The 104,378-nt window shown below is 47.6% G+C and overlaps 7 protein-coding genes, 3 long non-coding RNA genes and 2 other non-coding genes across 32 annotated transcripts; 5 read left to right on the top strand and 7 right to left on the bottom strand.

Moving 5' to 3' along the window:
- Window positions 1–712: 712 nt before the first annotated feature.
- On the bottom strand, window positions 713–24,227 carry Znf384 (zinc finger protein 384). 16 transcript variants are annotated; one of them, XM_063237632.1, is made up of 13 exons: window positions 24,068–24,227; window positions 22,914–22,973; window positions 15,387–15,520; window positions 13,422–13,492; window positions 12,901–13,138; window positions 12,621–12,668; window positions 12,082–12,421; window positions 11,165–11,257; window positions 6,834–7,058; window positions 5,962–6,144; window positions 4,431–4,509; window positions 2,962–3,120; window positions 713–2,307 (listed from the first exon to the last, which is right to left on the bottom strand). In XM_063237632.1, exons 4-13 carry the CDS (start codon window positions 13,485–13,487, stop codon window positions 1,906–1,908), a joined length of 1,833 nt encoding a protein of 610 aa, XP_063093702.1. In that variant the 5' UTR covers window positions 13,488–13,492; window positions 15,387–15,520; window positions 22,914–22,973; window positions 24,068–24,227; the 3' UTR covers window positions 713–1,905. The 16 variants fall into 16 exon arrangements, with proteins under 16 accessions (XP_063093702.1, XP_063093700.1, XP_063093703.1 ...); XM_063237630.1 differs by lacking the exon at window positions 24,068–24,227 and adding an exon at window positions 23,821–24,055; XM_063237633.1 differs by lacking the exon at window positions 24,068–24,227 and adding an exon at window positions 23,729–23,800.
- A 6,457-nt stretch (window positions 24,228–30,684) lies between these two features.
- Window positions 30,685–37,045, bottom strand: Pianp (PILR alpha associated neural protein). 3 transcript variants are annotated; one of them, XM_063237624.1, is made up of 6 exons: window positions 36,828–37,045; window positions 34,909–34,967; window positions 34,194–34,702; window positions 33,153–33,234; window positions 32,219–32,440; window positions 30,685–31,890 (listed from the first exon to the last, which is right to left on the bottom strand). In XM_063237624.1, the coding sequence occupies exons 2-6, from the start codon at window positions 34,911–34,913 to the stop codon at window positions 31,869–31,871; spliced, it is 840 nt and encodes a 279-aa protein (XP_063093694.1). In that variant the 5' UTR covers window positions 34,914–34,967; window positions 36,828–37,045; the 3' UTR covers window positions 30,685–31,868. The 3 variants fall into 3 exon arrangements, with proteins under 3 accessions (XP_063093694.1, XP_063093695.1, XP_013000583.1); XM_063237625.1 differs by lacking the exon at window positions 36,828–37,045 and adding an exon at window positions 36,476–36,661; XM_013145129.3 differs by lacking the exon at window positions 36,828–37,045 and adding an exon at window positions 35,214–35,303.
- On the top strand, window positions 36,469–60,893 carry Cops7a (COP9 signalosome subunit 7A). Of its 4 annotated transcripts, XM_063237622.1 has the most exons (10): window positions 36,469–36,608; window positions 53,823–53,975; window positions 54,087–54,347; window positions 54,931–55,134; window positions 56,989–57,064; window positions 57,472–57,560; window positions 58,406–58,626; window positions 59,549–59,654; window positions 59,756–59,934; window positions 60,087–60,893. In XM_063237622.1, exons 4-10 carry the CDS (start codon window positions 54,973–54,975, stop codon window positions 60,124–60,126), a joined length of 873 nt encoding a protein of 290 aa, XP_063093692.1. In that variant the 5' UTR covers window positions 36,469–36,608; window positions 53,823–53,975; window positions 54,087–54,347; window positions 54,931–54,972; the 3' UTR covers window positions 60,127–60,893. The 4 variants fall into 4 exon arrangements, with proteins under 4 accessions (XP_063093692.1, XP_023417927.1, XP_023417925.1 ...); XM_023562159.2 differs by lacking the exons at window positions 36,469–36,608; window positions 53,823–53,975; window positions 54,087–54,347 and having other exon boundaries at window positions 54,951–55,134; window positions 58,424–58,626; window positions 59,783–59,934; XM_023562157.2 differs by lacking the exons at window positions 36,469–36,608; window positions 53,823–53,975; window positions 54,087–54,347 and having other exon boundaries at window positions 54,951–55,134; window positions 58,424–58,626.
- Window positions 45,083–45,208, bottom strand: LOC111755064 (small nucleolar RNA SNORA28). Its single transcript, XR_002789652.1, has one exon. It is a non-coding gene; the product is annotated as a small nucleolar RNA SNORA28 (small nucleolar RNA).
- LOC106026092 (uncharacterized) lies at window positions 54,171–55,078 on the bottom strand. The gene is made up of 2 exons (XR_001199729.2): window positions 54,889–55,078; window positions 54,171–54,466 (listed from the first exon to the last, which is right to left on the bottom strand). It is a non-coding gene; the product is annotated as an uncharacterized LOC106026092 (long non-coding RNA).
- A 17,549-nt stretch (window positions 60,894–78,442) lies between the features above and the next one.
- Mlf2 (myeloid leukemia factor 2) lies at window positions 78,443–82,922 on the bottom strand. The gene is made up of 9 exons (XM_003463248.5): window positions 82,721–82,922; window positions 82,179–82,265; window positions 81,854–81,980; window positions 81,544–81,579; window positions 80,747–80,800; window positions 80,059–80,187; window positions 79,787–79,946; window positions 79,136–79,347; window positions 78,443–78,946 (listed from the first exon to the last, which is right to left on the bottom strand). The coding sequence occupies exons 2-8, from the start codon at window positions 82,226–82,228 to the stop codon at window positions 79,160–79,162; spliced, it is 744 nt and encodes a 247-aa protein (XP_003463296.1). The 5' UTR covers window positions 82,229–82,265; window positions 82,721–82,922; the 3' UTR covers window positions 78,443–78,946; window positions 79,136–79,159.
- Window positions 82,923–87,987: 5,065 nt separating this feature from the next.
- Window positions 87,988–88,089, top strand: LOC111755058 (small nucleolar RNA U13). The gene has a single exon (XR_002789647.1). It is a non-coding gene; the product is annotated as a small nucleolar RNA U13 (small nucleolar RNA).
- Window positions 88,090–90,990: 2,901 nt separating this feature from the next.
- Window positions 90,991–91,848, top strand: LOC134473457 (max-binding protein MNT-like). The gene is made up of 2 exons (XM_063237626.1): window positions 90,991–91,018; window positions 91,161–91,848. Exons 1-2 carry the CDS (start codon window positions 91,006–91,008, stop codon window positions 91,643–91,645), a joined length of 498 nt encoding a protein of 165 aa, XP_063093696.1. The 5' UTR covers window positions 90,991–91,005; the 3' UTR covers window positions 91,646–91,848.
- On the top strand, window positions 91,584–95,778 carry Ptms (parathymosin). The gene is made up of 5 exons (XM_063237627.1): window positions 91,584–91,847; window positions 94,484–94,555; window positions 94,770–94,848; window positions 95,007–95,068; window positions 95,241–95,778. Exons 1-5 carry the CDS (start codon window positions 91,803–91,805, stop codon window positions 95,289–95,291), a joined length of 309 nt encoding a protein of 102 aa, XP_063093697.1. The 5' UTR covers window positions 91,584–91,802; the 3' UTR covers window positions 95,292–95,778.
- Window positions 95,779–96,302: 524 nt separating this feature from the next.
- LOC134473458 (uncharacterized) lies at window positions 96,303–98,543 on the bottom strand. The gene is made up of 2 exons (XR_010043657.1): window positions 98,381–98,543; window positions 96,303–97,911 (listed from the first exon to the last, which is right to left on the bottom strand). It is a non-coding gene; the product is annotated as an uncharacterized LOC134473458 (long non-coding RNA).
- Lag3 (lymphocyte activating 3) lies at window positions 97,481–103,139 on the top strand. The gene is made up of 8 exons (XM_013145125.3): window positions 97,481–97,621; window positions 97,897–98,044; window positions 98,419–98,714; window positions 99,229–99,492; window positions 99,936–100,211; window positions 101,978–102,220; window positions 102,506–102,627; window positions 102,901–103,139. The coding sequence occupies exons 1-8, from the start codon at window positions 97,564–97,566 to the stop codon at window positions 103,075–103,077; spliced, it is 1,584 nt and encodes a 527-aa protein (XP_013000579.1). The 5' UTR covers window positions 97,481–97,563; the 3' UTR covers window positions 103,078–103,139.
- On the bottom strand, window positions 100,595–102,903 carry LOC106026091 (uncharacterized). Its single transcript, XR_001199728.3, has 2 exons — window positions 102,652–102,903; window positions 100,595–101,913 (listed from the first exon to the last, which is right to left on the bottom strand). It is a non-coding gene; the product is annotated as an uncharacterized LOC106026091 (long non-coding RNA).
- Window positions 103,140–104,378: the final 1,239 nt, after the last annotated feature.

Genomic DNA, 104,378 nt, shown 5'->3' with positions numbered 1-104,378 from the left:
CTGATGACATTCTATTTCTCCATGCTTGCTTCAGTGCCACATACACTACAGTAGTCCTTCACAGAACTGCCCTGTGTGTGGGAAGGGAATGTGGTTATCACTATATTATACTTGGCATGAGATTTTTGGCTTTAAAAAAAAAGCCCTTATGTAATTCAGGCTAGCCTTTTAACTCTTGAGCATCTTACTGCCTCAGCCTTCTGAGTACTGGAATTATAGGCATGAGCCATACTGCCCAGCTTCAGTGTTTCATAATGTTCCTCAACCTAAGCCCACTGACTGATTTCCACTACTGGCAATGTGGAAATGTAGCACTGGTTTCATGTGCCCATGTCTACTAAACATATGTGTACACATTGCCAACTGAAATACCGAGTAACTGGAAGGCAGAGGCAGGATGCCCTTTCCAGGGGCCGTTTATTTTCTTCTTTTGCTGCTGTTTCGGCTGGGAGCACAGCTGCTTTATCAGTACTTTACTGAGACCGTATTCTCATTTAGGCAGTGCAGTCTTCATGACAGAATCTGTAACAGAAGTCCTCAGAGATCAATGTGCATCTGTGAGAACGAAACTGTGCCCTTCCCTGGCTGTGGAATCACACGTGGGGCTGCAGCACACCCGCACTCATTCCTCACACATTGTGTAGGACCTCAGGCCCCTGAATATGCCCAGATATTTTCTACCATGTTCATTCACATCAATAGCTCCACTGTCTCTGATCCTTTTACATGAATTTATTTCTATACAATGTTCTAAAAACACCCCTTGGTTTGTACATAATTTTTTTTTCATTTTTAAATTGCTGTATAACAACTGGTTTTCTGATTCTTTTATGTTTTCTCTGAAATCTTCTATGATTAAAAAAAAAAGGCAAAAGGAAATAAAAAATGCTGTGGTCAGGACAGGGTGAATTTAAAAAAATAAAATAAAATAAAATAAAATAAGACATCAAATATAAAAATTCTCAGAGATAATGCATTTATAAACACAGAAATGGTTACAACAAAGATGGCCGTGATGAGCGGGTATATATATATATTTATATATATATATATATTTATATATAAATCCGTGTCCGGCATCTGACCGTGGCACCTTGGGAGCTATATCCAGTCCTCGTGTTTGCCCTGAATTCTCCCTTCTCCGAAACACCCTCATCCTGAGGTCTCACGGAGAACACAGAGCCTCCACTGCTCCTTGGGGGCTGGGACAGGAAGAGGAGTGCAGATACTTGTGGGCAGATAAGGGGGGAGAGGCTCCAAGCCACATTTCCAAGCCACCCTTGACCATCTGGGAAATCTCTGGCCCCTTGGAGACCACATCTCAGCCCTTGCCCCTTTATAAATAAAAGGAGGTCTGATCCCCACCTCAATCTCCTCCTACCAATGGTAGGAAGTAGAGTGAGACCATGTAGAGAAGAGAATGCCTGTCAGGCTGGGGCACAGAGAAATCGCTGTTCTTTTGAAGGCAAGCACAGGACAGGAGGTGGGTTGCATGGAGGGCTCCCTTCTGTTATCTGGGGAAGCCAGCTTCTAGTCTTGTATCACCTCAAACTCAGGATGAGGAGGGAACGGAGAGGTTAAGTGCCCATACCAGGCAAGTTTCTGTGAGGTCACAGCAAATCCTTCCTGTGAGCACCAACCCCCAATTTTTAAAAGCTCTGCTCAAGAGGGGGCCGCTGGATAACATCAGCTCGGTATTCCTTTGCCAATCAGAAGGCTGATGTTCCTTTTGAAGAGGAGTTGAAAATGAAAGATGGTCTGCTGTGAAGGAGAGCTGTGCCCAAGGCCCAAGGAGTTGGAGCCAAGGCTTGTCCAGGAAGAAAAAGACTTTGGCCGCCAAGAGATTGGAAAAAGAAGGGACCAAAACTTCCTTCTCCTCCTCCCAGTGAGTGGCAGCATGGATCTCTAAGAGCTGGCCAGGTGTTCCACCTGGATGGTGCTGGTGGTGACAGTGAGGCAGATGTCCTTATGGTGCTCTGCTGTCTTATAAGGTGTTAGGTCAAAGGAGCACTGGGGTGGGGGATTGGGGTTGCTCTCCCCACTGCCCCCACCCTGGGGGGCTGCCCCAGGGGACTGGAAGTGGGGTGGCTGTGGCTGCTGTTGCTGCTGCGATGCCTGGGAGACCTGGGCTTGGGCTTGGGCTTGGGCTTGAGCCTGGGCCTGGGCCTGGGCCTGAGCCTGAGCCTGGGCTTGAGCTTGGGCTTGGGCTTGGGCCTGGGCCACTGCTGCCGCCGCCGCTGCCGCTTGCACTTGTTGCTGTAGATCAGGAGGGTTGTGTTTGCGCATGTGTTTCATAAGGTACGTTTCCTGTGAGAGACGGTAAAAAGAAATTGAGTGAGGAAAAGGAAGTAGACCGATCACTTGTAATCAGCATCCTGGGCTCTTACATCAAGTGGAGAACATTTACGCAGAGACAGTCCCAAGTTGGGAGGAAGTAGAATGAAGTAGCCCTTTCAGACTATTTGGTAGAAAAATTGGGTACCTTTAGAGGGTTCTGTGGACATTCAATGGCATAGGGAAAAGCTGCCTTTTTTTGCGGAAATATCTGAAGGAGCACTTATAACCTTTTTCTGATGTCTAACAGAAAATACCTGAAATCTCTCTCCCCAGACATTTTAAGCGGCTTTATTTTGCCTCATGTTTAAGTAAAATGAAGACTTGAAGCTGGATGTGGTGGCACATACCTGCAATCTCAGTACTTAGGACACTGAGGCAGGAAGACTGCAGTGAGTTCAAGGCCAGCTTGAACTACATAGCAAGATCCTGTCTCAAAAAGATTAATAACAACAACAAAAGAATCCTTATCACTCATTAGACAAGCATCCCCTAAATCCCTTAGATGTAGGCCTCATTATTTCTACTTCTGAATCTCATTTGCTGTTAACAGATCTTTATCTGGAAGGAAGGGGCACAGGAGACTGTTGTCTTAACAGGGCTGTGTGGAAGAAATGAAGAACTCACCGATGTGTACGCCCGACTACAGATTGTGCATGTATACACCTTGGCATGCTTCACCGTATGCGTAGATAAGTGCGCCTCCAGTGAGGCTGCATCTGTGTACGCCCGATGACAGTTGTGGCACTTGAAGGGTTTATCTTTGTTGTGCTGCCGTCTGTGGGACTGAGAATATCAGGAGAAAGCAGGATGAGTATGTGGCACTCTCCCTCACCTTTATGGAGGGCCTGAGATAAGCATGAGGCCTCCCAGCTTTGCTCTCAATCAAAGGCTTTCATGAATCTCGGGGAGCTAGAGGCAAAGAAAGAGGCACAGTACACCTCATGTGCTGAATACTACATACCTGGGTGCCGAATGATGAAACTTACACTGGCTGCCCCTGCACAGTGGTTCTCAAAGGTACAGAGGTTTCTAGGAACCCTAGGAGCATTTCAGGAGCCCATAGGATTGAAACTCCTATTAGCCTCCCCGCTAACCCCTTTAGTATTTTATTTTGAAACAAGATCTTATTAAGCTGCCCAGGATGGCTTAGCTTAGAACTTGGAATCCTCATGCCTCTACCTCCTCAGTAGCTGTGATTGTAAGTGTATGCTAGTACACCCAGCTGTATACAAGGTGTGATTGAAAAATATGGTATGTTTAAATTAAAAAGTTATTACAGGCCAGCCATGATGGTGCATACCTGTGGTCCCAGTACTCAGAAGGCTGAGGCAGAAGATTACTGTGAGTTTAAGGCCAGCACGTGCTACCTAATAAGTTCAAGTTATTACAGTTTAAAAAAAATGCTTCAAAACTGGCAAGAATAACGTCAGAACTGGCAAGAATAACAGGGTGTATCTGAAGTGAGGGACAAATTTTGAGGGAGATTAAGGGCAAGGTATTTTTCGTTGCAATAAAATTTTAAAACTTCAGTATTTCAATCATACTTCTTTTCTTTGGTAGTACTGAGCACTGAACCCAAAGACTTGACTTTGAGCTACACTCCTAGCCATATATATATATATATATATATATAAAATTTTTTTTTTAAAAGACAGGGTCTCGCTATGCAGCTCAAGCTGGCCTTGAGCTCACTTTGTAGCCTAGGCTGGTCTTGAACTCACAACGATCCTGCCTCAGCCTCCCGAGTGCTGGGATTACAGGCATGAGCCACCATGCCCGGCCTTTATACTATTTTTGTTGTGGTTGCTGTTGTTGTTTTGGTACCAGAAATTGAACTCAGAACCTTGCACTTTCCAGGCAGACACTGTGCCAGTAAGCTATATCCATGGCCTGCTATACTATTCTTCTTAAAAAGACTACCAAGTATTTTTAGTGTCTCAGTTTCACCATCCCTATGTAGATTAGTCAAGCATGACCCAAAGCTCTTTAGTTGCCTCAGTAATTTTTATGAGGAAACTATGAGAATCACACTAGTCACAGGGCACCCTGACTCCAAGTCACAGACCCTGGCTGGTGGGAGGTGGAACATTTACCTGCAGATTGGAGAGTTGTGTGAAGGCTTTTTCACAGCCTGGGTGTGCACATTTATATGGTCTATCACCGGTGTGGATTCTGCACAAGATAAGATAAGAAGATAGAGAATGAAGGTCAGCAAGGCCACTCAGGAACTGGGCTCCTGAACAGACCCTCCATGAGCCTTTCAGGTGCCCTGGAAGCAGCTCATCAGGAGGCTCTTGCCACAGTTCCTCTTTGACCTAACTGGTTTCTCACACCTGACTTCTGACTGCTGCCTGTACCACTTAGCTCAAGATGAGGCCCTGCTACTTAGAGAAAAAGGCTAAGGCTTCAGATTCCAGAAAGGCCATGATTTGGCATAACATGCCAGCTCCTACAGTAACTGTCCTAGAGAATGTTCAGAAATGTAAGGTACACATGAGCTTAGCCAAAAGGCCAAAAACTGATTCAGAAACAAAGTGAACATGAGGGCAAGGAAAAAGAAAAACACAACATTCTTCCTTCTCCCAGCAGCCAGAACTGCCCGTTGGTCTAGAACACCACTTCCAGAAAAGGCTCTGGTAGCAAAGAAAAGCAGAGTTAAGTTGATTGTGAAAAGTAGCATTCCAGGTCAGCCTTTTCATTCGGAGCTCATTCCAGCCTCTCAACGAAGGCTGGAAATGCCTCCATTGGTACCAATTTGACCTCTTCCCCCAACCTTCTGCTCAGACAAGTCCAAGACTTGAGAGTGCACTGCTATTTGCTCTTCTCCATGAAGCTGAGAACCACCTCCTCTGGACCTCCATTATGACTTTGAAAATATCGTATCTCTACTTTGTGAACAAAGTCTGACTCCTCTTCTCTGATCACTTTAAGTTGAAACTGTCATGTCCACAAGAAGCGAGGTGAGATAGACTCTGGATTCCAGTTCAGCTTGAGCTAGCAACCACAGGACAGCATCAGCTCTTTTAGCAGGCAGGCTCCCTTCTTGGCCACTTCAGGTTCATCAGATGAATAGTGGGTATCCTTATGAAATAGGACTGTTTCCGTCTTCTGCTTGCTGCGTCTCATGTTTAGCATGTGTTTTGTTTTGGTCTTGACTTCTGGCATCCCTTGGAGTCTTGCTTGTTGCTGTGGGTATCACTAGGCTGGTGCCAACTAATAGCTCCTATTCATAATTGGTGCTCCACAGGAGAGGTACATGGTCTTCTCCAATGAAGTGCCTCTGCTTTAGCATCAAAGAGGAAATCTTGCAAGATGTACATGCATGGATAGTTTCATGCAGGGAAACGAGAAAGGAAAGTTGTCCTGGCTTCAGGTGTCTCTCCCTCTCCGATCAGGGACATCACACAGAGTATTTCCTGGAGTTAGTTCTTGTCCCAGAAAGGCTCACTTTACCAGTTGAGTCTCCACTGTAGATACTTGGTCATCTTTCTCTCCGATGTCAGCCATGGTCTCCTCCAGCCAGGCCTCTCCCCCGCCCCCCGCATGCGGGTTGTTGTGTGTCCGGGCCGGGGGTAGGGAGGGCATGCCAGCGGGGCGGGTCAGTAGCCCGCCACTCTCCCTTACCGTGTGTGCTGCTGGAGGTGGGAGAGCTGGCGGAAGGCCTTCTGGCAGTAGGAACAGTTGTAGGGCTTGGCCCCCGAGTGGATACGGAGGTGCTGGGCCAGGTAAGAGGTGTTGGCGAAAGTCTTGGAGCAGTGCGGGCACTTGTGGGGCTTGATGGTCTCCGTGTGCATCTTCGAGTGGATCCTGCCGGAGAGGAGAGGAGGGAAGGGGGGAGGAGGGAGCAGTTCGACACCACGGGCTCTGCTCTCTGCTGGGTGAAATGATGTTGCTTGGCGGATGACAGTGCCCCCTCCTCCCTCCACCCAAACACGTTCCGGCCTGGAGAGGCTAATGAAGAGGACACCCAGGTCTAGGTTGTTGCTGATCGTAAGTCGATGGCTAGAATGGCAGTGAGATGATGAAGAGCTGCAACCCATGGCTTCTGGTAGCATTAAAATATCCAGTCTTGTCAACCCTTGGCTTTTTCCTAAGGTCACACACTCACCACAGATACCCTGCTTCCAAATAGCAATTTGAACACAGACCAATACCATCTGTTTCCCCTTGACCTGAAGTTGAATGCACACCTTGGCTCTGAACTGAAGCATATATTAAAATCAGGGCCTGCTCTGCAGACGACTTCCAAACACACACACACAGAGAAACCACAAAAATTGTTCCAGAGTTTGGGATTGTAGACCACAATTTTCAAGGCCCCCATATTGCTATAATTTATTTTTTTCACAGACAGAAACAAGAAAGAACAGCGGATCCCAAAGGGAAAAGATAAAAGGCAAAAAAGAGTATGTATGGAGAGAGGAGTTGGTACAGGCAACATGGCCTAGAGGAGGGGATCACAGCCAGATAGTAGGTAAAACCGAGAGCAGCCTTACCGAGTGTGCTGCTGAAGGTGGGAGAGCTGGCGGAAGGACTTCTCACAGAAGTTACAACTGTAGGGCTTGGCCCCTGAGTGGATACGGATGTGCTGGGCCAGGTAGGAGCTATTGGCGAAGGTCTTGGAACAGTGTGGGCACTTGTGGGGCTTGGTCTCGGTGTGTGACTTGGAGTGGATCTGCATCTCCGACTTTGAGTAGAATGTCAGGGAGCACATCCGGCACCTGGGCCAAGTGAGGTAGCAGTCAAAACCCTTTCCACTAGGAGCACCGCTGGAACCTCCCTCCACATCCCAGAGAAGCCACTATCTGATCCCTCTCCTAACTCCACTATGAGGCCCTTGAGGATGGTTTACCATTCATCTTTACAGCCTAAGCTTCTAAACAGTTCCCAGCACATTATAAATGTTTGTTGAATGACTAGTCTCTTTAAGTATGTAAAAACAGTAATTCAACTTTGGTAAGGCAGAAAAATACAAGGATCTGGGTGGATATAGCTTTTAATGGGCCAGGAATATCTGTGTTGATTTCAGACTTTAAAAACGCCTTTCTCCATTTCCTCATGTATAGCCCCCTACAACATGATGAAGAATTAGATTCCCTCTTGTCTCTACAGGCTTTCCCTACTTTTGGCAATGACTCCTACAAAGATGGAGGCAGAGAAACCTCAGAATTATTTACAGGGGCTTTTCCAAACCATCTTTGTCTGGTCTCTACCATGCTGCTGATAATGAATCAATCATTTGCCCCATCTTCTCCAGCCTCCATAAGCCAGGTACATAGATGGTGGTAGTGCAGTAGTAGACTGTCCCCTCATGTCTTTTGGAGAAAAAGGTTTCCTAGACAAGGAACTTCCAGACTAAACTTCTCTTTCCTAGAAATGAAGCCAACGTCAGCACTCCAGGGCAACATCAACAGCACCCAGTGGCTTTCATTTATCACCCGAGTCGGTGACTGTTCTTCCTATTCTGACACTATCCACCAATATCAGATAAGGAAGCCTCTGTATAAACCAAGTCACAGGTCTACAGGCTTTATTAGGTAAAATTTATATGTAAGCTGGAACCATGTCGTTTCTATCAACAATTCACTCGTATCAGTGTGGGTGAGTGGAAAGGGTAGCAGCCTGAGCAAGATGACTAGATCAAGTGCCTCGTCTCTGGGTTCTCCCCGCTTTATAAGAGGACTTAGGGTGATGTGCTGTTGATAATTTCTGTGTGTGTGTGTTTTTAATTTCAGGAGAATTTTTAAAAGAGTAACTGATAAAAAGACTAAAAAAAAAAAAACACTGAATTCCTCAGAGAAAATGGTATCACAATTAACTGGGTATGGCCCTATATTAGTGTTGAAATTCCCATCACTCATGCCACTTCCCATTTTTCTAGTCACTTGATAACTGAAGAAAATCTAAGTTCCAGCCTGTCAAGCCCTGGCTGATGTCTGAGATGCCCAGTAACTGCATGGGAGGAGGGAGATTCTGTCTACAGTCAGCATGGTCCCCAGGACATAGTCAATGGGAGTTTGGATACCCTGGCTCTGTTCTCTGACCAAGTTACAAGCCTGCTCCAACTGAGATCTCAATTTCCTGGTTTAAAGACCCTAGATGGGTCTTCAAACACTTAGGACAACCAAAAGTAGGCTAAGGCTATCCCAGATAGAGAATGGCATTAATGCTAACAGCCTCAATGTTGACAGAGTAACTCATGCTACCAAATATTTCACTAAGACTGAGGTTAGCACTGGACTTCAGTGTCACTTGGAGGGGAACTACACTAATGATATAAAATAGTTTTTCCTAATTGCCAGAATCAAGTTAAGAAGAGAATATAGTGCTGAGGATTGAACCTCTAACACTGAACAGCACACATAGCTCCAACACCTTGATTTCAACTCAAAATCTCATTAGGCTTGTTTATAAGGTGTTAAAACACACAACTGAGCCCTTAATATGAAAGTTAATTATAAAAAAGGAAGTAACTCTCACTTCTGCAAAGCTTCAATTAATTGACAATAGTCTGCCAAAAAAAAAAAAAAAAAAGGTATCAATTATAATAATGAAAAATAATAGTTGCCACTTCTTGTTCTGCCTGACACTGCCAAACACTGGCTAGTACTTTTTTGCCGGGTGGGGTACTAGGGATGATCAAACTCAAAACCTTACAGATGACAGACAGGCACTTGTGCCATTGAGCTAAATCCTCCAGCCCTGGCTAATATTTTTTTTTTCCTCTCTTGAGACGAGGTCTTGCTATGTAGTTTGGGCTGGCCTTGAATTTGCGGCAATCCTCCTGCTTCACCCTCGTGAATGCTGCAATTTCAGGTATGTGCCACCATGCCCAGCATTGGCTACTCCTCACAAAAGCCTGGCAAATTATTACTCCTGCCTGTTTTACAGAAAGGAACACAAAGACTCAAAAGGCAAGTAGGAGAGCTATTCCCTAAAGAGCCATGAGGTAACCTAACACAAGATCCCCAATGCTAGAATCATTGAAGCAGAGGTTAGATTGATATCCGCCAGGTGAAGGGACTGGCCTCAGTTCAGGTGACCATTAATGTACAGGCTGAGCACTACTAATCCAAAAATCCACAATCTACTCCAAAACCAAAACTTTGCAACTGACATGACATCACAGGTGGAAAATTCCACACCTGACATCACGTGATGGATGAAAGTCAAAATGCAGGCTCACTATAAGTACTATATAAAATTACCTTTAGACTATGTGTATAAGGTGTACACAAAACAAATGAATTTCATGTTTGGACTCAAGCATTATCCCCATGAAATCTCCTTATATATGTGCAAATATTCTATAATTTGGAAAAAATCTAAAACACTTGTCCCAGCATTCAGAGAAAAGTTACTCAACTTTATTCCAACTTTGAAATCCTATGAAGCCAAGTTAGGGTAAAAGGACTGTAATGCACAGTGTTGGATAATTGGAAAGAAATCTGCTTGAAGAGAATTATGGCAGTAAGTTGTTGGAAAGGGACAGAAAGCCAGCACCTTTCATCCTAGAGTGACTTACTCCCAGGCCCCATTTACATCCAACACAGTAAAAATATGGCCTTGGAGGCATATGCCACAATAGTCTTGGACACAATGACCACTCTGAATTACTGTCCCATTTTTTTCCCTAAGATGCTCAAGACAGTTTCAGCCAATTTTCTCTCAAAACTTTTCCCCAAGATAAATGTGTGTGTGGCTGGTCTTCCCATTGCATACAATGAACAAAGACAGTCAAGTCAGTTCACCTAGAATATCAGAACCAACCCTCCACTACTGAGTCAAACATTATGACCACTGCAGTGGAGATGATGTGTGTCACACATGCAAAAGCGGCATGCTCAGTGATTAACAATTCCTCTAAGACACCCAAGCTCTGAGTTTCTGAAGGAATGATGTGCACCCACATCACTATCAGTCACCTTGAATCTCAGTTCCCTTTAGTTGCTGGCATGTGGGGTCTTTCAAAATTCCAAAAAACACTAAAGGTGTAAAAAGTTCTATCAGGCCTCCTTCCAACTATAGTCATATTCCTTTTTATACAGTTTGAGAAGTCCAGAGATAACAGTAACATGGACTCAGAAGCCAAACAAAAACAGAACCTAGAAAAATCAGAGGATTCTGACCTGTCAGAAGGGCTCCCAGGGGGTCAGAGAAGCCTCCCACACTTCCAACAACACACTTTATACAGATGGCTCTCTATGGCTCTGTGACCTTACTTTAATCAAACACATAAAAATCTAGATTTCTACACAATAAACTTAAAAGGGATTTTTCATACTATGAATATATAAATCCCTTTAAATGAATCAAACTTGCCAAGTACCTTTATAACATGATATGCTATAAACATTTTATGGGAATACTTTTTGTATTAAATGGGATAGCCCCTGTAATAATCAAGTTGCAATGAACTTGCATTATGATTTGGAATACTGTAGTATTACTTCCTACATAGCAACAAAGCCTTTGTTTTCATGTATAAAGAGAGATTTAAACAGTGTAACTGTAGCTACTCTCTTTAGTAGAGCTATATAATGCAAATAAAGTAAATGCTAAGTGATGACTTTTTTTTTTTTTTTTTTTTGGTACTAGGGATCGAACTCATGACCTTGTACTTGCCAGGCAGGCACTTAAGCCACTGAGCTAAATCCCCAGCCCCGTGATGAATATTTTTTAATTTTTCTGAAGTTTCCAACATTTTGAAGTTTATCTGATATAAATATACATATATATATACTCTCAACAAATGGGAGACATAAACAGAATTCTCCCTTTTTACAGATGAGGAAACTGAGTCCCAGAGAGGGGGAAAAGGACTTGCCCAGGGTCACACAGCAAGTTCGTGGTGGAGCCGGGAACTGAATCCATGAGCCCAAGGCTCTGTCCATTTCCTGTGGCGCAGTTCCCTTCGCTCCTAAAATGGGAACAACATTGCCCATCTCGGTACACTAAGGACAGATTCCGTCTCCCAGCCATGCACACCTATCCCTGTCTGCATCCAACCTGTGGGAGTAGTTATCCCACTATGTATGCTGTGACCAAACCCCAAACCCACACCGGCCCTTGACAGCTCAAGAGGATTAAGATTTTTAACTTCCAAAGGGCAAGGCATTTACTTATGTAATTATTTCTGCATAGTACCACACGTAAATGTGCAGATGATGCCTTTTGGTAACAGACAAGTTAAGAGAAAGTAGAGGATCAAAATTAGAGAACAAACAGTCATTTTAGAAGCATATGCTCCTTTAAGGGGAAGTATCCTATTCCTTCCACCTTTTTATATAAACCTCTCCTGTCATTCCAACCATGAAGGGGTCAAGCAGACTCCAGGTATAAATATGACCCAAAAGTTGATGGTTTCACACAGGTTAGATTAGGTGCTCACCAGAAAGTGTTCTTGGGAAAATAGGAATGGGAAACAAAGGAAGAAAAAAACTTCAAGAGTCTTGAACCCAGTCTAAAGCCTTATTATGAGACATCCCCTGTCACTCAAAAATCAGTCATGGCCACTGACCACCAAAACTGGGGATAAAAAAAGGAAGGGGCGGAGAGTATGTACACTGGAGAAGTGCCAGCAGTCCTGCCTTCCCAGCCTACGATGGAACACCTGACATGCGTGTGTGTGGCTCTGAGCTAGGAAGCTGTCAGTATCAAGCCTGGCTGAGGTAAGATACAAACAACTGCAGGGGAAGGGGAGACAGCAATGTTCACCACATCCTGCCTCTGGGTGATTCCTACCTGTATGTCTTGCCGTCTTTCTGATGGTCATCGTCATCCTCAGGGGAGAGGACATAAGGGTCACTCATCTCAGGAAGCCCTGATTCCAGCATTCGCTTCTTCTTGCGGCCCCGGGGGGGCTTAGGAGCCACACTGCCACCTCCACCTCCACCTCCACCTCCACCTCCTTCTTCAGTGAGGGTAGATGCTACCTTCTTGGAGAGATCCGGGACCACCTGCAGGGCTTGTGAGCCAGGGGGAAGAGCTGAGACAATCATGGGAGCCGAAATGGGGAAGCTCTGAGCTGATGAGGCTGTGGTCACAAGAGAGCCTGAGGGGGATGTGATTACCAAACCAGGACCTAGGATTGGGAGAAAGAGGAGACAGTGTCATTTTGTTCAGTTCTGATCCAAACTGTTTCATCTTATTTCCCCCCAGATAGCTGTCTAATCCCCCACCACCCCTCCCCATCCCACAATGCACAGGAAACCCCAAACCCTGTAGAAAAACAATGGTCGCCTAACCCCTGTCCCCACCCCCCTGGTAACAGTGAGATTTACCCCTTGATTGACTCCCTTCTCTTCTCCACCTCTGAGAACAGGAGACTCCTTGATTCAGAGAAGGAAAGAATGTCACCTCCTCAAAGGCAGGGACCGCATCTTCTACTTCTTTGTATCCCCCACAATGCCTAGCACATTGCTAGGCACACAGTAGGCACTTAATAAAAATTTGATTGAGCAATCACACACACCCCACACCCATGTCCTCAGAGCCATCCAGCCTGGGGTCCTGATCACGGAAGATCAACACCTCAGATTGGAGAAGAGCAGAGGTGCTCACCAGCAGTCATCAGTCCTGTCGATGGCACCGGGACCACCGTGATATTCTGGGTGACAGACGCCTGACTGTGTGGGGTGAGCTGCTCTGACTTGGACTCTGTGTCCATGCTGATGCCTGAGGGCAGAGACACTGAGGCAGGCACTGTTAGCAAGGTGGGGTAGTGAGGTGGGGCCAGCCCACATCCCTTCTCTGGCAACAGCTGATCCTTCATCTTGTTGATGAACATTGTATTCTCGATCTAAAAGAGATGAAAGGGGAAGGAAGTCCTTCAGATCCACAGTCTGATTTTGCCTGTTCCCTAAGCACTTTTCAGTCTTTCCTCCTCAGAGATCAAGGAACAGTGATAGTCTAGCTCTTTGCGCTTCCACACAGAAGCCAAGACAGAAACTCTACCAAGCTCCCAGGGATGGGTCTCAGTAATGGAGTAGTGTGTGGTTTAGGTCACTTCAGACTCCAGTCACAGGACCTTTTCACTCCTCAGAGCTGAGAAGTAAAGGACATAGGAAGCAAACACCACCTACCTGTCCTGAGACTGTGGGGATAGAAGGCCAGAAGTATGGGTTAGAATTGAAGTGAGATTCTTCCATTCTACCTGAAGAAAGAAAGGAAGAGTACATCACACCCAGGAAGAGATCTGCAGAAACTCAGCCACAGAAAAAGGGGCTGAGGGGGTATAGGTCTCTTCTTGGTACTTGGGACACACCTGGGAATGAACAGTCAAGACAGCATCCAGAATGTGAGTGCCCTTGATCAGACATACTCAACACTTTCTCTACTCAAAAAAAAAAAAAAAAAAAAAGCTACCTTAGTAAACATCTGTGACAGAACTATACATATCTCATAGAGCCACAGGTATGACAAGCCCCAAAGAAACAGAAGTGGTAGTGCTTCTTTTCACTGACAAGTTAAGAGAAATGAGGTTATAAGAGGAGGGTTATATGCCCAAGGTCACATGAAACAAATCACCAAATGGCCTGCAAATGGCCACTGTGCCTCTCTTTTCCTATATCCCCTAACACAATCCTCCTTGAAATACAAATTTTAAGATTTTCAACCAAAATGTTTACAGTTTTATAGAGCTTAAATTAAAAAGGTTTTAGGCCCAAACATTAAATACTCAAGTTAATAAGGAATTAAACTGACAGAAACCAAAACCAAGGTATTTTATTTAATACCAGACTAATATATGGGGATATCATCACACAAACCCTACCAATGTTCAAGAACATGCAAGGTGTTTTGCTGGATATGAGACATGCCAGGCTGAGCATTGAGAACTAAGAACTGCCAGTTTAAAGAAGAATTTTAGCACCAGCAGTAATGCCCTACATTTTCACCTAAAGGGTTTCAAAAAAGCCCTAGACTCTTGCTTTGTATTTCTCACTTTTCTTCTGAGAGTTCAAATTTTTCTCTGCATGTAGATGATGATTAAAGTTAAAATTTTTTAAGAAGTTGAGCACGATAAACATAGCACTCAAGAGGTAGAGGCAATATAACTGCCATGAATTTAATGCCACCTGGGCCACATAGTTGAGTTCAAGGCCAGCTTGAACTACATAGCAAGATCCTATCTCCAAAACAACTTTGTAAGGAGTAAGAACAAGAGAAGTAATCTCTCAGAATAACACAGGGAAGGCACAGAGGGTACAGAGTCCAGGCGCCCTATCACTCCTTTCCACTCTCTGATCACTTCTACAATACTAGGTGGCAGAATACTGGTCAAGAGAAGCACACCCCTCACATACCATATATAAACATCGTATTGTTTCATTAGTGTGAGAAGTTGAAAGAAAAAAATGTGTATGTATATAAAAAATAATTAAGATAGTTATACTACTGATTTCTGTTGCGTTCACTAAAGTGAAAGATTTGTGCTGGTACTGTTCAAACAATTGAATGTAAATGTGCTCTCGGAGAATGATTGGGGGATGACACTGTGCAATGTATGTACCATTGTTGCCCCTGGGGCGGGGGGAAGTAGCTCCCCCAATTTTGAACTAGGAAAATACCCAACTTCACACAAGACAGTGAAGACGTGAGACTGGCAGAATAGAGAAAAAGAAACTCCAGAAAATAAACCTCACCATCACAAAAATGGCAAATTAAGTAGTGGGATTTAATCATTACACATGCTACACGTATATGGAATTATCACATTTCACACTCAATAAACATGTACAATTAATAGTGTCAGTTTAAAAAATTACCAGTCAGGTATGGTGTCCTAGGGTATAATCCCAGCACTCTGGAAGGTTGAAACAGGAGGGTCATAAATTCAAGCCCTGCCTAGCTAACTTAGAGATTTACCAGGACCCTGTCTCAAAATAAAAAATAAAGGAATATAACTTGATGTGAAGGCCCTAGGTTTCCCCAGTACTGTGACTGAAAAATCATTATGCTGCTCCCTTGAGCCATGAGTCACCAAGGCTCAGGTAGAAAAGGAAGCCTCATGGCTCCAGGGTTCACTAACTCCACTGAGGACTCACTGGTGGCACGGCCAGAGCCTGGAGGTGTTGGAGACCAGACAGGAACAGAAAATGAGTTTCATGGGCCAGGGTTTAGCTCAGTGGCTCTAGTGCCCATCTGGGTAAGCATGAGGTCATGAGTTCAATCCCCAGTACTAGAAAAAAAAAAAAAAAAGAAAATGAGTTTTACATAGCAACCAAGGATGCTAGAAAGGATCCCAACCAAGGTGTCAAAACTAAGAGTGCTGCTCTTTTCCTTATCTTCAAGGGTTCATCACATTATGCTCTATGACCACTCCATTTTTCATGATGTCTACAAGGGAAAGAAATCTATTTTTCTTTTTTTCTCTACTGTTTCTAAAAGTGGCAAAACACAGGAGTGTACCAAATCTGTGACTAGAGAAACTCCCACAAACAAGGCTAAAGATGAAAGGACCACTCAGGCAGCTCCCTAAGTGGTCAAATGCAGTTGTCTGTGATGCTCCACAAACGGGACTTACTCCAATACAAAGTACAGATGCTCAAGTCCTTTAATATACAGTACAGTGTCTGTAGACAACCTGCATGGGTAGCAAAATTTCAAGACTACTTATGACACTGCAGTATAACTCCCTTGTAAACAGTTACTCTACTGAACTGTTTAGGGTATGATGACAAGGGACAAAGTATCACACTGAGGGGCTGGGGATTTAGCTCAGCAGCATAAGCACCTGCTTTGCAAGCGCGTGATTGTGAGTTCGATTCCCGGTACCAATAAAAAAAAAAGAAAAGAAAAAGTGTCACACTGAACACAGACAGCACCATCTTAAACCTAATGACATACAGCAGTACATATCAGCTACAACCCAATATTTTGGTTGATTTCACAAATACTGAGGCCCAACTGAGCACTAAAAAGATGGTTTTCCACACAGGTGCTAATCTAGTCCTTTCAGCTCTAGCACTGTACTGAGATTTCAATCTCATCATAGCTTCAGAGGAGGCAGTAGTCAGGTATTATATGTTTGTGTCTTCCCGTGTCCCAGATACAGAATTCATTATCCAAAAAGCAATCAGTATTAAATGACTTGAAGTCAGTGGGTTCTACACATAGATTCTGAAAATGCTAGAGGCTCAAACCTTTATTATTATTATTTTGGTCTTTTTGAGACAGGGTCTCACTGTGCAGTTCAGGCTGACCTTGAGCTCACTTTGTAGCCTAGGCTGGTCTCCAACTTGCAAGGATCCTCCTGCCTCAGCCTCCCGAGTGCTGGCATTACAGGTGTGAGCTACCACTCCAGGCTAAGGCTCAAACATTTAAATCACAATCTGTCTAACCTGCTAGCTGAGAGAAGTGAAATTTAGGTAAAAATGTTAAATAACAAAATGATTAGAGTAGAGCACTGGGCTGGCCAACAACAGAAAAGTCTAATATATAATTTTCCCCTACAGAATGAAGCAAGTCGCCAGGTGTGGTGGCACATACAACTACAATCCCAGCACTTGGGAGGCCAAGGCAGCAGGATATTGGCCAGTCTGGGATACATAGTGAGTTCAAGCACAATCTAAACTGGTAGTGAGCTCCTGTCTCAAAACAAATCAAAGTATGAACGAAATAGCTAGGTGTGGTGGTCCAGGCCTATAATCCCAGCATTCTGGAAGGCTGAAGCAGGAGAATTCCACATTTAAGTCCAAACTGGGTTACTCAGCCATTTGTAAAGATCCTGTCTCAAAATAAGGGAGGGGGCCAAGGGAAGAATAGAGTACAAAGGCCCTGGGTTCAATACTCCATCAAAAACAAACAAAAAATTCAAAGTAGGAGGGGCAAGGTGTACATGCCTGTAATCCTAGCACACTTAAAGCAGGGGGATCATGAGCTCAAGCCTGAGATACATAGCAAGACCCTGCCAAAAAAATTCAAGGAAGTAAATGTATTATGGATGTGAGACTTCAAAGAGGAACTGAGAGCCTGGTAGTAAAAATGTACATACATAGCCAGGCGTGGCAGTGCAAACCTGCTATCCTACCACTCTGGGAGGCTGGCTGAGAAGGAGAAGGATCTCAACTTCAAGCCTAGCTCAGGTAACTTGGCAAGACCCTGCCTCAAAAGAAAACATTTAAAAAGGAAAAGGGATGTAACAAAGTGCAAAGGCCCTCCCTGCTTTCAAACCCTAGTACCACCACCACCAAAGCATAAAGTACATGTATAGAATTCCTGAACAAGGTCTTCCTCTCTCCCAAAAGATCACATCCACTCATTCTGTCCTACATGTCCCTGACTCCTATAAGTTTTCATAAAGAGGGTTGACTAAGCCAGGCATGGTGGCTCATGCCTGTAATCCCAGCACTCGGGAGGCTGAGGTGAGAGGATCATTGCAAGTTCGTGACCAGTCTGGGCTACAAAATGAACTCAAGGCCAGCCTGAACTGCAAGTGAGACCCCATCTCAAAAAAGACCCCAAAAAAAGAAGGTTGACTAAGTGATGTGGCAGACTATGTCACCAACACTGCCATAATTATTAAGAAATTACTGTACCCAAGGTAGCACTGAAAGCACGTTGACATCGCTTACATCATTCAGTCCCAAAATTCTTTTTATCCTCCCAGTACAGGGGATGGAACCCAAAGCCTCATGCATGCTAGGCAAGTGCTCCATCATGGAGCCACAACCCCAACCTTTTTGTATTAAGACAAGTTCTTGCAAGGTTGTCAGATTGGCTTTGAACTTGAGATCCTCCTGCCTCACCCTCTTGAAATAGCTAGGATTACAGGTATGCATTACTGCTCCCAATTTAATCCTCATCATTCTATGAGGTATGTACAAAACCCCCTCTCTTTTTTTTGGTACTGGGGATCGAACTCATGACCTCATGCTTGCCAGGCAGGCACTTTTGCCCCTGACTAAATCCTCAGCCCCTACCCCCCAATCTTTCAAATATGGAAGCTGAAGGTAGAGTCAGAGAGTAAATAGAGCAGAAGTCTGAAGCATTTAACTCAGTGGGTTACAGAAAGTTTCTATAAGGGATCAAAACCATACAACTGAAGTATACATTATGGTGGTATAACTTGATTCCAGAACTAATACTGAGAATCTTTCAAGGAATAAATTATATTTTACGTAGTTGTCAAAATTAAAATTTTTACCTGTGACATCTTACGTTTATTGATTACAAAGCAAAAAAATCTTTCATATGTTAAAAAAAAAATCAGTTTTTGGTTTTGTTCTGTTTGTAGTATTGGACGAAAGAACCCAGGGCACCCACTGAGCTACATCTGTAGCCATTTTTCTTTTGGTCTTTTAAAGACCGGGTGGTATGCAGTTCAGATTGGCTTTAAACTCACTACAGACCTCAAATTAGCCTCAAACTTGTGGATTTTTTTTTTTTTTTTTTTTTTTTTGAGACTAGGTCTCACTATGCAGTTCAGGCTGGTCTTGAGCTCACTTTGTAGCCCAGGCTGATCTTGAACTCGAAACGATCCTCCGGCCTCAGCCTCCTGAGTGCTGGGATTACAGGCATGAGCCACCATACCTAGCTATTTATGGATTTTTTTGCCTTAGCCTCCAGTGCTGTGAGTACAGATATGTGCCACCACACCCAGTCTTTTGTTTTGTTTTTTACTGTTGTTTTTAGTTTTTTGAGACAGAGTCTCATTATGTAGTTCAGGCTGTCCACGAACTTACTATGTAGCCCAGTCTGGCCTTGAACTTGTGGAGATCCTCCTGCCTCAGCCTCCTGAGTGCTGGGATTACAGGCAGCACCACACATATCCAGCATCTAGTTCTTTAAAACTTTTGTTAAATTTTGAGACAAAGTCATGTGAAACTGCTTGGGCTGGCCTTGAATTTATAATCCTCCTGACTCAGCCTCCCTATGTCTGAGGATTACAGGGATATGCTGCACAGTTTAAAATTGAAGTTTTCATTAACAGTAATCTGACACAAGTTCAAGATCTTGTGAAACCTCACTTGGCTACATAGACAATTCATTTTGGTACCGGGAATCGAACTCATGATGTTGCGCTTGCCAGGCAGGCATTTATGCCACTGAGCTAAATCCCCGCCCCTAACAGTTCATTTTGAAATGATGGAGTCTGAAAAAGAGATGTCTAGAAAATAATTAATTAAAAAAGCCCCCTTTCCTCAATACTTGAATAACCAGCCTATTGCCCTGCTATGGTTCTGAAGAGAACAAAGTAGAAGATTTACAACCACAACAGGTTCTAAGACAAGACAAGACCATACACATGCCTATGGGACTTCTAATAAGAGTCAGGTTAGAACTACGTATCCCTTGAAATGAGACCAATGGGAGAGCCAAGAGTGAAGGCTGTTAGGGTTAGGGAACAGGTGCCCTAGGCCAGGTCACTCACATTCTTGTTCACTGTCCTCTACCACTTACTCTGGTCTTTCATGGCCGTCCCAATATCCCAGGAGCAACAATACCACAACTGGAAGAAGTCAGTTTTGATGATTACAGCAATATACTAAAAAATAAAGCAGCAGTCAGCTTAGAGGTGCAAACTTGTAATTCCAGCACTCTCGGAGGATGAAACAGAACAATCACAAGTTAGAGGTCAGGGGCTAGGGATTTAGCTCAGTGGCATAAGCGCCTGCTGGGCAAGGATGAGGCTGTGAGTTTGATCCCTGGTACCAAAAAAAAAAGGCGGGGTCAGCGCGGGCAGCTTAGTGACTCAGCAAGACCCTGTCTCAAAATAAAAAAAGGGGATGTAGCTCAGTGCCAGGACCCTGAGTTCAATCCCCAGTACTGTGTTAACAGAAAAGCAAAACAGGATTTCATTTATCCTAGATTGGAAAGGAAGAGGAAGGCTTCTCTTATAGCCAAAATAGCTGGAAAGAGGAATGCTGCCGTATTGAAAACCTGAGTTCTAATTTCAATTTTACTCCTGCACTAAGCCTCAACTGTTCCGTAATGAGAGGTTTACTATAATCGAGTACGAAAGCATCATTCATTAAAGTTCTACAGTCTCAAATCTTGGAAGCACTGAAAAAGTGACACAGAGATGTTATTAAGTATTATCCATGGAACTCAAGAGAAGGACATGAACTCTTGCTGCTGAGCTCTGTCCATCCAATCACATTCTTCTACAGTGTCACCAACAATCTAGAAAAGGTGTCATGGCCTCTTGTAAATAGTTTTGACAAAAACAGTGAAGATCACATCTTTTTCTTACTTACTAATGACTTTTTACTGCTGTTTCACAAGCATGATTTTCTTTTCCCAAGAAAATAGCATTCGTTTAACACAATAACCTTTAGAAAATCATGAAGAGAATCAGCAAAATATGTCTACATGATGAAGACTCTTAGTAACAATTAGTAAAAATTACATAAAGACCACATAATTACAAAGGAACTACCTACCCAACAGTAATGGATGTTTAGCCTCCAGCTTAGTAATCTCCTACAAGACATGTCAACAAGAAAGAGATACAAAAAAGAAAAAAAAAAAAAACAACTCAAATTCAAGTACAGAAAAATTTAAGACATTCTACTGAGAGAAACATTCCTAAAATGTACAACTTCAGAAATTTTTCAAATACTAGCTAAGGATGTGAAATGAAGAAATAATTTTTTTCTTAGTAATGAAACACTCAGGTTTTAAGGACATTCAAGTCCATCGCAGGGCTGGGGATACAACTCAGTGGTGCTGTGCCTGGCAAGCGTGAGGCCCTGAGTTCAACTCCCAGTAGCAAAAAAAAGTCTATCCCAACAGTTTTTGGGGGCCTGCCTACTGCTACTACTACTGCCTTACAATTAAAGTTTATCAAATACAAGGTAACAGAACAGTTTTCCCCCCAACTTGAATGCAGAAAAACCAGTACACCATGTATAGAACGGCAGCCCCCCCATCACACATGTGCCAACCTCCACCAGCAGCTTTTCCCTGAGAACCAACAGCCCAAGGTATTGTGCACCCTGTTGGGAGGACAGCACTGCATCCTCCCCTGTCCTGCATGCTCTACTCTAAAAGATGTATCTGAACAAGGTAAGAAAAGGTTGCAAGTGCAGCTCAGTTATTGAATGCAAGATTAGCATGCCCTAGGTTTAATCCCTAGTACCAAAAAAAAAAAAAAAAAAAAGACCCACAAATGTTAAGCGTACAATAAACATATAAACCGAAAGAAGAAATATATTATATTTTTTTTTTGGGGGGGGGATCAGGGATTGAACTCAGGATCTTGCCTTTGCCACGAAGGTGCTTATGCCACTGAGCTAAATCCCAGACCAATATGTAATACTTAATTCATTTAACTATCAACTTGGCTCATAAACTCATAGGCAATGTTATAATTAGTTTCTTGGTGGGGGGTACTAGAGATTGAACCTATGATCTTTGTACTGGCTATATTCCCAGTCTTGTCTTTTGAGTCTTGTGCTGAGTCTGATGGTGCATGCTGTAATTCCCTCTCAGAAAGCTGAGGCAGGAGGATTGCTGCAATTCAAGGCCAGGCTGAACAACAACAACAGCGACACCTGTCTCAAAAAAAAAAAAAAAAAAAAAAAGAAACCCAAAAAACTGGGTCTTACCTCATAGTTCAAACTGGCCTAGAATTCATGCAGATCCTCCTGCCTCAGCCTTCCAAAATGCTAGGATTATAGGCATACACTCCCATGTTCAGCCCAGTAATCCCGTTTCAGAACTGCTAAATAGTCCAGGCTGCGTGTGAACTTTTGATCCTTCTGCCTTAGCCTCCCAGAGTGCTGGGATCATAGGTATGTGCCACAAGTGGCTTTAAACTGGTTTTTAAAATATTTATTTTCTAAGGTGAGGGCCAGACATATAGTTCAGTGACATAAGTGCCTGCCTGGTAAGTGCAGGATCCTGAGTTTAATTCCCAGTACCAAAACAAACAAACCAAAAAAACCAAGTTGGAACCTAAGTGATAAATTCTCAACCAACTCCACACATAAACCCTGTTTGTTTGTTTTTTTTTTTGGTTAAACTCTCATTATTACCATCAGGCCTCACATTGAATTCTTTCAGACTATAGAATCTACTCCATAGTTTTATTATCTTTGCTTCAAACTACTCAAGAAAAAAATTTCTCCCTGAAAGCTTCACCCTGCCACACCAAATTCAAATAACCCCAAGTCACAGATTCTGTGATTACTCAATAGATCTACTTCAAACACTCCAATGTTACGCATAATCTTAGCTCCAGTTTCAAATATAGGGAAATAATTCTATAAGTTACCCCATAAGAACTACATTGACAATTAGGGTCCTTGCATCCCCAGAGAAGAACAAATTTCTCCCTCGGACACAATACACACCTACTTAGTGGTCTGGTTTCACTTGGGCTTTTCATATTTCATTCCTGCTGAGTACTAGTGGTAATGGAAGGTGACAAGGGTACAGTATCAACTTTTTACATTAAAAGTTTTTGGGAACCCTGAACAGTGGGAAAAGACTGATCTTTCTCCCACAGCAAACACCACAGAATTAAGATTGTTATTACTTGAAACTTGGTCACACTGTGCCAGAAAAGCCCCAATTTGATTGTTATCCCTTTTCCCCCAAAACCAAAGAATCCAAAATCGTCTTACCCTCTCTCTCTCTTCCTCCTGTCGCCTTATTCCTTCTCCTTTCCAGGGCTCCTGAACTTTCTGTAAGCAAATTGTCTAGGTTATAGGAGCCAGTGAGGGTGCAGCCACCACAGAACTGTAGAAAGCTTAGGAATTCCTTGACAGCAGTCAATCTAAAAGGCAGGCTGACTCCCCACCAACAATTCAAAGATGGAAGGATAAAGTAATAGGAGTTCTGTGCTATCCCTATGTGGATACAAGGGAAATAAATGCAACTCTCAGAAACTAAAATGAACTACCACTAGCGTTTGGGTTCTCCTAGGCTCAGACACTGATTGTCTCCCCTTTCTGGCCACAGGTACATGGAGTCAGCAAACACTAAAGCTGGAGGTGGGGGTGCCTGCCCCTAAGAAGTGGCCTCAGAAGGCAAAGCTGAAGGCTGGGGGGAGATACACCAGTCCTTGTGTCAGGCACAGCGCCAAGTTCAGGCCCAGCTACTTCCTCTAGCCTCCCCCTACTTCTGCGAGGACTTCGCCCCCTGCCTACCAAGGCCTGGTGCCAACAACTACCTCCCCAGCCAGCACAGTGGTCTACCTATTGGAAACCCCAGCTGTTCCCCCCAAATCCTCGATCCCCTGAGACAGCTCGGGGGAGCTTTCTCCTGATGTCACCCTCCACTCTTTCCTCCAAGACCCTTCCTTGGGACGTCCCTCCTAACCCCTCCAGGGAGCTAAACTCTACCACCCACCACACAGGCACCCGCCCCCTAAGCCCCCCCATTCCTCCCCATCGCCCGCTCCTCCACAGCCACTTCCGGTTCCGGGACGGACACTTACAGTCACACCGTGGACCCCCCTCCCCCCAGGAAAAGGGGAGGGGGAAGAGCAGGGTGCTCGGCGTGCGCCAGCTGCAGCGGCGCGAGACTCACCCGGCGGCAACGGCTGCGGCGGCGCCAAAGCCTGAGCCGGAGCGAGGGAGGGGCGGTGTGTGCTGGGAAAGGAGGGAGTCGAGTGGGGTGGGAGGGCCAGGACGGGGAGGGCGCGCGGCGGGGCGCGCGGGCACGCACTTCAGGCGCGAGACAGACCTACACACTGAAACGCGACGAGCGCGCGCGAGACACTCGCAGGGCGGGGGCGCGAGGCAGTGGGTGGTCCCCCGCCCTGCCGAACACTCACCCGGAAGTGCTGGTGCTGGAGCTCCCGGGAACCCCAATTCCTCCACGCCCCCTCCCTCCCTCCCCCCCTACAGGCTCCGGAGAGAGTCGCTGTGGAGAGAAGGCGGGAGCGCCGGAAACGAAAAAGGGGGAGGGAGGGAAATAGCAACGCGGGGGGGGGGGTGGCACTGAGGAAAGTGAGGGAGTGCAAAGGCCTAGTCACTTCCGGGAGCGGCTAGAGCACTTCCGGCGCTGTAGGCGCCCGGGGATATTCGGGCGGAAGTCACGACACATAGGGGCGGAAGTGGCTTCTGTTTCAGGAGCGGGAGGGGGTGGGGGGAAGACTTTGGTGGATGTGACGTCATAGCGGAAGTGAAGGCGGGTTGGGTTAAAGAATAAATTGAACCTTCAAAACTGCCGTCCCGGCTTCCGGAAAGGGATTTCTGTGGAAGTGGGAGGGTGGATACGCCACAGGTTCATGAATTATGTATCAAGACACAAGAGAGGTACCAATTCTTAGATATGGGTCTCATTCCGCTTCCCACCAAACTGGAGTAGGCCAATATAGGAAGTTACCGTTTTTCCCTTTTCCTCTACCTCAAGAATGTGTCAATGCTTCAAATATGCCAGAAAGGATAAGGCAGTGTGAGTATTATAGTTGCCTAAGATTCTTGTTTCGTCTTAAGTGCCTTCAAAACTAGCTCCGTTTCTCAGCACGCTTTTTGGGCTTGTCGCCTTGACCTACCTCGCTGTACCATTACCTTGCTTTACTATTTGGGATGGGGAGTTAATTGGGGATTGAACCCATGGCTTTAGCGCAGAGCTACATCCCTAGTTCCTTGCTTATTTTTTGAGACAATGTCTTAAATCGCTAAATTGCCCAGGCTGGGCTGGAACTTTATCAGACCTCCTGCCTCAGGCTGCCACAGTACTGGGATTCCAAGCATGTACTACCACACCCAGCTAGACCTGCTATTTATTAGGTGGCCTGTAAAAAACTGTTGCAGAATGAAGTACAATTTATTGTGGACACTTAATATGAACTTTTCCAGGAAGCCTTCCCTGATTACTAAAATCCAGGTTCTCTGACTACTCAGCATTTAGTCTATACCTTTAATATTTACAATTTCATGTATGTAAATCCCTAGGAACACTGTCAGCTCCCCAGAGTAAAAATACTGCGGATGTAAGGGCGAGCTGGCTGTGACATCTGTCACTACATTGATTCCCAGGGTTGATTCAGCGGATCTGACTGGCTAGGCCAGTGTCCCCTTCCTCAGTGCTCCATGTGCATCCCTCCTAACTCTTCACACTTGGTCAACCCTGAAAAAGGAGGACTGTTGCTCGGTCAAGGGTATATGAATAGCTGTGCTCCCCTTCTAGACCCTCTGTGTACATAGGAAGTGATGAAAACGGTTTGAGTGAATGAATTCTGCAAGAAGCCTTACCTGATTTGGCCAGAATCCTAAGCTTAGTACTCTTTTGCCTGAAGCAGAACTGAGGTGCTTCCCATTAACAAGAATAGCAGATTATCCCCTGAGAAAGCAAGACTTTAACAAATATGGTAAGTCCCTGATTTGAACATTCAAGTTGCAAATTTTTACAGATACAAACTGGAGCTTGCATACAAACATTCACAGATGGAACACATTGCAGAAATAACTAAGGTGTCTGCTGGCCATTGTCACATTGTGCTGCTGTGTGCTTATGTACAGCAGTACAGTGCTCAGTCAAAACCCAGGATGTCTGGCAGAAGAAAAGCAGTGGTGCTGCAGAGGAGACTGTTAGGAAGCACAAAGCAATAACCAAAACAAAGGTGAAAAATAACTGAGAGACTGGACCAGGTGAAAAGATGGTAGACATCACTTGTTCTTAAAACATAATCAACACTGGCACAATTCTAAAGAATAAGGACAAGATCATGGAACATGTGAAGTTGGGCTAACAAAGTCAATAATGATATCCACAAAGAGTGGTACAGTGATAAAAGGAGATGGAGAAATTTCTCAGTGTGTGGATGCAGTGTTAGCATCAGTGTCAAGTCCCACTTAGTTGAATGATTATTCAAGAAAAAGCTAAATGACTGCTTGAAGACTTGAAGAAAAAAACAGGGTAAACAGAGTGCATTTTTTTCTGCCAGCCACAGATGGTTTAATAGATTGAAGGCTAGAGCCAACCTTTGGAATGAAGAAATGAGGCTGCAAGTGCAGGGACCATAGCTGCCCAAGACTTTCTAGCAACACTTACTGATAATGAGAAAGAACCATTACTTAGATATTACTGGATCATTTTTAAGGGTGTTAAACAATTGGATCCAGCAAAAAAACCTGTATCAACATCAGGTGGGACCAAATCCCATCTTACCCACCATGGCCTATTGCTGATGAGTCTTTGGTTCCACCATCTCTCACCTACTCTCCCTCCTCTAGCCATTTTTTTCTTGTCCATTCACTCTGTGTACTCCCCTATGTGGCACTGTACTGAACTGCCAGTTTCAAGTAACTATAAAAGTAAAAAGTTTATAGTATTTTTGTGTTATGTTTGGGTTTTTTATGCTTTATCTGTGTGTTAAAGGTGTATTAAGATTCATTTTGTTAGGCTATGAATGAATCCTACTTAACAGGGTTCTCCCTGGGAAGGTAGCTCAGTGGTACTCACCTAGCATGTACAAGATCCTGAGTTCCATCTCTAGTATAATTAAAAAAGTGTTCTCCCAGGGCTAGGGATTTAGCTCAGCGGCATAAGCACCTGCCTTGCAAGCAGGCAGTTGTGAGTTCGATCCCTGGTACCGATAAAAAACAAAAAAGACAAAAAAAAAAAAAAAAAAAGTGTTCTCCCAGAACAGAACTTGTTTATAAATTGAAGATATACTGTAATAACGCTTTTTGTGTGTGTGATAATGGGGATTGAACCCAGGGCCTTTGCACTAAGTGGATTTTTTTTGGCACAAAGTCTCCCTAAGTGGCCCAGGATGGCCTCAAACTTATTTTGACACACTCTTGCTTTGTACTTCAGGCTTGCCTTAAATTCTCTATTAACTCTCTCAGGTGATCCTCCTGCTTCACCCTCCCAAAGCTGTGATTCTAGGTCTGTGCCAGCATACCTATTTGTATCTTTTTAAAGTGTCAGCTGGGCTTAGTAGTGGATGTCTATAACACTAGCACATAGGAGACTGAGGCAGTGGGACAACTGCAAGTTTGAGGCCAGCTTGAACTACATGCTATGTGAGTCTCACTTGCTAAGTGAGACTATTTCAAAAAAATAAAACGTCTGCTCCCCCATCACAACATGGGGCTCAGCACTCAATGTGTGTGACTAAGTACAATAGTTGGCAGGATAAAGAACTGAAAAGTTCAGATGTGGCAGCTGTAATCCCAGCTTTGGGAAGCTGAGGCAGGAATATCTGAGTTCAAGGCCAGCCTGCGCTCCATAGTCAGCTCAAGGTCGGTTCAAATTACATAAGACCCTGTTTAAAAAAAAAAAAAAAAAAATCAGCTGTGACTTCCTACCTGATTGACAGCTGATTTGAGATACTGAAACCTTAACTCTGGGCAAGAGTATAGAAAAGTGAAAACATGCATGGTGGCACACACCTGTAATTCCAGCACTTGGAAAAGTGGAACCAAAACAGTCGTCGCTGTCAGTTCTGGCTCATCTGTGCACATTAACCAGCCACTTCCTAAGCCTTTAATGCCTGTTGGCCTTGTTTCTGCCCTTGCTTTAAGCAATAAATTTTATGGTACATGGCTGTAATCTGAGAAAAACAAGCAGAAGGAATGAAAATTCAAACCCAGGCTTAGGGTGATCTTGTCTCAAAAAGTAAAGGCAAGTTGGGATTGTAGCTCTGAACAAAGGCCTGGGCTCAATCTCTAGTACCCCCCCAAATCAAGTTGTAGATGCTTTGAACTTGGGCAAAGCTAAAATTGAGAGCAATACATGTAGGGCACGGCGTGGGGGGGGGGTGTTTAATTTTAGCCTGGGGTTCTCCAGCTGGCTCACTTTCCATCTTCAATCACTTCCACACCCCCAGCTTTGCCTGGGTGATCCCTCCTCCAGGGGGCTTCCCCATTCCCTGGTTTTGGTCTGTACCACAACAGCAAGCATTCCGGAAGCTACTTAGGAAGCCTGGCTGAATCATTTGATGCACTGCCAGGAGGCAGAGAAAGCGTGGTGCTGAGAGATGCTGCTGCCATGGTGCCCGTGCAGTGTGACCTCCAAAACTGTTTCTTCAGGTTTGAGCATCTCTGGCTACCACTGTCTGGCCCCTGACTGGGGACTGCATTCTCTTACTTGCAGCTTCCTGAGGACCTCCCATAGCCCCAAGGTTTGTTTCAACTCTGGTAAGAAAAAAAAAGAAGTTAGATTCTATCAAAATGTGGAATATTTACTGGGCTAATGGTGGCACATGCCTGTAATCCCACCACTTCAGAGAGGCTGAGGCAAGAGAACTGTGAGTTTGAGGCCAGCCTGGGCCATATAAGTGAGTTCAAGGCCAGCTTACATACATAGCAAGACCCTGTCTCAAAATGAAACAAAATTTTTTTGATAGCAGGGATCAAACTCATGATCAAATACTTGCAAGGTAGGCACTTATACCACTGAGCTAAATCCCCAGCACAAAAAAAAAAAAAAAAAAAAAAATTTAAGTTAAATAAAAAGAGTAAAATGCATCAATACAATTTTTAAAATGCCAAAAAAAGTTAGGTTCTGTTCCTCGAGGCATCATAACTTGTCATCACTAGCATGACAGTGTGACTTACTCTAGGACAATGGCTAGCGAACCTATGACTATGACACCCGTGCTGCAGTGAGTGTATCATTGAGAGCTCTAAAAGATTCACCATCACTGCTCTAGGACAACTCAGAAGTCTAGGAGACTGTCCTTTCTCCCTCGGCTTTTTTCTTTTTTATCGGTACCAGGGGTGGAATTCACGACTGCGCCCTTGCAAGGCAGGCACTTATGCTGCTGAACTAAATGCCCAGCCCCTCTCCCTTGCCTTTCTAGCCATCTGATTTTCCATCGGATTTACGGTTACTTAGGCAAGGGAACAGGTAAGGATTTCCAGGGTCTTGGTGTATTTTAATTTATTTAAATTTAGAAACACAGTGGCTAATCAGGCAGTAATTAATTCCCTCTTCATTAGGGGCCTTCATGTGTGCCTTCTGCATATGGATGAGCTGCAGGGTCAGGCTGTCCCTCCGAAGAGACAGTGCTGAAGGTGAGTGCTCAGCGAGCTCTCCAGCACTTGAGCTGCTCCCCATTTTGTGCCAGTGCTCCTCTCTCCTCCCACAGCTGCCCCCCAAGAGGGACTAACTGGATTGCTGTGGGAAAGCAGGAAAGGTTAAGAGGCTGCCTGTCCTGCCCTCCCATCCCCTACCCTCCCATCGCACCTGTTCTCTCTCCTGCAGCTGCCTGCTTGGATCTCCAGGCCCCCATGAAATTGATGCAGCCCTCCTCAGAAGGCTGGTTTGCCTGGCACCTCTGCTTTTAGTTGGTTCATCACCCCTTAACCCTGCTTGTTTTTTTCCTCTGTGGCAATCTGTCCTTCTCTAAGGAAGTCTGATGCCCCAAACACACACACTGATCCAGTCATGAAAAATACACTACTTTCTTCCCCACATGCACCATTACACAAGCACACCTGCAGCACACAGTGAGACCCCATATCTGTACCTAAAGCACAAACATAGGCCCAGTCCTCATTCAAGGGTTGGTGTGGTCTCTGGCTGCACATACTGCCCTCCTGCATAGCACACTCTTTCCTATACTCCCTGGGGCTACCCTGTTTCCAGGGAGCAGGTGGGGCATCGGTGAGGGGTGGTAACCATGGCAACGGAGTCTAGCAACAGCTGAGACACTGATGTGTGGGCTTTTCTAGAGCTGTTCTAAGAGTGTAACCTAAAATGGGGCCTCAGAGGTGACTGACCCAGCTGGGCAGCCTGCATTTCCTCCCCCAGACACCTGATTCCAATCCTACACCCTGGGAGAGCCTCTGCCTCAGAAGGGGCTAATGAGCTAATAATGACAGGGCTTCTAATGCCACATGGAGGAGGGGCAGCTTGGGCAGCAGGTTAGAAAGCAAAGCTGAAAATAAACCAAGCGGGGCAGGCTCCTTCCCCTGGCTCTCTCTCGTCCCTTTGCCTTTGTTCCATTCTTCTCGTTTTACCCTTCATCCTCTTCTGGCTGGCTCCATTGCCCGTCTTCCTCTGTAATTATCCCCTTTCATCCATCTCCTTTCTCTTGGTCTATCTTGAACTTCACTTGTGAGGACCCAGCCAGCCAACTTCTGATTCCAGTTTCCATCTTACAGGGCTGCTCACCAGGGCTGTTCCCTCCGATTCCTCTTTCCTTCTCCCCTCTTCCCTTTTTCACTGTCCTCAGTTAAAACTCTGACTGGGGGTTGAGGATTTAGGTCAGTGGCATATGCGCCTGCCTAATAAGCACAAGCTCATGAGTTCAATTCCAGGTACCTAAAAAAAAAATTAAAAATAAAACCCAGACTGGTCCCCAGCTCCAGAGCAGGGCAGGGCAGGGCAGAAAGGGTCTACAGGAGCTCCCCACCCTTCTCCAGCTCCTGCCTGCCCACCCCTTCTCTTTTCCTCTCCACACGGTTCACAAGGCAGAACAGGGGACTCAAGTATCTTGCAAAGGCTTTATTTGAAAATTTTGAAACTTACATCCCACAAGAATTCAAGATTATCACCACAAGAAGAAGAAAGAGATAATACAAAAATATATATCACAGCATAGGAGCCAGGTAAGAGGGAAAGGAGGAAAGTAGAGACACTGGTGAGAAGTAGGGTGGGAGGCAGAGGGGTGGAAGGAGAGGCAGGGCAGGAAGGAGCCGGAAAGGAGGGCTGGCCTTGGAGGCAGAGCTCCCGATGGCCTTGAACCAGCTGCTCCAGTCCCTGTGGAGGGAGGGAGGCCAAGGGAGGCTGGGGACTGGAGGACCTGCTCAGGGGTCAGGGGCTCTCACGTCCAGACAGGGACACAGACACAGACAGTCAAGACAGACAAGACAAGAGGGACTTGGTGGGAGCGTAGGATGAATGGGAGTCCCTTTTTCATGTAGTGCAGTAGGTGACTCCCAACACCCACCTCAGACAACAGAACTTAGCAGTGGCCCTCACTACCCCCATCACCATGGGGTGACACTAGCACGCTTGGAGTGGGATGGGATGTGGGGACAGTGACCTGATGACATGGGTGTGGGCGGGGCATGGCAGATGAGGGTAGGTGCAGCCCCCAGCTCCCCTCCCAGCCACCTCAAGGGCGCATGCAGGGGCCACAGAAACTAGACCAGTGATTGTCTGCGAGGCAGAGCGAGTGCGCCGTGCCGCACCACGCCACACCACGACTTCCTGCCAGAAATGCACATGAACAGTGAGGGGCACATGGACCAGGTACCCCGACATTAAGTGACCCATCAGAGCATGGTGTGTGTGCAAGACAGAGAGAGAATGGGAAATGACAGTGTAAGCCATCAGTGAGCAGGAGAGGTGCCAGGGAAGAGGTGCAGAAGAGTGGCTGCCTAGAGCATGAGCATGGGCAATGGTCTGTGAGGTGGAGCTGAGTGTGCAAGGCTTTCACGTGAGTGTGCAAGGGGTGGGGACCCACAGTCACAAGTACGTGAAGCCCCCTACTACAAGAGGGCAAGCAGGGGGGCTTGCCCATGTGGCCAGTGAGTGTTCCGGGTGGTATACAGGGGTGGGAGTCGGAGCCCCCAAGGCCCCAACTCCCCACAGCTGCCCCACCCTCAGTGGGATGGCGCCTATGCTGGCCCCTTGGCCTCCTGCTTGGCAGCACCCCAACATGGGGGGCATCACAGATTCACCAGGGGAATCCTGAGAGGAAGAGGGAAAGGGCACAGTCAGGACCCAAGGCGTAGGCCACATGGAAGGGGAAGTCCGCAGCAGAGAAGGGACTGGAGCCTCAGAGGGCAGAGTTGGAATTAAAGGGCAGCATGAGGATAGCACAGAGCCTGAGACATTAGGAAAGGCAAGGGCTGCTGTAGAGGAGCTGGCCTGGCCATCTCGAAGGGTCTGGGTCAGGCCAGGAGGGAAGCCAAGGGCTGTGGGGGCCATGCTACCCACCCAGGGAACACCCCACCCCAGCTCTGGAGACCTGGGAGCCTCCCTCCTCCCCCTCCCTTCCCATTGCCCCTACCCTCACCGGTTCAACTGGAAGGCTGGAGCCCCCTTGGATTGGGGCATCCCAGGCCGGGCTCCCCCTCGGGGCTCCTCATGGTCAGGGGTGGGGGTAGGCGAGTCCCCGAAGGCCCCTAGCACAGTGACTCCAGCAGGGGACAGGTCTGTCAGTGGCTGCTGGCTCTCCTCCTGCCTCAAGGCCCCTTGCTGCCCTGAGGGCCTGCGACGTTTCTGGCTGCGGTCCCAGCTGGCACAGTAGAAAAGACATCCTCTTGCACCACCACCAAAGCCCTACTGAAGAGACCCTGGCCTCTGGCAATTCCCTGTACTATGTCTGCTGGGACATAACCTTGCACACCCCATAAAACCACCTCATCACTCTTTATGGGGCTTGGAGGTCTAATCCATGCTCCTGGCCTGATCAGGAGCCCCAGAATCAGTGCCCACCCCACCAACATAGAACTCTCTAAAACTGCTCCCCGCTCCATGCCATGCCCAGAAGAATCACTGCTCTCCTCTGCAGAGCCCTGGGAGATTTCGTTCTATTTCAGAGTCAGCTAATGACCTGGACACCTGGGTCTAATGATCCTGTCCACAAAGTGTGAAGGACTGAGTGTCCCAAAATTAAACATGTGCAAAGAATGCTCCAGATTTTCTTTTTTGCCAGCTAGCCTAAGAAGTTCTGCAGCCTGGGTTATTTCCTGTCACAGAGGGATGCTGAGCAAAGACCCAGCATACAAAAATAATTTCGTCCCTCCCATTAGCTTTGGATTTCCCTGGAAGAAGGAATCTGAGCTGGTGTCTTACTGTCATCCCCCACTGGAATCACTCTTTTCCAAAGGTCCTGCCTTCATCCACTGTTTCCTACCTACTGCCAGCAAAACTGCTGCCCTTGGTCCCTCCCTGCTTCAGTTTGCAAACATTCAGGCCCCTCGGAGCACCCGCTACCCACAGCTTACCAGAACTTGAAGATGATGCCAGTGGCCACAAGAACAATGATGACAGAGATGGTGATTGTGACGTAGAGCTGGGGGTCCACACCTGGTTGGGGTGGGGGAGAAGTTACAGGGAGGTGGGGTGAGGTTAGGCCAAGGAGGACTGGCTCTGTGCAGCCACAACACGCTCTGCTTCTCCAGTGCCTCCATTCTTACCAACAGTGTTTCCCCTGAGTGTTCAGCGCTTTCCTTCCACTGCCCTAAAAGGTAGTTGTTTTTGTGGTACTGCAGAGTGAACCCAGGGCCTTAACAATGAGCTGCATCCTCAGCCATTTTCTAAAATTTTGAGACAGGGTCTCAAATTTCTTAAATTTGCCCAGGCTGGGCTTACATTTGGGATCTTCCTGCCTCAGCCTTCCAGGCACATATCACCATGATGAGCATCTCCGTGTATCCAAGTGATGACAACAAGGCTCAGATCAGAGATTAGAAAGCCCCTAGTGGGGCTGGGGGTTTAGCTCAGCGGCATAAGCACCTGCCTTGCAAGCAGGTGGTCGTGAGATCTATCCCCGGTACCGATAAAAAGGAAAAAGACAAAAAAAAAAAAAAAAAGAAAGAAAGAAAGAACCTAGCTTTGTGCGTAGAAGCTGGGGGTTGCCAGTTGTGCTGTCCAGTTTCTGCCCTGGGCCCAGCCCCACCCACAGGCACTCCCAGAGTCAAGAGGTCACCCTGGCAGTTCCTCCCTGTGCTTGTTTGCCTGGAATACTCTCTCTTTTCAGGGTCTACCACAAATGTCAGTCCCTGAGCAGTCCTGATCCCCAGGCAACAGTCGTCTCTCACTTCTCTCTTCTCCTAAAAACAGGCAGCATGTGCCTCTATTAGAGCTTTATGGTATTGACTCATCCTGTCTGTCTCTCCTCTGGTGGACCTGAACTCCTCCAGGGCCCAGACGGCTTCTTCATCTTTGCATCCTGGCCAGCACAGAGCCTGGCACTTCGCTGAGGAAGCTCCCAGCCAAGGCCCTTACTTCTACCCCTCAGAGTCTTTCCCCAGCCTCAGCCTCACCTTCTCCACGGCCTCCGAACAAGAATGGCCTCAGGGTGGCTGGCGTCTCTCCAAGGATGAGCCCATTTCCATCATCCCTCATGGAGTCTGAGTTGGGGTGTGGAGTAGCTAGCCCATGGGGGGCTGCAAAACCATAGTCCAGGGGCAGAAATCCAGGATTGACAGAATTGGGGTCCCCTCCATCCTCTCGAGACACAGTGGGCCCCCACACAATAGCCCAGGGGTACTGGGATGAGGGTGGTCCCTCCTCGAAGCCCGATGGGGTGGCAGGGGGCGCAGTACCAGGCAGAATTTGCCTCCGCGATCTTGGAACGCGAGGGGACCGGCTTGGTGGAGGTGCCCGCTCCCACACACACACGTGGCGTGGGGCAGAGGGGCCGCCCCGGGAGCAAGGGGGGCGGGCCGGGGCCGGAGGGGTCCGAGGGGAGGAGGAGCCCTGAGCAGGCGGTGGGAGGGGCAGCAGCAGCAGCGGCCACAGAGGGAAGAGGTGGGACAGCAGCAGAGCAGGCCTGAAAGGAGGGCGAGAAAGCGGGTGAGATCCAGCCCGACGCTGGCCTCCGAGGGGCGGGCAGTGGCCCTGAGAAAGACCCCGGCACCACTTCCCGTCCTGGCACGCTCAGGGCTCAGGACGGAGTGCCTAGGCTGAGCCTAGGTGGGCAAGGACCAAGCTCCCAGGAAAGTGGTCTCCAAGCTCCCCCTGCTGGGCCAAACTTACCACATCCTGGACTCCGGGTCTGAGGTCTTCTTAGCTGTGACCCAGATTTTCAGACTTTACTGTGGGGAGAGAAGGGTCGTCACACATCAACCCCGCCTTGTGTACCCGGCTCCATCCCTGACATCTCTATGGCCACCTCCCCTCCCGGCCACCTCCCCTCCCGGGCTGCAAGGCACTGCCAGCCATGTCGCTGTCACCTAGGAACCACTGCTTCAGAGCATCTTTTTAAGGAGAAAGCGCCCAGCGTGGTTCCCTGAGCACCCCCAGCCCGTCTACAACTTCCTGAGCCCCTGTTGCCTCCCTACCCCAGCGTCTACTCCTGCTTCTCTGGCTTCCTTCCTTCTCACTTCCTCTGCCCACAGTTCCAGGCTTTTCTTGGATCTTAATTTAGAGTCAAGAACCTTGTGATTCCTTGAGCACCTACCGCTAGGGAGGGAATTCGAGGGTGGGGGAGGGAGGGAAGTCGGTCTGATCGGTCTGCACAGGGGGCCTCTGGGCCTCCCACCCGCCTGCGGCCCAGGCACTACCCTTAGGATGGCCCCAGGAGCCTCAGCATCAAGGGAGAAAGAGATGCAGGGATGGGAGGAGAGAAGGAGGTGGGCGGGAGAAAAACCACAGATGTAATTTTTGCTCTTAATGTTTAATCATCCTAATGCATAGGTGCCCTCTGACAGGAGGTGGCGTCGGGAAGAAGCCGCCCCCTCAAGTGTCCCTCTCTTGGGAGAATGTGGCTGGCTGGTTTCCAAAGCAGAGGGGTGTGTGCTGAGAGGTGAGGGTGGTGGATCCCGGGAGCAGGCTCCCCAGTGAGAATGAGAAGCCCACACACTGTCCAAATCTACACCCAGCACTCCCAGGGAACAGTAAAGTCTGAAGAAGGGAATGGTCAGGAGTGAGGAGAAAGCCAGGGGTGGCAGCGCAAGCCTGTAATTCCAGCAGCAATCTAGGAGGCTGAGGCAGGAAGATTGCTACGAATTAAGGGCAGCCTGGGCTACATAGCAAGACCCTGTCCCAAAAAAGCCCAGATGCAGGGTGATGGGCAGCAGGCAGCCCTAGGAGGGAGACCACGGGCTGAAGGTGGAATGGTAAGGGCGGGAGGTGGGGATACGGTGCAGGGGGAAAGGGCAATAGGAGAGGGGAAGAGGAGGAAGGCGGCAGGGCAGTCGGAAGTGCAGAGGATGGAAAGGAAAGGGAGAGAGGACAGCAGAGACAGGAGAGAGGACAGAGCACAATGCTTACGACAAACCGGGGGACAGGACTAGGAGACCAAAGATGGAGGGGCTGGGAATTGTGTCTTCAGATTTAAAGCGCTCTGAAGGCAGCGCCAGGGGCGCAGAGAAAGGAGATGGGGATGGGGACTGACGGGGCACGGCGGGGAGGTGGGGCGGCGGGAGGGAGGGCTGGGAGCGGGAACTAGCGGAGCGGGGAAGGACTCCCGAGGACCTCGCTGGCCGGCCCCTCGCCTGGCGCATTCCACCCCACGGCCGTGCCCTCCAGTCACCCCCTCCGGGAAGCCCGCAGTCCCTGGGTCGGCACGCCGCCCCCACCCGCCCGCGCGCTCCGCACCGACCTGTTGTGCGCAGGAGTCGGCGGGGGGTGGGGTGAGGAGCTGGACCCCGGGTCTGTGCCGACCTCGGGAGCGGCCCCCATCCCGCCCATCCCGGAAGGGGCTCGAGAGCAGCGGGAGTGGGGACGACGCGCAGGTGGGAGCCCGGGGCTCGGAGGGAAGGCGAGGGGGCCGCGCCGGGCTGAGCCAGAGGCGCCGGGATGCAGGCGGCGGCGGGGACGCGTCTGCCGCATGGGGAGGGCGGCCCGGGTCGGCGCGGCGGGCACGGCGGGGAGGCGCTCCAGGTGGGGCCGGCCCTGGCGGGGGCGCAGGACGCACACGGGGAGGCAGAGCGGGCGCGCGGGGCCCCACTCACCTGCGTGTCCGGCGTGGCGGCGCGAGGACTGCGGGCGTGCGGGGTGGCGCAGGGTTCGGGGGTCGCAAAGGCAGGCGGGGCGCGGGGCATGGTCGGGAGGTTCGTCCGGCAGCAAACGCACAAGCCGGAGGGGGCAGGCGCCCGGGACACGGGGCGCGGGGCGCGGGGCGGCGGTGGCGGCGGCGGCGGCGGCGGCGGCGGCGGCGGCGGCGGTGGCGGTGGCAGTGGCGGCGGGAGATGCTCGACTCGGCTCCACTCGGCTCGGCTCGGCTCGACTCGGCTCGGCTGGGCTCGATTCGGCTCGGCTCGATTCGGGTGGGATCGGCGCGGTGGCTGGGTCCTGGGTCTTCGCCTCTCCCACTCACGTTTGCAGGTCACACACAGTGAACTCCTGCCGCCGTGCTGCAGGAGTTGAGCCCAGCCTTCAGGTGCAGGGCTGGAAGCGGCAGCGGGGAAAGGAGATGACCGCCAGTCTCTCAGGTTCTCACCTCCTTTACCCCAACTGGACGTATGCCTATGGTCGCCCCAAGTAGTTCTGAGTTTGTGACTCACCCGGTACTGTTAGGGTTTTTTGAGGCAGGGTCTCGCTGTGTAGTTTAGGCAGGTCTTGAACTGACCGCGATCCTCCCGCTTCAGCCTGCCAAAGGCTGAGATTACGGGGGCATGCACTACCACTCCAACCCAGGCTTACATCAACCAATATTGGTTGATTTCCCGGCTCTGTTTTGCCCTCTTTGATGAGAGATGGAGGGAGAGGTGGGAAGAAGACCCCGCACCACCACTGGAATACCCCAACATCTTGATCCTCTATTTTACTCTGGCCCTGCTATAATCTATTCTCCCTGAAGCAACCCAGATGATCTTTAAAATAAGTAAATCAGCCTCCTAGAGACTGGCAGCTGCAAGCAGCTTTCCTAGTACTCGCAATATTCCAACTCCTTATTATATTTACAGGGCCCTGTAAGACATAGTCCCCACGTATGTCTCTGCTTTTCTTTCCTAAAGGTTTCAATGCTTGAGGCACAGTAGATATGATCTGTGTTTATAGGAAAATAGCAGGACCTGCCCCAAGTCCTTTTGTGCTTGTTGTCACTTCTTTCTGTAATGATTTTCCCTGACTTTCACCCCTTTTGCTCCAGTCTCCCCTTTCTTCTGGAAAGGCTTTCTCAATCTCTTTCAAAAATAAAATCCTCTGCTCCTACACCCACCCTATCCTGTCTCACCTTACCGTTTTTCATCATTGCACTTTAGGACATCAAACGCCTAGTTTCTTTCCAACCTCGCTGTCTTCCCTAGACTTACTCAGCTCTGACTTCTAAATGTTGGTGCATCCTAGGGCTTAGTCCTTGGCCTTCTTTTTCCACATTCTCTGTCCAGTGATCTCATTCGGTCCCGGGCTTAAATACTCTGTAAATGTCAGTGAGTCCTAAATTTGTATCCACAGTGCCAGACTCATTTATCCCACAGCCTCCTTGACATCTCCACTTGGGTGTCTAATGGCCATACATAGACAATGTGACTACCAAGGATGTCTTGAACCCTGCCACGCCCAGCCCTTTACTCTCCCACATCCCCTTCCTGGGACCTGACAGCTCCGTGCTCAGGCTAAAATTGGAGAATAGTTTCCTTTCACTGGTTCTCTTCCTGTGTTGAGGCAACTCCTGTGGGTTCTGCACCCATCGAATATCCAACCCAACTCCATCCCCTTCCCTTTATCTCTTGCTACAGTCCAGATCCAAGTCCTCAGCTTCCAGACTGGCCCCTCACTTTTGTCCTTGCCAAACTAGTCTTCGAAGTATCCGTAACATGTTACATATTTACCAACATGCCTAACATGGTTTTCTTTTTCCCTTTTTGAAGTATATGGGGGGGAGGGAATATCAAACCCAGAGTTGCTCTACCACTGAGCTACACCTACAGCCCTTCTTGTTTTTTTATTTTTAGACAGTGTCTTGCTGTGTTGTCCAGGCTGGCCTCAAACTTGTCCTGATGATTCTCCTCCTCAATTTCCCGACATTGCCTTACAGCTGTGCATACCTGAGGCTGGCTTCAAGTGTCTTTTTATCATACCAGGAATAAATCTGAAGTCCTTGTAAGAAATGATAGCTCTGACTCCTCTGTCCCTCCTTTCCCAGCTGCCTGAGCTCCAAGAACAATCAGTAGGTTCCAACATCCTGTAGCCACCTGAACCTGAGAACAAAGCCTGCTCTGCTACAGGCATATGCACCCCACCCACTAGTTCACAGTACCCATCACCATAGCCCCATCCTCAGCCATTCTCACTCCCCAATCTCATTCCCATTGCATCATCCCACCTAAGCCCATCCCACTAACCCCTCCAACCCTCCCCATAAACTATTCCACTCAACCCTGGACTTGACTGTCCTTTGGAGTCACTCCAGAAGGTCCCACCTGGAAGCCCCAAACTCAGACTGGCTGTGTGTTTACCAGCTTGTCACCATTTACCTAACCAGAAGCTGACCAGTTTATACTCCTCTTGGTACACAGCACTCCTGCCAAATCAGACTTGTTGCTGTTGTAGAACGTCAGAAACCCCTTTCTTAGCATTTCTACAATTTGATTCCCTCTTCCTAGAATGGTTTTTCGCCCTTCCCTCCCATACTACCTGCCGATCATTCATATCTCTACTCAGAATCTAAAGTGCCCTTACCACCACCACCTCCTCCTCCTTCACCTCTTCTTCTTCTCTTCCTTCATCTTTTTTCTGTTTTTAAGAAAGGGTTTCCCAAGGTAGTTCAGACTGGCCTTGAACTTGCAGCGATCCTCCTGCCTTAGCTTCCTAAGTGCTGGGATTATAGGATAGGCATGCACCACTACACCCGGCCTCCATCTGCTTTTCATCACCAAGTTTTTTTGTCTTTTGGACTCATCACTTTCTGAAACAATCTGTCTGCTGTTCATTGTCTGCCCCATACATGGGAGAACAAAGCTGTCATTTAACTTGCTCACTCTGGATCCTACCCTCCTGCAGTGCCTTGGCTCATGGGAGCTGCTAGGTGTCCATTGCTTAGTAAACTTCTTCCTGGACACCTGCCTCCTCTGAGCCCTTTGTCCTGTTCTGTGTCCTCCCCGGCTTTCTTCTGTCTACCCAACCCTGACCCCTGCACTGGGCCCACAGCTCACACCCACACCCCTACAGGTGCTCCCCTCTCTCCACCGAATTATTGCTGTCATTAGCCTGGTACTTCCACCCTCTCCCGGAAGGAAGCCTGCTCCGACCAGCATCTGTAGCAGCTGCCCTCCGCCTTGCTGTTCCGACAGCCTTCATAGAGGGCACACAGTAGTGAGTCAGTGAGTTGTCCTCCCAGGGTCTCCCAGTGGCATAGGAGAGAGTGCACCTTGCTGGAGGACAGGGCCACAAAGCCACAGGTGGTGTCCATCCCGAGGACTTGCCAGGTGTGGACCACATTTATTAAGTGAACACTGCTGTGTGCCTTCATCAAGGGCTTTGGGTCATTAGCAATCATTTCTGGTGTTCCTGACCAATTCTTTCTTCTGATAAACATTTTTTTGAACATTTACTACGTGCTGGGTACTGGGCCACAGCCGAGGATGTGGGGGAGAGTGAGAACGAAGTCACAATTGGCGTTTCGGCCTTATCATGTAGCAGTGAAGTGGAGTGACAGCCTGGCCGACAGTGCTTGTGGCCCTGTTTCTGGCTGTGTCTGACTCTGTGGTATCTTTGTCACCCTCCCCAGTATTAGTCAGAGTGATTTTTTTCTGTCTGTAATTCTGGCCTCAAATGTTCAATGTCCTTCTAAACTATCTTTTATTAAACTGATGATTTTGCTTGCTCCTTTACTGAGAAAGTAGAAGCAAGCAGAGGAAATACTTCACTTCCACCACCTCTTCCTAGCCCCTGTGTACCCCTGGTGGGGATCCCAGACCTTATCACTCCCAGAATCACCACGCCATCAACTGTCTGTTCCTGTCCTGCAGCAGTTCTGCTCAGTTACCATCAGCAGGTCACACACCCACACAGTCTTTGAGTTACAGGAGATCCGCTTTAGCTGCGCATTCACCTCCAGCGTGACCTTCTCTACTGCTCCCTGCACAAGGCTTTCTCAAGAAAATCCTCTGGTCGTGGTCTCCCCGCCTCTTCTCCCCAGCATTCTTTGTCCTACCACTCAAATCTGGATGATTGCATTTTTCAACCCACAGTTTAGATTCGATAATGCATTTATATGTTAAAGTCAGCACTCTAAATCTGTATAGAACAGTGTGGAGTCCAAGTTTTCCTTCTCACCCCACCCACTATCCTTCAGTTTCCATCCCTGACCCCAGTGTGACTCAGTTCTATGTGTTCTTTCCGGTTCTTTAAGTATATACAAGCAGAGAGCAGTACAAATTCTTCCTCTTCTCCGTCTCTACTTCTTTCTGTCTCAGCCTTCCCCTCCCCTGCTGGGGATTAAACTCAGGGCCTTGCTAGGCAAGTGCTGTATCTCTGAACTACACCCCCAGCCCTGCACTGTAATTTTTTTCTGGGCAGAGGGAGGAGTACTGGAGATTAAACCCAGGTTGCACTGCGCTACATCTTCAGCTCTGTTTTATTTTAAATCAGGGAGGGTCTTGCTAGGTCATCAAGCTGCCCAGCTTGATGCAACCTTCCTGCCTTAGCCTCTCCCAGTGGTGGGATTATAACCATGTGCCACTGCACCCTGCTACTCTTGAGATCCTGTCATTGACCAATGGAGAATGTCCTCATCCTCCTGGTATTCAGAGATGTGGCTGCAATCCCAGTCTCCTTAGCCTTCTCTTGATGGGGGTCTGCCCAGGCTTTCTTGAAATTCCTCTTCCCAAGATGACCTGTACCCTCCATGTTTCTCATTCCAGAGGTCCACTGTCAGGGTGATTTTACTTGGTCAGCAGCACCCTTTCACATAGTCAATCGTGTGCCCTCCCAGAACACTTTCTTTGCCTGGTGTGCAAGATGCTGCAAGGTCCTGGTGGCTACAATGCACTGGCTCCTCCTCATCTCCCTGGCCCTAGTGGCTTGCTCTCTGCTCCCCATGATCAGTCCCATTTGAATTTCATTCCATCTATGGGTGCTAAATATTTTTTTCTGGGTTTTTTGTCTTTTTTTGTGTTGTTTTTTTTGTTTTGTTTTGTGTTTTTTTGAAACAGGGTCTTGCTATGTAATTCAGGCTGGCCCTGAGTTCATTGTGTAGACTAGGCTGGCCTCAAACTCACGGCAGTCCTTCTGCTTCAGCCTCTCAAGTGCTGGGATATCAGGCATGTTCCACCATACCTGTACCCTCCATGCATGCTAAATATTTTGTCTGATGATTCCAAATTTTATCTCCACACTTGTCTCTTGGCTTCCTGAAGACCTTCTGTATCCAAGTACAAATCTCTCAGCTCTAGCATTTCTTCTCTGTAAGTAGCATCTCCATGCTTCTAGTTTATTCAGAACAAGAACCCTGAGGCCATCCTGTCATCCTTTTCAACTGTATAGCTGCTGAGTATGTTTTTTCTTTTTCTTTCCTTTTTTTTGGTTTTGTGAGGCAGGATCTCCTACATAGTTGAAACCAATCTTGAACTTTTTTTTTTTTTCACAGCTCCATTTGGGGGTCGAAAACAATCTTTAACTTGCTATATGGCCCTACGTGGCCTACAACCCTAATCCTCCTGCCTCAGCCTAAATACTTGAATTATAGGTCTGTACCACCATGCCCACCATTAGGATTTTCTTTTGTTCTATTTTTAAGTATATATATAAATACAAATTTTATTGCGGTAAAATACATATAATATAGAATTTACCATCGTTATACTGGGGATTGAACCCAGGGGTTACACTCTTCCACTGAACTATATCCCAGTCCCAGGTCATCTCCCAGGACTGGAGACTGAACCCAGGACCTCTGCACTGAATATGTTCCCCATTCTATTTTAATATTTCATTTATTTGCTGATTGAGTTGTCCAGGTTGGCCTCAAATTTGCAATCCTGCCTCAGCCTCCCAGTAGGATTATAGGTGTGCCTATCACACCCAGCCCTTGTATTTTTATTTTTTGTCTTTTTTCCTTTTTATCGGTACCAGGGATCGAACTCACGACTGCCTGCTTGCAAGGCAGGCGTTTATACCACTGAGCTAAATCCCCAGCCCCAGCCCTTGTATTTTTTGAGATAATGCTTTGCTAAATTGTCCAAACTGACCTTCAATTTGGGATCCTCCTAGCCATCTACTTCATTCTCTCCAGTAGCTGAGATTACAGGTATGTACAACTCCCAGCCCATCTAAACCAATTGTAAGTGTGAGCTCAGAGCTATTAAATATATTCATCATGTATGTAACCATCACCACTGTCCATCTCCATAATTGTTTTGTTTTTGATTTTTTGAGACAAGGTCTAGCTATGTAGTTGAACTACTATAGAGCCTAGACCGACCGACTTCGAACTCATGGTGATTCTCCTGCCTCAGCTTCCTAAATTCTAGGATTATAGGCATATGCCACTATGCCTGTCTTACCATAAAGTCTTCATTTTATAAAACTGAAACTCTGTACTTATTAAACAGTAATTTCACAGTTCCACTCCCTGCAATCTGGTGACCATCACTTTGCTGTCTGATTCTATGGTCTTTGACTACTCTAAGTATGCAATCTATTTATCAATCTATTGATTTATACATCAAATATATCTATTTAATTTACACATTGTATATAATTATAACTATATTATGTATAATACTTGAAATTAGGTACGTATAATAATTCAACACACTATATACTCACATATATGAGACATAAAGTAGGAAAACAAAATTAATACCTAGGAATCCAAGGACTTGACAGTTAACAATGATTCCAATCTGATTCCCCCTCCTTCTATCCTCTCAACTCCTCCCTATAATCACTGTCCCCCCACTCTTTCCTTTTATTCTGTTATTTTTGTAATACAGTTTTCTCACAGGTAGAAATAAACTTGAACAGTTTCTTAGTCTTATTTTCAAACTATAAAAATGATGTTAAGTGATACATAGTATATAGTCTAATGTTTTTTGTTGTTGTTTGAGACACGGTGTCACTATGCAGTTCAGGCTGGCCTTGAGCTCACTTTGTAGCCCAGGCTAGTCTTGAACTTTAAGTGATCCTACTGCCTCAGCCTCCTGTGTGCTGGGATCATAGGCATGGGCCACCATGTCCGGTTTAAAATATACTAGTTTTTTTTTTTAATCAGGAATTGAACTCAAGACCTCATGCTTATCACACAGGCACTGTGCCACTGAGCTATATCCCTGGCCTGATACATAGTCTTCTGGCACATGTCCACTTGTGCTGTCACTCAGTATCACATCCTAGATTTATCTACAATGTTGCATGATGCTGGAGTTCATATACATTGACTGGGATCAAATGTTCCACTGTGTGACTATATCAAATATACTGTACCTACTCATGTTGATGGATTTAGGAACACTTTTTTGTTATAATAAACATTTGTGTGACCATTAATGTATTTGTCTACTGTGTATTTACAAGAATTTCTCTAGAGTAAACAGTCCCACTTAGGAGTGGGACTGTTAGATTATGAGGTATGATGTAAGAATAATTTTGAGATGGGCATAGTGGCACACACCTGTAATCTCAGATATTCAAGAGGCTGAGTCAGGAAGATTGCAATTTTGAGAACATCCTAGTGACTTAGGTAGCAAAACTGTTTCAAAATTTAAAAATGAGACCAGGTGCACTCTATAATCCCAGTGCTCAGGAGGTTGAGGCAGGAAGATTGCTTTGAGTTCAATACCAGTCTGGGCTATATAGTGAGATCTTGTCTCACAAAAGAAAGCCCAAGTATATAGCTCAGTGGCACAGTGCCTGCCTGGCAAGCACAAGGTCCTGAGTTTGATTCCTGGTACCAAAAAAAAAAAGAAGAAGAAGAAGAAAGGAGGAGAGGAGAGGAGACAAAAAAGAAAAGATGAAAAAAAAAAAGGCTGAAGATGTCACTCAGTGTATGTATGTTGCCCTGCATTCAGTCCCTAGTACTGCCAGTCATCGTCATCATCATCCATGAAATGGGTAAAGTGGCACAGGCCTGTAATTCTAGCTGCTCAGGAGGCTGAAGCAGGAAGATCACAAGTTTGAGGCTAGTCTGGGAAATTTAGCAAGACCTTGTCTCAAAAGATAAAAAGGGCTGTAAGTATAACTCAGTAGATGGCCCCATGCCCACCATGTGCTAGGGCCTGAGCTCAATTCCCAGCACTTGAAAAGAAGAATCATTTTTTTTTAACTTGTTTCAGTCTATGTAACGGCTTGTCTCACAGAAAGGAGAGTACCGCAATAGGTTAGACTTTCTTGCTATAGCAAGCTCAAATTGTGACAGACTATTTTGATAATCTGTCACAGAGTGTTGCTTGCACAAGAAGAATCATCTTTAACATTTATATGTTTAGAGCCAGGCATGTTGGCTCATGCCTGTAATCCCAGCACTTGGGAGGCTGAGGCAGGAGGATCGTTGCAAATTCAAGAGCAGCCTGGGCTACAAAATGAGCTCAAGGCCAGCCAGAACTGCAAGTGAGACCCTGTCTCAAAAAGACAAATAAAATTTATATGTTTAGAATTCTTAATTTTGCAAATCTAGTATGTATACAGTATTATCTCATTGTAGATTTATTAGGCATTTTTTAAATTGCTGATATGGTTGAGGTTTTTTTTTTTTTTTTTTTTGTCTTTTTGAGACAGGGTATCACTATGCAGTTCAGGCCAGGCTTGAGCTCAGTTTGTAGTCCAGGCTGGTCTCAAATTTGTAACACTCCTCTTGCCTCAGCCTCCTGAGTGCTGGGATTACAGACGTGCACCACCACACCCAGCTGGTTTTTAGCTTTTAAAATTTCCTCGTCTGAGAAATGTTTGGTCATTTGGGTTAGTTGCACTTTTCTTATTGATTTGTAGTTCTTATATATTCTAGATACTAAACTTTTGCCAGTTATGTATGTTGCAAATATCTATACTTTTTTCTCTTCCCTTTTCTTCTCCTCTCCCCTCCCCTCCCTTCCCCTCCTCTCCTCTCCTCTCCTCTCCTCTCCTCTCCTCTCCTCTCCTCTCCTCACCTCTCCTCTTCTCTCTCTTGTCCTATCCTCCCCTCTTCTCTTTTCCTTTTTTGAAACAAGGTCTCACTAAGTCACTAAATTGTCTAGGTGAGGCTTGAACTTGTCGTTCTTCTGCATCTTATGTCCCAGATTTCTGGGAGTACAGGCTTGAACTGCCCAGGCCAGCTTGCTGTGCTCTTTCTGGTATTGAAACTTACTGTCATGGATTGGTTGCTCCATTTATTTAGGTCTTCTTAAATATTTTTGAGTGAAATACAATTTTCAACATGCAGATAATGCACATCTTGTGTTTTTTGTATTCCTAGGTACTATTTTAATTTTCTGTTGCAGTTAATGTATTTTTTAAAATTGCATTTTCAAAGTGCCTTTTGCTGATATATAGAAATGCTATTGATTTGCAATATTAACTTTAGAGCCTGTAACTTTGATAAGCTCTGTTTTCTGTCTAGTAATTTTCTATAGACTTTTAAAGTTTTTATAAAAGCAATCATGTCATTTGCAAGAGGTAGTCATTTGCTTTTTCCTTTCCAATGGTGTGCCTTTAATTTCCTTTTCTTGTGCTCACTGGGACCTTTAGCATGGTGTTGAATAGAAGCGTAATAAGCTGTCTTGTCTGTTTTGTTCCTTTTTTGAAAGGGAATGCTTCCAGTACTTTCCTAGTAAGAATGGTCCTTGCATCTGAAGCCCTATGTTCAATCCCCAGTACCACATAAACAAACAAATTAATTCTTAAAATGGTATTTACTGTAGTCTTGTTTTAAAGTAATTTTTACAAGTTACAAATTAATTCTTAAAATGGTATTTACTGTAGTCTTGTTTTAAAGTAGTTTTTACAAGTTACTCATCTTATTGTAAAACATAACACATGTGTTGTGTTTTGTTTTTATCCGTACCAGGGATCAAACTCACAACCCACGCTTGCAAGACAGGTGCTTATGCCGCTCAGCTAATTCCCCAGGCCCAACATAACACATGTAAAGACAAGTGCAGCAAAACATAAATTATGGCTGGGTGTGGTGGCAGACACCTGTTATCTCAGCACTCGGCAGGCTGAGGCAGGAGAATCCCTGTGAGTGCAAGGGCAGTCTGACCTCCGGAGTGAGTACAGTGCTATCATGAACTACATAGCAAGACCCTGACTGAAGAGACAAACAAACATAACGCATAATGAATACTTCTAGAGGGAATACTTATGAATGAATAACCACCATCCAGGCCACATAACCCTAAGTACTGCTCCTTGCCAGTACTCCTGAGGACCTGTGTGTCCCTGCCCTGTCTCTCACCCCTCCCTCATCCGGGGACACCAGTACTCTGATTTTTGTGTCAATTGCTTCCTTATTTTTAAGTTTCCCAGATGGATATACATTCTCTGATACAGTTTATTTCAGATGGTTTTGAAGATACATCTGCTATCCGCACAGGAGGGGCCCTGTGTCCACTTTCCTGGATGGTTCCAAGGCCTTTTCCACCGTGGCTCACACACTTGTGCTCTCACTACCCGGGGTATCTTTGCTCCATATCGTTGTCAACATGGGCATTTTCAGATTTTAATTTTAGTGGCTGTGGCATGTACAGTGATATTTATCATGGGTTAATTTACATTCTCCTGATTACTAATGAGATTGAACAGGTTTTCTTATACGTGTTGACCCTGTGTGAAGTGTTAGTTTAAATACCATTCATGTTTACCATTTTTATTAACATGTTTGGCTTTGTTTTGCTTAGAAACTTGCAGGAGTTCTTTATGCATCCTAGACACATCTTTTCTCTGTTACATATCTTACATATGTCTTTTTATTTTTTATTTTTTTAATTTTTTATTTCTTTTTTCTTTTTTTGTCTTTTTGAGACAGGGTCTCACTATGCAGTTCAGGCTGGCCTTGAGCTCACTTTGTAGCCCAAGCTGATCTTGAACTCACAATGATCCTCCTGTCTCAGCCTCCTGAGCGCTGGGATTACAGGCATGAACCATCACGCCTGGCTTTGTGGACTGTCTTTAATGAACAGACATCAAATTTGTCAATCTTTTCCCTTACAATTAGTGTATTTGAGTCTTTTTACTTTTATTTGTTTGTTTATTTATTTTTGCAGCACTGGGGATTGAATGTAGGGCCTTCTCACTAAATTACATCCCCAGTCTTTTTATTTTTTATGTTTTGAGACAGGGTCTCACTATGTAGTTTAGGCTGGCCTTGAACTCACTATGTAACCCAGGCTGACTTTGAACTCTTAGCAATCCTCCTGCCTCAGCCTTCCAAAGCCTGGGATTACAGGTGTGTACTATCATGCCTGGCTCCCCTTTATTTTTATTTTTGTTTATTTATTTTTTTTTTTTTTTGAGACAAATTGCTCAGTTACCTAGAGTGAGCTCAAATTTGTCCTTTTCTTGCCTAAGCTTCCCAGAATGCTGGGTTCACAAGCATGTACCACTGCACCTGGCTATATGTTTGAAGCCTGTTAAATATTTCTCTACCCTGAATTCTTCAATATAGTCTTCTTTATTATCTTCTAGAGCTTTTTGATTTACCCTTTACGTTTAGTGCAGTGGGAATAGTTTTTTTCATATGGCTTGAGATAGGGATTTTTTTCTTATAAAAAGGTGTGTCGGGGGCTGGGGATTTAGCTCAGCAGCATAAGCACTTGCCTTGCAAGCAGGCAGTTGTGAGTTTGATCCCCGGTACTGGTAAAAACGAAAAAAGACCAAAAAAAAGGTGTGTCATTTCTCTCCTGCTCAAAGCGCAAGCTCTACTATAAATCAAGTGTCTGTATAAGGGTGGGTCTGTTCCTTAGCTCTGAATTAGGTTCGGGTGGTCAGTTTCTCTATCTCTCTCTGTGCCGTTAGTATACTGTCTTTTAGTTGTTTACCTTGGGGTGTGAATGCAAGGCTTCAGGGGTATGAAGCATATGCTTTACCACTGAGTTACCAGACAGCTCCAGCTCTATCTACTGTGTTAATCATTATGGCTTTGTAATTATGTCTAGGGATCTGGTAAAGCAAGTCTTTCCACTCATTCCTCTTTGAGAGGTATTCTTGGCCTTCTGCATTTCCCTGTACATTTTGGAATCAGTTTGTCAGTTTCATACATTCATCAGTAAACCTTGTAGGGATTTTGATTAGTATTGTATTGAGTCAGTCTATAAATCACTTTAGGGAGAACTGACTTCCTCATTATATTGAATTTTCTAATCTATAAACATGATCTTTCAATTTGTTTGTTCATTGATTGATTGATTGATACTGGGGGTTGAAGCCAGGATCTTCACATTGCTATATCTTCAGCCTATTTTATTTTATTTTATTTATTTATTTTTAATTTTTTTTTTTTGAGTCAAGGTCTCAATTGCTGAATTGCTTAGGCTGGCCTCAAATTTACAATCCTCCTGTCTTAGCCTTCCACGTACTGGGATTATAAGATATTTGTTTTGTTTTTGACACAAGGTCTTACTCTGTATTTCAAATTGGCCTCAAACTTGAAACAAGCCTTCTGCTCCAGCCTCCCAAGTGCTGGGACCCCAGGTGTACACCACCATGCCAAGGTGCCAACCTTTTGGTTTTTTTTTTCTTTGAGACAGGGTCTCACTAAATTGCTCACTGAATTGTCCAGGCTGGGTTCAAATTTGTGATCTTCCTGATGCAGTGTAACTCAGTGCTAGGGTTACAGACCAGTTTCCCCAGTTTGTAATTGATTTTTGCATACTTTCATCTAGCAACCTCATTAAATTTGTTTATTTGTTCTTATAACATATTTGTAGGTTAGGGGCTGGGGATTTAGCTCAGCGGCATAAGCGCCTCCCTTGTAAGCGTGTGGTCCTGAGTGTTCGATCCCTGGTACCGGTTTAAAAAAAAAAAAAAAAAAAAAAAAAAAAATATATATATATATATATATATATGTTCTTTTTTGTAGGTTCTTTTAAATTTTCTATACATACTTTCATATTTTTGTAAATGGTAAAACAGCTTTTGTTTCTTTTTCTGTCTACTCCATGGCATAATTCATTTTGAAGAATAAAGTGAATGTATTTTCAAACATTAAACTCCTCTTAAATTTGTGGGATAAGTGCCAGGTATGGAGGCACACACCTGTAATCCCAGAACTCAGGAGGCTGAGGCAGCAGGATTGTTGCAAGTTCAAGGCCAGCCTGGGCTACAAAGTGAGTTCAAGACCAATCTGAATTGTGTAGGGAGACCTTGTCTCAAAAAGACCAAAAAAAAAAAAAAAAAAAAAAAAAACCCTGGGATAAATTCAAGTTAGTCTGATATAATCTCTTTTTTGCATGCTTCTGGATTCAGTTTACTAAAATGCTGTTGAAGATTTCTATGTCTCTGTTATTGAGATTGGCATATTATTTTCTTGTCTAGTATTGCCTGTATTCAATACTAGATTAACCGTTGTGTTTATTCAAGCAATTCTGGTCACATAGATTGAGGAGTGTTCCAACTTCTCCTGTTCTGGAAAAGTATATATAAAATTGAGATGATCTTCACTTAGAAGGTTTGGTACTTCTTGTCATTATGATGTCATTCATAATCCTTCCACACCTCACATCTAATGTACTTGCAAGTTTGGTTTATTCTTCTTTTAAATTAAATTTAGAATCATGCACTAGGAAGATCTCAAGTTAAAGCCCAGCCTAGGTAACTTAGCAAATTAAGAAGACCCTGTCTCAACATTAAAAAAAAATCCAATCCTCTTCATTTCTGTGGTTCCCACCTTGGTTCAGATCATCACCATCTCTCTTCAGCATCACTGTGGTGGGTGGCTGAGCTTCTGTCCATGCAGCTATCATCATATTTTATTTCAAGTCATGGTTTCAAAACATGATTTTATTTGTTCATCAGGTTGGCATTGGACTATGTAGCCCAGGCTGGCCTTGGACTCCCAGCAATCCTCCTATCTCATGCATGCTGGGATTACAGGCATGCATGACCAGGTCCAGCCATCCTCCTGTTGTAAACATGTGGATCAAATTAATCACTCTTCTGCCGAAGTGCTCCATCAGCTGCAGTCCCACTCAAAGAAGAGCAAAGTCCTACCATTTCTGATGTGGTCTGACTACCTTTCCTTCTCTCTGCTCACTCTGTTCCAGCTGCACAGGCCTCTCATGTTTCCACCTGTGAACTTTGCATGCAGTTGTACAGTTGGCTTTGTCTGCAACACTTTCCAAATAGAAACTGCGACTTGTTCACTCAGTTGGATCAGGCCAGGTGTAATCCCACAGCCACATTACCAGTGAAGGCCTTTTTAGTACTACGTATAAAATAGCAGCTGTTTCCTGCATTCCTGTTTCCCTTTTTATTTGTGTTTACTTTCCTATTTATATACTTGCTAATTTAGGACCTGAAAATACAACTACTGAGAAGATGGGGATTTTGTTTGTATTCCCAGTAGCTAGAACAAGGACCAACAGTGAGAGGCGCTCAGTATAGTAGGTCTTAAATTAATAATGAATATTTTACCATGTGTTTGACTCAGTAACACATGGATAAATGACTTCACATCTTAGGCTTTGCTTAAGTACACAGTGCTGACCCTCCCCTTAGAGATCATTATTTTTTCTTCCCACTTTTCTCTTATTTTCTTATTTCTATTCCATTCTCATATCTCTCTGCTCTTCATAATCTCATTTCTTTAGCCCATCCCTTTTATTTCTCTAAATTGTCGTTTTTTGTTTTTTGTTTTTACCGGTACCAGGGATCGAACTCACAAATTCGTGCTTGCAAGGCAGGCACTTATGCTGCTGAGCTAAATCCCCAGCCCCCTAAATTGTCTTTCTGTACTTTTGTTCTCTCACACGCTCCTTTCTTTCTTTCTGTCCTAAAACCACATATTATCAGCCATGTGTGGTGGTGCATGCCTATAATCCTATCACTCTGGAGGCGGGGACAGAAGGATCATTCCAAGTTCAGGACCAGCCTGAGCTACATAGTAAGCTCAAGGCCAGACTGAATTGCATAGCAAGCTAGACCCTGTCTCAAAAAGACAAAGAAAGTTAAAAAATAAAAAAACATCACACATCATCAGAGCCAGACTTGGGCTTACATCTAATATCTCACCTGCCAGGTATGGAAAACGAAATATGAAGTGGTAGAACTGGCTTTTGTCACAGCTAGTTTAAGGTGAATCAGGACTAGATCTCAGATTGTTTCTCTCTTTTTCTTTCTTCCTTTACTTAACAGTGTTGGAACCTAATAACCATATTCTTGAGTGTCTAGTGAAATTTTTCAAGAAATTGTTTAACTTTTGGGATCCTCAGTGTCCACACAGTTTAGCTGAGACCTGAATAAATGCCTCAAAGGATTGTTACCAAGACTGAACAAAAAGTGTAGTGCAAATAAAATGCCTCATGCATAATATAACAAGTCAGCATTATTTTTTCCATCCTTTTCTCTTATAGTTTTCTCCCACTCTCATCTGTTTATTTATTGTTTTTTGTTTGTTTGTTTTGAGACAGGGTCTCATTATGTAGCTCAGATTGGCCTTGTGCTCACTTTGTAGCCCAGGCTGGTCTTAAATTTGCAACAATCCTCCTGCCTCAAGCTCCAGACTAGATTATAGGCATGCACCACCATGCCCAGCTCCCCCTGGGCATGATGAATTTGGCTAGATGTGGTGGCACATTCCTGTAATCCCAGCATTTGGGAGGCTGAGACAAGAGAATTGCTCTTTGAGGCCAGCCTAGACTGTGTAATGAGTTCAAGGCCAGCCTGAGCTACATAGCAAGACCCTGTTTCAAAAAAAAAAAAAAAAAACAGATAATTTTGGTGGCACAATAAAAATGATAAACTTGGATTTACTAATCTTTTGGTTCCTTCAAACTTTGAGTATTAGCCAGGGTGTGGCGGCATACTCCTGTAATCCTAGCACTTGGGAGGCTGAGGCAGGAGGATTGTTGCAAGTTTGAGACCAGCCTGGGCTACAAAGTGAGCCCAAGGCCAGCCTGAACTGTATAGTGAGACTGTCTCAAAAAGACACACGCACACTACTTTGAGTGTTATCATGTTGATTCTTCTCAATTTGGTTCTTTTCCATTTACTTCTCCACTCCTTTTTTTCTTTCTATTGTTTCTGCTTATTTTCCATCACAAGCCAAGGGTCCTGGGACACAAACTCTACTTAAAGCTCTTCAAACCTAACAGTGTACTAATCCTATGTTTTTTGCTTCATCTTTTTTTTTTCCATGTTCTCAGCTTCACTTGGTTACAAGTTACTTAGGCATTTGATTTGTTCTAGAAAAGGGAGGTAATTACTAGATTGCTGGCAGCATTAAGGAATTAAGGGTATCTCTTAGCTCAGGGCTTACCAGAGGCTTTGAAGATTTGACATGCAAATGGAGCCTGACAGGAAATATAAAGCACTCTAAAATATATTAGTTTTGTTTTGTACTACTGAAGATGAAACCCAGAGCAAGCACTATCACTGAGCTATACTTCCCTTCTCTTGTTTTAAGAATCACTGGACTGGGGGCTGGGGATTTAGCTCAGCGGCATAAGCACCTGCCTTGCAAGCAGGGGGTCGTGAGTGATCCCTGGTACCGATAAAAAGGAAAAAGAAAAAAAAAAATCACTGGACTGGCCCAGGGCACGGTTGTGCGGCCTGTAATCCCAGCAGTAGGCAGGATGAAGCAGGAGGATCGCTGTGAGTTGGAAGACAGCCAGGGGAAAAGTGAGTTTAAGGCCAGCCTGAACTGCATAGTGAAACCATGCGTGAAGCCATAGATTCTACCACCAGCATCCCAAAACAAACAAAGTAACAATAAAAGGTTACGGCGAAGTGGAAAGATGATTTTGACTTTGAAAAGACCTTGGTTCCAGGTAAATCCCAGGATTTTTATAAACCTCCCTTTAGGGTCTCTTCTTCCTCAGGAGTAGACAGGTTACAGGAAGCATGAATTCAAACAGTACAAGTGTTTACCGCAGTGTCCAAGGATGTCCCGGACTCATGCTGAGGATTCTGAGGAGCACGATTCTGAGGATTCAACGGGATAAAATCGTGTCCCATCCACAGTAAGCACGCCATACCTGCTAGATACTATTTCTTTTATTGTTCAAACTTTTCTCCTCCTCAAAAAGGTGAGTGGCTGAACTCTCCCCCGCTAACCCTCTACTACTGATCATTGTTTCCTTCCTCTCTCCTCATCCTCTTCTCATTTTTTTCCTGCTTTCTCTCTCCTTCCCCTACAGCTTTCCTACGGTCTTAGCCCGCGCCGCCCTCATCTCCACATCTTCGGTAGAGCGAAGCCGCCAAAAACACCCTGAACGCCCGCAGAGCAGCATACTAATAAAGTTTTATTGTAACAAAGCCGGGGAAAATAATGTTCCAGACATTATTTTCTCAGCAGCCAATCCAGAAAGTTGAACGCGTATGCCGCCGCCACCCCCCACCCCCCAGCCTCAGAGGTCGGAAGGCGGAAGCCGCGTACGTCCCGGATGCTTCGTAAGAGCGTAAGTGCGTCCGGAAGCCAGCCATCGAGATTTGTGCCTAGAGCGACCCTGTAGGGAGGCGGCAGGAAAGGCTCGGAACAGCTGCCGGAGGTGACGGAACGGCCGCCCCGCCCGATACCCTGGAAAAAGAAGCTTCCAGGTAGCGGTCCGCAGAGTCTGGCCCAAGGTACTGCGGGGCCCTCGGCGGGAGCCGAGGATCTCTGGGCGGCCTCTTTAAGGGAGGAGGCGGAGCCACGTGCAAGGAGCCTGGGGGTGAGGTCACGTGGTTAGGGCACGTGCGGGAGACGGGTGGCAGCTGAGGGTGCGTCGTGGTTGGTTATGACACCGATTCCCTAGCTGCGCCCTACGCCTTGAGTTTAACGGGTGCACGTGGTGGGGTTTGGGATTAGGTCCTAGGGTGAGGGCTGAGGGTGGGCGTGGCAGCTGTGAAGTGGCTGACTTGGCGATTCTTAGATCCCGTGTTGTAGACCACTCGGTGTCTGACCTCACTGCAGAAGTACATCCACAGCCCAGCCCTTTGCCCTTGGCCTTCCCGACCTACCAGTGTTCAGGGATTTCCGGCTTCACATCCTCTTTCTTACAGCTCCAGTCAACCTGAGCCCAGGTCCCCCGTCTCAGTGCAGCCATGAGTGCGGAGGTGAAGGTGACAGGGCAGAACCAGGAGCAGTTTCTGCTCCTGGCCAAGTCGGCCAAGGGGGCGGCGCTGGCCACACTCATTCACCAGGTGCTGGAGGCTCCTGGTGTCTACGTGTTTGGGGAACTGCTGGATATGCCCAATGTTAGAGAGGTGGGTTGCTGGTCCTGGAAGCCCACAGGGAAGCGCCGGGCAAAAGTTTCTGTTTGAGAGTGGGTGGGGAGGACTCATTTTGCAAGGACATTGAGTAAAGGCTGTTGTAATGATTAACTGGTAACTTGGAATTGTAAGCAAGAAAGTGAAGCCTAGTACTTTTAAGTAAAATCCGTGTCATTCAAAACAGGCAACCAGAATTCTAACCTGTCTCCAACAGTGAGACCTCGTAATAATCAGGATGCCTTTATTTTAGGGTCTTAGTTGTCTCTTAAAAATGGAAGTAAAAAGATTAAAGGAAAACAAAACAAAAAAGATAAAGGCTCAGTGTGTAGCTCAGTGATAATGCTTATTTGCCATGCTTGAGGTTCTAGTTTTGAAACTGCAGCACTGCAAAAAGAAAAAAAAAAAAAAAGTTACTGCCCCCACACTGTAGGAATCAGTTAAGAGTATGGGAACATATAAAGTTTGGTACAAGTGAAGAAGAAACGTGTTAAATTAGCATCACTATGCTTTTCTTTTGAGCACCATAAAACTATTAATTTAAAATAGAGAAAAGTTATCTTTTTCCCAAAGAGATGTAGTAAGCTACTAGAAACACAACAGAGCGGTTCACACAGATACGACAGTGGAAAGCATAAAGCAGGTGGGTCATTAAGACTTGTGGTGCCAATAGAGGTGGCACATGCCTGTAATCCCAGCACTTGGAGACTAAGGCAGGACGATCATTGGGAGTTTGGCACCTGGCTGAACTGCATAGTGAAACTCTGTCCCAAGAAGACAACAACAAAAAAATGGCACCATCCTGTCATGAAACAACCATGACTATTGTATATGGCTAAAATGTGAGCCAAGGTTTTGAGAGCCTGTGATTGAATCATTGATTTTAGCTTTTTGTGTCACTCTGTATGGACAATACTGTGACCATCTTATCCCTTCTTTCTTCTGTAATGGAACTAAAGAAAGTCAATGAAGGTGAAGAAAAAGAAACACTTCCTCTAGCTTAAACGCCTGATCTCCTGCCTCAGCCTCCCAAGAGGTTAGAATTACAGCTGTACTTCTCACTACACTTGGTTTAAGAAGCACTTCCTCATGGTGCTTGTTTACTACTCTGCCCGTGGTCTGGGGATAACAGCAAAGTGCAAGACATAGGACATATTCTTCTGCAGCTTACATTGTAGTCATAGAAGTAATAATGGGTATACATTTATAAGTCATTTATTTAATGGGTATCTACTGTGAGAACCAACTACATGTGTAGCTCTTCTGGGTCTTAGTGGGATGCCACAGGTTATCTTACAGAAGGGAAAGACATTCCTGGTTAAAGAACCCTCTGTAGAAATTAAGCACCAGAATGAGTGATCCATAGTAGGAGGAGAGGAGGTCCTGGTGGGCTGCCCCAGGTGAACCAGACCACCCCTTGGTGAGATGGGCCAACAGCAGAGTGCATCCACCTAGTTATGTCTAGGCCAAGACCGAGACAGTAGTGTGGTGAAATAGGAAGTACCACAGATTCAGATTGGGAAGTAATGCGCTCAGCCAAACAGCAGTTTGCAATGTGTGGTGTGTGTGTCTGGCAGACTCTGAACGCAGTACTCTCAACCTTGAGTTGGATTGGTAGAGATTGGATGGTAGGTGGCAGGGAGAAGGGTTTGTGGATTGGGAGCTGACTATAGCAAAGGCTTGGGGGTGGAAATGAGCTCTTCCAGTAGGGAGAGTATGAGAGGCAAAGCATACGTCTTGGCGAGCCCGGAGAGCTGACGTGGGCTAGGAAATATGGGGAGCTGATAGAGTAGGCTGGGAGGGTGGCAAGGGCGGCCCTTCCTGTCAATTCTCTTTGCTCATATCTTGCAGCTGGCTGAGAGTGACTTTGCGTCCACATTTCGACTGCTCACAGTCTTCGCTTATGGAACATACGCTGACTACTTAGGTAACCAGAGCAGCTCACGCTTTGGAGCAGTGGAGATGGGAGAAGGGCAGTTTCTGGAGGGAAAGCATTCCTGGGAGCCCTGTCTTGTGGTGCACACTTTTGATCCCAGCACTGTGGGAAACTAAGATAAAAGGATCCCAAATTCCAACCCAACCTGTCAAACTTGGTGAGACCCTGTCTCAAAATTTAAAACAAGGGCTGAGCCTGAGAATGTAGCTCACTGTGAAGGCCCTTGTTTCAATTCCCAGTGCCACAAAAAAACAAGTTCTTTTAATACCACACTCAGATGCCCTGGATATATAGGGTCATGACCTGCTGTGACATGGAAAAGCAAATGCAGCTGAAGGAAGCTAGAGTTTCCCACAAAACTAAAAGTCAGATTCCCTACACTTTGTGTTTTTCCTTAGCTGAAGCCAGGAATCTTCCCCCACTCACAGAAGCTCAGAAGAACAAGCTTCGACACCTCTCAGTCGTCACCCTAGCTGCCAAGGTCAAGGTGAGTGACAGTTGACCCTGTCCAAAGCCCAAAAGGCTGACTGCATCCTTTTGTGTGTCCCCAGAAGTTTGTACCAGGCAGCCCTTAGCCAGTGGCTGCTTCTCTATGCCTCCTCTCCACCAAGGCTTGTCTCAGCTCCATTACAGCAGCTATTTAGGCCAAATATTCTTAGTTTCCACTATTTTGTGTTTCAACTTAAGATCTAAGTAAACATCTTTGTGTTTTTGATCAAAATAGCAACTGGGATGCTGATCAAGTGCCATGAACAACTGCCTGCCGCCCTGCAGTGTAGCTAGTTCCATGCCAACAGAGCCTCCAGGCTGGGAGCAGGGTTCTCTCCTGAAGGAGTGTGGTTTCTCTGTGTTTGAATTAGCACCATAGAAGCCAGAAGCACCTCTGTATTCTTGTGTTTTGTTGATTCTGTCCCAAGACCCCCTCCCTTACCCAGTTGTTACGGGGCTGTTGAGTCATTTTCATGATTTTACTGAAATCAGGCCATTGTCTGTCATGGCTGCATCAACAGGAGTGCCAGGCTAGAAGGAGGTGGGGTGTAGATGGCACCTCCCAATCTTCCTGGCCCTTCCGGCCTGATGGTGGCCAAGGGATATGGGTTAGCGGGGGTTTATGGGTAAGGGGGGAGAATTGGCCTTGTATTTTATTAGTACCATCCTTCTCATGGTGTTGTTTCTGAGGTGGGGTACTTCTGTTTATTTTGCCTTAGCCCAGCCTCACAGAGCAAAGGATTTGGGACCAGAAGAGGCAGCCTGTGGGGCCTGGGCAAGGGAGCAGGGAGGGAGGGCGATTCGGGAAAGCTCTTCTCAGCCTAGGAACCCCACAAACCCCAGCCTCACTCCCTGTCCCAGTGTATCCCCTATGCAGTGCTGCTGGAAGCCCTGGCTCTGCGCAATGTGCGGCAGCTGGAAGACCTTGTTATTGAGGCCGTGTATGCTGATGTGCTTCGAGGCTCCCTGGACCAGCGCAATCAGCGGCTGGAAGTCGACTACAGCATTGGCAGGGACATCCAGCGCCAGGACCTCAGCGCCATTGCACGTACCCTGCAGGAGTGGTGAGGCCTAGGTTTTGGACCTGTCCCCTCCCCCACACAGGGTGTGGTGCTTCTGGGTCTGAGAGGGCTGGGCCTAGAGGTAGAGCCCCAGGGAAAGGTGGAAGTGAGCTCTTTCTTACAAGGACCCTGGGTGGGGGGCAGTGCCCTGGAAGCAATAATTTGGGAAGGAGAAAGGGGGAGGGTGTGTTTGAGGAAATTTTTCTTATTTTGATTTTCTTTTGGGGGTGCAGTACCAGAAATCAGACTCAGGACCTCATACTTGCCATGCAGGTGCTGTGCCACTAAGCTAAATCCCCGGCTCTTTTGGTATTTTGAGACAGGGTATCACCATGTAATACAGGCTAGCCATGAACTTGTTATCCCAGGCTAGCCTAGAACTCATGGTGATCCTCCTGCCTCAGCCTGCTGAGTGCTGGGATTATAGGCATGGGCACCACACCCAGCTTTCTTTAAGGGATCTTCAGTGGGAGGTTCGTCATCTGTCACAGGCTAGCCTCAGTCCCTTGGTTTGTAACACCATTGTCCATTAGCTGCATGGCTCTTCCTGTTCTTTTTCTTTGTGTCCCGTCTTTGTTGTTGTGGTGTTTTTTGCAGCATAGGGATTGAGCACCGAATGTGTGCCTCATTGTTTCTTCAGTCATAATTCACTGCTTGGCCTCCAGTGCCCCCCACCCTATTTTGCTTCCACTTTCCGCTCCTGTCTTGGACTGTCACCCCAGGCACTTCCTCTCCTGTCTTTCCCTTTGGATCTGCCTTGCCGCTGGGGAATGGCTGTGGCTGGTGTCCAGACGTCTGTGTACACACACACACACATCCCCACTTGTGGGGTTCCACCTCAGACAGTGGCTCACCAGCTGTGAGGGTTCTCTTCCAGTCTGTTTTCTGTAGGTCTGATCCCTGCCCTCTTGCACTGACCTTGCAGGTGTGTAGGCTGTGAAGTTGTGCTATCAGGCATCGAGGAGCAAGTGAGCCGTGCCAACCAGCACAAGGAGCAGCAGCTGGGCCTGAAGCAGCAGATAGAGAGTGAGGTGAGCCCCGTGCTGGCACGTGTCCTGTGCAGAGAGTTTTGGATGTGGCTGTAGCAGGCAGACAGGAGGGACGGGGGGGGGGGTGACAAAAGCTTTCCCAGCATCTCCTAGTCCCTTCCTCCTGGCAGGTTGCCAACCTTAAAAAAACTATTAAAGTCACAACGGCAGCGGCAGCTGCAGCCACATCTCAGGACCCTGAGCAACACCTGACTGAGCTGAGGGAACCTGCTTCTGGCACCAACCAGCGCCAGCCCAGCAAGAAAGCCTCGAAGGGCAAGGGGTGAGCTTCGTGATACCCTGATTTTACTGCAGCGACCTGGCTGCTCCACTCCCTTTAGTCCTTTGGTTGGAATAGCAAGTTGGGGAGCTTCCAGAGGCTAGGGGATCCCCTGCATCTTCTCTCTCTCTCTCCCTGCTCTACCCCTTTGCCAGGCTCCGAGGGAGCGCCAAAATCTGGTCCAAGTCAAACTGAAGGGACTGTTCTTCCTTCCCTGGAGATGTGGAATCCCAGCCACCTGCCTCATTAGGAGTCCTCAGAGCCTTCCTGTGCCCCTGGCCAGCTGATACTAGTTCATGACCTTCCTCCTTCTGCACCTGCAAGCATAGGTCATAGCCTTGCTAGAGAGCCATCTAGTACAGGTCATTTTTGTTGGTACTTTTTGTTTCGTGTTACTTCCTTCTGTGTCCCATTGCCCCATCTCCCTGCTGTTTCTAAGAGCTCAGCCTCTGTCCTTCTCCATGACTTCTGTCACTTGGTAGGTATGCAGTTCTGATGGGGGTTCCAGTGTCTCTAGCATAACCCATAGGTATACTCCTGCCCCCATCCCTGCATGCCTCACCCTCAATTCCTGCTCCCTACCTGTGCCTCTTGGGCAGCACTTTTATTCCCACCCTGAGGATCCTGGGAACCAGTCTGCCTTTATTGGGGTCACTGGGAACTTTGACCCCAGAATCCCATCACACTACAGTTGTTTCCTGTTTCCTCCCCTTGAGTCCTGGGAACATTGCTGCCTCAGGACCCCAGAGCCAAGAAGGACAGCTATTTCTTAGGGTATTGACAGTTGATTCTTGGCTCTGACCATCTTGCGAAGCCCATTGTCCACCCTGGAAGGGTTTATACCCTCTTGTGGATTTGGTGGAGGGGAAGGGAATATAGATTGTATTTAAGAAAAAGAAAAAGGTATATACATATATCTATATATAACATGATGCAAATAAATCTATAGATCTATCTACAAACATACTTGACACTGAGTATTTTGTCCGTATGTTGATGGAAAGATGACTCATCCCAGGCCACTCTAAATCACAGTGCTGACAGGTGAAGAAAAGCAGATTCTGTTGACAGAGTCTGAAGCCTAGATGCTGACTCTGAGGCTATGGACAGACACTCCTTATTGCAGTGTGTGGTCAGAAGGAAAGGACAGTCACTGAACACTGATGTGTGATTGGCACTGAACATGCCAATAGCTGGCATTACCCCTGCTCTATTTCCTTCCACCTCAAGGAGGCAGAAGGGTAGGAGTGGATAATGAATTTGAATTTTCGCATTAAATCCACAGAGGGCTGGGACTGTAGCTCAGTGGTAGAGCGCTTGCCTGGCATGTCCAAGGCCCTGAGGTGCTGCACCCCCAGCACCACACAGGCATGTGCAAACTATGGAGTTGTTGGACTCCTGTCCTCAGTCTCAGAACTCCCAAGAAGCTTGGTCAGCCAAGACCCAGGATTGCTATGCAGTGTGAGCCCTGGAGTCACAAGCTTGGGTGTGAGGGTCTGTTAAAAGTGGGTGGGACTAGTTTATTGTCTTGAGAACCAGGAGAGACTTAATGGTTTTAATGAGCCCCACTGTAGCAATTGCCACCCTTGGTGTTTTAGCTTTGTCCTAGACAAGCTTGTTGAGCCTGTTGCATCTAATAAACTCCCTCTTCCCCACCATTCCCAAATGTAGAAGGGAGTAGTCCATGTGTTCTCAGTGTGTCTCCAGCTCTGTCCATAGCCCAGTTTTTCCTTTGGAATTTAGCTTCTTTTCCAGAAGCTGCCTCCAGTTAATGACCCCAAGATTTCCCAGCCACTCTGTTTCCAGGGTCAGTAAAAGAATCATTCCAAGTTGGGCGTGGTGCATGCCTGTAACCACAGCACTCACAGCAACTTGGGAAGCTGAGGCAGGAGGATGGCCTCAAGTTCAAGAGCAGCCTTCATGACATAGTGAATTCAAGGCCAGCTGAAACTACATAGCAAGAACCCTGTCTTTTTAAAAAAAAAAAGCTCCCGAGTAAAATGGGAGAATGGGAGGGAGGTCCCACACATGTCCCTAGGCTCACGCAAGTGCAATTGGTTTCTCATTCATCAAGCAAGAACTCCAGGCTGTCAAGGCATGAGGAAGGGGTGGTAAACTGGGAAATTAGAGGTCAGTGTTTTTTGTTTGGTTTGTTTTTTGAGACTTTAAGAGTTTTGCTATATAATTCAGGGTAACTTTGAGCTCAATATGTAGCCCAGGCTGGCCTCAAATTTGCAGTGATCCTCCTGCCTCAGTTTCCCAAGAGCTGGGAATATAGGCAAGTACCACCATACCTATTTTTGTTTGTTTGGTTTTTGAGACAGCCTGCTGTTTACAGTAATTCAGGCTGGCCTGGAACTCCACATGTTCCTCCTCTTCCTGCCTCAGTCACCCAAGTGTTGGGATTACAACCATGTGCCACCATGCCCAATAGTGCTCAGTTTTTGATCCTGCAATCTGATAGATGATTAGGGTTCCATGTATAATGAGGCCCAGACTACCACGACTGACTGGCTGACTTGACTTTTCTATTTCTGTGCTCTCCCGCTCCAGACCTCTGCTCTCCCCAGCCCCTTTCTACTTTCTAGGTCCCCATCCCTTTTTATTTTGAGACCATATCCTACTAAGTTGCACAAGCTGGGCTCGAACTTGAGCTTTCCTGGAATGCCCCACCACACAGAGCTTAGGAGAATCATCCTAACAATCTAACCACTTACACGCTGCCTGCTAATCCCTCTGTAGAGAATGTCCTAGGTGATGGGGCCGGGCACCACAATGGCATGGGTAAGGACAAGAAAAGCAGTTGCCTTCATGAGAGCTCAGAGTTCATACACCAAAATTAATTTAATCAAAAAGGGTCCCCACCCCCTGGCTAGCACTGGGGCCATTGGGCAGGAGGTGAGCTTAGGGCTGTTGCCCAACCCACTTCTGTCTATATTTATAGCTGACTCCATCTCTGGCGCTGTCACTGGAGCTGTGCACCAGATTCTCAGAGCAAGCTTCTCATTGTGAACTGCACATGTGCAGGATCTAGGGGGCCTGCTCCTTGGGAAAGTCTAATCCTGAAGCCAGAAAAATTCTCTTCCATGAAACCGGTCCCTGGTGCCATAAAAGTTGGGGACCACTGGATTAAAAGATTAAAGATGGGGCTGGAGGTTTACCTCAGCTGCATAAGCACCTGCCTTGCAAGCAGGCAGTCGTGAGTTAGATCCCTGGTACCGATAAAAAAGGAAAAAGACAAAAAAAAAAAAAAAAGATTAAAGTTAAAAGTAACAGGTGCACATCTTAGGCATCAAAGGTCAGAACAGCTAGTCAGTTTTATGGAATATTGGTAAAGATGAGAAATTCTGAGCCTAGGAGAATCTTGGCACCATGAATGGGCAAGGCAGAATTTTGAGAGGTATCTAAGCAGTATATCAATTATCTGATGCTAACAAAAATTACCCTTTCCTGAATTGGGTGGTGCACACCTACAATCACAGCAATCTGGGAGGTTGAGGCAGGAAGACTGCAAGTTCAAGCCCAGCCTGAGGAACTTAGCAAAACTCTGCCTTAAAAGACTGAGGATGTTGCTTAGTGCAAAGACTCTGGGTTCAGTTGCCAGCACCTCAGATGGCTTAAAATATATCTTTCTGAGCTGGGCGTGGTGGCTCACGCCTGTAATCCCAGCACTCAGAAGGCTGAGGCAGGAGAATCACTGCAAGTTCAAGATCAGCCTGGGCTACAAAGTGAGCTCAAGGCCAGCCTCAACTGCATAGCGAGACCCTATCTCAAAAAGACCAAAAAAATAAGTCTTTCTAGCTGGGCAAAATGGCTTATTTTCTTGTTGCTGGGACAAAATACTTGACACCCACAAGTTAAACGAAGAGGTGTTTATTTAGGAGAGATTTATTTTTGCCTCACAGCTTGTAGAGGTTCAGTACATAGTCAGCTGGCTCCCTCCAAGGGAGGGTGGTATGGCAGAAGCAAGCAGCACTCAAACCAGGAGAGATTTTATATATATACACACAGGCCATGCCCACACCAAACACCTCCTCCCACCACACTTCGGCTCCCAACATCACACCCAGCTGTAAACCTATCAAATGAACTAATCCAGTATCACACCCACAATCCAGTCCCCTCCCAAAAGCCACACCTATGAGCATATGAGGGTTTGGGATCCAGGTAGATATAAGCCCTGACAGTGGTAAATCCTATGCTTGCTGCTCATTTTTTATTCAATCAGTACTTGTGCCTTGACTGAAAAGTCTAAAATAAATATAAACCATGCTGTTAGTAGAAAATTTTCTCAATATTGGACTTTTAGCCGATTTGGGGGTGATTTGTCTTTTTGCTTTTTTCTATGGTAATTGCTAATAATAATGAAACCTGAAGCCAGGCGTGGTGATACATCCTTGTAATCCCAGTACTTGGGAAGCTGAGGCAGGAGTATCACTGCAAGTTCAAGGCCAGCCTGGACTAGAGTGAGATCCTGTCTCAAAAGACAAAACAATAATAATAATGAAAGCTGGTATGTAGTATTTATACAACACAGTCAAGCACTATTCTTCATGTATTGTGAAAGTGTTACATGGGTGATAGGGTATGGGTCTAGGTTTCTAGTTCTCATGCATGAAGATAAGGAAAAAGTGAAGTTTTAATCAAGTAAAGATACACTCAGAGTGGGTTGGGGATATAGCTCAGTAGCACATTAACTGCCTAGCAAGTGCAAGATCCTGAGTTCAATTCCTGGTACAAAGGTGGCGGAGGAAGAATACTAAGATAAACTCAAGGGTGTGGAGAAGGTGGGCTTAGACCGGAAAAAATTACACAAGCAATTACACAAGTGCTTGAGAGCATGGGATCCCCTCATTGGGTCTTCTGGGGCATGACTGACAAGGTACAGAGTCCTATCAGCCGTGTCTCCCTCAAAGATCTTTTCCCATGATTCACTCTGCTATAATTAGATGTATGAGACGCTGTTCATATGCATAAGAGCCTTCAATGAGCTCTAGGGAAGGAAGGTTAGTGTAGGTCATGCAAGAGAATCTGGCATGCTGTGTTTTATCTCTGCCTCTGGATGGGCCTTAGGTCAATGGTTGGAGGTTGGCCTTCAGGCATTGCCCGGTCTGGTAAATGGCATGGAGTGGTCCATCTGCCCCAGTTGTGCTGTCTATAATAATAAGCCTATAATCCCAGCACTCGGTGAAGCTGATGCAGGAGGACCCCAAATTGAATCAATTTGGTGACCTACTGAGACCTATTTCAAAATTAAAAAATGAAAAGGACTAAAAAAAAAAAAAAGACTAGAGGTTGTAACTCATTGCAAAGGTCCTGGGGCTTGATCCCTAGTGCAGCCAACACCAGCAAACACCACCAACAACAAAGAAGCATTCAGTAGCCAGCCATAGAGTACTTAACCTATTATGCCAAAGCCCTGGGTTTCCTCACCTGTTTAAAAGAGGGTACAGGGTGGTGATACACGCCTGTAATCCCAGCACTCAGAAGGCTGAGGCAGGAGAATCACTGCGAGTTGAGGCAAACCTGGGCTACATAAGTCAATTTAAGACCATTTTGCACTACACTGGGAGACCCTGACTCAAAACAAAACAAAAAACCACATCTTAGACAGTCATGTTGTCCCATACCTGTGATCACAGCACTTGGGAGGCCGAGACAAAAGGATTGGCAGGAGTTTGAAGCCATTCTGGGCTACATAGTGAGTTCAAGGGCAACCTGGGCTACATAGCAAGATCCTGTCTTAAAAAAAGGGAAAACTATACTGAAAACAATTTTTAAGTACATTGAAATTCCACCGGGGATATAGCTCAGTGACACAAGTGCCTGCCTGGCAAGCACAAGGTCGTGAGTTTGATTCCCAGTACCAAAAAGAAAAAAATATTAACATTTGTACATTGAGGTTCCGTCTTCCCCTACTCAGAATGGCTATCACCTTTACTGCTGGTAGGAATGTAAATTGGTACAGCCACTATGGAAATCAGTGTGGGAGTCTCAATAAACTAAAAACAGAACCACCACCTGATCTAGCCGCACCACTTCTGGTATATGCCTGAAGTATTGAAGTTGGTATACTGCGAGTACCTGCAGGCCCATGTTCAGTGGATACAATTCACAGTAGCAAAAACACACATCACTGATGTGTCAGTAGATGAATGAGTAGGGAAACTGACACATAATATCTACACAGTAGAATATTATTCAGCCACAGGGAAGAGAAAACTTCTGCCCTTGGCAAGGAAATGGGTGGGTCTGGAGAACACTAGAGTGGAGAAAAGTCGCTGAGAAAGACAATATCAGGTTACCCACTGTGGACGCTAGACCAGATGACAAGAATGTAGAAAGGGAGGCTTTTACTAGGCCAACAAAGGCAAAAGAGGAAGGGAACAGAGGTCTAAGGGTGGGCGCTGGGGGGACGCACAAGGGTGAAGTGTACACATTTGAACCCCCAGATGTGAACCTAGGTGGGGGCTTGAGAGTGAAAATGATCAGATGTGTTATGGGCACATACAAATCTGCCAGATTGAAACCCTTTAGCCCATATAAACAACAAAAAACATTTGTGACTCTTGAAGATAGAAATTATCAATCTGATGATTGTTTCCTCAAGATAGAATTTCTGGGGCTGGAGATATAGCTCAGCGGCATAAGTGCCTGCCTTGCAAGCAGGCAGTCGTGAGTTCTATCCCTGGTACCGATAAAAAGGAAAAAGATAAAAAAAAAAAAAAAAAAAAAAAAAGAATTTCTATTCTGATGTGCTGGTACCTTTGAGCTGTGTATAGTGGCACACGCCTATAACCCCCAGCACTTGGGAGGTGGAGGTGGATGATCATTAAATTTGAGGCAGCAGGGCTAGGGATTTAGCTCAGCAGCATAAGCACCTGCCTTGCAAGCAGGCGGTCATGAGTTCGATCTCTGGTACCAATTTAAAAAAAAAAAAAGTTTGGGGCTGGAGATTTAGCTCAGCAGCATAAGTGCCTGCCTTGCAAGCAGGCAGTCACGAGTTCAATCCCCGGTACTGATAAAAAGGAAAAAGACAAAAACAAAACAAAACAAAAAAAAGTTTGAGGCAGCCTGAGCTACACAGTGAGACATAATGATCTTGCCTCAAAACAGAAGACAAAAACAGCAAAGCAGCAGCATATATTTGTATAACTATCCCTAGAAGTAGGCAGTTTTAGTAGTCAACATTTGGTATTTGCTATTTGCAGTAATATACATATATATATATGACAACTGCAAAATAAGAGAGGATAAGGAAACCTATGTGTTGGTAAAATACCTCTGTTTCACTTGAAGTGCTAAAAATACTTTTGAGTAGACTATAAAAAGTCTGTATGGTCTGTATTTTTTAAACCCTGGCATAAGAATCAGAAAGACATAAGGCTGAATCCTGTCCACCACATTTCTTCCTCTGCCCCTCTCTCTTTTGAGACAATATCCGTGGCTGTTGCCCAGGCAAGATTCTAACCACGATCTTCCCACTTCACCCTCATGAGGAGCTAGGCTTGTAGGCCTGGCCCACCATGAGAAACATGACTGCCAGCTTTTGTAAATAAAATTGTATAGGAATGCAGTTACAGCCCACTCACTGACGTATTGTACATGATTGATTTTGTACCCTACACCATAGTTAAGCATTGCAACTGACATTGGACCTACAAAGCAAAACATACCACCTGACTCTAAGATAAGGTGGCCAGATCCTGCCTAGGGCACTCACAAAAAAGGAAAAAATTCTATACAAAAAAATTTAGTGAGAAAATCAGTGGCTAAATTAAAGTGAAATACTTGATAAAATTCAAATAAACCTAGACATGTCTGGAAAGTGGAGAAATTAAATACACAGGGAACAAACAAAACAAACAATAACATGATAGAAATAAACCCAGAACACATGAATAGCTCTATTATAATGGTAACAGAAACACCAAAACCACACCCAGGATTTGGAGGCAGATTTATTTAATTTCAGATGGACACTGACACAGAATCAATTGTTCCTCAAAATGTCAGGCCTCAAAGGCTCAGGGAGGGAGATTTTTATGGGGTCTGCAAGAGGGAAATACAAAGACAGAGTACTTGGTTGTCCTTTTTTTTTTTTTTGGTGCCATGACTCAGCTGTTTTTGATTGGTTCTTACAATATGATCATAGTAACTGGCTGTGTATCATAGTCACCAGCTGTTCTAAGAAACAAAAGGAATAGGAACTGTAACTGAAACTGTTAATGTGGGCAACTAACAAACTGAAGTATACTGGCTGGGGGGTGCATTTTCTGCTACACTATTAAATGTAAATGGCCTAAAATAAGGGCACGGTATATAGCATTACAGAGCCTGCCTGGCAAGTGCAAGGTCCTAAGTTTGATTCCTGATGCAAAAAAAAAAAAAAAAAAAAAAACAGACAATATCAATCTGAATTTAAAAAAAAAAAAGATCAAGTAAAAATATCTTCAAAAAAACACAAACAGGCTTAAAGTAAAAGAATAGAAGCTGAATGTGGTGGTACATGCCTATAATCCCAGCACTCAAAAGGCTGAGGTAGGAGGATTGCTACTAGTTTGAGGCCAGTCTTGGCTATATCCTGAGTTCAAAGATGGCCTGAACTACCTAGGGAGACCCTCTCTTAAGAAGTCAATAATTGGGGGCTGGGGATTTAGCTCAGCAGCATAAGCACCTGCCTTGCAAGCAGGCAGTGGGGAGTTTGATCCCAGTACTGATAAAAACAAAAAAGACAAAAAAAAAAAAAAAAAAAGTAAGTGAGCCAGGTGTGGTGGCTCATGCCTGTAATCCCAGCACTCAGGAGGCTGAGGCAGGAGGATCGTTTCGATTTCGAGACCAGCCTGGGCTACAAAGTGAGCTCAAGGCCAGCCTCAACTGCATAGCGAGACCCTGTCTCAAAAAGACAAAAAAAAAAAAAAAAAAAATTGACCAAAAAAAAAGTCAGTAAATATTTTTGGTTTTTTTGGTACCAGGAATGAAACTCACAACCTTGCATTTCTAGGCAGGTGCTGTGCCACTGAGCTATATCCCTGGCCCAGGTCAATAAATAGGAAAAAAGGTTATACTTTTCAGACACTCATTGAAATAAAACCGCAATACCTGTATCAAAACAAGTAAATTTTATTATTTTTTTGAGACAGGGTTTCTCTATGTAGTTCAGGCCATGCTTGAACTCACTATGTAGCCCAGGCTGGCAGTGATATTCCTGCTTCAGCCTTCTGAGGGCAAAGAAAATTACCAGAGATAAAAAGGGTCATTAGGGGCTGGGGATTTAGCTCAGCGGCATAAACACCTGCCTTGCAAGCAGGTGGTCGTGAGTTCGATCTCCGGTACTGATAAAAAGAAAAAAATAAAAGGGTCATTATGGGGGGGGGGGCACATTTCCTAATGCTGTTTCAGGCTTCCAAGAAGACAATTTCAAATGTCTGTATTTAAGTACAGAATCTCAAGGCATATGAAGCAAAAAACTGATGGAAAACAAGATCCACAATTATAGTTGAAAACATTAGCCAGGGATATAGCTCAGTAACATAAGTGCCTGCCTGACAAGTGCAAGGTTGTAAGTTTGATCCCCAGTACCAAAAAAAAGAGTAGTTGCTGGGCATGGTGGCACACATCTGTAATCTCAGCACTTAGGAGGCTGAAGCAGGAGGATCACTACAAATTTGAGACCCATATGGGCTACAAAGTGAGCTCAGGATCAGCTTGAATGCATTGTGAGACCCTGCCTCACAAAGTAAAAAAAAAAAAAAAAAAAAAAAAAAAAGAAAGAAAGAAAGAAAGAAAAAAAATCAGAATCAGAACTCCTCTCCCAGTAATCAGCAAATAATACATTAGCAAGTATATAAAGCTGTCACTGACAAGCTCTAATTGACATTTATAAAACACCCCCATGCAACAGAATATACCTTTTTACCAACTACATAGAACATTTAGCAAGATCAACTATGTCCTGAGTCATAAAAGAAGTCAACAACAACAACAAAAAGCTAACAGAACTAAAATTATAGATTATGTATGTTTTATGACCATAACAAAATGGTTTGTTTGCTTTGTTTTTTTGGTACCAGGAATCAAACTTAGGACCTTGCACTTGTCAGGCAGGTGCTTGTGACACTGAGCTAATCCTTGGCCCATGACCATAATAGAATTGAGCTAAAAATTTGTAACCGAAGTCCTTAAACAACAGGGAAATGCCTAAACATTGAAATCTAAATTATACAGTTCTAAAAAGCCATGATTCAAAGAGGTTGTTTCAGGAGAAATTAGAAAACAGTAGTGTGAATTTAACAGAAATGAAAATGCAGGACATTGCAGTGTGTAGAATGCAGCTAAAGCAGGGTTGAGGGGGAAATTCATAGGCTCAAATCCTTACATTAGGTTGTCAATCTATGTTTCCATTTTGAGAAGTTAAGGAAAAGAAGAAGCCCAAAGAAAGAAACAAGAAAAACAAAAGCAAAAGTTAATGAATTGAGAACAGAAAAGCTATTTATTTAGGAATTTTTTTGGAGACAGGGTCTTGCTATGTACTTTAGGCTGACCTTAAAATTCACTGTGTAACCAAGACTGGCCTGAAACTTGCAATGATCCTCCCAAGTGCTGGGATTACACACCTGCACCATCATGTTCTTTAAAAACAATGTTAAAGAATCAGTGAACCCCAAAGTTGGTTTTTCTTCTGTGCTGGGGATTAAACCTGGGGCCTTATTTATATCTCTAGCCCAAAAGTTTTTTTATTGTTATTGTTTTGTTTTTGTACCAGGAACCAAAAGTTGATTATTTTAAATGATCCATAAAACTGATAAACCTCCAACTATAGTAACAAAAAGACAGAGGGGAAGGGAGGACAGGAAACATAAGCTGCCTGCAGTAGGAACAGAAGAGGGGCTATTACTATAGACTCCAAAGATTAATCAGAGAATTTACATAAACAGCTCAACATTAAGGTCAACAACTAGGACAAAATGGACCAGTTCTTTGTTTTTGAATATTTGTGTCCTCTCCAAAATTTATGTTTCAACTTAATTCCAAATGCAAGTTGGGGCTGGGGATATAGCTCAGTGGCATGGCATCTGCCTGGCAGGTGCAAGGTTGTGAGTTTGATTCTTGGTACCAAAAAAATCAAATGCAAGAGCCGGGCCTGGTGGCTCACACCTGTAATCCCAGGGAGGCTGAGGTGGGAGGACCATTGGGAGTTCGAGACCAGCCTGGGCTATAAAGTGAGCTCAAGTCCAGCCTGAACTACATAGAGAGACTCCATCTCAAAAAAGACAAAAAAAAAATCAAATGCAAGCTGGGCATGATGGCACAAGCCTATAATCCCAGCACTGAGGAGGCTGAGGCAAAAGGATCACTGTGAGTTCAAGGCCAGCCTGAACTGTACAGTGAGACCCTGTCTCAAAAGAAAAAAAAAAAAAAGCAAAAATTTCCTACACATGCAAATGCAGCAGTCCTGCGAGGTGGGGCCTGATGGATTAATACTGTAGAATGGATTTCGAGAGTAGGTTCTAGTTCTTCTGAAGTAAGGAACGATGTCCCTCTCTTCCAGATGGTGCCCAACATTTGACTTCCCCAGCCTCAAGAGCAGAGCTATGAGATCAGGTTCTCCTCCTTCCCCTACTCCTCCCATCGCCCACCTCTTCTTCTTTGACCTGGAGGTTGAATCCAGAACCTTCTCATTAAGCTACATCTCCACCCTTTTTTAACTTTTTTTTTTTTTTGAGCAAAGTCTTACTAAGTCCCTAAATTGCCCAGGCAGGCCTTAAACTTGTGATCCTCCCAGCTCAACCTCCCAGAGTGCTGGGTTTACCAGTGTTTGCGACTCTACCTGGCTAGCATTTTCTTATAAAGTCATACACACCATATGTCCCAGAAATTCTGTTTCATTTGTAGAGAAGTTTAAACATAGCTGAGTCTGGTAGGGAGGCTGAGATGGAGGATTGTGAGTTCAAGGCCAGCCCTTGCCTCAAAAAGAAAAATGTACACTCACATCCATACAAATACCTGTACATGAATTTTCAGAGCAGATCTTATAATTGCCAAGACCTAAAATGACTCAAATGTTTTTATTTATTTACTTATTTGTTCATAGTACTGAGGATTGAACCCAAAGTCTTTGGATTAAGTATCATCATCTCCTGGTCTGTTCATTTGTTTGGTTGGTTTTGGTTTTTTGACACAGGGTCTCACTATGTAACCCAGGCAGGCCTCACTTGCAATGATCTTCCTGCCTTCTGAGTGCTGCGATCACATGTATAGGCTCTTACAAGTTCTTGCTTAGTTGCCCAAGAAGGGCTCAAATTTGCAATTCTCCTACCTCAGCCTCCCAGAGAGCTGGCGTTGCAAGCATGTACCAGCATGCCTGTCCATCCAGTCCCAAATGTTCCGTGGTGGGTGATTAGATAAACCATAAATGCACAGTGGAATACTACTGAGTGTTAAAAAGAGCACAGTATTAGTACCTGCAGCTATATGAGTCTCAAAGGTATTTTTCCAGGTGAAAGAGTCACCTTCAAAATGCTGATTTCATCGTGTATGACATTAGGGAAAAGGAAAAATGGATAGTAGCCAGGGGTAGGGATTGAAGAAGGGGGCAGCACGAGGGCTTCCAGGTGCTGGGACTGTCCTGGTTCTGACTGTGACACTTCCAGACAGATCTACAAGAATGATTCCAGGCTCTTATGTATGTCCCAAGGGGAAAGAAAAACAGCTACATTTATTATAGAGAATAGGAAAACTGCTCAGGGCAGATCTGTGCCCACAGAAACAATGATGGGACATGAACAGAAAAGTGGTCTTGGGAGAGCAGGGAAAGTGAAAATCACCAGGCACAAATCAGACTGTCACACAGCTCCTTGGGTCTTGGGTAAGGTGGCTGGGAATGACGGACAGCGTGCTGAGTCATTCTGAGTGGGGTCCCTTGCCAAGGCTGACTCAGTTACCTGGAAACATAGGAGGAGGCCTGGCCCTGGGGCATTGCCCAAACTCCAGGAGTCCAAGTGGAGTAGCCTCCCAGCCCTCCTGGTGCTGCCTGTGCTTACTGCACAGATCTATACGCTGTTAAAGCACACGGAATTGTACACACACACACATACCGAACCAAACCAAACCAAACCAGACAGAAAAACCCAGACATACTAGGCAGACGCACGCACTTACAATTCCAGCTACATGGGAGGCTGGCACAGGAAGATTTGGGGCCAGCTGGAGATGTAGCTCTGTAGGAGAGCCCCACCACTGCTGGCTTAGACCCCCAATACTGGAGGAGAAATCCCAAAACTCCAAAATCAAACCAAAGCAACAACAAAACAGCACAGGCATACTAGCCCACAACAGTGGTGCAGTCCTGTAGTTCCGATATAACAGGAAAATATGTAACTTCCAACCTGCTACAGGTCCAGTTCTTGTTCCCCAAAATCAAAGAATGAATTCTAAGAAAAAATGGAGATTAAGAGTAGGAAATTTGGGCTGGGGATTTAGCTCAGCAGCATAAGCACCTTCCTTGCAAGTGTGCGGTCATGAGTTTGATCCCTGGTACCGATAAAAACGAAAAAGACAAAAAAAAGAGTAGGAAATTTTATTGGGCGATGGCACTAGCTCCTGAGAGGTCTGAATAGGTTGCCAATGAGGCCACTTCTCTGAGAAAGTTTTATAGAGTTGAAATCACAAGATGGGTACCACAGGGGCTGGGGATTCAGCTCAGCGGCATAAGCACCTGCCTTGCAAGCAGGCGGTCATGAGTTCGATCCCTGGTACCGAAAAAGACAAAAAAAAAAAAAAAAAGATGGGTACCACATGGGTCAGAAACTATAATCAACCAGTGAGATTACAAGTACAGCCACGTAGTTAATACTGGGCATATGAATGATATTATTAACTTTGGTGATCCTCTAGTCTTGGTCTTGGTGGGAGAGGAAGCCACACCCACTGCTAAGGAGATAATGGTTTACTTACATATGAAATCTCAAAGGCTGGTACCAGTAATCTCAAGCATTCTGTCCCTTTATCACTAAGGAAAGTATGTAAATCTGGCCATTGTGATTTTAATCTGCAAATGAACCTCCAGCCGCAGGGGTTCTTTTTTGTTTGTTCGTTTTGGTACTGGGGATAGAACTCATGACTTTGTGCTTGCCAGGCAGGCACTTACACCACTGAGCTAAATCTCCAGCCACATTTTTGATGTCCTCTCATTTTCTGCACTGACTCCCTCAAGGGCCCACCCCTGTATGACTGCCTATAAAATTTTTTACCAAATTTAGCTATCTATAACAATCCCAGCTCATTGGGAGGCTGAGGCAGAAAGATAGCTTGACCCTAGGAATTTGAAATCATCTGGGCAATGTGGCAAGATCAAATCTCAAAACAAAAAACAACACATTTTAAATTACTGACATACAAACAATCATATTTTTAAACACTGAGCTATTCCTTGGGTGAATTTTAATATAAATGTTAATTGAGCTAGGCCTGGTAGTGTATGCCTGTAATCCTAGCACTCAGGAGGCTGAGGCAGGAGGGTTGACTGAATTTGAAACCAGCCTGGGTTACACAGTGAGTTGATGGACAATTTGAACTACATAGCAAGACTCAAAATAAATAAATAAATACGGCCAGAGATATAGCTCGGTGACACAGTGCCAAGGAACTTGCTATTCATAGGACTCCCAGGGCAAATGGTTCACCAGTGTGTTAGTAGCATTCCTGTCAGTGTAGATTTGGGTCTGGGGCTGGCTGTTCTGCTGGGAGTTGCCGCCCTTCACTGGCTTACAGTAGTAAGAATGGGAGCTGGGCTTTGAGTCTGTGATCACTGCTAAGATGCCCTGAGTCCCCCTGCAACCTGGCTGTTTGGCTTTCATGGGATGAAAGCGGATGATCCATAGGGTCCCTTCCAACTCTGACACTGTCATACACCAGGGTGGCTTAAATTAAGGTCTGTCTATCCTGGGAATCAACTTGTCCTTCCTAGCTCCACGCTCTGTGAATTGCTAAGTTTGTGTGTGTGTGTGTGAATTGGTAAATTGATAATTCTCTTCCTCCCCAGGCAACCACACCTGTTCTTCACCTCTCTCATCTGAAAGCCTCAGTGGTACAAAAGTGCAACCTGTAATGGCTCCTTTCCTGTACCCCAGTCCAACAGGGAGGGCCTGAATGAAGAACTCCACCACTCTGTGGCTCCTTCCAGCCCTGGGGGACACTTCTGGGGCTGGAAGGCAGGGCAGGAAGGTAGATGGCATTAAGTGGCTTGGTGTCTGTGGCTGGGAGACCAGACCCTAGGTTCCTAAGTGGGTCGGCCTCTGGCCTTCTGGGTGAGCTCCATGTGTGTGACTTGGAGACTGGGTATAGGAAGGGGTATCCCTTTTTTTTCTTTTTGGTACCAGGGATCAAACTCGCGCTTGCCAGGCAGACACTTATGCCACTGAGCTGAATCCCCGGCCCCACAAAGGGTATCTGTAAAGCCTGGGACAGTTACAACAGGAGAGGAGAAACTCCTAGTTGCAAGGAGGGCAGGGGCCTTGTCCATCTGAGGGAAAAACACAGTGACCCACAGCTGGGAGAGCGGAGGACAAGGGCTCAGGCCCAGACTGGGAGGATGAGTTCCAGGTCATCTGAGGGTGGACTTAAGAAGCAGGGACCCCCCCCCCCCAAAGGCCTCCAAAGGCCAAGGAAGGGGTGGATGAACTGGGAGAAATCCGAAGGTCAGAGTGCAGTCTATGTACCACATAACTCTTTCTCTGCACTCGTTTTTTTGGTACTGGAACTCAAACTCAGGACCTTGTGTTTGCAGGTAGGCTTTTGTGGCACTGAGCTATATTCCTGGCCCTAACTCTTTTTTGAGAGTGAGTTACTTTTTTTTTTTGGTACTGAGGACTGAATTTATGACCTTGTGCTTGCCCAGGCAGGCACATATGGCGCTGAGCTAAATCTCTGGCCCCAAAGTTTTATTCAATTATATTTTTCTAGTGGCACCAGGGATCAAATCCGTGACCTCGCACTTGCCAGGCAGGCACTTATGTCACTGAGCTAAATTCCCAGCTCCTAACTCTTTTTAAGAGAATGAAAATTTCAAAACACAATAATGAGAGGGTAACCGTGGTTGTTACATTGTGTATTGGTATCTGTAGTTGCTCAAAGTACAGGATGTCTCCATTTAATTGTCCAAACAATATTAGCACAAATCTTTTTTTTTCCCAGCCCTAAACCTTTCTTTTCAGTGAACTCAGAGAAATTAGTAGTATAACTATCTTAATTATCATATGTGTATGTAGATACATTTCAGCTTTTCACAGTAGAAAAACACAATGTTTACACATGCCAGTCTGATTTATTGTATGATCTCTAGTTGTGTCCATTTTCCTATAAAAGGTTCAAGCTTATCCTTTTTATGACTGAGTAGTACTCCATTGTATAAAAATACATTTTTTAATCCATTTTTTGGTTGATGGGGAAGATGCAGCTATTACAAATTGCACTAATTCATAATTTTCAAAATTATCAAGTATGAATCCATGTCTCCACTGGTTTCTGCATCTAGAAAAGGTACATTTTGTAAAGCAGGGAACTGAGGCTGAAAGAGACAAAGGCATCTTTCCCACAGCTGGGTCTCCTGTATGGCAGAGCCAGGTCTTGCTCTTCCCTAACTTCCCTTCTCTTTATTATCCTGCTTGGCCCCATAGCAAGTTACTTCCTCTTCTGACCTGTAATTTTCTGGGGTGGGGAAAAGAACTCAAGTTAGTCTGCGTGTATCCTCTGGACATTAACTGAGCCAGAGGCTGAGGGGAAGCCATTGTCATGGCAGGTTGGGTCCTGATGGAGAGCTGACCATGGGAAGATGGCAGCATTTTTCCGGAGCAAGTGTCTCTTTCTGGCCTCCTCTCCCTGCTCTGCTCCCACAGTGGCAGTCTCAGGAGGTCCTGGTTGGTTCCTCAGCCCTTACTCTACTGTTTGCAATGCCTGACCTCCCACAACACATATCCCTGGGAGTACCAGTCACAAGGCCCAGGCTGTGGGGTACCCCATGCCTACTGCCAGGGAGCAGGGGTTTTCCATTCCACAGCTCAGTGGTAGAGCACAGGATTATCATGTGCAAGGCCTCAAGTCTGATCCCTCACAGCACTGTGCCTGAAAATCACAGCCCAGGATGCTGCCTGTCCCGTTTTACAGGTGTAGACACTGCCTTGAAATCCACATGACTGTATCCTGATTTGTAGCTAGCGAGGGACCTACACAACTGAAACACAGGGAGAATGAGCTGTTCTGGACCACACAGTTCAGCCAGTGGCACAGCTGGGCAGAGGACGGAGCTGTGGGAATCCTTCTGCAACTTTAGGCTCTTCACAACTCCTGGTGGCGCCTCTCCAGGAACAAATAGAGCCACTCCCGTTCCTAGAGGTAATGTGTGCTCATCTGGGAAGAGCAGTTACCATCCAAGCTGGGCAGAGTGGCACATTCCTGTAACCCCACCAGATGAGAGGGCAAGGCCAACCTGAACTACACAAGACCTTGTCTCAAAGACAAAACAACCCATGATTCTTCTGCATCAGTCTCCTGAGTGCTGGGATTACAGGTGTTACCACACCCAATCCCCTACCCTCTTCAATCTATTTGTCCTCCAGAAACATAGGGAAAAATACTTCCATTCCTGAGAGCCCCAGAGTTTATCAGTGTCTTTTGGGCCTTACCAGCCAAAAGCTTTCACAAAGAGGAAAGCTGGACGGGGATGAAGCTTGGCAGTGGGGTGCACGCCCAGCATGCGTGAGCCGCCAGCAAACCCCCCCCCCACATACACACACACACACACAGGAAACTCTCTTGAGACTTTCACAAGTACTTGCTATCATAAACCAAGCTCCCGAGAGGCACAGGGTGACCCATTTGGCTGGAAAGCAACAGTGAACATCTTGAGAAATGTGAGCTTCTCCTGTGCCTGCAGGCCTGCTCAGGTTCCAGGTTAGTTTTCTTTGCTGGTCTCCTTCCCTGGGTTCAAATTCTCAGCAACTGGTGTGGAGGGTATAAGGAATGCTGTGGACTCCAGCTCCCCCACCCAAGGCCTGGGCAGGTTACCATGTGTCTCCTCCCTCAGTCCCCAAAGGACCTCTGCCTAGTGGGTAGGGACAGCCATTCCCTAGGCACCTGGCAAGCTGTGCTCCACATGCTCTGCAGTGAGGACACAGCTGTATGGGCCTCGGGGTGGCAGGACAGCTGTCTCTGTGTCTTTCCTGGTCAGGTTCAGCTCTGCTGACGGCCCTACCACAGGCCTGGGCCACACAGTGGGTAGCTGGGCAGGCAGTTAAGGTGATGGAGATGACCCAACAGGGAGAGGATAAAGAGTCCAGCCAGAGTGCTGGGTGTGGTTGCACATGCCTGTAATCTAGTACTTGGGAGGTTGAGGCAGAAGGATCACTGTGAGTTCAAGCCCAGCCTAGGCTATACAGTGACTTTAAGGACAACCTAAATTACATGAGATTCTGCCGTGGCAGGGGGTGGGGTGCTCAGCCAGAGGCCTACTCAGTCTTTTCCCATTCTCCTTTATTCCATAAACACCTAGTTAAAGTTGCACAAATCAAAAAATAAAGGCAGAGGAAGACATGGGGGAGAGTTCTGTGATTGATGTGTGGGAGCAGAGGATGGAAGGGTTGGGACCAGTCTGCTCCCACCCCGCCCCACAGGGCTGCAGCGCCTTTGGTGGGGGCTGAGGAAGAGATGGTGAAGAGCCGGGGCAGCTGAGGGAAAGGGGAGATCCCTGCACCCCGAGGACCCGTCAGTGCATGGCAGGGCTCAATGGGGTGATGAGGAGGTTTGGAGATAGAGCAGCAAAGTGAAAACTCAAGTTAATGGACACAGGACAGGTGGAGGCATGGTGGGAAGGGGCCTGAAGACAGACAGTGGGCTGGGGCAATGAAAGGTTCTCCCTGAGACCCCCAGGGAGAGGTGGGGGCCAGCTTGCTTGTTAATTTAATATTAAATTGGGGTGGGAGCTGGAAAGTTATTTCAAGGATGATTTCTCAGCCTGTACCTAGAGGAGGAAGAAAGATGAGTGCATGTCAAAGGGAAGAAAAAATATAAATGCCAGGGGAGGGGCTTCATCTTTCACTCTAGGAGGGCATCTTCTGGTTTCTGTGCCAGCTGAAGGTGCAGGATCACAGCACCACTCCCGACTCCCACCCGGGGTTGTCACTTGACTCTTTTGCCCTCACATACTTACAAGAGAGCCTGAGGCACAGGGCCTTCACCAGTCATAGCGGCGGGACTGTCGGGAGGGGGAGTCCTCAGGTCCCTGGATGGCCAGGCGGGGAGGACCCTCTGCCCTCCGTCCCCCACCTGAAGAAGCCTCATGCCGCCGGAATTCCAGAGGGCGCTGCTGCCGGAACCGGGAGGTCTCCCTCCGCCACTCATCATCAAAGGCCGCAGCCTCACCTAAGGAGGACACAGGGCATGCAGCACTTCCATGCAGCCTGACCCACACCTTCTGCCACCCAAAGCCACGGTGGAGGCAGAGGGGGCGGGGGAGGGGCAGCAGCAGCTGCACTCTGCTATCTGGGCTTCACCCTGGTCCCTGGCACTAGTGGGGCGAGGGCATGACTACTGAACACAGAAAACTGCAATTACGCCAGTTGTGGGTATTTGTTAAATACCCACATTTGCTGAACTGAGAAAAGATAGAAGGAAACAAGAAAAACAATGGATCCGCATGGGCACTGGTAGGATATGATGAACAAACTTCAGCAGCACCTGCCTCAGACCTTAAGCAGACAAGGAGGCTTGGGTCTGGGGTTCGCCTGTAACTGCGTGTGGGGCTGGAGGGGGGCAGCTGAGATCCAGGTCATAGGACCGGGCTACAGGGCAGAGGCCTCACTCTCATCCAAGTTGATGTAGTCCTGCCGCTCCTCCTGGTCCCCCGTGCGGTGGTTTCGAGAGCGCTGGAGGATATGAGCCCTGTCTCGGATGTGGTGGCCAATGGACATCTGCTCCAGTCCACTGTCCGAGTCCCGGACAGTCCTCCGAGTTTCCCGGATCTGCGACAAGGCAGAATCCAGCACACTAGACAGCTGCTTCTAAAGCTCCGGCTACACTGCCCCAGCACCCACAGCATGTTCTACAGAGTGCAGCTTGCTTCTGCCCACTCACCCCGCCAGGTGCTGAGCGCATCTCTGAGGTCTCTTGGTAGACCTTGGGGGCGCCATCGCCCGTGTTGGAGTAGGAGATCACAGTGGAGGACGAGAAGGTCTGGCAGTTCCCCCCAGCTGTCATGTGCTCCTGAGGACAGGGAAGGGTTGGGCAAAGTGGGGAGCAGTCCCCCTGAGCAGGTCTTGCCTTCAGCTGTTTATTTTTAATTTTTTGATGGTACTGGAGATTAAGCCCAATACCACTAATTATCACTCAGCTCTATCTCCAGCTTTTTAATTTTTTACTTTTGAAACAGGGTCTAAGTTGCCCAGTCTGAACTTGAACTCACAATCTTCTGCCTCAATGGTTAATGGGCACATACCACTGCACCCCGTCAGCTGCCTGGTCCTGCTTGTGTCTTTCCCACCAAATGTGAGAATGAAGGAAACACTGCCACTCTCCAAATCCTCTGAGTCCAGTACTAACCCAAAACCTTAGACACAAAACTGACTTTCAGATTTCCTAAGAATGCAGCTGTCTCTTTACACTCAGGCCTCAGGGCAAACACAGGATCCAGGCTTCCATCCAGTTTCTTCATCGACTCCTTCCCAGCCACACTCCCTGTGCCCCTCCTGCCTCAGAGGACAGAAGCTGCCAGCCAGTACTGAAGAGGAGAAAGGGTCCAGGAAGAAGATGGGCCAAGTCTCACCATGTTCCCGAGCATGTCATTCATCATCCCGAACATGTCCATGAAGCCACCAGACTGGAGGAAAAACAAAGATGTGGAAGACAGAAAAGCAGTCAGTGCTACTGACTGCTCGCAAGCCACCTGGCTAAGGGCCCCTCCTCTTCCTGCCCATCCCAGCAACTGCTCTTGCCTTCTTATTAAAGAGTGCTTCTTGGGCACTGCTGGCGGCCTCCTCCTTCTCTGTGGCTGTTCTCATCCAGCCTTCCTTCCTTGCCTGACTGCCCTCTCTCCTTCAATCTTTAGGGAGTAAGCCTAAGTTAATGGATACTAACCTCATTTTCCAGCTCTTCCCCTGCACCTCTCTCCTCCCTAAGAGAATTTTGCTACAATTACATCTTTTGGGTACAAGGGGAGCAGGACTCCCAGCACCTGACTGGCTAAGAGCTTTGGGAACAGTAGCCAAAGAGACCATCTGGGGGCTACCAAGAGGCCACTCCAAGGTATACATTTGAAAACAACATCTCAAGGGGCTGGGGATTTAGCTCAGCGGCATAAGCACCTGCGTTGCAAGCAGGCAGTCGTGAGTTCGATCCCCGGTACCGATAAAAAGACCAAAAAAAAAAAAAAAAAAAAAAAAAAAAAGAAAAGAAAACAACATCTCAGATTATACAATATATCTAAAGTAAAAGGACCCCTGGGGATGTAGCTCAGCTTCACAGCCTGCCTGGCAAACTCCAGGTCCTTGAGTTTGATTCCTGGTACACACACACACTATAAAGGAAGGAAAGAAGAAGGAAGCAAGACACATAAGGACTCACCATTCCTAGCATCCCAAATGGGGAGACAGCCCCTGCCTGCAGGAATACGCAAAGCAGAAATAAGAGATTAATTGGAGCTCACGTGTTTTCCTTACAATCCCTTACAATCCTGAATCAGGCCCACTGCCTCCTTTCTTCTTTCTTTTTTGTCTGCCTTTCAAATGGAGACACAAAACTCTTTTCCTACCCCACCTCCACTCCTTCAAAACCATTTCACTTGCTAAATTGCTTGCAGTGCAAGAAAAAAATCATGTGTTGCCAACCACCCGGCGACCTTTCCCTGGGTTTTAGAGACATTTTTCCACGATACCTGCATTCTGCGGCTGGCAGGCCTGGTCCCCGGCATGTTGCCATCTGTGATGCTGAGGAAGGGGCTATAACCAAAGCCACCAGAGAGCATGCGGCTCATGTGCTGACGATGAATGGCAAACGGGTCCCTGCAGAGTGAGCAGACAGCATGAGTGGTGAAGGGATCTCTCCCCATCCCTGAAACAGCAGCCACGGGCCACACAGTGTCACACATGCGACTTCCTTTAAAGTTTAAACTGTGGTGCAGAATCTGGCCAGTCCCTGCCATGGGAACCCACATGCCTGAACTGAAGTGGAGTGGGATGTGAGGGGGAGGGAATGCTCACATCAGGAACATGGGATCCTCGGGCTCCACGTCCCTCATGAAGCGGAACATCCTGATCTCAGCTCCAGGGGGGGAAGGGGGGTCAACACTGGAAAGAGAGATGTGGCGGCTCAGTTACTCAGGGAGTGACAGGCTTCTGCACACCCACTCACTTGGTGCAGGGACTCTCAGACCACTGCCCCTTCAAAATACTCCAACTGACACCCGAACTCCAGGTAGTACCTTCTCCAGGGGTCCCACACAAGCCCTGAAGAGTGAAGAACACTACGAACCCATCTCAATTAGGACCAGGAAAATCTCCCACCCTCTCGATGTCTGGCTTCCCCCCACTTGGAGCCATACTCCCCCAAGCCCGGGCCTGGAGCGCAGCCTGGCTCTTCCCCGACGCCGCAGTTCCCGAGGTGAACCCGCGGCGCCGACCCATCACGGACCGGCCAGCCGCCCCAGCCACCGCGCCTGTCCCCCGCGGGCGGGCGAGCGAGGCCCGACTTCCCTCCGCACCCGGGCGCCCAGCCCGGCACCCACGGCCGGCCGCCGCCTCACCGTTCCCCGCCTCGGGCTCAGCGGCCCATCCGGCCGGTTCCGAGTCACGGTGCGCTGCAGGGTCAGGGTCGCTGCCCGGAGCGCGGAGACAGGTCGGAGCTCGAGCTCCGGGTCGCCTCCTAGCTCAGCTGCCACCTCCGTACCCCCGCCCTCAGTCGCGGAGCTCCAACCTCTGCCGGCCCGGGAGGAAGTGACGTCACGACGAGCCGCCCCGGGGCGGGACTACGGGACGCGTAGGGCGGGGCCTCGGGGTGCGCCGTGAGGCCTCAGTAATAAATTGTGTCTGGCTGGCCGAAACCTGCAGAACCCGCCGGCAAGGTGGGGGACGGGGTCAGAGTCGTTGAGGGGAGAGGCTGGGCGCTGACAGGGGGCAGAAAGAGCGTACCCCTTCAGGAAGGGGTGGGGAGCCATCCTGCAAGAGAGGCTGGCAGATCCTGGGGACCTTCAAGCTGATTGTCTACCGGGAGAAGGAGCGTATGGCCCTAGCGGGAAGAAAGGCAGCGTTCTAGGGGGCAGGCGCTGGGGTCCGTCTCTGCGGAGGAGGAGCGCTCCCGGCAGGGCGGGTCCTCGGAGTGACGCGCAGGAGGTGGGGACAGCGCTCCAGCCCAAGTCTATTTTCTAGTTGGAAAGTCGGACTGGGATGAATAGGCCAGTTGGGAAACTAGCCACCAGATGGCGTCCCTTGCCCAGGCTGTACCTTCAGCCCCCAGGGATCTGGTGCTGGCCCAGCTAGCTCTAGGGCACCCAGTGACCCATCTGTGAAGCTTGTATTTGGCGAAGGTTCTGGTTCTGAAATCTGTTAGGTTTTGGATTTTCTTTTCCATTTGATGCTGGTGATGGAACGCAGGGCCTTGTGTATCTAGCCCCCAGAATCTCTTAGTTTTGTGCTTAATCTCCCTTTTTTCTCCCTAACTCTGTCCTCAAGAGCTTTCCGTCCTTCGGTCTCTAGTGAGGTAGATAGGTTCAGGGTCTCAAGTTTGGGAGAAGCAAGGGGTTGGGAAGCTCAGTGAACAAGGATCATTCAGGGGCCGAGCAAAAACTGGGTCCAGGAGGCTTGAGTCCAAGCCCAGGGGTTGATAACTTTGACATACTAAATGTGTGGCATAAAATTTGGCTCCAAGATTTAAGATTTTTTTTTTTTTTGTGTTTTTCATTTTTATCGGTACCAGGGATTGAACTCACGACTGCCTGCTTGAAGGCAGGTGCTTATGCCGCTGAGCTAAATCCCCAGCCCCTCCAAGATTTAAGAAAGAAAGAAAAAAAAGGCTCCACTGACAAGAAAGACCCTCCCCCTGGGGTCAGGAGATTTGAACTATAGAGGGTAGACTTTGAACCTGACTGATCCAGTGTTCTTTACTCTGGCTCTTAGCCAGCCACCTTGGTGCTTTGTGACCCTAAGAGATAGACTTCTTTTATTGTCCACTTCTTGGGAACAAAAAAAAAAAAAGATAGACTTCTTCCTGAGGAGTCCCTGGAGGAGGAGAAGGGTCCCTGTGACTCAGGAGAAGGGGCTGGGTTAGGGTTTCTCAAGTTTCTTTGGACTTGATCTTTATTGAAGTGGAAATACAGGTGGAGACTGGGGGAATTGAGAGAGACATTAAGGTTGACGGGCCAAAAGAATACAAGAAAATTTGTTTTTCATTGATATTACTAGGAAAGAGACTTAGTAAAATCTTTTAAGTTTCTGGACATTCTACTCTGTAACTGCCCTTTTTGCTTGTCCCAAGGGAGAGCAAATTGACAGCCAAACAAGTTATCCCAGTGAGCATTCTGCAACCCAGACCTAACTAAGGAAATCCTTTCCAGAATTTTTTCTGCTCCTCCTTTCTTTCCATAGCAAAATTTTTTTTTTTTTTTTTTTTTTTTTTTTGTCTTTTTGAGACGGTCTCACTGTGCAGTTCAGGCTGGTCTTGAGCTCACTTTGTAGCCCAGGCTCGTCTCGAACTCGAAACTATCCTCCTGCCTCAGCCTCCGGGGTGCTGGGATTACAGGCCTGAGCCACCACACCTGTCAGCAAATTTGTTTTTATTTCTGTTTTTTGTTTGTTTGTTTTGTTTGTTTTCGAGGCAGAATCTCACTATGTAGCTCAGGCTGGCCTCGAACTCATGTGCATCCTCCTACCTCAGCCGTTTGAGTGCTGGGATTACAAGTGTGTACCACCATGCCCAACTTTTATGAGTGAATGAATGAATGAATGAATGAAATGAAGTCTCACTAAATTTCCCAGTCTGGCCTGGAATTTGTGATCCTTCTGCCCCAGCCTGGATTAGAAGTGTGTGTACCACCTCACCCAATTTCATTATTGATTTAAAATCATGAATTATCCTTCCTGGTCATATTTACAAATTATAGTTTAGCTTTTTACAGCCAGGCATGGTGGTACACACCTGCAATCCCTATACTTGGGAGGCTGAGGCAGGAGGATTGCCTCTTTGGAGGCCAGCCTGCACTACATAGTGAGCTGAAGGCCAGCCTGAACTATGTACAAGACCCTGTCTCAACAACAACAACAACAACAAAAATCTTGAACTGGGAATGGAGGAGATGAGCAAGGTGATTCTGGATATCCTTGGAGACACAGCAGACTGGCTAGAATTAGATATGATTCCACAAATGACCAAAGTTGGTGTCTGCCTTCATCCCCTCCCTCTTTTTCCTTTCCCTTTACTTACCTCTTTCCTGCCCACCCTGTCAACCTTCCTCCCTAACCTTCCTTCTGCAGCCCAGTGAATTACATCGAAGAGCACCCCAAGACTGGAGTTCCCATCACAGATGATGAAGAAGTTACAACAAGGTGGGATGACAGGCATCAGCTGGTGAGGCCAAGGAAGATGAGGGTTGTTGGGAAGGGAGAGAACAGAGCTACCATGATTCCTGCATTGTGTGCTCTCTCACCAGGTGTGAAGTCCTTGAACTGGAAGAGCAGAGCTGGAGAAGGGGCCTTCTTTCCATGTGAGGTCATGCATCTGGAGTAGCCCCAGGGTGATTGGATGTTTGAACAAAGTGAGAGTGGAGCCACAACCTTGGGAAAGTGCAACAGTATGCCTGCATTTTAGGTAGAAAATGCAATTTATGCCTCTCAGGAAACTTTTTTTTTCTTTCCGCCTCCAGTGCTGGGGATCAAATCCAGGGCCTTGAGCATGCTGGGCAAGCTCATCAGGAAACATCTTTGATGTTTCCATCCAGGTGTGAAATCAGTGCTGGAGAAACAACATTTGTTGTTGTTGTTGTTTTGTACCAGGGATCGAACTCATGACCTTGCACTTTGCCAGGCAGGTGTTTATGCCACTGGGCTAAATTCCCAACCCTAAAACAACAGTTCTTAAATTGTGATTGAAAACCATAGGTAAGGGCTGGGGATTTAGCTCAGTGGCATAAGTGCTGCCTGGCAAGCTTGAGGTCATGAGTTTGATCCTTAGTCCCTCCCCTCCCCCCAAAAAAAACCCTAAGTAATTCAAGTTTAAAGTCAGTAAACAGCCAGGTGTGGTGCCATACATCTGTGATAGCAGTGCTCAGGAGGCTGAAGCAGGAGGATTCCTGCAAGTTCAAGGCCAACCTGAGCAACACAGCAAGACCCTTTGAGTAGACCCAGAATAGGACTTAGAGAAGAGATACCTAAGGAATATGGAGGATCTAGGAAAGGGAAACAGGAAAGACAAGGAAAGCCTAGGCCGCTGCTTTCCATGAATGAGTGAGTAGAAGATCTGCTCTCTGAGGTAGGAAAGAAGAGATTTCCCTTGGAGCACCCAGGGTGTGATGAACAGAGAACTGAGGTCAGTACTGGCACTAGGTGGAGAAGACCATGCTGAAGACGAACCCTTTGAGTCTGAACTCATCTGGAATGGATGACTCGGCACTGCTGTCACGACCTTTCAGTGCTCTGTTCTGAGCTAAACCTTTAGCTGTCAGTTTGGGTTCTTTTTTTTTTTCTTTGCAGTACTAGGGATTCAACCCAGTGCTTTTGCACTGAACTGTAGCCCCATTCATAGCTCAGCCTGGCCTTGAGTTCAGAGCAATCCTCCACTTTTTAAATTTTTTGACAGGTTCTAGCTAACTTGCCTAAATTTAACGTCTGAAAATGTGAAAACACAGGAAAAATGCTATGCTAAAGTAGCTAGTTGATCATAAATTCAGTAGTCAGAGTTGCTAACTTTCTAATTGCAGGTTGCTGGAATTGGAGGTGGAAAGGGAGCCACTGTACAGGTTGGAAATACAGCTCAGTGCTATAGGTTATGCTTAGCATGTCCAACCCCTGGGTTCAATTCCTAGAACCAAAATAATAATAATAATAATAATAATAATAGTAATAATAATGTGTGGTAGTACAAGACACCAAAAAATAAAACAGCTTGAACTGAGGTCTAAAGTGGTGTTCTCTATTATCTACACAATACTATTTAATGACACTTAGATTGGGGAGGATGTAAATCAATGGTACAGCATTTACCTTACATGGCCAAGGCCCTGGGTTTGATTCCTAGAACCAAAAAAAAAAAAAAAAAAGGTGGTTGCACAATGTAATCTCGGCATGCTGGGAGGCTGAGGCAGGAGCATTTTGAGGTTGAGGTCAGCCTGGGCCACAAAGTGAGCTCAAGGCAAGTCTGAACTACATAGCAAACCTCTGTCTCAAAAAGACAAAAGAATAAGACAAAATGAGACTTTGTCTCAAAACAGAAAACAAATAAAATTTAAACTTATTCTGAGAAAGTTCGTGTTTTAGCAAAACCCTGTCTCAAAATTAAAACATAAAAGAATTAGAGATCTGAGGATGTAGTTCAGTGCAAAGGGTTTGATCCTCAATGTAAAAAACAAAAATGAAAAAAAAAGATTTACTTCCTAACTTTTTTAGTTGCACTAGCCCCACTTTCAAGTGTTCAATGACTGTCTGTAGCTACTCTGGGAAAGAAAAGATAATGAACATTTCCATCATTACGGAACGTTTTGTTGGACAGAACTGGAAAGCAATTAATTTTTGAGGGCAGAGGAGGGGTGGGCAACAGCAAAGTACTCTTGTTATGAAAGAGAAGACTAAGAAAAGCCTCGAGATGACTCTGAAGGAGAGATGCAATGATGAAACTACTTATTTTTGCTGGGAAAAAGTTCAGGGAGAAGCAGGAAAACCACAGAAGTTTTAGTTGTAGGGTCAAGCCATCAAAGTGTCAGTTGTTAATAAGACGATCCTGACTAAAGCAGAGGTGAGCTGAGTATCTTGGCAACATGTCCCAGACGGTTGTATGCTTTCCGAGCTCATATAAAGAAAGAAGGTGATCCTCAGGTTCATAAGCGTGATGATTGGGTGTTCATGCTCTATGTATGACATGTGCCTCCTTTCAACCTTGTTACGACCTCGGCACATTACCCGTCTGACATGAAAAAAAAAAAAAAAGAAAGAAGGTTTAAAAAAAAAAATAAAAAGGAGAGGAAAAAAGAAAAGCAGTTGAGAAGGCTCTGAGACTGATCCTAAAATGGTATCTTGGCTGGGCAGGTAGCACATGCTGTAACTCCTAGTTGCCCTTTGAATTTAGATGTGAATTTGTTAGGTGTTTGATGAGGGACAAGACAAATTGGATTGACTAATAGTATATACAACGGAGATCCCTTAGAGTTGTTGTTAAACTGGTTTCTGTTTTATTTATTTATTTATTTGTCTTTTTCATTTTTTTATCGGTACCGGGGATCGAACTCACGACTAGCAGGCGCTTATGCCACTGAGCTAAATCCCCAGCCCCCTGTTTTATTTTTGATGGTAGTGAGCATTGGACCCAAGGCCTTATGCGGAGCTACATCCCCTGTGCCCTTTTTGAGACAGATTCTCCCTAAATTGCCCAGGTGGGCTTCCAATTTGTGTTCCTCCTGCTTTGACACCACACCCAGCTAGCTGCTTATGCAACACTGGGGGTGGGGAGAGAATGATGATCAAAACTTTAGGCAGTTTCTAAGTCCATCTGCTGTCAACTCTGCATTGACTTGAGTTTTGAAAGAAACTCTTTCTACCCAGGGGGTAGAAAATGAGATCAATGGGATTAGAATGGGGATAAAATAGCAAAGGAAGGTGCAGAGATGGCCCAACTTTCAGGTTTCTGGATGATAACTAGGCCTCTTAGCACTTACCCTATGGGATAGATACACGCTGAAAAAAAAAAAATCAGATGGAAGTAATTAGAATTGATCTCTGCCATACTGAGTAGCAAGGTAAATTTCTGGGATGTGAGACCAGAAATCATAACATAGCACCCACGATGCTACGGGCTCCCTTGTTTGCACCTATCCTCCTTTTCCCACTTTCAGAAAATGTGTCAGACGCACAGGTTTCCCCTTAGAAATTCTCAATGAGGCCGTGGAGTACTAGCACTTCAGGCCTGGGAGCAGTTCTGTGGGAAGGAGCAAGCGCAGATCTGACACCACCGGCTCCAAAGATAATCCCAAAGGCTGTGGACTAGGTTTTCAGCACCCTACTCCAATCCATCCCAATTCTCACTTCCGGCTTTTTATTGAAGCCACAAGTTCAGAAGACCGGTCGGTGGTCCAGGCAGGTAGGGACGCCTAAAAGATCCTTCTCCGCGCAGGAAGGGAACTAGATCCAGGCTTCCAGCTTCCTAGATGTCGCCCTCAGAGTCGATGTGGACCCTAGTGTCCAAGCTCTTCTCTGTAGGCGCGCCCTCCAGCCTTGGGGCACGATTCCCATCCTCTGCCTCTCCATCTCCCTGGAATTTTCCACTGCAGCTGCCTCTGCTCGCAGACGCCCCTCCCTGGGCAAAATTCCAGGCTCCCTCCGCCTCCCCTTCCCTAATCACACCTCATTCCCACCCCCAGCTCTGAGGCCCAGCCCACAGTCCGGCCCACACTCCAAACTAACCCGGGTGGTCCCAGTTGGAGAAATGGGAAACCAGACCCCTTAGGAAAGAGGGTCCCAGTTTCCCCCTTGGGCTGGGGAGAAAGGACAGTAGGAGGGGGTGGTCCCCTGTGGGGGGGAGTGGCCCTCCTCACATCCCCATATAAGGCAGGGCAAGCAGTTTCGCTCTGGATTGGCTGATTCAAATGAGCATTCCACCTGGCAACAGGGTTTCTATTGGTTCTCAGGAAAAACAGGAGGAAGGTAGATGGAGGTTGTTGGTGGCGGTGATGGGATGGGGAGGGGAGTGGAGGTGACCCGAGTGGGGGGCAGTTACCAGGGCAACAGGGTAAGAGCCCAGCAGGGTGTCTGAGACAGCAGGCGGGGTTGGAAGGTGGAACAGAGGGAAAAGGAAAAGAGCCGGAGGGAGAGTAAAGAGACAGACCTGGAGGGAGACTGGAGACTGCGAGGAGGGTAGCAAAGGTGGGGGGAAAGGGAGCTAAATGAAGCAGGAGAGGTGCGCAGAGATGGAGACCGTGCGAGATTTCTGAAGACATCCATCAGGGAGTCAGAGACAGCGTGAGAGAGGGAAATGGAAAGACCTCAGGGAAAAGATGAACTGAATCAATCCTGCAAGGAAAACCCTAGGTGCGGCCCCAAGATTTCTGAGGAAACCAAGACTGAGAAATTGATGGAAGAATCTGAGGGGAAAATTGAAAGTGTGTCTATACCAAAGGACCAAAAGATGATGTCCTTAAGCACTTAAATACCAAATGTATGGGTCAACAATGTATGTCTTTATTATGAAAATAAATTCAAAAGTCTAAGCGTAACACTACCAACGTCGAAATACATGTCGGAATTCTCTAGATCCCAGCCTTCCTTTAATACACAGTCCAAACCTATCCTTTTTTTGAACCCCCAAGATGTTGAGATGACACTGGGGCTGGCAGCTCCAGGCCTGGACCCGTATTACATCTGCAAAGGAGGCCAGCATATGGAAAGAGGCTAGGAACAAGGCAGCAGCAGAAAGCAAAGCAAAGCAAGGAAAATGTGAAAAAGAGGCCAGCAAGGGGACTTGAGGGAAGTCAGGGATCTAGGGTCAGGTGTCCATCTGGGAGCGATAGGAAAGCAGGCGATGGGGTCTCCAGAAGCACAGAAGAGGTGTTTCAGGATGGGGGGCATAGACGGCTGGAAGGGAAGGTCTGGGTCCCATGAAGGAAGAAGGATGCGGAGAAAGAGAAGGGCCAGGCAAAGAAAAGTGAGGCGAGGGCGAAGGTGGAAGATGGGGAGAGGTGGAGAAGAGCAAAGGACGCTGGATCCCTCGATCGCACAGAAGAGCCAGGAGGGGAGCAACCCGCAAGGGTCACAGATGCCAGCTTCATCGGGATCAAGAAGGCCAGAGTTGCCCTTTCCGCGCTCCCATTCCTTCCTCCTCGAGGCCACCCCGAGAATGTGGCTGAAGGGTGAGAGGGGAAGTCCAGCGCGATGCATGTGGAAGTAGCTCCGCAAGCCTCTTCCTCTCCTTTCAGCTTTTGGTTTCTCCTATACCTGCCCTGCCTCTTACATCTGCTCCCCCACCCGCTCCACCCCTTGGCAAAACCTCAGGTCTCTTAGGGGTCAGCAGGATTCTGGCCACCTCCCCAGTCCACCCAGCAGCCAGACTCCACCTCGCAGGCGGTAGGTGGGGATTTGGAGGTGTCTCTGCACAGGAGCCCCACCCCTTCCCGCCTCCCGCCCCGCTCCCCTCCCGCGCACTGCCATCCTCCTATCCCCACCTCTCCAGCTCCCGCTCGCCCCCTCCCCGCGCCTGCCTTCCGCTCCCGCCGCCCCACCCCTGGGAAGCCCCTCCCGTCGGGCAGCGCTGCCTTATAAGCGGGTTCCCGGCCCGGGGGCGGCAGCGGCTGGTCGGCGGCAGCTCTGCGGTGCGGGGGCGGCGAGCCCAGAACCAAGTGAGCCTCCGCGGCCCGGACGCGCCGGCCACCGCCCGCCTCGCCCCCGCCCTCCCGGCCGCAGCCCTGCGGGTCCCGCGCCGGACCCGCCCCCGCCCCACCCGCGCGCTTCGCCGCCTCTTCCAAGACCCAGCTCGCTGAGCGGTCGCCGCCGCTGCTGCTGCTGTCGCTGTCGCTCTCGTTGTCGCCGCCGCGCCAGCTTCCGGCCGCGGCCCCCTCCGCCGTCCAGGGCTCCTCCGTCTCGGCCCCGGGACCTCGGCTCCCCGCCAGCCCCGGCCCGGCCCCGGCCCCCGGCACCATGTCGGAGAAGAGCGTGGAGGCAGCGGCCGAGCTGAGCGCCAAGGTACGGACCAGGGCGCGGCGGCGGCGGCGGCGGTGCGGTTCCGGGCTCGGCGCTTGCTCCGGCCTCTGTCGCCTCCGACGGCCCGGCGCGGCCCTCGCGCCCCGGCCAGGCGGACCCTACTCCGCCCTCCCCCCGCCGCCCCACACGGCCCGGCCCGGCCCGGCGCCGCCGATCCGTCGCGCGGCCCGCTCCAGCGCCCTCTAGCTGCCCGCACGGGCCTCCGCCCCTCCCTGCCCGCCGCCAGTAGCCCGTCGGAGGAGGTCTCCTCGCCCGCCTGCCCTCCGACCTCGCTAAGCGGGATGCGAGCCGCGGGTGTAAACAGGGCCCTCCCCTTGCAGCTCGGCGGCTCCCACCTCCCTCCTGGGACGCCTGCCCCCTGCTCTCCCTTCTGCCCGTCCATCACCATCCTTTCCCTCTCTACACTTGGGCTTTCAATTTTCTTTTCTCTCCATCATCCCCCCACCCCGAGACTCCTGAATTCCTAAAAATGAAGCGGGGTCGGGAATGGCTGTCAAGAAAGCCGAGGCTAGGCGCGCGTGGCCTGGCATCGAGAGAGGTCTGGCCTTCCCTCTCAGCTCCTTTCCCAGCCTGATCCCTTTGCCCTTGCCTCTGTCGAAGCCAGCCCTCCTCTAATTTCCCCAGGGAACTCGCGGAGTGTCGCCTTGGGAAATTAATGCGGCCAGGCTTTGGGGGCTGGGAATCGGACTTGGGGATTGCAGAGGAGCCACACACAGTTCTGGAGGCCTGCGAAGTAACCAGGGAGCCAATGGGGATGAGAGGCAGTGGGGCCCTGTGTGAGAGCTGACAAGGTGTGCCATGCGGCCTCTGGTGGGCTGTGCGGTGGCATGTGACTTCACTGAGTAGGTGTCTTTGTATGTCTAAAATCCGGTGAGTGTGTGAGACTGGCCGTGGCAGTTACATGTGTGCATGTGGAGATGGAGATGTTCTGGAGCCATGTTGCTGCTTTGTGAGTGCCAAGTGGCTTTGCTATGTGATCTTGTGCTGGCTCGAGAGGGTGCCAGGATGCCAAACACCCGGCCATGTGGCTCCAGATCGCGTGGGTGCTCCTCTGTCGCTGTGTGGCTCATCATAGCCTGTGGCACTGTTTGTTCCCTCATCGAGGCCAGAGAGCTGCTGAGCACAAGGCCTAGGGCCCAGGTCACATACCCCCTGCAAAGGGATCATGGAAGGACAGTGACCAGAGGACTGGACAGGGGAGGAGAGGGCCCGGCCCCTTGGACTTTGGTCTCTGGTACTCTCGCTCCCCACCTCCCTCCATCAGACCAGATGGGAAAGTTGGCCAGGGCCATACAGACGTGGTGCTGGACCAGAGTGAAGCTCACTTAGTTGACTTCAAGCCCAAAATGTAGGGGAAAGCCCACCGGGTGGAACTGCCAAGACTACCTGTGCCCAAGAAACAAAGACAGCAAGATGAGATGAAGTAGAAGCCTAGGTAGAGTGAGAGGGTTAAATGTTTTGTGCTCCTCTTGAAGTTAGAAGGGAATTGAGTGCTTCCAAGACCACTTGGCCACCAGCCCCTTTCCCACCCTAGTCCTGTTCCAGAAAGCCACACCCTCCACTGCATGCTGCTCACACACACCAAACTTCCTCCACCTGGAGTCAGGTGCACAGTCTGCACACCATCACCAGATCAGATCACACAGGACACCTACGGTACTTGCCAATCAGCAGAGTGGGAAGACAACCAGAGACTGCCACAGAATGCCTGTGGTGTGCAGAGGGGAAACCCATGTGAGTGGCTCCCTTTGCCAGATTAGACGAGGGCAGCTAGTGTGTGTCTGCTGGGATCTTGGTTTGAAGGAGAGGGATGTATGTGGTGGTGGGGACTCTGGACAGGTGCTTCCCATCTACCTTCCCATTTCCCCAGACACAGACCTTGTACATTGCTCTCTCTGCCCACCTAGTCTGATACTCTTTCCCTCGATTCCCTTCCTTCTTTTACCCTACCTGGCTTCCATTTCTCCTGGATGACCATTTCTCTTTCTGGATACCAAGGTGTATACCTCAGGAGAAGGACTGACTGGAGCTGTTTGGGGATTGAGATGGTTTAGCTGGGCCAGCTTGCCAGGGCCCAGTGTACTTGGATGTTCTCCTATTCCTGAGATGTTTGGCCAGTAAAACATTGAGGCTTAGGGAGGTGAGGGAGACCACCAGAAACAAAGGCCTTAGAAGCTCAAGGGGAAGCTGGGAGGGTTGCCCAAGAGAGAGAGGACTCAGGAAAAGGCCCCAGAGGTAGACAAAAGGCAGAGCGGGCAGGCAGAGGCGGAGGGACATGAAGTGGGTGGGGCATTGAGGCCGCTTGCAGATGAAGGGGATTTGCTTTACTGAGCTGAACTCTTCAGCCAGACAGGTTGGAAGAATTTGACAGGGTAGGAATGAGTTACCCTAGCTGCCTGCTCGGCTTTTCTCGTTTCTCCTCACCCTGTGGGTTGTAAGGAAGGAGTCTCATGTTAATCCCTCTGTGGTCCTAACGTCAAGACCTGGGACCTCTGTTCTAGAGGTACTACACACTGCACACCTCTAAGCTTCCTCAGAGAGGGAGAGAAACTGCTGGAGGGAATCAAGGGCTGCCTGGCATTGTGGTGAGAGAAAGGTGACTTATTTCTTCCCTATAGGACCTGAAGGAGAAGAAGGAGAAGGTGGAGGAGAAGGCAAGCCGGAAAGAGAGAAAGAAAGAAGTGGTGGAGGTATGGAGGGCTTGGGGGAGATGCTCATACCTGCCTGTCTTTCCTCCCCAGTGTCTCATCCTTCATCACCTTCCTGGGGTTTGAGTCCTGCCTTGCCCTTGACCCCTCCCATCTTTACTGTCCCACTGTGGAGTTCCCTTTCAAGTTCTTTAGTCACCCAATGGGTGAGGGCACATAGCCACCCTGATACCATTCCCTTTCCTGATCCCCACAGGAAGAAGAGAATGGCGCTGAGGAAGAAGAGGAGGAAACTGCCGAGGATGGAGAGGAGGAGGACGAAGGGGATGAAGAAGGTGGGGAGGGGCAGGGACATCTGGGCTGAAAAGTTGGGGCTTACAGGAGCAGAGTCAGGGTGGGTTTGAAGACCCTGAAGCGCAGGGCTGAGGGTGACCACAGGGGGTCTCTGCCGGAGCTCCTGCTCTTCTCCAATGATCCATTTCTGGCTCCTCAGATGAGGAAGAAGAAGAAGAGGATGATGAAGGGCCCGCACTGAAGAGAGCTGCCGAAGAGGAGGTTTGGGCTGGGTTGTTCGCCTGAGGGTCACCAGGGATGCAGCAGGGCTGGGCACCTGATAGATTTGGACCCAGATCCCTGTGATAGCACCGGTGGGGGCTGGAACAGGCCTGCTGGGACTGGGTGATCCCCTCTGTTTTTACAGCTACCCAAACTCTGTCCTTCTCCACAGGATGAAGCAGATCCGAAGCGGCAGAAGACAGAAAATGGGGCATCGGCATGAGTCCCCCATCAAGGGGCTAGGGTGGGAGGCCCTTTGGGTCTGGAGGCGGGGACGGGAACAGACCAGTACAGCCAACTGTCACCTGGCTTCTTGCTCTGGACCCTGCCCCAGAGCTGCCACCCTCTTCTTTCTCCTCAGCCCTCTCATTTCCACTGCTCTGGACACTGCCCTGCCCTCACTCTGCCATCCATTCACCTCTTGAGCTCCCCAGCCCCCACACTCTTCCTTGTTCTTTTCTTCTGTCCCTCACTCAACCCACCCATCCCTTTCCCCTCTGCTCCTTGCATCCCCCAACCTCACATCCTATCCATCCTTCTCCTGCCTGATCCCTGGGTCTCCCTCAGATCCCTTCCTCTCAGACAGCGCCAGGCCGGGGTAGGGCTGGGGTTGGGGTAGGGCCAGGGTTGGGGCCGAGCCCCACAGCTGCCTCCCTCCCCTCCCCTTTTTGTATAATTTAATAAAGAAATGGTCGCGCTTCTGTTTTTAACCTGTGTCCTGCTTTCCGGGGATCCACTCAGTGCAAGGAAAAGGTGGAGAGGAAGGAGGGAGGCTGACTTCACACCTGAGATTCAGAAAGTTACAGCCAACCTTCCAGAGGTGGATTTGGAACCCAGCTCTTGAGAGAGAGCTGACCTGTGTTCCTGTTTTGGGTTCTTGGGGATGCTCCTCCCCAGTAACACACTTCCCTGCTAACCCACACGAGATCTAGACACTGCTGAGCCCAGTGGAAAGCTACCAGCTCTATTGTGCTGAACCAGGCAAACAGAAACAGCCTTAGAAACAGGAAGTCCTGCCCCTGGTGTGGGACAGACTGGTAGGCCTGGGTCTCACCCTTCTGGGATCTGCCAGAAGAGCCTGGCAAAGAAGATGCCTTCTGCCTGACATTCAGGAAGCAAGCTCCTCTGACAAAGTGAACCCTGGGGTTTCTTGTTCCCAGGCCTGTCTCCTTGTCCTCTGCTCTTCAGCTCTCCCTGCTGGGCTCCTGGGCTGGACTAGAGAGCAAGCGCTGGCTTTCAGTGTCATGCTTTATTCAAATAGCCTTCTATTGGATTTGACTTGCTCCAGGATTTCCCCCCAACCAAATTTGTGTTACCCTTTGCCCTCATTACAGAACATTATAAGAACATTGTAAGAACATTGGAGAAAACTGGAGAGGGGAGAGGCACCCACAGTCGATACTGTTAAGTAACCAGGAGAGACCCTTAATTTACCCAGGGTCAAACTAAACCTCAGGGGGCTGGGTATTTAGCTCAGTGGCATAAGCTCCTGCCTTGTAAGTGTGTGGTCATGAGTTCGATCCCCGGTACTGATAAAAAAAAGACAAAAAAAAAAAAAAAGCCCACAGTTTTTGTCTTCATACTCCCTAGCCATGGTAAACTAACATCTTTGAGCCTCAGTTTCCCCATCTGAACAATGTACAGAATCATTAGATTTCATAAGTTAACCATAACGTAGTGTCCAGTATGGTGTTTAGTACAGAACACGCAAGTTTCCTTGTCATGTAACTTGCTCTACCCACTCCACCTTGGCATCCCTTTGCTCAGGTCTATGTTGGGTGCAGTGCAGCTTTCTACCCACGCTGACCCAGGAGCCACACAGACCACTGGGCAGTGGGTAGTCGGAGCTACAGGGAGAGGAAGCACTAAGAGGTTAGGGAACAAGGGAAGAGAGGAGTACAGGAAGGCGTCTGGCATGTTGGCACCAGGAAACCAATTTAGAAATGGGCAAGTAGGTAGCTGGGGCAGAAATGGTTGGCAGGGGAGGGAAAGTGCAGAGCAGGGAAGGGGAGAGGAGAGGGCGGTGGGGAGACCCAGGTCTGAGGAAGTAAACAAGGAGACTGCCACCACAGAGGTGGAGGGTGCCGCTGCTGGGAATCAGCCCCCTCAGACTTTCCACTGCGAAGTGAAACCATGAGCCCGGGTGTGTGTGGGGGGGCAGTGTGGAGGGGAAGTGGGGAAGGTGGAGGGAGACATAAGGACGGGCCAGGGCCCTGGAGCAGCAGAGCAGCATCCAGCTCCCAAACAGCCGCCTTGCCTCCAGCCTGCTGTCTGCTGTACCCTGCCCGGTCCCCAGGGTGCCCCAGCCCCTGCTGCCTGGATTCCAGCCTCCATCACTGGTCCTTCCCATTTTCTCTCCAGGCCTCCCAAGGGGGGCTCCCCTTTCCTCTAGATCTTCTCTTTCCATTGCTCTCTTTGCAGAACTTTTCTTTAGTCCCCCATCCCCTTGCTGACCTCCCTCTGGGGGACTCAGCCTGGCCCACGCCACAGGGGAGATGGGGCAGACTCAGTTCCTGGGCTTGGTGCTTCTGCAACTGCTGTGGGTGGCTCCAGGTAAGGTGAGGGTGGGGGGTAGGGTGCCCTTTCAACTCAAGGGAGGGGTCATCAGAGATCTCTGTGGCCTCAATGATCCCATGGTCTTCAGCTCTGTGTTGGAGTCAGGGGCGATTTTTCCATCGCTAAAGCCTCTCCTCAGTTTCCCCTCTTGGCAGGGAATGGAAGGACACCCAAGTCCTTTTTTGTCCAGTTTCTCCCTTGGGAAGCACTGAGGTCTTTCTGTAGCCCCGTCTCTTGGCTCATGGCTCCTTCCTTGGCCTCTCTTCCTGCAGTGAAGGCTCCAGTGCCTGAGAAAGAGGTCACAGTGGTGTGGGCTCAGGAGGGAGCTCCTGCCCAGCTCCCCTGCAGCCCCACACTCCCCCTTCAGGATTCTAGCCTTCTGCGAAGAGGAGGGGTCACTTGGCAGCATCAACCAGACAGGTATGCACCCCAAACCTGGCAATAGGTCCTCCCAAATCCAGCACTAAGGGCATCTGGACACACCCTACTTCCCACTGTTCAAGCCTGCCCTGTACCCTCCTCTGTGGGGTCCATCCCCACCAGTCAGTGACCGTCCTCCCTTCCCCTTCCCCTGCAGCCTGTCCCTCACACCTGCATCCCCTAGCAGGCAACCTCATCAGCAGTGCCTGTTGCCAGCCCAAAGGCAGAGGCCATAGAATGGTGGTGGGGATGACCTGTGGTCTAGGAATCCCTCGGGAGGGTGGCTAGTGTGTTCTCAAAGTGGGGATGCACTGCTTCTTCTCTGGGACTTCTCACCCCTCGAAGTTCTCAATTCCATTCTCTCCTCTGCCCAGGGACCCAGCAGCTCCCGATCCCGCTCGGCCCTGGAACCTTGGCCCTCGAAAGGAGGAGGCACAGGCCCCACAGCGCTACACAGTGCTGAGCATGGCCCCCGGGGGCCTGCGCAGCGGGCGGCTCCCCCTGCAGCCGCGAGTGCAGTTGGACGAGCGCGGCCTCCAGCGAGGGGATTTCTCCCTGTGGTTGCGCCCAGCGCTGAGCGCCGACAGCGGCGAGTACCACGCCGCCGTGCGCCTCCTCCGGGACCGCACGCTCTTCTGCCGGCTCCGTCTGCGCGTGGGCCAGGCCTCGAGTAGGTGGGCGGGACAGGGACAGGGACAGGGACAGGGACGCGGATCGGGGGCTGGAGGCCGGGCCCTCCCATTCCCAGGGAGGCAGGGAGAGCTGCTGCCTCCACTGAGCCCTAGTCGCTGCCTGAGAGTCCCCAGGAAGGGGTGGTAGAAGGTCTCCGGAGGAGCACTGGTATGGGGGAGGGCTGTGGAGAGGCTGTGTCACCCTCTTAACCCCACCTCCACCCCTCCCCACAGCGGGCGGGGGTGGTGGTGCCTGGTGGAGGTGGAGGGGATAGGAGAGAGGGCTGGGGCTGAAGTGCTTCATTGCAGGTCTGTGCTCAGGGTGGTGGGCTTAGTAGGGGTCTGGAGAAAGGGAGGCACCAAGTGAACCAGAGACAAGGGGCAGAGGAGAGCAGTCTGGAACTCTCAGGGCGCTCAGCTGGAGGGGACGATGTAGGGAGGAGAAGACAAATGGCCTCCAGCTTGGTTGGTGATTGTGTTGGGGTTGATGGAGATTTCCTTGTCTCTGCCCAGTGACGGCCAGCCCTACAGGACCTCTCAAGACCTCTGACTGGGTCATCTTGAACTGCTCCTTCAGCCGTCCGGACCGTCCAATCTCTGTCCACTGGTTCCGGGGTCCAGGCCATGTCCCTGTCCAGGAGTCCTCACATCACCACTCAGTGGAAAGCTTTCTCTTCCTGCCCCAAGTCAGCCCCTTGGACTCTGGGATCTGGGGTTGCATTCTTACTTACAGAGATGGTTTCAAAGTTCGGATCACACACAACCTCACTGTTCGGGGTAACTCCCCTCATCTGCTTTTATACTTGACCACAACCTTTTCCTGCCCCCCATCTCCTCTCTGACTCATGGGTCCCTGAACTAAGTTCTTAGAAACTAGCGTCACCCCTGGGTGCTTTGGGCCTCAGTCCGTGTATGACCCCTTCCTTCCCTTTGCAGGCAGCTTTTGGCATTGTCTTCCCTTCCAGGTTTCCCCTTGGCCATCTGGCCTAACTCGCTAGCCTTGAGTCTGCCAGCCCGGCCCGTTCGGTCCCCTGTGGGTCTCTGAGTGTCCTCAGTTCACACATCTTCTTCTACTCCTTCTCGCTCTTCACAGCCCCCATTTCCTTCACTTTTGCTTCCGTCAGGGACACAATCCTCAGCCCCTGGGTATCTTCTCACTAACACTGTGGCCCCACTGCATACCCCTTCGACTTTAACTTTGGGTTCTCTTTCTTCTCCAGGTCCAGAGCCCCCAGCTCCTTTGATGGTATATGCTGGAGCAGGCTACAGGGCAGAGTTACCATGTCATCTGCCTCCTGGTGTGACAACCCAATCTTCCCTCATGGCCATGTGGGCCCCTCCTGGTGGAGGCCCAGAAATCTCAGTGGCTGGAGACAATGGCAACTTCACCCTTCGACTAGAGGCTGTGACCCTAGCCCAGGCTGGGACCTACACCTGCCGTATCCATCTACAAGGGCAGCAGCTCAGTGCCATGGTCACTTTGGCAGTCATCACAGGTCAGCACCAGGTGGGAAAGGAGCAGCTCCTGTCCCAGCAGAGCAAGGACAGCATGGCAAGTTTGATTGGTTAAAGCCTGTGCAAATCTACCCTATGGTCCCAGGCCACTGGGCACAAGTCCTAGCCTCTTTTCTCAGTCCTGTGATAACTGAAACTGAAAAATCTCCCTTGACTCACAGAATAAGTGTTCTACTCTTCTCTAAGGGACTCCCCTGCTCTGAGTTGGTGGGAGGGTCTGACAAGTTAGAAGGGGAGGTTGGCAAAAATTTGAATGTTTCAAAAGAGGTGGAATAGATTTCTAGGATTCGTGTCTGTTTTGGAGCCAAGGTTTGGATTAAAGTTGCAGGAAGTGGCCTGGATTTGGAAGGAGTTAATAAATCAGTCCATGGTCAGCAAATATTTACTGAGCAAGGGTTTTCGAAGACAGTATAAAACAAACACAGAAAAAAAAATTACTCAAAGTGTGTGTTCATTGATCAGTGATTATCAGTCATGACAGTTTAACTACATTGGCAGTGTTCCCCTGAGGTCACTGAACAGTAGCATCACATAGTAGGTGCTTAATAAGGTACCCTGGCTACATGAATAAATGAATAAGCTAACAAATAATCCTGAATGCAATCCTGACTTTCTACCTGCTTCCTGAATATCTCTATTAGACTACTCCTTAGCCTCATCCTGGACCCTACCATTCCTTATACCAGTCCTCTTGGTGATTTAGCCTGTTATTTACACTGTTGGAATCTCAGTGCCCCATATCCTGGCCCCCTCTTTTCCGGAATCCATTTGGTCACCAAAGTTCACTTATTCTTCCTTTCTAGTAGCTTCTAAATTCAATGGAAGAGAGTTATCCCTGTTTTACAAAAAAAGAATGTTCTCAAAATCACACAGCAGGAAATGTCAGACTCCAGGACTAAACTATGGAATCTGTGTCACTAAATTTCTTTCCTGTCTCCACAGGCCATGTCTAGGCCAATGCACTTCATCACTTGTCTCCTCCTATCCCCTAATCTATCACTAAACAGCTTGGAGAATGTTCTGTCTCTAGATCAATGGGTTGGTTCAATGTCCTCTAAATATGCAGAAAGGGAGATGAGATGCATCCAGTGTCAGCACAAGCAGAAGGCACTGATGCAAACCAGATCATGGAAGGAGGAAAACTGCAAAGTATATCAGAATCCAGCTCTTTCTTGTAAGCAGGCAGTCATGAGTTCGATCCCCGGTACCGATAAAAAGGAAAAAGACAAAAAAAAAAAAAAAGAATCCAACTCTTTTAAGTGAGACTGTGGGTCTGAGAATTTAGGAGAAAGGAATGTAAAAGAATCTGCAGTAACATTTCTTCTGTGGTCTTCAGAGCTAGTTTGAATGTGAACAGTGTCCTGAAGAGCTTGGAATGTTTTGGAGCAGGTGAGCAACTTGACCAGAGCATTGTCGTGTTAAGATTAATTTAGGTCCAGCATGCTGATGCACACATGTAATCCCAGCACTCTGGCTGAGGAGGTAGGACAAGTTCAAGGCCAGTGTGAGCAATTTAACAAGACTGTCTCAAGACAAAAATTAGAAAAATGACTGGAAATGTAGCTCAGTGGTAAGTGCCCCTGATTTTGGTCCCCAACAAAAAGATTAATTTGGTCATGACCTGATTTCCTCTCAGCCTTACCCACTCAGAACTCCGGTGGAATAGGAGACTTGGGGCTGAACCTGTGGGAACAAACAAGGGTGTCAGGACTCCAAAGGATCTCCCTCTATTTTTTTTTTTTTTCAGTGACTCCCAAGTCCTCTGGGTTACCCAGATCCCTGGGGAGGCTGCTATGTGAGGTGACCCCAGCATCTGGACATGAGCACTTTGTGTGGAGCCCCCTGGACAGGAGATCCACAAGGAACAGTTACCCAGGACCCTGGCTGGAGATGCCTGCGGCCAAACTCTTTTCCCAGCCCTGGCAGTGCCAGGTGCATCAAGGGAAGAGACTTATCGGAGCAGCGATGTATGTCCCAGAGTCTAGCCCAGGTCTGAGACCCCCAAATGCCAAACCCCCAACTCCGAAGCAATTTAGTCATCTTCGTCTCCCTTTCAGACCCCATCCCAGTCACTTGCCCACCTGCCGAGCTCTTTTCATTGTCTTAGGGATCTTATCTCAATCTCCTTTTAGGCCTGACCCAATATGAACATTATTTAGCTGAAGGATGTTGGACAAGTCCCTTAAATTGTCTGGACCCCTTTGCATCTGTCAAGTAAAGGGCAGTGGCATCCATCCCTGAGTTATGCTTAATTGTTTCTGTGCTTTCTCCATAGATGCCCAGCGCTCAGAGAGAGCCCTCAGGGCAGGCCAAATCCCTCTCTTTGTCATCCTGGGTACCCTCTCATTCCTTCTTTTGGTGACTGGAGCATTAGGCTTTCACCTTTGGAAAAGACAGGTGAGCCAGAGATATATCTCTTACCCCCTGACTTCCTTCCCTTGGGTCCTCAGAGTGGGTCTGGTATCTCTTTGTCAGGAAAGATGATCAAGGAGGGCCCTGGACTCATGATCAGAGCCCATCCTCATAGGGTTCTGCATTTCAGGGTCCTTCCGTATCTGGGAAGGGGTTGAGAAGACCCTGGACCAAACAGACATGATAGGCTTAGTATCTTTCCTGTTCCTCTTCCCTTCATCCTTCCCCCGTCACCATCTTCTTCCATGTCTCCTACAGTGGAGATCTAGAAGATTTTCTGCCTTGGAGTTTGGGATTCGCCCTCCTCAGGCTCAGAGCAAGATCGAGGAGGTGGAACAGGAAGCAGACCTGGAGACAGAGACAGAGCAGGAGCCGGAGCTTGAGCCGGAGCTGGAGCCGGAGCCCGAGCCCGAGCTGGAGCCTGGGCAGCTCTGACCTGGAGAGAAGGCAGCGCAGATCTTAGTAGCTCAGCCCCAATAAACCCCGTCAGCAACAAACCTCCGTCTGGCTCTTTCTTGTGCAGTGAAGGTGCTTGTCTCTCCCAGCCTCTGGGGGCTCCCTTTTTCCACTCCAGCTTCCTAACCTACTTTCCTCAGCCAGTCTTCCTCAGCTTCCCCTTTTCTGTTTCTGGCTTCTTTGTTTCTCCCTGTCTTTCTCCTGCTTGCTCTCCCTGGATAATCATTTTCCTAAAGCTCCACAAAGCTGTTCTCTTGGACCTCAGCAGCCCCCTTCTCCACCTTTCCACCCGCACTGTGCTGGCTGCCCTGGTTTCCTTTATGTTTTTGTCCCTCTGGCTCAGCCCATGCCTAGTTGCCCTTCAGCACTGGTGCTCAGCCCCTGGGGTTTGCAGCAGACCTCCCACATTTGCACGCGTGTGCATGCGCACCCCCCCCCCCACACACACACACAGCCGCATGCACACTGGAGCCCTGTGTCAAGTCCTGCGGGAGATCTGGACTTACCAACTTTCTGGGCAGCTGGCGAGGCTCCTGTATGCCCCGCCCCCACATTCCTCCTCCTCTCCCCCACCCCCGCCACTTTTCTAATCACAGGCGTGAGAACACACTGCCACCCGGTGGTCACTGCTTGTTATGCCCCATTGGAGGTCCCTGGGCGGGTGATGGCATCTGCATATCTTACCCCACACAGATCTTTGGTATGGGAAGGTACTTGCCTTTGCGGTGTGCACACTGTGTGCAGTGTGTGAGTGTGCACTGAGCAGCTGTCACATGTCCTGTGCACCCTGCAGGAGAGGGACTGAACAATGCATGCTTCGAGAGACACAGTGCCCGTCCTGGCAAGGTTACAATCCAAGTCTGACAAAGTGGAGGGCGCTGAACAAAGCCCACAGGCAGGAAGAGAAGCAGCCAGCAAGGCGGCTGGCTACTACTGAGGCTCTCAGAGTCAGGAGTTCTGCCTTCTTGTTCTGCTGTTGTGATTGATACTAATCTCCCTGAGCCTCAGTTTCCCCACCTATTAAATAGGGTACTTGCCAGGCACAGGGACATATACCTATTGTCCTAGTGATGTGAGAGGCCAAGGCAGGATTCCTTGAGTTCAGGAGTTCAGAGCCAGCCTAAGCTATGTAGCACAACCAGTCTAAAAAGTAAATAAATGAAAATAACCCACTGAAGTAAGTTATTGTCAATACGAGATGATAGAAGGAGGGCTTTGATAGCTGTGAGTGCTCTGGTTGTGTATTTACCTGATTATCCATTAGTAAAGAAGAAAGCAGC

Source organism: Cavia porcellus, unplaced genomic scaffold (genome assembly GCF_034190915.1).
Source record: "Cavia porcellus strain 051 isolate PalLab524CR breed Dunkin Hartley unplaced genomic scaffold, mCavPor4.1 scaffold_27, whole genome shotgun sequence".
NCBI classification, from domain to species: domain Eukaryota; kingdom Metazoa; phylum Chordata; class Mammalia; order Rodentia; family Caviidae; genus Cavia; species Cavia porcellus.
The sequence above is the reverse complement of the archived record's forward strand: the minus strand, read 5'-3'. Positions and strand labels throughout refer to the sequence as shown.

Excerpts from the sequence above, each read along its gene's own strand:
- Znf384 (XM_063237632.1), bottom strand. The coding sequence starts at position 13,487 with ATGGAAGAATCTCACTTCAATTCTAACCCATACTTCTGGCCTTCTATC. Across the intron at positions 11,258-12,081 it reads AAAGACGGCAAGACATACAG|GAGCGAAGGGAACTGCGCCA; the intron begins GTAGGAATCACC and ends TTCCCATTTTAG. Across the intron at positions 2,308-2,961 it reads GTAGTCGGGCGTACACATCG|GAAACGTACCTTATGAAACA; the intron begins GTGAGTTCTTCA and ends CGTCTCTCACAG.
- Pianp (XM_063237624.1), bottom strand. Across the intron at positions 33,235-34,193 it reads GTTCGGAGGCCGTGGAGAAG|GTGTGGACCCCCAGCTCTAC; the intron begins GTGAGGCTGAGG and ends CACCCCAACCAG. Across the intron at positions 32,441-33,152 it reads GGCATCATCTTCAAGTTCTG|CTGGGACCGCAGCCAGAAAC; the intron begins GTAAGCTGTGGG and ends CTACTGTGCCAG.
- Cops7a (XM_063237622.1), top strand. The coding sequence starts at position 54,973 with ATGAGTGCGGAGGTGAAGGTGACAGGGCAGAACCAGGAGCAGTTTCTG. Across the intron at positions 57,561-58,405 it reads CCCTAGCTGCCAAGGTCAAG|CCTCACTCCCTGTCCCAGTG; the intron begins GTGAGTGACAGT and ends CACAAACCCCAG. Across the intron at positions 59,935-60,086 it reads AAAGCCTCGAAGGGCAAGGG|GCTCCGAGGGAGCGCCAAAA; the intron begins GTGAGCTTCGTG and ends CCCCTTTGCCAG.
- Mlf2 (XM_003463248.5), bottom strand. The coding sequence starts at position 82,228 with ATGTTCCGCTTCATGAGGGACGTGGAGCCCGAGGATCCCATGTTCCTG. Across the intron at positions 81,981-82,178 it reads GAGGATCCCATGTTCCTGAT|GGACCCGTTTGCCATTCATC; the intron begins GTGAGCATTCCC and ends CTCACTCTGCAG. Across the intron at positions 79,348-79,786 it reads CTACATCAACTTGGATGAGA|GTGAGGCTGCGGCCTTTGAT; the intron begins GTGAGGCCTCTG and ends TGTCCTCCTTAG.
- Ptms (XM_063237627.1), top strand. The coding sequence starts at position 91,803 with ATGTCGGAGAAGAGCGTGGAGGCAGCGGCCGAGCTGAGCGCCAAG. Across the intron at positions 94,556-94,769 it reads GAAAGAAAGAAGTGGTGGAG|GAAGAAGAGAATGGCGCTGA; the intron begins GTATGGAGGGCT and ends TGATCCCCACAG. Across the intron at positions 94,849-95,006 it reads GGACGAAGGGGATGAAGAAG|ATGAGGAAGAAGAAGAAGAG; the intron begins GTGGGGAGGGGC and ends CTGGCTCCTCAG.
- Lag3 (XM_013145125.3), top strand. The coding sequence starts at position 97,564 with ATGGGGCAGACTCAGTTCCTGGGCTTGGTGCTTCTGCAACTGCTGTGG. Across the intron at positions 100,212-101,977 it reads CACTTTGGCAGTCATCACAG|TGACTCCCAAGTCCTCTGGG; the intron begins GTCAGCACCAGG and ends TTTTTTTTTCAG. Across the intron at positions 102,221-102,505 it reads TGTCCCAGAGTCTAGCCCAG|ATGCCCAGCGCTCAGAGAGA; the intron begins GTCTGAGACCCC and ends CTTTCTCCATAG.